Source organism: Leptopilina heterotoma, unplaced genomic scaffold (assembly GCF_015476425.1).
Source record: "Leptopilina heterotoma isolate Lh14 unplaced genomic scaffold, ASM1547642v1 Lhet_91, whole genome shotgun sequence".
NCBI classification, from domain to species: Eukaryota; Metazoa; Arthropoda; class Insecta; order Hymenoptera; family Figitidae; genus Leptopilina; species Leptopilina heterotoma.
This window is the reverse complement of record NW_025111197.1, coordinates 1056633-1200811: the sequence shown is the minus strand read 5'-3', so window position 1 is coordinate 1200811 and position 144179 is coordinate 1056633. Positions and strand designations below refer to the sequence as shown.

The 144179-nt window shown below is 29.9% G+C and overlaps 3 protein-coding genes across 6 annotated transcripts; 2 read left to right on the top strand and 1 right to left on the bottom strand.

The window, feature by feature from the left end:
- Positions 1 to 39389: 39389 nt before the first annotated feature.
- LOC122511950 lies at positions 39390 to 52351 on the top strand. Its single transcript, XM_043627525.1, has 3 exons — positions 39390 to 39528; positions 44575 to 45739; positions 52175 to 52351. The coding sequence occupies exons 2-3, from the start codon at positions 44657 to 44659 to the stop codon at positions 52349 to 52351; spliced, it is 1260 nt and encodes a 419-aa protein (XP_043483460.1). The 5' UTR covers positions 39390 to 39528; positions 44575 to 44656.
- On the top strand, positions 51565 to 75781 carry LOC122511920 (LIM/homeobox protein Awh-like). Its single transcript, XM_043627486.1, has 4 exons — positions 51565 to 52712; positions 57543 to 57838; positions 74636 to 75090; positions 75182 to 75781. The coding sequence occupies exons 1-4, from the start codon at positions 52707 to 52709 to the stop codon at positions 75346 to 75348; spliced, it is 924 nt and encodes a 307-aa protein (XP_043483421.1). The 5' UTR covers positions 51565 to 52706; the 3' UTR covers positions 75349 to 75781.
- Positions 75782 to 80120: 4339 nt separating this feature from the next.
- Positions 80121 to 131789, bottom strand: LOC122511935 (LIM/homeobox protein Awh). Of its 4 annotated transcripts, XM_043627505.1 has the most exons (7): positions 124443 to 124666; positions 124287 to 124371; positions 98085 to 98362; positions 89980 to 90197; positions 86755 to 87000; positions 81400 to 81570; positions 80121 to 80546 (listed from the first exon to the last, which is right to left on the bottom strand). In XM_043627505.1, exons 2-7 carry the CDS (start codon positions 124290 to 124292, stop codon positions 80479 to 80481), a joined length of 987 nt encoding a protein of 328 aa, XP_043483440.1. In that variant the 5' UTR covers positions 124293 to 124371; positions 124443 to 124666; the 3' UTR covers positions 80121 to 80478. The 4 variants fall into 4 exon arrangements, with proteins under 4 accessions (XP_043483440.1, XP_043483438.1, XP_043483442.1 ...); XM_043627503.1 differs by having other exon boundaries at positions 124287 to 124666; XM_043627507.1 differs by lacking the exons at positions 124287 to 124371; positions 124443 to 124666 and adding an exon at positions 131715 to 131789 and having other exon boundaries at positions 80122 to 80546.
- Between the last annotated feature and the right edge of the window lie 12390 nt (positions 131790 to 144179).

Genomic DNA, 144179 nt, shown 5'->3' with positions numbered 1-144179 from the left:
GTGCCTATTGTTATTTGTAACCCTTCAGACAACTAGTTGTTAGACAGTTGAAAATTTATAAATACTTTACAGAATAACTAGACTATTTCTAGAATTCTAGAAAATATTGATCAACATAGAAATGAAGGATTTTCAAATCTATGCTTCTAAATATGACAAATAGTTTTCAAATTCATTTATTCGACTATATGAAAATGGCCTCCATTTTCCCCATGTGCAAAAATAACAGTTGATCCCATGCTTAATTTTGGCCAAGGGAGAAAACGGATGCCATTTTCATATAAGTCGAACAAGTAAATGACTTTTACTCCCTGTCGTCTGCTATCTAAAATTGACACTTTTGTGCATTAGGAATAAAAAATATCGTAAGCCTTTATACCCTTGTTGCCTAATATACTATTTATTTTCATACATTAATTACTTGTCAGTTGTTAAAAAGTAAATTAAAATAAAATAACCTTCTTAAACACAAAAATTAAGATAAGTAAATAATAATGAACAAAAAATAAGTTTACTGATTATATTTGAGATAACTCTAATTATAAAAAAAGTTTGAAATAACCTTAATAGTTTGTGGGCATCAAAACATTTACCCTATTCAATGAATGAAATTTTTTCACCCTTGCTCTCACTAGGCTGCGATTTCTACTTACACGATCCATAATAAAGTTTAAAAAAGGATTGTCCTTAAGATTATTAAGATTAAATAGGTTAATTCAAATTATGTTTGTTTTCTTAGAAAGGATTTATTGTCAAGAACCACTAGATATAATAAGGATAGTAACTACACAGAACTGCGTTTTTAAGTTAGCTGAAAGTAGCCAATTTAGTTCGCTTTTGTTTTTTTGTCGAAAATTATTTTGTCTACAATTACTAGACAGAATAATGAAAATTTCTAGATAGATTCGCGTGAACACTTGAACTTAGTTGCCCATTTTTATCAAATCGATACCTACGTGCAAAACTAACCATTCTCACGTTGGTCCTCTAAAAGAACCTCTTCCACGTTGGTTCTCAAAAGTAACCACTCTGCATTTTTTCCCATAACCTGGTAATATTTTGTGGTAATATTTGTTCAGTTACTTTAGAGAACCAACGTAAAAGATGTCCCTTTTAAAGGACCAACGTGAGAGGACATCTATAAATGATGTCACAGGTTTTTTGGACAATTTTGACCCACCCATTGTTAAAATTTGTCACATTTCGCTGACCCCCTCCTTCCCCTTGTCACGTTATATTTCTAAATTTAGTATTAGTTTATGGAAAATTAAATTAGAGAGTGATGCGCAGGAATTCTTCCCAAACGGCATTTGATCACCTGGCCACCGGGTAGAATGTCATTTGAAAGAATGGTCATTTGATCAAAAAGTCATTTGATAGAAAACTTCCTAGATAGAATTGTCATTTGAAAGAATAGTAATTTGATCGAAAAGTCAATATATAGAAAAGTCATTTGATTGAAAAGTCTCTTGATCGATTATAATTGAATATGTTATAAACCTTGCAGCAACATTTCTAACATTGCAGCAAGGTTTTAAAAATTTCTGTAAGGTTTAAAACCTAATTAGGTTTTAAACCTTACAGAAGGTTTATAACATATTCGATCAAAAGACTTTTTGATCAAATAACTTTTCTATCTATTGACTTTTTGATCAAATGACCATTCTATTAAATGACATTCTTCCCGGTGGCCAGGTGATCAAATGTCTGTTGGGAAGATTTTCTGCGCTTCTAGAGAGTTACTTCCGATAATCATTAAATTACTTTAGATATCCATTAATCAATGAATATAATTATTTATAAAGTAATTTTAATTTAAAAAAGTGCAAAGTAAAATCAGGATAAAGTTAAGAATTATTATACATACAATTACTTTGTAATAAATAATGTTTATAATACTGCATAACTTTTTTTATCTACATGAGCGTGAAGACGATATGCGCGCAACTATTTTGCATAGTCTTAACAGTGCATCTTGTTCGCGTCGATGAAAAAAAAGTTGTTGTAGAAGCAGTATAATGGTTTAGACGATACGAGACGATACTCGCTCGAAATCAGGGTTGCGAAGTTACGCGTAACTTGAGTGCACTTCACAGTATTTTGTAAAATACATTTGCAGACGTAACAGAAAGCTATGGCTTTTCCATTTTGTTTTTATAGAACAAAATTTAATTTTGTTGTTATAATTGAACCGTCATAATTTAATTGTTTCATATTTAAGAGGCCTTGTACGGTTTGAAAAAAAGTTAATATTAATATTAGTGTTATTCGATATGTGATTAGGTATTATGTATGAATTGTAACATCTATATAAAAACCTTCTTTGGTTTAGCTTCGTTTGCAAAATGAAAATAAAGCGTTTCCAAGATCTCGTTGTTTCCAATAAATCATTGGATGTAGATGTAGATATAAACGAGGATATAGATGTTGACGATGATAACGATGACATACTCGATAAGACGTTTTCAAGATCTCGTTGTTTCTAATAAAGCGTTTGTTTTTTTAGCCCATATACCGCGGCACCCCCGCGGTATCCTTCTATGGGAGCCCACTCCAGGGGCCCTCTGAGGGACCCCCGGAGGAGGCTCTTTCTCGTCCTGAAGGAGGGACTGGGCCCGCCGTGTTAGGGCGGGCGTGGCGGCACCTACGTGCTGCTTGGACTTGGGTAGGGAGGTTCGTCAGGCCCCAACCGCGAGATCGCGGTCCCTGCCTTTGAAGATGCCACTCATGCATTAGCATCCTTTCTTCCTTATCACGTTTTAGTACATTATTGTGCTAGTATATGGTTCACTCCGTAATACCTCAATCTCTCTCTCACCTCATACTCTATCCAGAGCAGGTGGCTCTCAAGTTTCTTCATGCCTATATCTCGCACATGTAGCGCGTTGCGTATCATCGTATTAGCCCATTTTTTGATCTAACAGCCGTATCTAGTTCCAACCCTGTCCATTAGGGGACAAGGTGCACTCCATTCATCCATTAAATAGCCCTTGGCCACCCGCGGTGACATTCGATCGTATGCCCATCGGGCCACGTCCTTTCCCTCATCGGTCAGCCACTCATCCGTTAGACCACGTCGTATGGCCTCTCACTTCAGAAGGTCCCTGATCTGTACAGGAACCAGCGGTTCGTAGCTAAGCCGCAGGAACTCAGCCCTACTCCGCGATATGTATGTTTTGTATGGATGAACCTCATAACCGATCTTACCGTACGTGTCGATTATCAACTGGACGCCTGCTAACTCGATGTACGTAAAAATGACATCATCTCCCTGAGCATAGAAATTTCCCACCCAGAATTTCCGATCGAAGCGGACCTCCGCAATCCGCTTTATGACTCTAAAACTGCACACGTTCAGTATGGTATCAAGTACAGCTGTCTACCTCCATCCTGACGGCAACCCGTTTACCCAACTCCTCTCGTTGTCGGCTTATTTCATAGTAGCTCCCAGGTGGAAGAGGCTATCCCACAGGGCCCGCCATACGTCGCGGCCATCTTCGTTCATTCCTGCCTCCTCCAACTTGGTGCCGATTGCCATCTTCACCACGGCTATGGACATCTTGCTCTATCGTTCATCAAAGCTACCTTGGTCGAGGGGTGATATCTTGGTCCCTCCAGAAGTACTGTCCTCTTCTTCCATATCTTGTTAGCACCGTGCCGACACGCATCAGGCCATCGCTTCTTAGCCGAGAGGAATTCCTTGACCATCTCGATGCCGGCTCTCTCATCCATCAGTCTTATTACACAGTGTACGTGATCTTCTAGTGTCCCTTGTCCGAGCATACAACCCAGACATTGTTTGTGTTTCGGTAATCGGTATTTTACAAGTTTAGCACAGAAGGTAGGCATAGGCATATTCCAGCCCGGTGACCCACAACCGTAATTCAATCCCGGACCTACTTCGTCAACCAGCTCTGCCTCGACTGCGCTTGCGCGCAGGCAGTAGAGTCTGTAATTCCACATGTCTTCAAGATATATAGGTGCAGCTGCCCCCCATTCAGCTTTTTCAGATATGTGCTTGTCGTCTATATCAGTTTCTATTGTTCGTCTCCACCCGTCCGAGTCCAACACGCCTCTACCACAGGAGTCACAACCTTCTCGATCACTCCTAAGGGTGCTTCAGGTGTGCCAGCCACGTTCTCTAACCTCACCTGTCCCTGCACCGAGGGATGCGCGCCAGCCCCTGCAATAGTGACAGCGGCCGGTGGCGTCGCGACATCTGTTGGATTTGACGCTGCCTTCTGAGCGTCGCTCCTCACTCCCCTCAGGTCTCTCGCCTGTTGTTCCAGTTTCTTTTCCATTTTCGCCCGGTCCTCCAGGGGTGCGCTGAGGCCATGCACCACTTTTCTCTCCTCCGATATCGTAGCAGCATCCAATCCCATGGGTCTGCCGAGGAATAGGCGCGTCACACTAGTGATAGCGCTGTCGTACGATCCTCTGAACAGCTGGGTCCCCGGGGCGAAGTCTGTACCTATTAACGCTCTGCCGGCACCTCGGGGAATGATCAGAGTCCGCAACATCGGATTGATGGTGAATACTTTCTCGATTACCCGTTAACCCCAGCCCCACGTGGCTACATCTTCAGTGGCTAATGTCCCCACATCCCACCCCATCTCCATCGCTGTTGTTGTCGATCGTAGGCCATCAACCAACCATCGGAGTACATAGGCATTACCGACACTGTGGTCGGGGTGCTGCTGGTACTGCAATCTCCAATCACGGTACTCCAGGTTCAACCTCATCAGCGTGTGGAACAACTCCGGGTCATCGACTCCCTCCCCGAATTGCACCCAGTGATCCATGTACCATGTCGCCATGTCTTTGAGCTGGTAATCGTTCCGCTCTTTGGCCGGGTCCGTGATGTTAAACACACTCCACTCCGTGTTGCCGACGGATCTTCAGCAGCTACTGGGTGTACGTATCCCCGTCCCGGTCCAACCATGCCCCGTGACACGCTCATTCACTCCCCAGTGCCACTTCACTTGTGCCGTTACGACCGTATTTGCAAACCAATGGACGGATGTACCCGAAGTCACCTCTCCCCAACCGGATATCATTCGTCCCCAGTATCCCATGACTAAGTCCGACTGCCGCGGAAAAGCTATCTCCTCAGTGAGACCAGCCGCCAGCTTCCACTCCTCAAACGCGACCCTGAGAGCTCGGGCTCTGGTTACTTTGTCGTGGTTGCTGGACACTAGACGGCGAGTGATAGCATCGGCGTTCTCGACATTATGTGTATCGTACCGCACCCAATTAGCCAACAACCCGATCTCTGCCACATTGCTCCAACTCCCGATTGTTATACACGGGTAATCACGGGCAGTAGTTAGTTTTGTGAATCTTTGGTCCATGGAGTTCACTGCCCTGTTGCCAGCATAGTCATCCATTCGATTGCCTCACCGTAACGATTGGTCGTAGCCACGCCAAATCTGGTCTGTCCTATAGTCACCCCGTCCTTTGTTTTTGTCGGTAGGACCACAACTATTTTTCTTGCCTTGTTGTAGATATCTACGAGCCCCGCTGTCCTGTTGAACCATTCGAACTGACGCTCGTCACGGCCAGTTACACCTATTTCGCACCTGTTCAGCACCCAAGCCAGGGGATGATGCAAGTGACTCAACCGGCTGAGATCTGACCCGGGGTCGTTATCCGCCCATCCCACCACTATTACTCCGTCATCATAGAGACTCCATTCAGTCTGAACATCTGCACCGTGTTCGTGCACGACCACATCCAGCGTCCACCTCCCCTGACTATTAATTATTATTATTACTTTGTAATAAATAATGTTTATAATACTGCATAACTATTAATTAACTATTAATTAAAAAACTATTTTACTACTTTTATTATTAAAAAATTGAACAGTTTTTTCAAAAAAAGAAATGTTTACTTTGAGAGACGTTGAAAAAAGAAGAAAAAAAAGTTTTTTTTCTCTGAAAAGACTTTGAAAATTCGAGGAGATTTGTCGAAAAATCGTCCAGATGGGGAAAAGAACCGAAATAAATATTTAAAATAAAGCGACAACAATGTAAAGGTAAACTTTTATTCTACCAACATTCAAAATTAATTAAACAGTACGAAGTTCGAAATAATATAGGTTATGTTGACAAAAACGTGGTTATGTAGTTCGAATGCAGTGTCACAAAGAACAATCAGATGCTACCATGTATTAATGAACGTTTTTCTAACGTTTTTCTAACGCTTTAAGGCCGCGTAGTAACTGTTGAAACTGTTTTCATCCTTTGAAGAATCCATCATCTCTTTTTCAATGCTGTTGTCAAAATCATTACTGTCGAAATGGAAAATTTCTTTGCTTCCGCTTTGAAAATTTCTAAATGTTACATTGCAATTACTTTTTTTGACAAAGCTAACAATTTTTTTTCTACAACTTTGGCATTTATATTTATCTTTTGTATTTTTTTTCTATTTTGTCTCTATTTGACGCAGAAGAACAGCTTTGAGCACATGCGATTTTATAAAAGCTTGAGATTGTTTTAGATAGTTTTCGGAAATTTCCTTTGCAAACTCTTTTGCGCTTACTTTTTTTCTATCAATTTAAGAAGCATTCGAGATTATGGTGGCGTTAGAAATTGATGACTGAATTATATCCATTAAAATTGACCACGTCCAAGTCTTACTTCTTAGCGAAGGTAAAAGTTTGCCCCGATATTGATCATGGATCATGGATCCTGCTGCTGTTGAAAGCATTGATACAATTTTGGAATCCATTAGCGAGATGTAATTAATTCCAATATTTGTATCATGCTGATACTGGTACCCCTTAGAGATTTTGCATTGATGGTATTGCCTTCTTTAACCCTATTTTGTCTTACTGTGCCGCTTGCAACTATACCAATCTTTTTCAGGTGAACTAACAAGTCTGGGTTACAAAAGAAATTATTCAAGTAAATGTGATAATTGAGCAACTTTTTAGGAGTAGTCAACGAAAGTAAACTTCGTATCATTTTTAGTACTGATTGGTTTGTTTCGAATAAATTGTTTAAATTTCAAACGCCTGTAAAATTTGACCATCATTTCATCAATTGATAATGCAGTTTGGAAAAATTCAAAGTATTTAATATTTTTACAAAACATTTCTAGAACTTCTCGAACATTTAATGCTCATTTTTATTTGTAAAAAACGGTCACGGGACATTGTCGATCTAACGATAGGGCATTCAAGTAAAGGACTCATTGACCAATAATCTTTCTCACATGTCCTCGTATTAAAAGTAGTCAGAATAATTATGCCAAATAATAAATTTAGATTTGACATTGTAAGATGCAGACCATTTTCAGATGATGCTTCGATTATATAATTATTAATCTCATCAGAAGAAAAATTCGAAAAGCTCTGTTGGCGAATTATTACAGATATTTTCCTTTTGATTATCTGTAAGAAAATACTGATTTTCTAGGATTTGATGACCACTGCTTTCGCCAGAAGTCTAATTATATTGGTGTTCGGGTTCTAATAACTTCTGAGCATCTGTATAGTTTTCAAAAACTTTTTGGTAGCATACGGTAACACGATCATCAGGAGATACTTCGACATCTTCATTATCGTCACTGTCCACGTCAAATACTATATCTGATTTCATGTAATTAGGTAAAATTACCATATGTATGTGATCATCACTTTCAAAGAGTTCACAAGATTCATCATCTAAAACTTTAGATGCCTCTGATCCTTTTGAACGCTTTCGTTTAGGAGGCATTGCATTTGTAACTCTTGAGAAGAAATTGAATAACAATAAAGAAGAAAAAATAAATAAATAATCTTAAATTACTAAAGCAAATGACAACTAGTATCTCGTTGTTATAGCAAAACAAATGACAATCATCTTTGTAAAAAATTCGATCGTCTTTTGTGTCAGCCTTGAAAATAAATCATAATTTTTTTGCCATAGCAACGAGATATATATGAATAGGAAACAAATTGTCATTTATTTCAGAGAAAAAATTTATAATCTCATTTTTTGCTATTTATTGTAATTCAATTTTTTCTTGAGAGTTTAAAATATTTATTAATGCCACCTAAAATAAGGCATTGAAAAGAAACAGATTTATTTATAATTTTAGATGATATATTTTCTAAACTCTTTAATAGTGATGATCACATAGATATATAAACTTTACGTAATTCTATAAATTTAGAATAATCTAGAATCTGACGTGGACGGTGACGATTAAAAAGGTGTAGAATTATCTCCTTGATTATCGCGCCATCTTATCCTACCAAAATTTTATAGTTACTGATGCTCACATATTATTAGAACGTAATAAGCAATATAATTACCTCGTGACAGATTTTTTACAAATGAACACGAACATTAAATGATCCAAAAGTAATGATTTAATGCCATGAAATCTAGCATAATGAGTTAAAGAAATTTTTCGTAAAAAATTAAATACTTAGGCTTTTTTTTAAAGTGCTGTATCAATTCAGAAGATGATTAAATTTTACAAGCGATATTTATTGCGGGACAAATGTTAAAAATTATAATCAATTAAATAAATGTCCTTTCAAAAGAAGGGTAGTATTGAGAGAGACACGAAACTTTACTTCTGTTCACTACTTTTAAAAAGTAGCTTAGTTATCAGATCTATTTAAATAATTTCTTTACTCCTGATTTCTTAGTTTATCTATTATCTGAGAAAGATTGGTTTAATTGCAAGTAGCAATTAAATTAATTTTTATTTATTTTGTAATATATATTCCCGCAGTCCAATATTGGACCATAAATGGGTATCTAAATAAACATAATACAATTAAGTAACAAAATTATTAATACTAAAACAAAAAAGTTTAAAAAATTTGTAACAAAAATAATATTTCTTTTGTAAACTTAATTAGTCTTAAGATAAAATTATTCCATAGTTGCTGAAGCAAGCCGATTACATAGTTTTTTACACATTGTTTTCTTAAATATAATTATATATAAATTTATGTAAAAAAATTTCTTCCACCGCCATTTTATAACCGTCATCTTGAAATTTTTAAAAAAAGTTTCATGTTAGTAAAGCTTATGTATTGCAGACGCGATATTGACTGACATGAAAATGATGCTTGCGTTACTGTTACTGAAGAAAATTTTTCGAAATTTAATTTTGAAAAAGAATGGTTAAAGATTAAAATTTTTTGAATGATTAACTTCGAAAAAGTAAGCTTAATAGTTAAAAATAAAATATTTTTCTAATACAATTGAAATGAAAAATGTTTTTGAAACAATTTTTAAGAGCCTGCGTTACAATAATTATTAACTTGGTTTTGAATTAAGAAGAGTTGTTTAAAATTTAACTGCCTAAATGTAAAATAATTTTTTGCATTTTGCGACCGGTTAATTTAATTAAAATAATATTTAATAAATAGCATCTGAACCGTCCGTTGTTTTACTTTTTTTTAATAATCGAACAACTCGAGCAACAAACAACCGACAGAACAACAACTTTTGATGAATGAGGATTTCCGCCATGACCCACGCTGATGCTTCGACGTTGAGGCTGAGATAGAGATATAAAAGACGTCTTACCCTCGACGCCAATAGTCACTTTCCCTGGAAAGATGATTCAGGAATAAGCATCATTTTCCTTTACTTCTTAAGAATATTATTCCAAAAGTCGGTTTCGTATCCTTCGTCTCCTCCATGATTCTGGAATAATTTTTTAAATTCTTTGTGTATTTTCGGAAGATCAGGATGCTTCATGTCTGAAGTATTTTTGGAGGCTGGTGTTCTCTTTTTAAAGAATAGCAAAAGAATTTGATAATCGATTTTATTTTCAGATCAATCCTTTAGAAGCCAATAATTCGTCTTGTGGCGTAAACATAATTCAGCAAAAATTAAAGTTATAATTATAACTTTTGAGCAAATCAAAACCATCTTTCTAATTCTTTTGTAAATACGTTCTTCTGCAAAAACTGAGCGTAATCCTGATTTAAATGCAAACTTCTTACTAGTTTCTTCATCCACATCTTCTTCGACAAAATCATCTTCATCATTTTCATCGTCGCCTTTGTCCAAAATGTTTTCTTTTTTTTCTTCGTCATCCATCGTCACAGTATTTATTTCTTCATCTTGTTTCGTTGTAAAGTTCAATTTGGAAATTCTTGGAAATGATATTGATAAAGTAGGAGATTCTTTAAGACTATTCGACTTTTAAGATGTGCAAGACAATGTTAGCATGGATGAAATTTGCTGTTCCATAGGCGATAAGTCGGAAATTTTAGTTTATTGACGTTGATAAGCAAATAATCAGTCAACTTCACTCGATAATTTACTTAATGAAAGCGGAGATTTAAATTTTCAACACATTTCCTTTGTTTTAAAAAATGCTTCTTTATTTAAATCCATATTTTTCTCTTTCTTTCTTTCTTTCTCTTCTCATCATTATTTGTTAGAATAAATAAATTAACATATTAGCTCTTTTAAATGGTCGATAGTAGCAGACATTGCACAATATTTAACTAAAATTATTTCTGATAGAAAATTTCAACAACAAAGATTATATTTAAGACTAAACATTTATGTATAAAAAGTTGTAAAAACCCTATCATGAATATCAATAATATTCTCTTGTATTAGTGTATCTAACCTGTGCTGTGGTAGCTTTTCTGTTCACAGTTGTCAAGGACTAAGGAGTGTAAATGGATTAGAAGGGTCCTGCCAGATGACTAAGTTTTAGTGAGGCCAGCATCAGCCCAAATCCAATTTCATCTTAATATTAACTCGATCTCGTGTACGGTTACACGCTGAATTAAGTAAAGCACCAGAGGATGTAATTAGGTAAGGATTTATACATGCATTCTGTTTTTCTCCTTAATCCATGTGTAAAAACGGTATATAGATATGTAAAAGAAAAACTCAAAAATACATATTCAAAAATATATTAACGTTTCGTTTATTAAAAATGTCACATTACAATATTTTAATCATGGTTTGAAATACTTGATTTTTCAGCAATATTAAATCTGGAATTTATATTTTTTACATGAATTTTTATAGCTGCACAAATTCGCATTGTTTGAATAATTACTCACAAAAGGCACTGTATGCCTATCTTTTTAATATCATTATAATTAAAATCATCTGGGAAAATATCATTAGCTCCTGCCCAAGTGCGTTATACGTTATAGTTAAAATATAAGAGAATTTTCATACTTTATTGTATATAAATTTTTTTAACCATCTTTTATATTATCAGTAACAGAATACATATACTGTAATGAAGTAATTTATTTTTGAAATGGTAAGAACAAAAATGTTTAAAAATCAATGTTGTGATTAATTTGTTACATTGTAAAAAATTTAAGTAGTGTTTGCATCTAAAGTTGCAATATGGTTTAATAAAAAAAACAAATATCTGTTTTATCGACATCCATAACTAAAGCAATTGTTGCACATAATATTAAATTATATTTCAAACAATGCACTTTTCATACCCAACTGAAAAAGTCCGTCTGGATTTTCCACATGGAAATTTACGCAGAAATCCATGCGGAGATTTGAAAAATTTACATGGAAATCCATGCGGATTTCATGTGGATAGTTTCAAATCTTCATATGGATTTCTACCTGAAAAGTTCACGGGAAAATCCAAACGATTTTTTTCAGCTGGGATATTTAAATAAACAAATAACTAGATGACAATGTCATACAAATTATAAAGGATTTAAAAAAGGATATCCCTAGGATATCCTCAAGATATCACAGGACGTCTAGGACACTCATCCATGATAACACTTTTTAACCCTCCGTCACACACCTAGGGAGGGATTCCCTCTACAGTTTAGTACTTTTTAAATAACTTTTGTTCTCCTCATTGCAAAATAACCTCAGTTTTTATACCTTTCGACAATTTCCTCCTTAACACATTTCTAAAAAAATATTTAGTTTAAACATAATTAATCTTTAATTATGAGGATTCAAAGCCAAAAAAAACTCGAAAAAGTGAGGTTATGTGAAGTAAAAAAATCAAGTTTTCAAAACATTTTTTGTTTCACTGTTAGGTAATGACAAAATTATATTATAAATATAATTAAAATGAATTATTTAATGATTTTTTTGCTTATTTGTTAATGTTTCATTATTTTTACATGTCAAGTGGAATTCCTCCGAAGATGTGCATTTCGCTTATTTAACAATGTGGTGAGGAATTCCCTCTAAACGTGTGTAATTGTGTAATTATTTTTAAGGTGTGTGACGCAGGGTTAAATTGTTTTTTTTAAATAAATTATTTTTAATAAATTTTTAAAAAGGTCTTTGAGAATTTTCAAATCCATTTTTTTCTATTTAATTTTACAAAATTTCAAATTCATTTGACGAATTTCAATAAAAAATTTTAAAATAATTACATTTTTCGAGGAATTTGATTAAAACTGTATTAAAAATAATTGAAATTCTTTAATGAGTGTTATTATTTATGAAAATAATTGAATTATTGTAAATAATTCTATAAAAATTTTCAAAAATAATTGAATTCATGTGAAAAATGCGCATAAATTTAATTATTTAACAAAATTTTAAAAAATTCTTGGCATAAATGAAAAATAACAAAATTCTTTGCAGATCTTCAATTATTTTCACAAATTTTAATAAAATGTTTCGCAAGAATTTGAATAGTTTCGTTAAATAATAAAAATTTTTGAACAAATTGAATTATTTTGAAAAAGCTTAATAAAGTTTATATTTTTTGAAAATAATTAAAATTTTTAAATGAATTTAATTATTTGTGAAAATAGGGTAAAAGTACAATTTTTTTGGAATTTTTATACACGTTTTTGGGAAAAAATAACCAAGAATTTTTATGTGAAATTGCACAATTTTTGTATTTTTACCTAAAGTTATGTGTAAAAATTCTAATAAAGTTTTAGGAAAAAATACACAAGCTTTTGTCTAATTTTACCTATACATTTTGGAAAAAATACATAACATTTTTTGGTAAAAGTACAAAATTTTTATTATTTTTTAAAAAAAATTTTGGAAAAAAGCTCAAGAATCTTCAATTAAAATTATCTACGCTCGTGCAACACCCTAAGGAGTTTGGAAAATTGGCATGAAAGGTGATGTATAAATATTTCAATTTTTGTAATTTTTGCTCTATTTAAAAATTTTTTTTTTTTTAAACTTGTTACATATTTTTACCAGAAACGTCATAAAATTTATACAGGAAAAATGGTGAAACACAAGTATAAAAAAGTATTATAAGTATATTTTACATTTTTTTATTAACATCTTTAGGAGTATAAGTTATAGTATCTAATTAATATTTCACAATTATCAATAATATTGTTAATTAAGGTTCCCGACTTTTTTGAAGTTTTTATACTTTTATGTCCCTGCACAGGATTAACATCCAGCAACATCCTAAAAAAGACATTGAAACTGTTATCAAATATAACTTTAATCAAATAATAAAATAAGCTTAGAAAAATAAAATAAATAATTTACTGTTGAATAAAATCAAAAGTAGCATCCTTGTTTGTTGGATAGTTATATCTATATACGTAGTAACTAAAAAGAAGCAGTAAGACCCCCTTTAATACGTCATTAGATGTTAAGACAATGTTTTCCTCAACGACTATATAGCACTCACATGCTTCATCATATAAGGAGGACCCTGAAAAATAAGAAATAGTACATTATATTAAACTTAACAAAAAATTAAAGTTTATATTATATAATAATAAATTAATTTTACTGAATTAAATGTACCTGTAATGATTAATGCTGGTCGTGTAGAATCTTTAGCAGCTTTTCTTATTTCGTCTTCCGTTGCAACAGAATCCTGAAAAAAAAATTATTAATATTTTAAGTATGCGTAATACACGTATATTAAACCCGTAATGCATACAACTTATTAAATTTATTTGTATACAGTTTCGGTCCATACACACCTTAAAAGTGAAAAGCTCTTCTCCTTGAAATTGACAGGCTATTAAAGGAAGAACGACTAATGTAGAAGGTTTTCTGCTTTGCACCTCTTTTTCTATTCCATTATAAGTTTCTGAAATCTCTTTCGTTTTCTTTACATATCCTGGAATATTTTTTGTTTTAAGATGTTGAGAGATAATACCTTGAAAGTAGGAGACAATACTATTCAAGTAGGAGACAATACAATACTTTTTTATTTTTTCTCTAAATTTGAATTCCAAACATCTTGAACTTTTTTCCCCAAAAGAACATCAGCATGATCGATAAAATATTTTTCTTTGGTTAAGTATGGCCGATGGCCATACAGTGTATGCCATAGAGTGTATATTAAAACTTTTTATAAATTATAAAAATTGAAAATTAATTAAATGATAATTACTTACCTCCATTAAAAAATATGAAGATGGTAAAGTGTTCGAATGAATCAAATGTGTCAACACACAATTATTATTATGGTTAACATCATCATCGTCAACAACAATAATGTCACGATCATCATCAGCATCATCATCAATTACAATAATCTCATCATCATCGTCGTCAACAAGAACATCATGATAATTGACATCAAGTGGAACAATATCATCATCTAAGATCCCTTTATTTAAATAAACTATTCTATAAGCTTTTCAATTGAAAATTCATATAAAACATTAAATCTATAGAACCTAATATCAAAAACACATCTAAGATTCCAAACAAACAAATTATGCCATACACAACGCAATGAAAAATAGGTAAGCTCATGAAAGTTACAACTTAGATGTTTCTATGATTGCTGATTACAATGCCGGTGTTAGTTTATCAAAATTCATATAGGATTCGTTATCAAAAGTCCCGAAAAACCGCGAGCAATAAATTTAATAAAAAATCATTAAAATAATAAAGACCGCCATATTGGATCCGACATTTTGAATTTTTAGAAACCGACATGGGATTCGTCATCAGCGACCCCGAAAACCCCTGAGTAACGATTTTTAAGCCAATCCAAACAAATTTTAATTATATTGTCCGCCATATTGGATCCGTTATTTTGAATTTTGATAAACGAACACCGGCTTTGTAATCAGCAATCATAGAAACATCTAAGCTGTAACTTTCATGAGCTTACCTATTTTTTATTGCGTTGTGTACGGTATAATTTGTTTGATTGGAATCTTAGATGTGTTTTTGATATTAGGTTCGATATATTTAATGTTTTATATGAATTTTCAATTGAAAAGCTTATAGAATAGTTTATTTAAATCAAGGGATCTTAGAAAATTATAAATATGCGGTTAGATTCAATTTTGATAATTCAAAAGTGATCATTTTAAAGATTTTAGGGTATTTTTGAGGTTAGGGCGAAACCAGGACCCATTGCCCAAATTCTGATGGCGGATTCGGATTTAGCGCATCGAAATACATCGGAATACATATGTCTCGACCCCAGATCAAGACACTTAGGCCAGTCGGTGAGTGCAAAAACTGCCCAAAAATCCGAACAGCAAAGTCTAAACGGTTTCTGGTAGTTTGGGGGCTCCTTATAAGAGCCCCACAGTTTGCTCTCGATTTCCGGGTGCGAAAAACAGTGTAAACAATCGCCAAAGTTTGGAAAACATGGTTTTTCGATGCTCGTTGCTTCCGGTTAAGTTTTAGGGAAAAAAGTTGTTATTGAAAGTTATAGAGCTTGGAAATACCTTTAAAATGATGGGTCATACGTTAAAAAAGGTTAATTAGTTTAGTTGCAAATGAATTTAAACCACTAAAAATAGCACTTCTTTAATTGAATAATAACTTTGTTAATAATTATCGAATTTGTTCATAACTTACCAGGAATGTTCTCCTTGCGTAGCTGAATAAATCCCAAAAAAAATTAAGTAGATCGGAGAAATAGTTTATGCATAATTCCATTTGTTAACTAAAAACATGTAATTTTTCAACGGAATTTCCCCACTTTTGGTCCATCGAATTTCGATTTTTTTTTTGGAAAGTACACTTAAGAAGTCAAACTTTCATCCTATTTAAATGGCCAATTGATTTTTTTTATCTAAGTGCATAATAAAAAGGGTTAAAAAAGGGTATGTTTTTTTGTCATAAACAAATGGAATTACTCAGCCAATTTTCACTTTATCAATTAGCTATAAACGGCATGTAATTCCATTTGTTTCCACAAAAGTTTAAAAAAAATCCGACCTAACTTGAAGGGGGGGGGGAGTTAACTTTTTTTAAAAAAAAAATTCCTGACAAGTTAATTATTAATATTTTTTATTGAAACTCGCACGACTTTTAGTTCAAAACATGTAGTTTATGAAAAAAAATTGAACTTGACGTTTTGTGCTTTTATTTTTCATTTATATCAAGTGAAAGTACATGCATCCTTTTTCAACTTTCGGACGGCGGAGTGGGGGAACTCGGTGGCGCTTGATTCTCGCCCGCCACAAAACTGAATTCAACCGTTCAAATTCGCAAAAATGGTCATAACTTCGTTAATTATTGACCGATTTTAATCTTTTTTTTTTAATTCTATGTATTTTTTTATGCTGAATCCAAATATGAATTTATATATTTTTTAAATAAAATATTTTTTGTAGAAATAAAAATTTTTTTTTTTAACAACAAATTTTTATTATTATTTATTATATTCAACAAAAATTTTTCTTCGTACATCTTATTTCATTTAATTTAAAATAATGTTATTTAAAAAAAAATCTTAAATTATTTACCAATAAGCGTGTATCATCGAGTTTAAGCGTTGTAGTGGCAAAATAATTATTTTTTATGGGTTAAAGTAATTTTATTAACTTTTTTTTAAATAAGAACAAAGGTGTGTCATAAAAAAAACAATATTATATTTTTTATTAAATACTATTTACAATAAACACATTTTTTATTAAAATGATAATGTTAAAATGAATGATGAGTGTATGGATGATTAAAAATATGTTTATTGTAAATAGTATTTAATATAAAATATAATATTGTTTCTTTTATGACACACCTTTGTTCTTATTTAAAAAAAAAGTTAATAAAATCACTTTAACCCATAAAAAATAATTATTTTGCCACTACAACGCTTAAACTCGATGCTACACGCTTATTGGTAAATAATTTGAGATTTTTTTTTAAATAACATTATTTTAAATTAAATGAAATACGATGTACGAAGAAAAATTTTTGTTGAATATAATAAATAATAATAAAAATTTGTTGTTAAAAAAAAAAAAATTTTATTTCTACAAAAAATATTTTATTTAAAAAATATATAAATTTATATTTGGATTCAGCATAAAAAAATACATGGAATTAAAAAAAAAAGATTAAAATCGGTCAATAATTAACGAAGTTATGACCATTTTTGCGAATTTGAACGGTTGAATTCAGTTTTGTGGCGGGCGAGAATCAAGCGCCACCGAGTTCCCCCACTCCGCCGTCCGAAAGTTGAAAAAGGATGCATGTACTTTCACTTGATATAAATGAAAAATAAAAGCACAAAACGTCAAGTTCAATTTTTTTTCATAAACTACATGTTTTGAACTAAAAGTCGTGCGAGTTTCAATAAAAAATATTAATAATTAACTTGTCAGGAATTTTTTTTTTTTAAAAAGTTAACTCCCCCCCCCTTCAAGTTAGGTCGGATTTTTTTTTTTAACTTTTGTGGAAACAAATGGAATTACATGCCGTTTATAGCTAATTGATAAAGTGAAAATTGGCTGAGTAATTCCATTTGTTTATGACAAAAAAACATACCCTTTTTTAACCCTTTTTATTATGCACTTAGATAAAAAAATCAATTGGCCATTTAAATAGGATGAAAGTTTGACTTCTTAAGTGTACTTTCCAAAAAAAAAATCGAAATTCGATGGACCAAAAGTGGGGAAATTCCGTTGAAAAATTACATGTTTTTAGTTAACAAATGGAATTATGCATAAACTATTTCTCCGATCTACTTAATTTTTTTTGGGATTTATTCAGCTACGCAAGGAGAACATTCCTGGTAAGTTATGAACAAATTCGATAATTATTAACAAAGTTATTAAACAATTAAAGAAGTGCTATTTTTAATGGTTTAAATTCATTTGCAACTAAACTAATTAACCTTTTTTAACGTATGACCCATCATTTGAAAGGTATTTCCAAGCTCTATAACTTTCAATAACAACTTTTTCCCCTAAAACTTAACCGGAAGCAACGAGCATCGAAAAACCATGTTTTCCAAACTTTGGCGATTGTTTACACTGTTTTTCGCACCCGGAAATCGAGAGCAAACTGTGGGGCTCTTATAAGGAGCCCCCAAACTACCAGAAACCGTTTAGACTTTGCTGTTCAGATTTTTGGGCAGTTTTTGCACTCACCGACTGGCCTAACTTTATTCTTTTTGTGTGGCTGTGATTATTCATTAAAAATTATTTTTTTATAATGCTAATAAAGTAAAAAGGGCTTAATAAAAAAAGTTTCAATGTCAATTGGAAATTTTACAATGTCTGACGCTGGAAAGTTTGACCACTAGTCCGACGTGGTGATTATACATAACCTAACATAGTAATTTTACATAATGCCACACATTTCTAAAAAACAGTGGTTTTTAAACTACACTCTTTATGTTTTAAAACTGTGTGGCATGATGTAAAATTACAATTTTAGGTTATGTATAATCACCACGACAGACTAATGTCCAAATTTTCCTGTGTCGGACATTGTAAATTAACAAAAAATTTTGTTACAGTGTATATTAAAACTTTTTATAAATTATAAAAATTGAAAATTCATTAAATGATAAAATTACTTACCTCCATTGAAAAATATGAAGATGGTAAAGTGTACAAATGAAACAAATGTAGCAACAAACAATTTTTAAAAGAAATGCAAAATTTTTTTGTAATGACGAAGTAGTATGAAGCAGCCAGATGACTCTCTAATGGTTGACACCATGCAAAAGTGGGATGAAAGTTGATCGCAAACGCTTAGCGGCAATGGTGGCGCTGGTTGTACTTTCGGGCCGACTTTTAAACAGGGTTTGAAAGTTAGGCGTAATTCAGGGGATTCGGAAGTTACGCGTAACTTTGAGTTGTCTACGTAAATTACATATTCTACGTAATTTCGAAAAATATTAAATTTTCTCAAAAAATATTATCAAAAATTAAATCAAATGCTTTATATAAATTTAAGCTTTAAAGCAGAATTATAATACCGTATAATTGATTAGAATATATAAAAAAATTTAATATTATTTACCTTTTTTAAATCCTTGACAATAATCCTGGAATGTTATCTTTTTTGAATTTATCACTTCACAACACAGGACCACAACATTTTTTTTTAAGGAAGTATTGACCGGACCATGTTTTTTATAAGTTTTTTGGGTCGCTTATTTTGAATCCGAACTCAGTTTTGCGCCATCACGTCAAGTTTCTTCAAAATGTCGGATCCAATATGGCTGTCGAATTTTTTAAAAATGTATCAGATTTACTTGAAACTTGTTACTCGGAGGTTCTTGGGGTCGCTAAATACGAATTTCACTTTAGTTTTTAAAAATTCAAAATGGTGAATCCAATATGGCTAACGAATTATTTAAAAATTTTTCAGATTTTGAATTTTTGAAAACTAAGGTGTTTTCTTTAAACAAATTTTGTGGTCCTGTGCAATGAAACCACTAAAAAATTTTGTCGTCACACGTAGATTTGCTTATTCTCCGACAAATGCTAAAAAGCAACTGACGCTTCAAAGGCTTTTCGAAGACAATGTCTGAGAAAATATATGAAATTTCCTAGTATTATATTTTTTTCAAGTTGAAAATTTCAAAAACTTTCGGTTAAAATAAAACCATACAAAAAAACGAAGCCTGAAAGTCATAAACTATAGTACTGTCTCTTTGCAATAGAAAACGGTCATCCTAAGACAAACCAGATGTGACAAACCTTTAGAACCGAAAAATTCTTCTAACTTTATCATCTAATATTACTTTAAATCTTTACTAGAAAGCAAATATATATTTTCGGTAAAATTGGTAAATATTTTTTAAAATTGGTTTATTTATACTCTGAATATAAGTAAGTGAATTTTAAATAATGTATTATGACTAATTCTTTCGATAAATAAATTAATAAATTGGTAGAAAGAAATTATTATTTCAATTGTTAAGACTATTAGAAAAATTAGGCAGTTATGACTAACTAAAATAGTATTTTAGTGAGTCAAAACTGGCTAATTCTTATTTAGAGAGTAGCAGTGCCTATTAACAATTGCAATAAAACTACGTTTATTCCGAGGTAAAAATGATTCGTACGAAATTAGTACGATTTTCGTATGAATTTCGTAAAGAATTCCTATCGAATTCGTATGAAATTACTAGTGAAATTCGTGTGGCGTTTCGAAACGTTTTTTCGCACGAATATTCGTGCGAATAGTAGCCGGATTTTTTAAAATGGATTTTTAAAAAAATGTTTCGTTCGGAAATCCGTATGGAAATTCACACGGAAAATCTTTTGACAATTTCTTAAAAAAATTTCGGACAAATTTCCTTACGAATTTCGTACGAAATTTAATCGAATTACGAACGGATTTATTTTGGAAATTTTTTTAAAATTCTTCTCGGAAATTTGTATGGAATTCCGCACGAAATGTCAGCTAAAAATTTCTTCAAAAGTTTTCGGCGAAATTTGCATACGAATTTAGAACGAAATTCGATCGAATTACGAACGGATTTATTTTGGAAATTTTTTTAAAATTCTTCTCTGAAATTTGTATGGAATTCCGCACGAAATAAAAGCTAAAAATTTCCTCAAAAGTTTTCGGCGAAATTTCCATACGAATTTCGTACGAAATTCGATCGAATTACGAACGGATTTATTTTGAAATTTTTTTTATAAAATTCTGCTCAGAAATTCATATGGAATTCTGCACGAAAATTTTTGAAGGTATTTTTAGTTGACATTTCGTGCGGAATTCCATACGAATTTCTAAGCAGAAATTTTATAAAAATTTTCCAAAAGAAATCCATTCGTAATTCGTTCGAATTTCATACCAATTTCGTATGAAGTTTGGCGCTAAACATTTATTAAATCGGGCCATTTAAATCTTTACACAACTTTCAATAAACATTGCAATTAAATATTCCGAATAGTGCAAGTAAATATTTAATAAATTTTTAGGAAAGTTTCGGTGCTGTGGGGGCAGATAAATTCAAACTATAATTATAATTCCGTGTAACAAAAACCCGACCACAACTAGATTAATTCCCGACTTAATCGGACTAATTTCATTTGCAAGTTGCGTATTATCAGACTAATTTCGGACTAGATCGGACTTATTCCGGATTCACTCGTTATACACAAACCGTATTGAGTTTGGATTGGAACCGTATTGGTTTAAAACTTAATTCAGGGTGAAAAAACTTCACAATAAACCATATACTGTTGCGGACAAATCCCGGATTAGTCCAAAATCGATCCGACTTTTTATTCAAGACATTTTCTTAAGGTAAATAAAATATTTACTTCTGCAGTCAATTTGGTTTTACAAATTCACTAGCATTATTAGTTATCTTGTTTCAATATTATAATTAACACTGATGTGTTAGTTTTGTGTCATTTCTTTTCGTGGCACTTCATAAATTCTATTATGAATTTGAACTCCCATTCGAGCGTGGTATAGTGGTTAGTGTATTCGATTTGGGTGCGTTATAACGTTAGATAGATGTAGGTTCGAATTCCCAAGCGTTAGAAATTTTAAGTTAATATAAATAAAATTGTGATAGGTATATCGAAAAATATGTTGAATGTACCATAAAGTAATAATAATTAATATGTTTCGGACTAATTCCGGATTCACTAGTTAAAATTAACTGATTAATTTCGGACTTCATCGGACCAACTCCGGATTCACTAGTTGTTCACAAACTGCATAGAGTTCGGATTTATCCGGATTAATTTCGGGTGACAAAAACCTTACCATAAACCGCACTGTTTCGGACAAATTTCGGATTAGTCCGAAATCGGTTCGGTTTTTTAACCAGGGTTATAGTAATAAAATTATCCTCACGTTATACTCCTTCGGCGTTTCATTCTCTTGAAATATTTTCAATAATTTAAGTTAAAGGTCTCTTTTTAATTTGTATTAATCATCTTGTTTTATTCTGTGAACAAATACTCGATTTATTCTTTTATAGCACAAGAAATAGCAATTTATTTAAAGTCTGCGTAATTCTAATTTGTAGAATTAGAGGGGATTGAATTTTAAATCTGCATGGTGATAATATTTGTTTGATATACATGGAAAAAAAATAAAATAAAGAAGTAGAATCTACTTCTTTATTAAATATAAATATATATATATAAATAAATAAAAAAATTTTAATAATGAGTAAATAAATAAGTGCAAGCAAATAAGTTTGATCACAACCGAGCGAGCGTTAGTGAGTTTTACAGTATTGAAATTATGTAAATGTCTCTTCATATTTCTATTATTACATATGTAATTGTTAATCTCTCGTGTAGGCAATCGTCATGTACACCCTCTAGTTGATGGATAATCCCGTAAAAATGTAGATTCAGTACCCTTCCAAAAGAAACTCAGAATATGCGTGCTGAATAAAACTACTCTCATAGCAGTATCGTTAAGCAAATATTCACAGATGCCAATTGGATAAATCGATTCCTCTTACACACATGCATACAAAAACCCTCAATACTTATTTCCAGTGAAAGTCTCTTTAAACAATTGATTTTTAAAAGTATACATATATGTTAGATAAGGTAAAAAGATTTCTGACATGTTGTAGTACTTGTGAGTTCATTTAGGAGTGTAACTTTTTGCCATTGTTTCACTAGTACTTACACGTATGTAAAAAAAGTTTCAGTTTTAATTCTTATTTGTCGTATTCAGATATAAATGAAATACATTATTATAGGAAACAAAATAAAAAAAACTTTGGTTCCAAAAAAAAAATTCCAATGTCAATTAAATAAAAGTTCCAAGAAGAGTAAAAGTGTTTAAAATTGTAAATTGTTACCAATTGCTTTAAGTAGTCAAGAAAAATTTTCGATTTTGGTTTTGGTGACTCTGTTGATTTTTGATGTTCCTCTAATTTTGCTTTAAGTTTGGAGTCATCTTTAGGATCTTTAGGATACTCCTCCACTTGCATAATTTTCAGGGCTCGAAACCCGTCCTTGAGCTCTGAATTGTTTTTTGTAGTTTCGTCGACTTTCATTATATTGTTTAATGAATCAACTTGCAGTATTATAGTGTTGTAGGCGTTTACTCTTAGAAAACCATTAATTTTAAGGTAAGTTCCCTTGGCTAGCGACGATATTCCATCGTAAGATGTAATGTGGACAGGCAAGTAGAACTTTAAATCTGTTACTCTGCCGCTACCGTAGGAACTATTGCCATTTATGAAAGGTTGAAAGGTATCTTTTAAAAAGCCCAATACGCCTATAAAAAATTATAATAAATAATATTGAATTATTTTTTCAGTAAATAAAATATAAATAATAATTTATTAATAATAATTTAATTATTATATTAATATTTTTTCGTTGCAAACGTATCTCAATTATGGACGGAAGTGTATCTCATATCACATGCAAGCAGTTAATAATATTTTTATAATGAATAAAATAATTTTTTTTACAATATTGACTCTATTCTTTATATCAATTGCCTTTGAAGACAGAAAAACAATGTGGTTACGGCAATGAACTTTTAGTAACAAGCGTAGTTGTACAGAACTTCGAAACATGTAACCAGATTACCAAAAAGGTGGCGAGAGAAGTGGAGAAACGTGGCATAGGGGTTGATTCGCTGAGGGTGCGAACAAGTGGACCGAATAATACCGTTGCGCTGGGAGGTGTGGTGCCTCGAATTCAGAGGGCGCTTCTGAACCTAAAGCTCGTTTAATTTGTAACTCAATCATTAACGGATCACTTATTTCCAAAAAATAAATTCTAGTCGAAAAATATACATTAAATGTTATTTAAAAATAATTCCTTATGTTACACATAAAGTTAAAATATATTGAAAAAGAGATTTAACAATTAAATCACAGTAAAATTCATTGTTTATAGTAAAGAACCTATTATTTGTTTTCTACCAACTTCATTTTAGCAAAATACAGAACAGGATGCTCTTTTGTTAAAATATTAATTCACTAGAAAAATTTTGTTTCTTTGTTATAAAATTATATGTTAGGAAAAATAATGTAACAATAAATATAATTATATTTATCTAGAAAAGAAATTGCTATAAACCATCGTGCTGACCACGTCGATCATCAAAAGAAGACTTGAATATAAAATTTGATGTAAATTAAAAGGAATAAGGGAGTTTATTTTCCCTTACTCGACGTAACCCTCATTGATAATACCGTTCTTCCTTCTTGATAAAGCAGACTAGATCTGCAAATTAACGGTTGGGAGGATCTAAAAGAAAGTAAGAAGAGGGTTCGAACCACAATCAATTTGCAACCACTTTTATGCAGACTATTGTTTTATTTTGAAAATTTACAATCGATTGCTTACAGTTCAGAATTTAACCGCAAATTTATGTATAATCATCACATTTTTATTCAAGTTTCAGGAATTTGAATAATGTATTCTAAAGAATGTAATGTTCTTCAATTTATTTTTTATTTAAAAATATGTTAAATTTTATTAAAAAAAAGATTTGATCCACAGTAAAAAACAAAATTTTTGAAATAGTTATTCAAATTTTAGTTGTATAAATGCTGAACATCTTTTATGCTATAAGGATCCCCCACAGCACCGAAACTTTCCTAAACATTTATTAAATATTTACTTGCAATATTCGGAATATTTAATTGCAATGTTTATTGAAAGTTGTGTACAGATTTAAATGTCCCGATTAAATAAATGTTCAGGAAAGCTTCGCGCTAAACATTTATTTAATCGGGACATTTAAATCTTTACACAATTTTCACTAAACTTTTCAGTTAAATATGACGAATATTGCAAATAAATATTTAATAAATTTTTAGGAAAGTTACGGTGCTGTGGGGGATGCTATAAGGATTTTGAAATTGTTAAAGTCTAGCTGTCAAAAGAAATGATATGAAAACGAATATGTTTCTTCTAAACAAATGTCTAATTTGTTTTGAACAGAAAATGGAAACAATAACTTGCAAAATATTCTGTTGGGTTGATAAGTATTATAAAAATCATAAAATCGTAAACAATATTTTTTATTAGCTTCATTAATTAAAAAAATTAATCAAAAAACCTATTAAAATAATGTTTAAGTGTTTCTTATTTATGAAAAAGTAAAACAATTTATTAAATTGTTTAAACAATTAATTGTTGTTATTTTTTATAAACTGTGCTTAGGGCAAGAAACTTCTAGTTTTTTTTCAATTGTGTAATTTGTCACGAGTAAAACATCTACTAATGATACAGAATTAAAATTTAATTGATTAAACATTGTTTAAACAATTAATTATTGTTATTTTTTGAGAACTGTATTTAGGGCCATGAATTTCTAGTTTTTTCTCAATTATGCAATTTGTCATGAGTAAAACATCTACTAATGATAAAAAATAAATTAATTAAACATTGTTTAAACAATTAATTGTTGTTATATGATTAATAATTATCAATTATGTATTAAATAGTGACCAAGTGATAACTTCGAAAAAATAATAATTAATTATTGTTATTTTTTTATAAACTGTACTTAGAGCTAGAAATTACTTGTTTCTTTTCAATTGTGCAATTTTTCATTAGTAAACTATCTACTGCTGATGATAGAAAATTAAAAATTATTTATTTGGAAATTGTTTAAACATTTAATTGTTATTATTTTTATTATAAACCGTACTTAGGACTAGAAATTTCCATTTTTTTCTGTATTGTGCATTTTCTGATAACTACAACATTTAAGTATCAAAGAAAAATTTGCAAATTAATTATTTAAACATTGTTTAAACAATTTATGGTTTTTAATTTTTCAATTGTTTTTCAATTTTTTGTATTATCACAAGTAGATATTTTACTCAGGAAAAATTGCACAATTCAGAAAAAACTAGAAATTTCTGACCCTAAGTAGAATTTATGAAAAAAATAACAATTAATTGTTTAAACTAGTTAATAAATAAATTATTTTTTATTTTTTATCATTAGTAGATATTCTTTTCCGAAAACTGTACAATTGAGAAAAATCTACAAATTTCTAGTTCGCAGTACAGTTTGTGAAAAAATAACAATAATTAATTGTTTAAACAATGTTTAATTAATTAATTTTTTATTTTTATTATTAGTAGATGTTTTATTTATGATAAATTGCACAATTGAGAAAAAACTGGAAATTTATAGCCCTATGTATAATTGATGAAAAAAATACCAACAATTAATTGTTTAAACAATGTTTAATTAATTGATTTTTAATTTTGTATCATTAGTAGAAATTTTACTCATAACAAATTGCACTATTGAAAAAAACTAAAAATTTCTAGCCCTAGTTTATGAAAAATAACAACAATTAATGATTTAAACATTTGAATAAATTGTTATACTTTTTTAATAAATCAGAAACACTTGAACATTACTTTAATATGTTTTTTGATTAATTTTCTTAGTTAATGAAGCTAATAAAAAATATATTTTTTTCTATTTTATTAATACTTATTGTTACTAAAAAAATGTTTAAAAACAAAAGTTCAAAAATCGGACTCAAGAGATCGATAGAGAATTTAATTACGAAGATTTACAAAAAAAGAAAAATCGTTTTGGTAAAAAATTGTGACCTGTAGAGTGATTTGAAACAAAAAAGTACATTTTTCGCCACTGTGTGACCGAAGGTTAATTAAATAAATGAAGTATTAATCAATAAATAAACAAATTTTTTAGACAAACTAATTGGTGATACACGAAGGCTACCAATCTAAGTAACATCAATTTTTGTATTTATCTCAAAAAGAATAAACAAAATTCAATCAAAATCTTCCGACTAACTATAAACCCTCGATGGAAAACGGTAGATGGGGAAGTTCGTTATTTTCCTAAAAATAAATAAATGTCCGTAAAATTCGAAAAATTAAATCAATTGAACTCAAAAGAATCAACAACTTATTCAATAAATTAGCATTTTGAAATACAATCTAAGTATTATTATGATTATATAATTCAAAATAATAATTGAAAATTTTGAGGTTAATCAACAGTATAAAAAATAATTATGTAATTTTATTATATAAAAGTTTAAGATTTATCAAAAATTTATAGGTTAATTATTAATAACGTTTTCGTTGACAAATAAATTAATTTTTGACAGTTTGAGAAGTAATAAACCACTATTAAACTTATAAAAAAATAGAATGAAGATTCTTCATCAATTCGAGACATATAGGATGTTTAGGTTAAATGGAAAAAATTACAAAAAAAGGAATGAATGATATCTCAATTAAAATCAAGAATTTAAATTATTCAGTTAAATCAAAACAAACAAAAGGAATTCAGTATGGGAAGTCAAGAAATTAGAATTAATTTTAAGATATCATACATAAAATAATAATCAAATTTGTACCAGATAAAAATTTAAACTGATGCTGTCAATGACTTTCCAATGGAACAGGTATTCTCGAGATTTCCAAATGGTTTTAGACTTTTCTCCCAAATTATTCACAAAATAAAGAAAAATATAATTAATGAGAACTTTCCTCCAATGATTTCACGAAAAGAATCAATGAAATGTCGTTGTTTTTGTTTATCTTCTAGGAAATTCGTTGCCAACGTAAAAATAAGAAAGTCACGTTACTAAAATAGTTTCGCGCTATACAATTTTTGATTGGTTATACATTAATCCGGAAATCTTCTAGTTCCATCACGCTGATTGGCTGGTTCAAATCGAAAGGAAATTCAAATAACCAAATGGTGGTTCTTTATTAAAATTATTAACTATAATAATCGTCGTATTCATTCTGTCCAGTCTGTCCACACCTGAAGTTAGTCATGGTTATTCTTTTGTTTTTTATTCGTTTTGATAGAAAATAGAAATAAAATATAAAATAACGATTTTTTAACAAAATTTATGCTTTTGTTTTTTATATGTTTTGATAGATAATATTACATTTCTTTATTTTGTTTGTATTTTTTTTTATTTAATGATATTATTTTTATTTCTCAAATAATTCAAAAATATTTTTATTAATCTAAAAAAATTATTAATATTATTATATTATTCATTATTTCCTTTGATTCTAAAAAATTAGCATTTTGTAACAAACATTTTAGAAAATTAACAAATGTAAATCCTGTAAAATATTTTCTTTTTTTTAATATGAAAAACTTTATTACTTAACAAAATTTTGACTTCTTCCTTGACTCTAAAGAATATTTTGATTCTCTCTAAAAATGATTAGATACTCCAAAAAATGTTCCATTACATTTATTTACGAATTTCTTTAATTCTAAAATTATTTAAAAACATCAATTACTTCTTTTCTAAATAAATTTTAATCATTATTATTTTCCCACAGGAATAAATTATTTTTAATAATTTTTGAAAAAAGTTCTTTGAGAATTTTAAAATCCATTTGTTTACGAAATTTAAATTATTCAGAAATTCTTCAACTAAATACGAATTAAAAAATAAATGCTTCAAATAATTTCAGAAAAAAATTCAATTAAACTTTTTTAAAATAATTAATTCTACAGAATTGTTAGTTATAAGTATGAAAAATACAAATTTTTAAAGAATCTGATTTGGAACCATTTTAAAATTTAATTATTTCTTAAAATTCATGCTATAATGCTTTTAATATTCAATTATTATGTAGAACTTTAACTGAAATTCATTTTGAAATAAATTTTTATTAGAGAATTCAATAATTTGAATGCAAAAATAAATAATTTATTGAATAATTAAAATTTCTTAAAATTTAAGTCTGATAAAGAATTTTATAAAGACATTTTTAAATTAATTTTTTAAAGGCACAAATATGAAATTTTATGCAAAGTTAGCAAAGCAGTGATATATTTTGTAAATTTCAATTTTTAACGAAATTTTTTAAAATTTTTTAATTATTTTTTGTGATTAAGTATAGTTAAGTGATTAAGTACCAGTTTTTATTGTTAATAGGCATTATTATTAATTATCTATTAATACTAGGAGAAACTACACGCGCGTTTTTTTAGCTGTCACCTGTAATAATTTCAAAAGATAACATTTTTGTAATTTTTCATAAATTTTTCGAAGAATTTTTTATTGAAATTTTGTAAAGATAATCGAATTTCTTTTGAGTAATGATAATAATAATAACAATAATAATAATAATTAAATACTTTGTTTGGCAGGCGTGACATTTACTACTTATTTATATTATTTATAAAAAAAAATTTAAATACAAATTTCATAAAATTCAATTATTTTTTTAATTTTTAAATAAAAAATTATTCCAAAATAATTAATAAAAAATAATTTTTTCTCGATAGTTTTTCAAAAATTAAATTATTTAAGAAAATTAATTTTAAATCTGTAAAGTCTAATTATTGTTAAAGACAGGAAGAGTTTGAAATATATAAAATCTTTTCAATGCTCAAGAATAACATTCAGAATTTTCTTATATGAATTCTTGAAATTGAATATTATTCCAGCACTTTTGACAAAATTTTCTGACTTTTTCCTGATTTCCCTGAATAAATTTAGAAAAATAGTGATTTTGTGTAGAATTCTTCTGAATAATTGAATTTTTGAATGTTAATGATATGAAAATAATATTAATTAATTTTGACTAGAAAACTATTAGAAACAAAATAACAAATAAATAATTAATTCTAATTAAATGTAATTTATTTTTGATAATTAATAAGTCAAAAATAATGTAATGAACATATTTTTCATTATCGTTTCATTGGCATTCACGCTTTCATTAATTTTCATGTGACATGTAATGTAAAAATTACATTATTGTTATATATATGTTAAAAGTGAAACAAGAAACTTCACGCGCGCTTTAGCGCGCGTTATTTGTGCTAGTAATAGTAAATCTTGAAATAAAAGTTTTTTCTGCAAATCTGCCTAATAGTTTATATTTATTTAAAGATATTATTTGTCATTTTACAATTTTCAGAAATAGTTAAATAAGCTATTTAAATCATTCAATGCATTAAATTTGACCTTACTGGATAGTTTTTTGAACTTTGATATAAAATTTTCGTCTGGTGATTACGGATGATGAAGTCGCGTGGGATCTTCATGATTTGAAAAACCAACTATGTCACATGATTTGTGCTAGACTGTATGTTAAACATATAGGGGTAGATTTTCATGGTTGGAAGAAGGGTGTAGATCTAATATTATATAATAGAGGCCACGTGGCATGCCCCAGTTCAATTCCATCGCTGCCTAAATCTTGCATTGTTACACCGTACCGACTGAACGAAACTGAAATACACATGAACAAGGTTAGATTGCGCCCTTGCATTGAGAACAGGTTACATCTAATACGCCCAGCATTACAGCCTCCGCAAGTCACTGGTTCACAATGAAGTGACCCCTATGGTGACAGAGGGTATTAAACACTAATCCGATTATTTCATTCGAATCAGCGAATTCTACGTGCAGTGTAGCGTTCTCGCATTGACACTGCTCTATTTCGTGCGATTCAAGTCGCCCAATATTGATATAGTCCTGTCTTGAAATTTTAAACTTCTGCATCAATGACAAGTAAAACATCTATTATTATAGGGACTCAAAAAGTTCGACTTCAAAATACATTCTCATAATTTCATATTTCTCATAATTTTTTTATAATTTAATTGAATACTTTCTAAAATCAAGGTCAATTTTGTATTTATCATTAACAATAGCTTATAAATAAAAAATATATTATGTAATTTTACATATTTCTTTCACTTGATGTAAGTTCTATGTTTACAACTGTCTTGTAAAAGTTTTATACACAAATTTATGGAACCCCGATGGGACGTCCAATTTCGTTTCAGATATCGTCATGGATGATCTGGAAACTGATTGTTTAAACATTAAACATATTTAAAAAATTCATAATTGTTTCCCTCTATTTTATTTCAGGCAAGTGGATAACACAATCTTAGCTGTAAAAAGAACATGTCACTTTTATCACTGATACCTTTACTATAGAAAAAAAAGTAATTCCATTTATTTTCTTGACTTAAAACTCAATAGAGAAAACAATCGTATATAATCACTGACTGGTATCAAAAACCCTCTTTTGTAGACAGACTTATTAATTACACTGGCACACAAAAAAAACTTGATGCTCTGAGCTTTAGGTCAGACAGTGACTACTTTATGTTTTTGGGGTCGCTGAAACAGAATCTAAAGTCTACATAACCCCACCACGCCAGGGTTTTAAAATAATCTGAAAAAGAATCCAAAAATTTGACCCCAAACTTTGTAAATCAAGAAAAATTCTTATTTTCAAGTATTAGTATTACTACCGTATGTTTTTGGGGACGCTGAATCTGATACCCCTATCTTGCCAGGATTTTGAGATAACCTCATAAAATCCAAAAACTTGACCCTAAAATTTTTATTTTATTAACGTCTTAGTATCACTAGCTTATGTTTTTGGGTGGCTAAAGATGAATCTGAAGTTTATTTAACCCCATCACGCCAGGATTTTGAAACAACCTCAAAAAAATGACCCTAAAATTCTTGGATATTTATTTTTTAGTTTATCTTAAAACTTTATAATAATGGGGTTAAATAGACATTTAGATTCTAAAGTGAGTTAATTTACGTTATTTTCCTCTAACAATAAGCCATCACAATCTATTAAATCTTTGTATAAAAATTAAGCATCAAACAAAAATAGTTTTTTAATTTTCAAGAAACGTCAGGAAAAAATTTGAGATTGACAAAATTGGTTTGTATGAAAAATTAATGGATTGGGGTACAAAAGTTCAAAAAGAATTTCAGCCCAAAAGTTCCAAGAGATTAGTTTCAAGGATGGTTTATTCCAAAAGCACAAAAGATCCAAAAAAATAAGTCCCAAAAGAAAAGTTCCAATGTAAATTAAATAAAAATGTTTAAAAATGTAAATTATGACCAATTGCTTTTAAGTACTCAAGAATTTCACCGTTTTGAATGTATTCTTAATAGTTTCTGACTATAACTCCTAAATAACTATATACGTGTAAACTACTGCATTGTCGAACATAACGAAATAAAAAATAATTATTTTTAAAATTTTTTAAAATTTATAAGTTTAAAAATTAAGATTAATATAATTATAATTAAAGTAAATTATCACTAATGTTTATTATTAATAAAAAATAAAATATTAAAAGCATTATTTATTTCTATCCACAAATTTAAAACATTTAAAAATTTTTCTGTTTAATTATTTTGCAAGCTTCATTTTTTTATTTAAATTTTTTAATAATTAAAAAATTAATTTAATTAATTTTATAAATAAAATACAATTTTCGGAGTTTTTAATTATTAATTATTAAATTGAATTATTCACAATATTAATAATTTTCTTTTGTAAAATATCATAATGTAAATTACAAATGTTTGAGATTATTTTCTCTCTTAACTTTTTTTCTTCTAAGTGCGAACAAAAATGATTAAAACCAGTGAATTAATACAAATTTTCCTCTTTTATGTATTTTCTATTTAATTAATAATTAATAAATTATTTATCAAAAAATATTCGGAAACCAATGATGAAGTTTATAAAATAAAAGTAGTTCTGTTTGGTAGTTAATTTGAAGATCATCTTCGTCATGATTATTATGATTGATACTAATTTTCATTCCTAAATAAAAAAATACAATTTATGCTGGATATAGTAGAATAGAGAGTTTTAGAATATTTTGATGTTCAGGCGTTAAAATCTAAAAATACAATTTATTAATATTTATGAAAAAATATATTTAATTTAAATGTAATGCTTTGATTTAATATATTTAATATTATTATGTAACATATGAGAAGATAAGTAAGTATATTTACAACTTTTTGAAATTATTTTCAAAACATGAAAGTATCTTTTGATGTCAAAGTATTCTTTACACGAACTTAACCACTACGAATTATAACAAATCACTATCAAATTTTTTTCCAATATTGAAGTTACGTGTTTTTTGCATGGACTGGATTTATCAATTGCATGATATGTCATTCCATAAAACTAATATAATTTGTATAATTTTTTAACTACATTTAATTTTACTAAAAACAAATAATTAATAATAAGATAAATTTATCCTCTATTATCGAATACGATAAAAATGTCCAAACTCAAAAAAATCGAGTTACGTTGTTTCTAAACACGTACGTTGTAAGTGTTACGCGGTTTCTATAAAACGCTTTAGAATGTTACGTGTTTTTTTACATTGTCTCTGAAATTTACGTGTTTTCTAAATTTGCTCTGAAAGTTATTTGTTTTTTGAATGGGACAAGCGAAATTGTTTGTACGTGCAAACTTTTGGCGAACAGAATTGTATTGGTTCCACAGTTGAGGTTGTTTTTTTATAATAACTGAATTATAAAAGTAAAATTAGATGAGTATTGGTTCCCATTTTTTGTAACAAATTTTGGAACGAATAATTCTTTGGAAAAAATGTCCTTTGCCAAAAATAACCTTTTGGAACTTTGTTTTGGAACTTTTGATTCCATACCAATTAATGGTTTGTAAAAAATTAATGATTTTTTTATTTTTTATTGTTAAAAAAATGTCGAGCTTATGACTTATTGTTTTCTTATATTTCATAATTTTGTAGATCTGATAAAGATGCGGTATACTGTATCAAAACGGGTCATATTATTTTATTAACATCAAAATATATTGAAGCCATTAAGCCAAATAAATAAGTCTAAGATCTTTATTATTTAATTTTTTAATTTTACATACTACGAATTAAGTAAATAAATGTCAAAATTTTCTGTCTAGAATTACAAAAAACACTGTGTATACCTTGAAATCTATAAGGGATAATAAAGGTCATCACCTTTCAATATATTTATAGCGGCAACTAATTACTGTGCATTTTTGTTCATCATATAAAAACACGTCATGCTGAATCGTTAAAGCATATTGTTGGATTTTTTTCTCTGCACTTGAATATGAAGCGTCAACCTGTTTCTATGGGAACGCGTAAAGCGATCTCCCGCAAAGATTAAATTAACTTGGTCCAATAGTTTTCTTCAGTCTTTATCCCCTAATCAGAGAACCGTCTATATTTCGACCAAAAGAGACATTTGCATGTGGGGTATAATTTTGGTTTGTATCAGATGTTATCATTTTTCTGATATTATCAATAATGATTATCAATTATATTATATTAGATATTACGAAATTAGGTATTATACAGGGGAGGCTAGATAGAATACAGATTTATTTCACTTCTTGATTAAAGATTATTGTATGAAGATAACAATTATACTTTTTTCCGGCGGTTTGGAATTGTTAAAATGTATGTAAAGGCAAATTTGTTAAATAGAATATCTTCGATACATTATTATATGTAATTAAAATAAATTAAATAAATTTTAATTTCTCAAATTAGGATATTCTTTGGCTATCATAATTTTCCTTAATTTTATAATATATTTAGTTACGAATGATTAAATTAAACAGACTTATTACTTAGCTGTGGAATTAATAACTTCTGGACAGTAAAAAGCATAAATAAAAATTGAAAATCAACTCAACGTACAAATGAATTTATTTTTTAAGAATGATTTCAAAAAATTGAGAAACTTTTTTCGCATTTACATCATTCAGTTTACTAAATGATGTAAATACTTTTGAACCGAAGTTTTTGAAAAGGTATGATTGGGAGGAGATGAGGGTTAGTGATAACGAGCGGATTTGTAATCACGGTTATATTGTAGGATTCTGCTGCTAGCCAATTTCAAGAGGGATGAAACTCAGATGCTTGAAGATCACAGAGCAGGAAGTTCACAGTATGGTGGTTACTGTTGTAGACAAGAGAGAAAGTGATAAAGAGAAAGAGGCAATGTGTTCTCAAGTGGAAATCTCAACATTGCTGGTTCTTGAGCAAGAAAGATTCGTATGTGTACTGTATTGAAAAAATATGTCATATTTTTCAATTTTGATACATTATTTATGACTTTTACTACAAAAATTTAAAAATAAAGTAGATAGCGTCTTCTAACATTGAACACTAAAACTTATAATTTGAATATATTTAAAAAATAACTTTCAAGTGTATAAACAATATAATGCTGTATTGTTGACAGCTATATATAGTATCTTTTAATATATCATTTAATTATTTCCTTTTAACTTAATATAACAATTTATAATAAATACTTTTTACTACATATAAGCAATAGGTTTCCACTCTGTGAATAATAAATAATTCATTATATGTCAAACAAACTTTTCATTTGTTGCCATACGTTTCAGAATACTTCCAATTCCATCCACATGAACTTTTTCCATATATTAGAAATGCCATTCAGCTGGATTTTAAAATCAATGTAATGATGTGCTAAATCAATAAAAAAAATATTGTTATATTGTCCAGCACATCCATCAGTGATGTATGTAATTTTTTTTAATTTATGGTTTTTCTGCAGTTCATAAATTAAATTTTTTAACAAACAAATTCACTGCATTTGAATCGTGATTAATATCTTCCAAAATTACTGCGAATGAATCATGTTTTATGATAATATTTTATGATGCAAATAGCATCGAAAAATTATGAAATCTTTGAGGAATATGTTCTAATTTAGAAGTAAAATAGTGGATAACATTCTATTTACGTAGTTCTTTTGTTTTACCCCCCACAAAATTAAAAACCACCTTTAAAAATCATCCCCCAATCATAATTTAAAAAATTTTCCATTTTTTATTAAACAAACTCACTAAAAAAATTTGAATAAAATCTATATGATGCCCAAAATTTAATAAGAACAAATTTCAATCAAATTCACCCCCTAAAAATAAAAATATATCCATAAAACTAAAACACGAAACTAAATTAACAAAGCGACTTTAGTTTCGGGTCGACACGAAACTAAACAAACAAAATGATTTTAGTTTTATGTCGGCTCGAAACTAAATTAACGTCTATTTATAGTTTAGTGTCAACTTGAAACTAAATGAACTGATTAAATTAAGTTTCCTGTCAATCAAAGAAAATTTGTTTCCCTTGACTTACGTAACTCGAGCAACTTAAGTAATTAATGTAAGTTACGTAACCAGAGTAAATTACGGAAATAGAGTAATTACGTAATTAATGAAATTTACGTATGTTACATAACTAGAATGTCTTACGTAATTATTGGAACTTGCGTAAGTTGCGTAACTAGAGTAACTTAGGTAATTAACAGAACTTACGTAAGTTACGTAATTAGATTGACTTAAGTAAGTTGTTCTAGTTACGTAACTTACGTAAGTTCAATTAGATACGTAAATTCAATTAGATACGTAAGTTACTCTAGTTACGTACGTTCCATTAATTACCTAAGACACTCTAGTTACGTACCTTACGTAAGTTACTTTAGTTATGTTATTTACTCTATTTGCGTAACATAGGTAGGTTGTTCCAGTTACGTAACTTACATAATTTGTCTAGTTACGTAACTTACGTAAGTTTTTCTAGTTGCGTAAGTTCCATTAATTACATGAGACATCCTATTTACGTAACTTACGTAAGTTCTATTTCTTACGTAAGTTACTTTAGTTATATTATTTACTCTGTTTACGTAACATAAGTAAGTTGTTATAGTTACGTAACTTAAGTAAGTTGTTCTAATTACATAAGTTTCATTAATTGCGTAAGACATTCTAGTTACGTAACTCATATAAGTTCTATTTCTCACGTAAGATACATTAATTGCTTAAGTTGCTCGAGTTACGTAAGTCAAGGGAAACAATTTTTTTGTGATTGACACTAAATAATTATGTTTTCAAAATCTTTTGTTTTGAGTCGTCTCGAAACTTAAATTAATCGGTTAATTTAGTTTCAAGTTGACACTAAACTAATATTTAGACGTTAATTTAGTTTCGAGTCGACACGAAACTAAATAGTTTCAAATACTTTTGTTTTTGGATTATTCAAGAACTAAAACGAAAGTAATTTTCTATTTAGTTTTGTTTCAGCATCCGTCCCTAAACATAAAATATGTTTATTTAGTCTTCAGGCCATGCAATTCTCTCACAATATAATATCTTCGTTTTAAAACCAATACTTAAAAATCATCCCTTAATCAGAATTTTGATAAAATTTTTTATTTTTCTTTAAAAAATTGACTAAAAAATTCGAATAAAATCCAGGAGGCCCAGAATGCGTTTTCAGAACAAATTTCAATCAAATTCACTCCCATAAAAATAATAATCAATCAACAAAAATCATTCCTTGTACATCACTAGTCGAGTTAAGCCATATAATTCTAATGTATATAAACGTACAAAAATTTTAGTGGTTAGTTTTTCATAAAGTGGGATTTAAATCAAAGATATTATATTGTTAGAGAATTGCATATAGCTTTTAGATCAAATAAAAATATTTTATATTTATGTGTATTAGAGTAATTAGTTAACTCGCCAAGTGATGTTTTGGGGATGATTTTTATTGAATTATTATTATTTTTATGCTGGTGAATTTAATTGAAATATGTTTAGAATAAATTCTGGGCCTCATAGATTGCATAAAAATTTTTTTAGTCAAATTTTGGATCTTTTATATTTTATTTAAATTGTTTTTAGTCAATTTATTTAATTAAAAATGGAAAATTTTTAAAATTACGATTGGTCGGTGATTGATATTTGTGTGGGGCTAAAACAAAAGAACTATGTAAATAGAATGTTATTAACTATTTTACTTCTAAATTGTAACATATTCCAACTCATTATAGTGTCTTATTGATAAAATATAAAATGCTTTTATTTAAAGAAATTTTCAAGGGTTCAATGTTTAATGTCAAATTTTAAAATCTAACCTCACTTTCTGGTGAGATTTTGAGTGTCAAGAAAATGAATATTAATTTTATACTTTTATACACAAGAGTAAAATTTTAATGCAAAATGAAGAAAATAAGCGTAAATCTTCATATCCATCAGAGAGTGTTATAAAAATAAAGTTTTTAATAACTAAAGGTAAATACTCCTATAACAACCAATTTGTATTTTAGATTAATTGTCAAATCAATTCAGTGTGGAATAGGTGGAATATTTTAATATTTTTTAAGAAAGTTACCTATACAAATTATATTATCTGTTACAATAATGTTGGAGCATAAGTCTCTTTTTCTTACGATGTAATATTCAACTCGGTAAAATAAACATTTGTTGGAAAATAAAAGTTATATTAATGCAGAGTACATAGTCCTTCCCTTGAACAAGCGAAATATACTTGTAAGTTGTAATAGGATTTATTTGTATCCATGCGCTGGTGAATACTATGCACACAGACCGTTCGTATAATCCTTACTAACAGTTGCACATTGTTAGAAAGTAACTAGATGCATGAAACACACACATTTTCCTCTACTGACAGCTCTAACTAACGTGCTACTAGTTCATTAGAGATCCCCAAACTTTAGGGTGTTGCAACAGGGAGTGAGGATTTCATTATCGCCAGGTACCTCTACGTTTATTTGTATGATGCGTCGTTACTCTGACTCACAATTGACCAATGTGCCTTCAAATAGACATATGCGTTGATTACACTACACCAATACCTAGGCGTATATGTCTCAAATTTAGAAACGGAAATTTCATTTCTTTAATTGAATTTTAAAAATCTAGAATTGGCAAGAGTAATTTTTCCGAGCTTGAGGGAACTTTACTGTGTTTTGCGAAATGTCTTCTTTTATGAGAATTTTTATTTTACGAATTGTAAATGCTACGAAATATATATTTTCACAAACTCTGCACACAAAAAAACCTGGTAAATTTGACTATACTTTTTTACTATATTTCCAATAGTTCTAGGAGACGCCCGTAACATTATTATTTAGTAAAAAGAACTATGACCAAATAGTTAGTTATAATTATCTTAACACGTTAAAATAATTATTCTATCATAAAAAATTAAGCAATTGTCAGAAAAATTGACAGACCCATTGCCAACAATGATTTTTTTGAGAAAATTTGACCCAATTAAAAAATTATATCAATCAGTCTTTTTCAAGGCTAATCCCAATATTGCGATGATTATTGTGCCAATGGTGAAGTAATGTCAGTTTTCTATTAGGAAACTATGTAGAAATCACTTATCAATATTTTTATTAGAAAGAATTGCAAATAAAAAATGAAAATTTATTTTAAAATAATAATATTTATTTACGATCTAATTGAAATTTTGTATCGACAAGGAAGTTCAAACATTAAAGTTATATTTATAAAACAATGTAACTTTTGTAAAGAACACTTTATTCTTCTAACGATAGTATAACAATAAAAAATATGTATTTCACTATCACAAAATTTCTCTTCTTATCTTTACACGATGCACCTGTAGCTTCAGTAATGGTTGACTAAATATAAAATTAGTGATATTTTAAATGTTTTATTGTTGAACATGCCACACAGTTTTTCTGCCACGTTGACTAAGGTTAAAAGAAATATTAAAGATTTATGTTTTTGCAACTGTTCTTTTCTATTAAATAATAAACGAAGAAATTGAACACCAACACCGTATGTATTTACTTTTTCAAAGTTTAATATACCCGTACATTCTAATTATAATTTTTCAATTAGACACTATTCTATACTTAAATTCAATAATCATCCCAGATAAAAATGATTCGTACGAATTTCGTTCAGAAATCCGACCAGATTCGTACAGAATTCCTAACGAATTCATATGAAATTACTAGTAAAATTCGTGTGGAAAATTTTTATAAAATTCTGCTCGAAAAATTCATATGGAATTCCGAACGAAATGTCAACTAAAAATTTCCTCAAAAATTTCCGGCGAAACTTCCTTCCGAAATTCGAACGAATTACGAACAGAGTTATTTTGGAAAATTTTTATAAAATTCTGCTCGAAAAATCCATATGGAATTCCGCACGAAATGTCAACTAAAAATTTCTTCAAAAATTTTCGATAAAATTTCCATACTAATTTCCGAGCACAATTTTCTGAAATTTTTGCAAAAGATATCCGTTAGTAATTCGCTCGAATTTTGTACGAATTACGTATGGAAATTTCGCTGAAAATTTTGTAAGGAATTTTTAGTAGACATTTCGTGCGAAATTTTCTGAAATTTTTCCAAAAGAAATCCGTTCGTATGGAAATTTCGCAGCAAATTTTTGAAGAAATTTTTAGCTGACATTTCGTACGGAATTCTATACGAATTTCCGAGCAGAATTTTATAAAAATTTCCCAAAATAAATCTATTCGTAATTCGATCGAATTTCAAACGAAATTCGTAAGAAAATTTGTCCGAAAATTTTTGAAGAAATTGTCAAAAGAATTTCCGTGCGAATTTCCATACGGATTTCTGAACGAAATTTTTTTTGGAAATCCATTTTAAAAAATCCGGGTACTATTCGCAAGAATAGTCGACCATTGTCGACAATGCCCTATAATCGACAATGACCATAACTTATAAATATATATATACATTAGCCTAACCATTTTCGTAAAATTATTTAATATCAATGAATGCCGGACTGAAAAAGTTTTCTTTTCATCTAAAAAAATAAATACAAAAATAATAAAGTGAATGTGTAAATAAGTAATGGGCACAAAAACTGATTGAATATGAAAAAGAGATTTTATTGAATTTTTGCAGTATTTTTCAATGCTTCTTTAAAGAAAATGGTTCTTTTCTGAATATCTATACCAAAAATATAAAATATATGTTGGGCTCAAAGACCGAAAACCGAATTTTCGCTCATTGAGCGAAAATATAGTTCACACCGCGTTATGGCTCCTTCAAATTGTCCACAACGCGAAATTCGGGTTGTGGCATGACAAAAAGTGTTCAAAACGCGTTGTGGTAATTTGGAAAAAGCCACAACGCGAAATTCGCTTTGTGGCTGCTACAGTATTCGGCCACAACGCATTGTGGCATAATTAACGCCTTCACAGTGTTTGACGTCTATAGAGGCAAAAATAATTCGTGCCACCAGTGTGTATGACCGCTATAGCGGCATCGAAAAAAAAGATATATAAAAGTTAACGAATCTTGCTAAAAATGCCTACTCGGGGGTTTTCGGGGTCGCTGAATCCAAATCCGTTATTGAAAATTTTAAATTCAAAATGGCGGCTTTAAAATGGCGACAAAATTTTTTTTTAAGTTTACGAATTTGGCTGAAAATGTTCATTCGGGGGTTTTTGAGGTCTCTAAATCCAAATATTTAATCAAAAATTCAAAATTCAAAATGGCGGCTCCAAAATGGCGACCAAAAAAATTTAAAAGTTTACGGATTTGACTAAAAATGTTTACTTGTGGGTTTTTGGGGTTGCTGAATTCGAATATTTGGTTAAAATTTTTAAATTCAAAATGGCGGCTTCAAAATGGCAAACAAAAATTTTTTTAAGTTTACGAATTTGGCTGAAAATGTTCATTCGGCTATGTGTACGATTTCATAATATATACAGGAAAAGATAATTACAGTAAAAATATAAAAACTGGAATAGGCATATCTGGCACTGTGGTAAAAAACTACTTGGAAATCTCGGTGGCCAAGGAAGATCGCTTTATATCGTAATTGGTACACATCTCCGTTGCTATGTAGAGATCTTGTAAAAGAAAAAACAAACGTATGTGGAACAGTTCGACAAAACAGAAAATTTATGCCAAAAATAAATCTAAAACAACTGAAACCTGGGGAGATGAAGGTACTATGCACACCAAAAATGGCTTTTATGTCATGGAGAGACAAAAAAGTTGTTACAATGCTAACTGCTATGCATAAACCCTTCTTCATTGGAACCGGCAAAAACAATCGTCACACTTCTCAGGAAATTGTCAAACCAAATGTTGTAATTTCATACAATAACAACATGGGAGGAGTCGATAAAACAGATCAGTCGATTTCTTCCCATGAAACAATTCATAAAACAGTAAAATGGTATCAGAAACTGCAATTTCATTTATTTGATATTGCAGTTTTTAATGCCTCTGTTGTGTATAATCATTTTCATCAAAGTGATAAGAAAATGACACAATTACAGTTTCGACAATCATTAATAAAAGAGATTCTTAAAGAGCATTGTAAATTGAAAGGGAAGTCGACAAACCGATTTTCTTTGCAAAAGAGCCCTGCTTCTTTTACACAAACTCATTATTCATCAAAGATATCAGACAAAAAGAAAGTTTGGAAACAATGCAATGTGTGTTTTCGCCAAGGCAAGAGAGTACAAACATGTTTTATGTGTAAAGAGTGTGAACAAGTTCCTCTCTGTGCTGCACCGTGTTTTTATACGTACCACAAGAAAAAAGCATAAAAAAATTTAAAAATAAATATTACATTGTTATCGAAACATAATATTCCTTTACATTCAACTAAATAAAAAAAACAAAAAAAATTTAAGACACAAAAGCAAAAAAAAAAATATAAAACCGTAAAAAAATTAAAAAAATATAAAATCGTAAAAAATAAAAAAAAATAAATGGAGTTGTTACCGCCACGTCCTCGTTCGTGACTCCGGATTCGACTAAGAGCGGTGTTTTAAATAGTTTGTGTAAATATATATAAATATAAAAATATAATATATGTAAAATATAATATATATACATATATAAAAATACAAACCCAAAAAGACTCAAATAACTATTTATAACCACATTCGTAAACTTTTAAATTTTTATTTGACATCTTAAAGTCGCCATTTCGAATTATAAAATTTTAACCAAATATTCTAATTCCAAAAAACCCCAAATGCGCATTTTTAGCAAAATCCGGAAACTTAAAAATTTTTTCGGTCGCCATTTTGAGGCCGCCATTTTGAATTTTTAAATTTTTACCAGATATTCGAAATCAGCGACCCCAAAAACCCCCCAAGTGAGCATTTTTCATCAAATCAGGAAACTTTAAAATTTTTAAAGCCGCCATTTTGAATTTTAAAATTTTAACCAAATATTCGAAATCAGCGACCCCAAAAACCCCCAAGTGAGTATTTTTAGTCAAGTACGGAAACTTTTAAATTTTTAAGCCGCTATTTTGGAGCCGCCATTTTGAATTTTTAAATGCTAAGGGGTTAAGAAATGCCATAATGCGTTCTGGATTCTTTTATATTTGCCATTACGCGTTTCGGTAATTAAGAAATGATTTGAAATAAATAACTGTAGTATTTTTTTAGTAAATAACATATAATTATATTTACAAATAATTTAAACTATAAATACCCGAAATTAACTTTAAACATAAACATTTGTATTTTATTATTTTGTACGTTGATCCATCTTTTTTTTTCTTTTCTTACTCTTTGATACTCAATCAAGTAGATTTAATTTAAAATTTTTGTAGTCTGAGTGTAATATTTATACTGTGACATTTATATGTGACGCGATCTGAAGAAAGGGACCTTAGAAATTTCGCGTTGTGGCCCTTTTAAAATTACCACAACGCGTTTTAAACACTTTTTATCATGCCACAACCCGAATTTCGCGTTGTGGACAATTTGAAGAAGCCACAATGCGTTGTGGACTATATTTTCGCTCAATGAGCGTTTTGGGTCTTTGAGCCTAACATATATATGAAACTTCTTTCCCTAAAATTTTTTTTAAAAAAATTCAAAAATTCGTCGGCTTAGGTGGAAAACTGTACCATTTCAGGTATTCGTTACAAAACTGTACCATTTCGATAAATTGTTTTAAAACATATTTTGAGAAAAAAAGTTTTTTGCTTTTTTTCCAAGTTTGTCAACACTGCTGCTAGACATAAAATAAGGTTATGCTTTTTTAAAAAACGGTATCTTAAATATACTCTTGTTCATCTTTTCAATGTATTAATTTAAAATTTCTAATAATTTAAATTAATTGCTTGTTAATCATTAATGAAAAAAAATGAAAAAAAAATTAATTTTTAAATAAAAATTTTTAGGTATATCTCTGGCTGCTACTCTTGAAAAAATTGATTTTCAATAGATTTTCTTCAAATTTTGAGAAAATGTTTCTTTATAAATATTTAAATGTGGTAAATATTTCAAAACTCTTTGCCATGTTAAAAAACGAGATATTGTGGTTGACATTTTTTATTTTTAACATAATCGCATGTAAAAGTTAAAGTTTGAACTTGAATATCTCAAAATAAAAAATCGAAAAACTGAGTTTTTTATTAACATTATTTTTATTTAAAAGTACACATTTTTACCTGAAAAATGTGTAAACTTCATAAAAATCCATAAACAATAGTCCGAGATATAAAATCTCTTCTTCTATAATATTATTAAGTTTTTGGGTCTATTAATTATTTATAGATCAACTTAAGTATTTTCGTATTTGTTTCTTTAGGTAAAAAGGAAACGTGTTCTGCCCGGTGCTCAATGATATCAGCAGATTAAAAAATATCTTAACAAATCGCGGCCAGGCTTATATACATATATATACTGGAGTGGTCAATAATTTGCGAAACTTTGGAATTTCCAAACTCTAATAAAAGAAATTATGAAATAAAAAAAATGATAAATGAAAGAAATTACAAATTTTGCAAATTAAAATATTCTCATTTACTTATAAATACAGGCCAAAATATTTAACCTATAACGTTTATATTGGTTATCTTTAGGTGTATCAATAACAATAACAGGAATTAATATCAACTATATTAGTTAATCGTTCTCATCAGAAACTAATATCATTCTTTAGTTATGACAAGAATTGGAATCTTCTTTTTACTAATTTCATGGACCTATTGTGAATATTGTTACCTATCTGATAGGGAATTAACAGAATTAGAAACTGCTTTCTTTGAAAGCGAAAATTATTCAACGAGGATAGGTTCAAACGAAGATGCAATAATTTGCTTAGGTGCCACAAGATCAGGGAAAAGTACATTAATTAATTACTTGATGGGCAATGAACTAAAGGGCATACAAAATTCGAAATATGCTGAACATAAAATAGTTCAAGCTAATAATGAATCAATAGGACCGGAAATTGGCCAAGGACCAACGTCAAAAACTACAATTCCCACAAAATGGACATCGAATAAATTGCTTGGTTACAGTATTTTTGATGCTCCTGGATTTGATGACAATAGAGGACCAGTACAAGATATCACTAATTCTTTTTATCTCTATCTATTAATGAGAAATGTTAAATCTTTAAAATTTGTTTTAGTTATTGATTTTGGTGATATTGAACGGGACACTACTATACCATTCTTAAAACTTTTACATAATTTTGAAAATTTTTTTGGAGATAAGTTCGCTATGTTCTTTTCAAGCATATCAGTAATTTTCACAAAAGTGCCTAGTGAAATCGATGAAACTGAAGTTGACATTGAAATGATAAAACACCTATTAAATAAAACAGCTGTTGCAATTAAAAATGTATCTTCCACTAAAGTAAACAATTTTCTTGAATATATAATAAAGAATAGTAGGGATATTGCATTATTTAGAAAAGCAGAAAGTAAAAGAATTGATTCTTTTGACAACGACTTTAATATTTTTCCTGCCATTATTAACACTATAAGCGTAAATAGAAGTGTTCTTCAGAATATTGCTCCATCTGTTTCAACAAAGTCCCTTGTTTGCCTATTCCATGCTAAAAACAAATGGATATCAAAGACAGATTTTAATAAAATACAACAATCTTTATTAAATTTATTCATTAGTATACTGTCTGATTGGGAAATTCCAAAAAATAATACAAACGGTCTTTTAATAATATATAGGAGAGAAAGACTAATTGATATTAAAAAATTACTAAATAATTCTATTGAAAATGTAGCTGATGTTTACAAAATAATTGAAACTATTGGAAAAATTGATAGTAAAATGAAGAAAAAGATTAAGGATACTTTGTTAACAAAAATTAAAATATTTGACTTTGTTTCTTGTTTATTGAAATTGGATAACATTGAACAGTTATTACGCAGTTATGAGGATCTAAGGTTGTCTTTACTTACAGAAGTTAGTAAAATTCACATTCCAAATCCATATTGGAATAAAAAATCACAGAAGGGGAATCAGGGTAGAAGTGTTGGAAATAAAGTAAAATCTAATTTCTTCTTGTTATTAGGAATGATATGTTTCTTCTTTTATGTAAATAGTACTTTTATTTCTAACTAACGAAGAAAAAAAATGTTACTTTAAAATGCCTTAGTTGCAAGATAATAAATATTTTTTATGTATCTGCGTTATCATTTATTAAATCTTAATTACAGTATTCTATATAATCATTAAAGAAAACGAATAGTATCCTACCTAAGATCCCATATGGTTCCGTGTATATATGCTTCAACACAGGAATTCACATAGTTCTCTATATGGTGTGACTGTATTTTACGTTTGACGGCACAATAACACTAATTCAAAAACACAATTTTGTGCTATTTGGATTTTGGCAGTATTATCGAATTTTTCTATAAAGTAAAAAAAGTTTTTCCAATACCTGCGCAGAAAATGTGACATCGGAAGTTATAGTTGAGAGACGACGAATGGGTGAAGTTACTTCTATCACTGATGGTAAAACTATATATTACAAGTGGTCGAAGTAAACATCCACTATGTACATGAGCATTTGACTTCCTAAAAATTTCACCTTCTCTGCACATGCGATATTTGATTGAGCGCATCAGTGAAGCTTATATAGTCTTAAAAAATCAGTGAGAGAAGCAGGCGCATTGCGCTTACATCTTAGGCTTTCTTGTCCTAAAATGACAAGGAAAAAATAATAAAATCAATCATAAACTCCACATAATGATTCCAATATAAGAGGCGTTGCTATATGACAACCATTACCATAGCAAATGTAAACATAGCAACTATTACCATAAAAACCGTAGCTATGGCAACAATTACTATAGCAACGGTTTCCATGACAACGGTTGTTATGACAATCATTACCATAGCAACGGTTACCATCGCAACAGTTGTTATGGCAACCATCACCATAGCAACGGTTGCTAGGAAAAACTACGGACCCTAACAACCGCTGCCAAGTTGTACATTTAGTAGTGTATTAATTGTTTCAATTAATAAAAATTTTAGTTTTAAATCAATTTTCAATCGGATTTTTCTGCGTGCACTCAAAGCGAAAATGGCATATTTTCGATTCATGTTTTCAACAACACGTTCGTGTCAATGTAATACCAAGCACTTTGGAGAAATTTGAGAAGCTTCAAAAGCAATGGTTTTGACCTTCTCCATATAGTGTTCTCTCGCTGGGACATTTTAGAAAATGTCTTTTTTGGGGGTACAGATTGGAAGGGGGTTGGGTCTGTGTTTGGGTTTGGTGTACCTTCTAGTACCAACTAGAAAGTCAATTTGATTCCCTTTTTATATTAATAAAGTGAGAGTACACAAGCGGAGGTGGCCTTTGCCGGCAACCGTATAGAGTTCTCTGTCCGCGACACTTTATAGAATGCTTTTTTGGGGGGTCGCCCCGGACTCACGTTCTTATACCTCCGATCAGGGTCCACAATTTGAGTTGAACATTTTCAAAGCCCTTCTTTAATAAAAAAAATTCAATGGATTTTCATGACGAAATGAATTGGGAAAATTTGAAGGAATGGTATTTAAATATTTTACTGAAATAATAATAATAGTGTTACTGTAGTAGATAACACCCCATATCATTCAGTAAAAGTTGAAAAGTGACTATTTCTTATTGGGAGAAAATTCATATCCAAAAATGGTTACAAAAAAAGGACATAGTTATTTATGAATCAATGATAAAAGTTCAACTGTTGAATATAGTGAAAAGGGTGAAAAAACAATATAATTTATATATTATTGATGAAATCGCAGAGAGAGATAATAATACTGTTTTAAGATTGACTCCACACCATTGTAAATTAAATTCAATAAAGATGCTGTGGTCTGTGAATAAAGAATACGTTAAATAACCACCAATAGCGTGACGTAGTTTATGAACGGTTCCTTATACATCAACTGCGTTGTTATTAAATATGTGAAATTTCGCTTTCAATTTGTGTTACCAAATATATATTAGAATATAATATTAATTTAGAGAAAATAATAAAATATTATTAATTTTGGTTAAACGATCAATTTAATTAAAAATCTTTACAAAAACAATTACAAGTTGAGCAGAGTCTTTCTAAACAATAGATAAATTTTTCTTAACATTATGAAAAAAATAATAAATATTTTTGAGTAGGATTAATAAGCTTATTTCAAAATTATGAAAAAATTTTAATTTACAAATCTGTGGTTTAAAGTTGCTAATGTAAATTTAAAAATTTTTATAATTTTGGGAAGCTTATTAATATACTACTCAAAAATATTTATTATTTTTTTCACAATGTTAGGCAAAATTTATCTATTGCTTAGAAACACTTTGACAATGCGGTATACTCAACGCACGGTGTGTCTGAACGAAGTTCAACCCAAACTAGCTTGCATATTCCGGTTTTCTTCTAATTTCACTTCCGGGATGTCTCTCGATGATTTTGAGCCTAAAAAGAAAAAAATCGCTTGGGCTCTTTTTAAAAAAACTCATTTTTTTGAAATTTTAAAAACATTAAAAACCATATTTTTAAGAAAATAGAAAAAAGGAATATTACTGCTCACTTAAATTAGTTTGACATAAATAAAAGGTTTCTAGATGTTTCATTCCTTGGGATAACTGACGCCCAAAAAATACTTTAAAAAAACTGTGAAAAACTGCGAAAAAGTTGCATTTTTACAAAACTACTCACTTTTAATGCATACAAATAATTAATTTTCTATAAAATAATTAAAGCCAATAGAATTGTTCGTAAATTGAAAAAAAATCAAACTCTTTATCTCTAAAAGTTTCGGAATTATGCGTGCTTTTGAAAATGAAAATTTTCCTTAATATTAATTAAAATTTCAGTTTTCTGTAAAATAACCCATGTTTTTCAATCTAGAGTAAATGTTCTGACGAGAAGTAAAAATGGGCATAATTTTAATTAAATCTTTAAAAAATTAGAACATTCTATTTCAATTTAGACCAAAATTGTGACCCTTTGAACACGACCCTTTTTTATTTTTTGGACATATATATTGTTGATATTATGATTTTTCACTTACTAATCGTTAACGGTCGCAATTATCGAAAAAAATTAAAGTCGATGTTATAATTTCTAAATAAAAATCTTTTTTATAAACGTCACTTAACAAAATGTCGAAAAATCACGCAAAGACTCATATTGAGATTCCTTATATGCGAATACAATAGCCTTCATTCGTTTTGGAAATAGAATGTTCTAATTTTTTTAGATTTAATCAAAATTATGTCCATTTTTATTTCTCGTCAGAAAATTTACTCTATAGATTGAAAAACATGGGTTATTTTACAAAAAACTGAAATTTTAATTAATTTTAAGGAAAATTTTCATTTTCAAAAGCACATAATTCAGAAACTTTTAGAGATAAAGAGTTTCATTTTTTTTCAATTTACGTACAATTTTATTGGCTTTAATTATTATTTTATGGAAAATTAATTATTTGTTTGCATTAAAAGTGAGTAGTTTTGTATAAAAATGCAACTTTTTCGCAGTTTTTCACAGTTTTTTTAAAGTATTTTTTGGGCGTCAGTTATCCCAAGGAATGAAACATCTAGAAACCTTTTATTTATGTCAAACTAATTGATTTAAGTCAGCAGTAATATTCCTTTTTTCTATTTTCTTAAAAATATGATTTTTAATATTTTTAAAATTTCAAAAAAATGAGTTTTTTTAAAAAGAGCCCAAGCGATTTTTTTTTAGGCTCAAAATCATCGAGAGACATCCCGGAAGTGAAATTAGAAGAAAACCGGAATATGCAAGCTAGTTTGGGTTGAACTTCGTTCAGACACACCGTTCAACTTATGTATCGAAACGTCGCAGTTTTTGTAAAGATTTTTAATTAAATTGATCGTTTGACCAAAACAATTAATAATATTTTATTATTTTCTCTAAAATAATACTGCTGTCCAAAAAAATCATTTATGGATTTTATATATATTCCACTCATTTTCTATAATAATAAGAATTCAATTTTTCATTATTATTATGATACACAATAGCCATTATTTTATTTTTAACATTCATGACGTTGTACTTGAAATCTTTATTTTCCTATATAATTTGAACTGTACCTATATATATGGTTTGACTTAAAAATGATATTGATTGAAAAAGGCAAAATGAAAATGAATTTCAAATATACATTTCTGAAGTATTCATATTTAACTGTCCCTTAATTATATTAATTTCTATATAACAGATAAACGATGATGAATTGTTTAAATCGTATTAACTTCAGAATTTCAAATTTATAGCATTTAAAATTTTGTAAAATTAATTTTCTTAATTATTTAAGTTTTCATAAATTTATTTGTATTGGAATGTTCCGTTTAAGGTTTAGGGTTATAAATTATGCTTTTCTATCAGTCCCATGTGGAAAAAATTTTGTTCTTGTGTTTAATTTATTTATTTTATTTATTTATTAAGAATATACAGGCTGATGCCTTTACATTAAAATTATAATATCAGAACAAATGTCTAATACATTTAATCAATTAGGTTTATATATCATTGTAACAACCTGGCTAACATTAATTTTAGAAGAGAACTTTTCGCAACTTTAACTTAAAGCTAATTTCGGAAGTATTAAAAAAGTTAATATTATAATCTTTTATAAAATAATTTCCCTCTTTACGCACAGCCTATAAAAAACAGCATTTAGACCATAGATAGTTGGTTCGATGAAATTTTAAGTTAAAAAAAGAGCAATTTCTTGTAGACCTAATTAGAACTGCGAATTTAATGCTTTATAAAATCAAAGGACAATTAATTTTACCATTAAGAATATTATATAAAAACAGTAAGTCAATGTATAAGAATCTGGATGTAATTGTTGGTATGTTCAAAATTTCACGCAAATTGGTATAGTCATGACCAAAGTATAATCATAGGGGAGTCTCAGTCTTTGTGCCGCAAAATCTCAAAAATCTATTCTGTACTCTTTCAATTCTGACCCATTCCACATTATAATATGGAGACCATGTCAGAGAAGCAAATTCTACCAATAATCGAACTAGTAAAAAATATAAAAGTTTAATTGTCGAAGCATTTCTAAAATCGGATGCGTTTCTTATGATGAAACCAAGTGTTTTGACAGCTCTGTTTACTGTACAATCAATATGATAAGCAAAAAAAAAGACTCAGACATGATTACACCCAGATCACGCACCCGACCCACTCTATTAAGTTCAGTTGAATCAATATTATATCGATGTCTTAAAATTATAGATTTCTTCTAGAAAGATAACAGAACATTTTTTTTGATTAAGCAAAAGATGATTTTTCGTACACCATTCTTGTAGACGATTTAAATCAGATTGCATGTCGACAAAGTCAAGATGATTATTAATAATTTTATAAAATTTTAAATCATCAGCAAATAGTAAAAACAAACAGTGTTGAAATACATCTGAAATAAATCCGGATACCCTAACAGTATCCGGAAGTTCAGGATATCCTTGAATTCGCCATTTTGAATTCTTAAATTTTTATTTATAATCATCAGGGAACTAAAAAATTCCCGAGCAACATCGAGTAATTTTTTAAGAACGGAACATCCGCAAAAACTTTCTTCATTTATTATTGTGTTGTAACTTTGATCTACTGTAGCTCAAAAACTGTACATTATTTTGTATTTTCGCATTAAAATTTTTTGTTCAGGAGGTCTTTGACTATAAAACTACTGAGTTTCAGAAGATTTGACCGAAATCCGCATTTTCTGTACAAAAAGTGTGGGGTCCTTTCCCGATGTGACTATGCTAAAATAATTGAACTTACCGAACATTATATTCCTAAATTAAAGGCTTAATGTCTCTAAATACCAAAAATGATTTCAACTGTACAAAAAAGTCGGTTTTAGCCAAACCTCAGCGATCCTGTTCCTCTGAGCATAGATACACTGTACCATTTATTACAGGCTGCTAAAACCTGTTTATACAGAATAAATACACAAAATGGTTCAATTGGTGAAGTATATGTGCAGAACTTGTACGGTATTTTAAAAACAAATGTAAACAATAACCACGGGAAGCTCCGTCACACCTGATTCTATAGAAATGATATAGGTATTTTTTTTACAATTGATTAACAAATGTTTGCTTTCTACAGAGTGTGTGTATTTATAACATACTAATGCAGTGACATATGTCAGTGTGTCGTGATTCAGGGGCGTGACACAAGGCGGAGTTTGTCAGTTCCCTCTTCTGAATGTGCTACTTCATCCCCACCATTCTGTCTTACAACGCCCCAAACCTACGATAAAATTTCTGCCCTTCTAATACAAAATCCTACAACACATCCCAATGATTCAATAGACGATGTGCATGTTTCTGTTCCGAGATAGATGTGTCCTGACTTGGTGGGGCAAATTCGAAGCATATAACAGTCTCCACCGGGCCATCGGACAAGCTAGATACATTCTGCATCAATTTAGCTCGAGAATTTTTATAGATGAATTCCGCTTATGAATTATTCAATTGATAGATATAAGAATAGTTCTGTAATTAATTTTATCGAGTGAAACAAGTTGTAACAAACGATACGTATTTACCGTACTTCAAAATTATGTTCCCACGTGATTAAGCGACAGAAAACCTTTATATAGTGAAGTAATAATGTAATTTTAAATTACAATTATTTGTGAAAAGTTCCTCCATATAAAGAAAATTTTTAGTTTTGGAGACCATAAGTGATTAGTTATGAAGGTAAGAACTTTATAAATGTAGAGAAAGAATAAGCTTCTATTCATGCCAAGTGAAGAAACTTTGCGCTTTGTTATTTAAACCTTTCCAAAAATTATTATGTATTAGAAAAAAGTTTTTATATTTTTAAATCTTACTTTCATTAATGTTTAGTACTTTTTAATGTAATTAACTTAAAAACAAATATTTAAACATGTAAAATACATATGTAAATATTTTAGTTATATAGATCCTCAGTTTGACTATTGAAAAACAAATACATCTTCAATACTGATATATATGATGCAGTCAATCTTACATACAATAATATATTAGTTAGTATATATTACAAAATTTTTTTAAATCAAATGCAAAAATAAAAAAATTTCTTGAAAATATAAATTTTTAAATATTGATTACTCTAAATTGAACCGACCAATGTATACAAAAGAAAGTTTTGCGTTTAAGGTGCAAAAAATTACCTGATATTGAAACAACCTAAAATTGCGAAAAACTATAAATTCATTACACTCTCAATGTCATATTATATATATTTTTGATTTTCAATAAAACGATTGTTACAAACTATGAATATTGTTTCACAAAAAATATTTAAAAAATATCGTTTTCACAAAAAATGGATTTTGTACACAAAGGAAAATTCATTTGGACATTTGATCAGAAACTTATTATAATATAACATATTCCTACAATATAGGATAAGTCCGGGGAAGATGGTCATATAGTTATTTTAAAGGATTGTAAATATTGTAAAAAGCGATATTTTGTCAACACTTAATCTATTAATAATTTAATATTGATCAATATTAAAAAATTAGTTCGAACAACTAATTTTAAAATGACGAAAAATAAAATATATTTTCATAGAAACAATACTAAAATTTACCTTTTTTAAAAAGTGCATCCATTTAACCATATCTTTTCCAGAATGTCCTACATATGTGCTTGAGAGATGGTCAATACTTATAATTTTTGGTTTTCAGATTCAACTTAATTTTTAATCGTTCATATTATTTTTCTCTTCTTTTGGTAGCATTTTGAACATTATCATTATAAATTCAAAGCATCCAAAATTAATACAAAATTTTTTTAAAAAGTCTATAATACTGGCCATCTCACCTATATAATATTGCATGACAAAAGTAAGCACCAAAATATTAAATAAATAACCCGGGAAACAGTAAAATGGCAAATTCCAGCAAACCTTTGCCAACGACTTTATAGCCAATGGTTCGCTAGGTTTTGACCATAGTCATAAAATAGAAATTTTGTGGATTTAAAATATTATTGTCATTCGACATTGTTCGACAGATTTTGATCACAGATAAAATATATATATAAATTTTCAAGTTTTTATATATCTTTTTGTCGTGGTTCGATAGATTTTACCTATTTTAAAATTTTAAAATATATAAATTTTTAGATTTTTAAATATTTTTGTCGTTCACCATATGCTTTTCTAAATTATGACCATTTTTAGAATATAGAAAGTTTTAGATTCAAATTACGTTTTCCCGTTGGCTATTGTTTGCTAGATTTTGTCCATGATAAAAAATATAGAAATTTTGAGGGGTTTAAAAATTTTTTATAGACCTTGGTTTGTTAGTTTTCAACCATAGTCAAAATATAAAAATTTTCTGGTTTTAAAATATTTTTTTTATTTGACATATGGTTCGCCAAATATTGACTAGAGTTAAAATACAAAATTTACAAGTTCTTAAATTTTTTGTCGCTATAGCCATCGTTTGCTATAGATTATAACCAACATGTTCAAAACATATACCCATAGGTAAAAATGATTCGTACGAATTTAATTCAGGAATCCGGCCAGATTTGTACAGAATTCCTATCGAATTCGTATGAAATTACTAGTAAAATTCGTGTGGCCTTTTTAAAACGTTTTTTCGCACGAATATTCGTGCGAATAGTACCCGGATTTTTTAAAATGGATTTTCAAAAAAAAAATTTCGTTCGGAAATCCGTATGGAAATTCACACGGAAATTCTTTTGACAATTTATTCAAAAGTTTTCAAACAAAATTTCCTTAAGAATTTCGTACGAAATTCGACCGAATTACGAACGGATTTATTTTAGAAAATTTCTATAAAATTCTGCTCGGAAATTCGTATGGAATTCCGCACGAAATGTCAGATAAAAATTTCCTCAAAAGTGTTTTCGGTGAAATTTCCATACGAAATTCGTATGAAATTCGAGAGAATTACCACCGGATTTCTTTTGGAAATTTTTTAGAAAATTCTGCTCGGAAATTCGTATGGAAATTCTGCCGAAAATTTTTGAAGGAATTTTTAGTTGACATTTCGTGCGCAATTCCATACGAATTTTCAAGCAGAAATTTTATAAAAATTTTCCAAAATAAATCCATTTGTAATTCGCTCGAATTTTATACGAATTTCGTATGAAAATTTGGTCGAAAATTTTTAAAGAAATTTTTAGTTGACATTCCGTGTGGAATTTCATACGAATTTCCTAGCAGATTTTATAAAAATTTTCTAAAATAAATCCGTTCGTAATTCGCTCGAATTTCATACGAATTTCGTATGAAAATTTGGTCGAAAATTTTTAAAGAAATTTTTAGTTGACATTCCGTGTGGAATTTCATACGAATTTCCTAGCAGATTTTATAAAAATTTTCTAAAATAAATCCGTTCGTAATTCGCTCGAATTTCATACGAATTTCGTATAGAAATTTCGCCGAAAACTTTTGAGGATATTTTTATCTGACATTTCGTGCGGAATTCCATACGAATTTCTGAGCAGAATTTTATAAAAATTTTCTAAAATAAATCCGTTCGTAATGCGGTCGAATTTCGTACGAAATTCGTAAGGAAATTTGACCAAAAATTTTTGAATAAATTGTCAAAAGAATTTCCGTGTGAATTTCCATACGGATTTCCGAACGAAATTTTTTTTTGAAAATCCATTTTAAAAAATCCGGGTACTATTCGCATGAATATTCGTGCGAAAAAACGTTTCAAAACGCCACACGAATTTCACTAGTAATTTCATACGAATTCGATAGGAATTCTGTACGAATCTGGCCGGATTCCTGAACGAAATTCGTACATAAATCGTAAGAATTTCGTACGAATCATTTTTTTTCTGTGATATAAATTTTCTGGTTTTTGAATATTTTTGTCATTTAACATGGTTTCCTAAATTGTAACCATAGTCAAAGTATAGAAATTTTCAGATTTAAACTAATAGTTTTCCCGTTGTCCACGATTTGCTAGATTTTCTGACATGGCAAAATATGGATATTTTGAGGGTTTAAATTATTATTTTTGTCGTTGGACATAGTTCACTAGATTTTCAAATATTTTGATATTTTTGCCTTTGCCCATATGGTTCGCTATAGATTTTGGCAGTGGTACATATTAATTTGTAGTATGAAAAATTTCCGAAACAATAGTGTATTATAGTTATTAGCAATATTACAATAAGAAATCTGAATTTCTCAAAGTTTTTTAGAAACATACAAAAAAATGAAGAAGAATTACACTTACATTTTCATTATTTTTCAACAATTTATTGTTTACATTTATTTTTAGTCACAAAAGTTTGAAGAATAACCTGTAATAAGTGATATTTTTTTTACTAATTCTGTAAAATTTTTGAATTGGGCCATCTCCTCCGGAGTTATTTTATTCCGGATTCCACATTTCGGATACTACAATCCGAATTTACATTCCGAATACTACAATTCGGATTGTGGAATCCAGATTCCACATTTCATATTCCACATTCCACAATTCATATTTCACATTTAGGACCCCATAATTCATATTCCGGATTCCAGAATATTCCATTTCGGATTTCACATTCCATATTCCACATTCTAGATTCAAAATTTCAAATTCCGTATTCATACAATTTGGACATTGTAGATTCTTAGTTCGCAATTCCATATTCCAGATTGCACATTTAATATGCAATCCCGAATTTAGAATATGGAATCCGCAAAATGATTTTTGGAACGTGGAATCCAAAATGTGGAATTTGAAATGTGGAATCCGGAATATGGAATCCGGCATGTGTAATCCGGAATATGAAAAATGGAATCCGGAATGTGGAATACGGAATAAGTTACGTAATCGATCCCCGCAGGTAATGTTGGGGTAAGCTTGCCTTGCAATCTTACCGCAAATTTACGGTGAAATCTTACAGTAACCCTACGGCAAGATTACAGTCCAACCTTGGGTTAGTTAGGGTATTTTAACCTTACAATAAGCTTACCGCAAGCTAACTTAGTTTGCTTACTGCAAACTGGAAAACCTTGCAAAGTAAGTCTGCTATACCAGATTGATGCAAGATGATGTATCCATTGGGTAGGTTTAATATAAACGATAAGGAATAAAGTTTGTAAACTTAAATCAATAAATGTCGGAAGTGTAACGTTGAGAAACGGACATCGTATTTCTGATAAGCGATTTCAAGAACCCCCTAGTAATTTGCATCAAAACGTGGTAATTTAAAAATTTCTTGAGACTGTCAAATTGATGCTTTCGATTTTAATATTCTATAACCGTTACCAAATATAAGTTCAATTTATAAAACTCTTCTTTAGTGTATATAAGTCAGGTCAGAAGTAAGACTAAGGATTGAGCTATAATATTTATTAAAAGTATACTTAAATAAAAAAGTTCTTAACTTATCAATATATGTAAAAAATGCTATTTCATGTAAAATTGTCCAAAAAACAGAAAATTTAATTATAGTAATTAGTATATACTTATAAAAATTTTATTAGCTATTTCTTAACTATATACTATAACTGAAAAATAACAAAAATTAATAAAAGTATTCTTGTTTCAGACTGAGATCGTGAGAAGTGCTGATCATGAGGACAATTTGGAGTGCGTAAACAATAATAATGTTGATAAAATGAGTAAAACTCTTAGTGTAGTAAATTGTAATAATAAAGGCAGTGTGTTTGTAATGGACTGTGGAGGTTGTGGAGAAAATGTTGACGAACAAACTGTTCTGTGTGTGGGTGGACGTTCTTGGCATTCTAAATGTTTAAGGTGTTTCATATGCGCAAGATCTCTACACGATCATCACTCCTGTTTTCTAAGAAACATGCGACTATATTGCAGGCATGATTATGTCCTGTAAGTATATCACTTTAAACACTTTGCAGCATATGTTTTTTTTGTAACACGAATTCCGTATGACAAATGTCAAAAATAAAAATACAGTTCCCTAGCAACATTCGGAAATTCATGATATCCTGCGGATGTCCTATACAGATGTGCAGAAATTATTACATCTGTAAGAGGTTCCTTAATGTACTAAGATATCTTGAGGGGATTCTAAAGATATCTTAATTTCCGAATGTAACTAGGACGTCCGCATGATATCCTAGAGTATCCATTATTGTTAGGGTTTGTAGTCTGTCCTTATAACGGAAAAACATACGTAAGTGTTATAAGTTTAAACTGAAATCATTCAGGGGGAGTTTTTAAAATCTAGGAAGTGTGTACCAAGTTTGAAATAAATCAGTAATGTAGATTTTAAATGATAGTGAACACGGATTTTTAAAAAGTCGTTTTAAGAAAAACGCGTTTAATACTTTAAAAGCTATAAAAAAAGGAAAAATTTTTTTAAACTTACATTGAATCATAGCTTCTAGCTCTATAGAGCAGACAATGGTGACCTGGTAAGTTTAAAAGAAACCTTACGCCCAAAATCCAGTTTTCGAGAAAAAGTCATTAAAATTAACAAGTCGATATTCATGCATCTGCACAATAAAACGGCTTGAAACTCATTACTTGGGGACTTTTGGGGTCGCTGATTACGAATCTGGCAGCAGATTTCCAAAATTCAAAATGGCGGATCCAATATGGCGCAATAAAAATGTAAGAAGCAAATAGATTCGCTTGAAACAACCTTATCTGTTACCAAATTCGTAATTAGCGACCCTAAAAACCTTTCAGTAACAATAAGTTTCAAGCCAATTGCGTCCATCTTTGAAGCACATTTGTAAAAAAAACTAATGAAACTATATAGGTGCGGGGTTTCTAGCTATGAAAGGAGAACATCTTTTTCTTTAAGAATCATCGAGAAAGTGGAAATTGATATTTTTGACCTAGGTCCCTTTTATCTTACACATCAACTATCAGTCTTTAATGCTAAAATTTTTAGAAATCTCTTTTGAATTCTCTGCAGATCGTTATTGTATTTTTGAAGAAGAGGGTTAGGGATAGCAAAAGAAAAGATTATATAAGAAAAAGTACTAGTGAGGCTAATAGTGTTTTTAAGGTTGATAAATTTTTTAAACCTTTTGACGATCTAATGAGAATACCAATAGCTTTTTATGTAGATGCTACTACTTTAGATATCTGATCGCTGATGACAGTCGCGGTAATGAAAAGTCACGCGAAGGTCACAAGTAGAAAACACTCGTCATTTGGTAAATCTAGGTTTTCCATTTTCTTAGCTAACAACTGGTGGTCGATTGTATCAAAATCCTGTAACGATTCAAAGTCGATTTAATGTAGTTAAACCGGTTCTGAATTCTCAACATAAATTCTGCATAGATTCAACGTCATTCTGCATAGATTTAATGTCGTCAAACCAGTACTAAATTCCTGACATAAAAACAGTATTTATTGGACGCCTCAGTAGAAACGGTGAACCTTTACTACATTAACATTATTAGAGTACATATTTGATGTCGAGTTTATGTCGGAAAATCAATACTGAATTCACAACATAAATTTTGCATAAATTCAACATTTGATTTTATGTTGACAAAGCAGTACTGGATTCCTAATAGAAATGTGTCGATTTAATACCGTCAATCCAATGTCGATTTTGCAACATAAATCTAATAAAGAATCGATGTCCATTTAACATCGGTGTATCAGTATCGACAAACCAGTGTCGGATTTTCGATACAGGTTAATATATATCCCACCCGTGTAGAAATTTGGCCATGGGTCTAATCGGGGCCAGATCTGGGGTCCCTATTAAATACCTTCCCAGATCTGGAAAGGATTTCAAATTAGTCCGGCACTAACCGCCTAAGGGTAAACCGCTGCCGCGTCGCACAAAAATGTTCATTAATCTTTTATTGCATTATATCGAGTAATTATCAAGTAAACATACTGCGCAGCTTGTAAAGTTCCGTTTTCATTGAATAAACGTGTATTTTACGTGTATTCCCTGTGTTTAATTGTTTAATTTAATTGTTTTGGACAAATTTCGGATTAGTGCGAAATCTGTCCGGTTTTTTAACCAGGGTTGACCTTGAAGCACTGTGCCTTAAGCACCTCAGCCGTTGAAGACAGATATTAATCTCTACAAAGTTTAAAACAAAAAGACGTCTTTCTGACATCCAATGGCCAAGACAGAACATTTTTAGGACGTCTTCAAGATGTCTTTGAACTTTGCCAAAAGACGTCAGCAAAAAGACATTCTTAGGACGTTTTTTGAACAAGTGTACCCACTGGATAGTGAACCGGTAGCTAGCACGAAACAGTCCAATTTATAGTTAGGTTTTGTCATCCCGAATTAGTCCGGATAAATCCAAACTCTGGTTTTAGAATAAAATTTTAAATTGAAATTGTTATTTGACTTAATGTAGGTTAGAAAAAATTCTGTAACCATAAACATTTTAGATTGTTTCGAACTTGTTTTAGAATAGGATTCTGCTGCACTAATTCCACATTGTTGCTGACTAATTTCGGATTCTTAGCATACGCAGATTTCGGATTGTTTTGGATTAAGTCTTTCAACTAAATTTAATCCGGATTGTTGCGGACTGTTTATAGATTGTCTATACAAATTTCAGATTGTATCGAACCTATAGCGTAATAGGATATTTGATCTATCATGATTCGGATTCAACATCCGAATTCTTAGCTTTAATATTTTGGATTGTTTCGTACTTGTTCCATAATACTAGGATTTTACCAGACTAATTCCAAATTGAAGTTGACTAACATCGGATTCTTTGAATACAGATTTTTGATTGTTTCGGATTATGTTTTTTAATTGGGATTAAATCCAGATTGTTGTAGATAATTTCCAAATTCTTTACATACAGATTTCGGATTGTTTCGTACTTGTTTCGGAATAGGATTTTATCAAACTAATTCCAAATTGTTGCGAACTAATATCGATTTCTTTGCATTCAGATTTCTATTTGTTTCATACTTGTTTCAGTTTACGTCTTTTAACTGGACTAAATCCAGATTGTTTCGGACTAATATCGCGGTTTCCTTGCGTATACAGAATTTGGATTGTTCAGGACCTGTTTTGCATGTTTTTTTAACTAGATTATATCCAGATGGTTGCGGACTGATTCCGTATTCTTTACATGCCTTCTTCAATTTTTAGCGGTTCGGTATTCCTGGTTTGAAAAATGTTTTCTTCTGCAGGTGTGTTTTCTTTATCTATTCGCCGACTTTATGTGTAATCATTGACACATAGTTGCATTTTATTTAAACAATAATTTAATATTACCTTTCTTTCTTGTATTCATTTAGATCATTAATTGAAATATAAAAAATATACGGGTGTAACATAAGTATTGTTGCCATTTCGGTCTTCCATTGTAGAGCAGTAATTACATGAAGAATTATTTTAATATCACAAGGAAAAAATATTTGACTTGTCTTCGCAGTTAACGATACTACTGGAAAGTGAAATTGCAATCCCTTCTCCGTGTATCGTATGCGATAAAATCCGGACATATGTTTGTCCCCTAATACTAGGGGTAGCATATGCACAAACATATTTTCCGTGTAGATTACAATAAGATGTCATAGAATTCCTTTCCGTCTGGTTATTTCAATGTCTCTAGGTTTTTCATTACCCTAAGTTACAAAAAATATTGATTATTTGTTACTTTCAAAATTCTTGTATACTTATTGAATATTTATAGGTATCACTGGATCTAGATTTGCGGAAAGAGAATCTGCTGTTCTCTATCGAAAATCTTGATTCAATAAACACAAGTACAGTTGTTAATGAAACATAACATCAATGTTTCTTGTAAATCAGTTTTAGAAATCTGAATCCACTGTAAAGGAGCCGCAACCGTCGCAACCGTTGCATCGGTCTATGCGGCTAAAATTTTTTATTCTGAACCTTAACGCAGAGATTTATTGATTCCGCTAAAATCCTGAGGCTAAAAACATAAAGGTTCATCAAAAAGTCAATTAATTCTTATACAGCTTTTTGTATCAGTGTTTTTAAAAAATATTTTTGTTTGTTTTTTATGTTATAAAAGATTCTCGTAACTTATGTTCTGTAACACTGTCACTTGTGTTGTAGTGAACACTTAAAAAACAGGTTTTCTGGAAATAAAAAAAATTGTTATTTGTGTATATAAAAAATTTCTAAACGACAATGTTTAGGTCTTAAGTTTTCTTAAGTCACGTGGGTGCGGATGTAGATGGAGAAGATAGATGAACTCATACGTAAAATATGAAAGAAGACAATCTGACGTTTACGTTGGATGATTAATGTTTTTTGATACAGGCTTCTTTGGATCTCACATACGACTAGCCATTCATGTCAACGTGTATTAATACATGAGTGAACTCAAGGTGCGAGTCACGTAGATATATACGGTGAAATTTTAAATATGTACGGTGTCATTGTCATATCGACTGATTTCCTATACGAAGCATATTATAAAGATGCATTTAAAAACAATTTTACATTATCTTCTGCGATTAAACTTAATTGCAAAAATGATTTTTAATTTTGTTTCTTTTTTTCATTATATATTTAAATATATTGTTTCTTTATATTTAAAAAAGGGGAATTCAATTGATAAAAATTTTTAGGATGATAAGATTTTTCTATTTAGATATATATTTATTAAAGAAGAATATGGTTTGGGCTTTGCTTGAATGTGTTGTTTATTTTGATGACTTTCTGCTCTTTGAATATTAGATCTTTCGGTTATTTTTTTTTCAATATAGACTCAAATATTTGTTTGATGTTTTGATATCATTAAAAAAGTGTTTGACCTGCACCTGAATCGTAAACATTTAAAGAATAAACGATTTCGAAATGAATTGGTATGTTGGTTATAAAGTTGAGGTGTCGGAAATTTCGACCAGCAATAAAGGAATTTTGAAGATAAATGAATTGATCTGTCTGGGGCTAGGGACATGACGAAAAATTACCATTGAGCATATTCTCACCACTGGGTGACAAAAATATTGATGTTGTACTTATCTTAAATTTTCTATATTTATAAAATATTTAGGTACCAAAAAATAGCAAAAAAAAATTATCATCCGATTTGTCCCATAAAAAATGGAGATTTAAGTTTCAAAATTTGCCTTTTTAGCACTTTTTGAAGCACTGGGAAACTAAAAAGAAAACTGATAAAAATTTCTACAACGGGTTAAATGAAAGTTCAAACCTTCATCCTCGAGGACTTTTGAAGTCGCAGAATCTGAATTTAATTTTTAAAAATATAAAATGGTGGATCCAATATGGCTGCCGAATACTATTAATATTGGTCTTGCTTGAAACTTAAATGTTTAATTATCAATAAAAGTTTAGACAAAAATAGCTTTTTCGTAATTTCTACAATACTTAAAAAACTATGGCCATCCCCCCAGACTTATCCTAATATATAAATAAATTTTCAATATATTGAGAATATTCTCAATATCTCGATACTGTTAGGGTTAATTATTTACAAAAGATTAGGATTAGGATATACTGAAATATTCATCGCTGTTATAGGGTGAATAACACCAGGACGTTCGCAGACTATTTTAATTAACCGCCCACATAGCTTAACATATGGCAACAATAATCCCTCTTCTAATATACTTTCAATACTCTCTTTCAAAATAAGAATCAAATTTTCGTTTTAATGTCCAATTGGTAAAAGTTATTTCAATGAAATTTGACAACATTTTTAATTGTTTAAATTTTTTATATTATTTTCGGAAATACAATAATTATTTTAAAAAAATTTTAATTACATTTATTAAAGAAACAAATTTTTTCGGAATTTTTAAAATAAATTATTAAAAACTTGAATACTTTTTGTTAAACAAAATTTTAAAAACTTATTCTTATTTTATTTTCCACAGGAATTAAAATTTCAAATAATTTCTATACCTTTTCCAAATTGTAATTATTTCAAAAAATTGTAACTGTAATTCTTCCAAAATTCAATTCTTTTTTAAAATAATTTTTAAATAAAATTGTTCAAAACTTTAAGAATTTTTAAAGAAAAATAATGTTATTAATAATTTTTAAAAATAAAAGTTGAAATATTTATATATTTTTGCTTTCATTCCATTTTCAAAGAATTTAACTTAAAATTCTTTTAAAATTTAATTAATTTCTAAAACTCCAGTTATAGAGCTGTAAATATTCAATTATTTTCTAAAAGTTTAACTGAATTTTTTTTTTTTTTTACTTAAAGTTTCGAAATACTTTTAAAATGTAAAACCATTTGAAAAATTTTTTATGAAAATTTGATCTGCAAGTCTTCCAAAATTTTTGAATAATATTATTCAAAACTTTTAATTTTTAAAGAAGCTAACAAATTAATAATTTTTTATATTCAAGTATTATTATACTTTTACAGCAATTATAGAATTTCAAAGATTTCAATTTAAAAACATTTTGAACTTTAATTATTTGTAAAGAAATCCTATTTTCTAAAGTTTTAAATAAAAATATTTTTTAAATCAATTCTTATCAGAATTCAAGTATTTAAATACAAAAATAAATGATTAACTATTTTTAAAAATTGCAATTGTACCTCTTTCTGAATTTTTTTAAATTTGGGATAAATTTTCTTACTTTACTTATTTTATTATTTACAAATTAACTGTTAAATTTTTGACATAACAATTCGAACTATAAAACAATTTAAAATTAAAAAAACTTTACAAAATTTCTAAAATTCAAGTTGGTGCACATTTTTTTTCAAAATTGCTCATATTTGCTTGAAACTTGTTACTCAGAGTTTTCAGGGTTGTCATTTTGAATATCTGACTTTAGATTCGTAATCAGCGACCCTAAAAACCCCCGAGTAACAAATTTTATGGAAATTTGATTAATTTTGAAAAAAAAGTCCGCCATATTGGATCCGCCATTTTGAATTTTGAAAATCTGACTTTAGATTCGTAGTCAGCGACCCCAAAAACCCTTAAGTAACAAGTTTAAATAAAATCCACTGGTTGGCTTTCCCGGGGGCACAAAAGGGTTAATATATGTTAATTAATAATTATTTTCAAGTATAAATGACCTACATAAAGGAAATATTTTTAAAAAATAATTTTTTTTCAAAAAAAAAGTAATTATTTTGTGGAGAATTATCTATATATAAAAGGCTCGATAAAAGGATAAATATACTTTATAATGAGATAAATTTTGTAGAATTGAAAAAATTACTGTTTTAGGGTGTATAGTATTATAAAAACGTATTACTATTTCCACTGCTCGAAAATTGTTCAAGAATGTAGAATCTAAAAGTTTCTGGTTCCTATTCTGATCAATTTAACAAGAATTTTTTGTTAAAATGACAGCTATAAATATTTTCAAAGCTCATTTGTCACTTTTATGATCCGACGCAATATATGAATGGAATGATGGGCATGGTCATACGCAGTGTGATGAATATCGATCAAGGCGATTTAGGCATTGACGAGCATGAGAAAAATAATCGTCTTTTTAAAAATATTTTTACTCGGTTCCTCTTGTAATATAAACGAGTGTCAGTTAAAATAATAATTTTATTAATCGATTTTAATAATAATATTTACACTGTTTCAATTCATTATTTGCTTTCCCTTAGTAAATTTTTCATTCTAATTACATTTTTAGAAACTTTTATTAAATTCGATAAATGAATTATAAATAATACGTACATAAAAGTAATAATAAGAAATAATAAATTGCAATGATTTTTTGCACCAACTTTATGAAATTTGTAATTAAGTATTAATATTCTGTCACTTTCAACACAAGAATATTTAGGATATCTTTTTTTAATTTAATTATATTTATTTTCTTTTAATATTTTATTTTTTATTCACTAATACTTTAATGATATCTAGAAAATACCTAAATAATAAATATTCTGGAGGTTTAGACTAAAATACAATTAATTGTATAAATACAGGTTTTTTGAATGCATAAAAAATATTTTATTTAAAATATAATTTAGTAAAAAATTAAACTTCAAAAATGATATAATGAATTTTTATATGCTGCTTCACCGACGATTAATATATATCTTTTCCGCTTCGTCACGTCCGCAGTTACTTTTACTATTCCTGCAGCAGGCATCAATTTCAGATATATATATATATATATATATATATATATATATATATATATACATATTGCGCTTGTGGCTCAATGAAAAGAGTTTTAGTACCTGTTGTTAATGTCAGTGAATACTTAAAAAAAATATTTTTCATCATTTTTCAGGACAAACTGAATAGAGAATTAACCAAATTAATGAAAAATCCTTTTTTTAATTTCAATTATTTTCAGTCATTTTTCTTAAATATTTCGAAAATAACTATACAATATTTCCAAAATAAGAGGAATTTCCAAAAAACTGCCTTCAGAAACATTTTCTTTCAATTTGTCTTGGTCTTAACCCCTAAGATTTTTTAAGACTTTAAAATTGATGCTTTTTTAAAAAAATTGTTAAAAAAGTCTTGCTTTTAACCCTTTTGTGCCTTCGGGAGACCCAGACAGTAGATTTTATGTAAACTTGTTGCTCGGGGGTTTTTGGGGTCGTTGATTACGAATCTAAAGTCAGATTTTCAAAATTTTCAAATTTCAAAATGGTGGATCGAATATAGCGGCCATTTTTTAAAAATTGATCAAATTTGCATTAAATTTGTTACTCGGGGTTTTTAGGGTCGCTGATTACGAATCTGAAGTCAGATTTTCGAAATTCAAAATGGCAATTCTGAAAAATCCCGATTAACAAGTGTCAAGCAAATATGAGCAATTTTGAAAAAAATGTCCACCAACTTAAATTTTTTAATTTTAAATCCAAATTCGTAATCAGCGACCCCAAAAACATAGGAAACCGAAGTGTTGTTAAAAATTATTCACCAAATGTTAATTAAATAAATAGTTTGTTACATAACTGCGGTTTTTTTTAAAAACACTGAATGTTCATTCTATTGTTTAAAATAAATATTACTACGTTTTGTAATTTATTATTTTTCTAATTGTAACAGCATCCATTCAAAATAGAAAGAAATTTACCGCAAATTAATTGGTTCACTTTTAAAAGAATTACATTACATTTTCTAAGTGGGACATTTATGTCCCGGAGGCACAAAAGGGTTAAATTTAAAATTTGTATTTTTGAACTTACTGAACTTTCAAGTTGCATATTTAATTTTTTTTATTTATTTCAATATAAACAAACAAGTAAATATTACTTCCAGTCCTTTAAATTTTTTAAATAAATAATTTAATTTAGGGGTTAAATATTTCAAAACAATCAATAAATATATTATAAACGGAACGCTTACCAAATATGAAAAAGGCTTAGCTGGAAGACTTGCTGGAAGCTTACCGTGCAATATTGACAAGCTTACAGCCTAAGAAAATTGTAATTTTTCAAAAATATTTTTAAAAACAATATTAAAATTTTTTTTTAGGGGAGAAGGCCCCAAGGTGGTCAGGGCCCTAAGGTGGTCACCCTAAGAAAATTTTTGTATATTAGTTAGTATCTTCAAATGTTTTTTGTTATTGTTATTATTTGAGAAGACAAAGATTTTTTAATTATCAAGAAATTTTTTTTCAGGGTGTTAAAATCATCGAAATTAACCATTTTAAATTAGTAAAAATCGTTATAATTATCTTTATATATCGCACAATAATATTCCAAATGAATATAATTAATATTGTGCTTTAAAAAATTTTTTCATTAACGTTTAAAAAATTGTGTCTTGGCCCTAAGGTGGACACTTTTTTGGTCCCAAGGTGGTCCCTTTTATTTTTTTATGAAAATGTGTTTATACGCTATATTTATCAACATTTATCACTGTGAATGTGAATTTTATCAATTTTTAAGTTTTATGATGAATAATAATGAAATAGAATTATTTTCAAAATTTTACCTATCTAATACATACACAAAAAGTATCATTTTTGACGAAAGGACAAAGTGCAAAAAAAATATGTAATATGTTTCTGCGATTATGAAAAACATTTAATATTAAATAAACAACTTAATAATACGTTTTTTACATTTTTTTAAAACTTTTTTAGTGAATTTTTGTATGGTGACCACCTTGGGGCCACTTTTTTAAAATTCGAATTTTCAACTTTTTTTAAAAAGTGTCATAACTTTTTTTTATTAATGAAATGAAAAAAACTTTATGATAGGAAGTTAGGTAATAAGATAAAGTTCCAAACGCCGAATTATTGACCTTTATATATAATTCCATTTGAAATCTATAGTCGTTCAAAAGATGGGTGAACACCTTAGGGCCCTCTCCCCTATTTTTTGAATTTGAGGATTTTTTTGCAGTCTATTTTTATTATTTATACCTTTCTTGATGCATTTTGGAATTTATCATTGATGACAAATTTTAAGAAACAAATTCGAGGGGACTGAGAATGGAACGATTAAAAATTGTCTGAATTTGCTTGAAACTTGTTACTTAGAGGGTGTTGTGTTCGCTGAGTACGAGACTGCTGTAAGTTTTCAAAAATTAAACATGGCGTATCCAATATGGTGAACTTGAAAATTAAAAGTTTTTTTTTGGGTTAGCTGAATACGAATCTGAGGTCAGTTTTTAAAACTTTGATATGGCAGATGCTAATGAAGAGGCTTTCATTTTATACAAATTACCCGACTATGGATTTTCTGGTACATGACTTATATATAAGCATCTTTTATTTTTATTCGATCATTTGAAATCATCAAAATCTATTTTTATTATTGTATTTTATTTAGCGACTCCAATAACTCCCAAATAACCACTTTTAAGCAAATTCAGTCGATGTTTAATTTTCATGTCTGCCATATTGGATCCGCCATTTTGAATTTTCGAAAACTAATCTTAGATTTGTATTCAACGACCTCGAAAACCCCCATGATGTATGGTTTTATATAAATAGGATATTTAATATTTTTATTTGTTAAAAAATTACATAATAAAGTAATTTATTGTTCAAAATTAAAGTGGAAATTTACAAAAATATTTCAGGATATAATAAGTAAGGAATTTGTTTTAAAACATGTCTCATCAATAAATAAGTTCAAAAATATAACAAGTAAGGTATAATTATTAGAAATTAATGTTAGAAACGTCTCAAAATTAGAAAAATAAAAATCTAAAAATAATTTTTTTTAATTTAAGAAATATTTTATAAAAATTGCAGAAAGCTTGCAACAACCATGCAACAAATTTGTATGAGTCGTTATCAAACTTTTGTAATAAGCTTGCAGAAAACTTTTCACTTTCACAAATTAAAGATCCTCAAAAGACAAAATTTTTATTATTTAAAAAATTTTTTTTGTTGAATAAAAATGTTTTTTATAAAATTTTTAAATATATACATTCTTTTGGTTGAATACTAAATTTTATCATTTGTTATTTAGAAAAACTTTGAAATTGATTTTATTAATTGAACTGAAGCATAATTTGAAAATCGCATTTTAGAATCGATAACTTATGTCAAACACTAATTTCTAAATATTTTTTATTAAAATGCCAAATTTAGAATTATTTTGTTATAACATATTTCTTAAATGATGACATTGAAAAAAATACTATGATTTGAATCGCGAATATATAAACTTCGTTGAGCTATTCGCAGTTCTCACCTTTTAAATCTGTAAATTGTAGGGTTCATAAGACTTTCTGCTTGATGCACCAATTTTTACAACGTGCAACAACTTATTTCAACTTAATACCCTTAAGAGATTGAAAAATTGTCTTCTTTAAATTAAAGTTTGACCAGAAATTTATACAAGGGAATTTTTAGCTAGTCGAAGGCTTACAAAGCGAATTCCTTACTTCTTTGAGGTGATTGCACTGACGCTAGACAGTTCTGACTTGTGACTTAGCACCCACATACATATGTTAACTCACGCTCACATAAAACACATCAACACTCCCGTTACACCTGAGTAAGAATCATCGATTACGTGTGAGGTCCTCAGACTTCTCTTGTCATATATCAGAAAGAAATCTTTTCAATCTTAAATGAAAAGAAAATATTTTAACAGTCATTCGTAAGCAAAACATTTCGATTTATCAAAATTCGCAGGCGTAAATATCTTTCTTTTGAGCAAGAAAAATGATCGAATTCAATAACTTACATCAAAAAGGATAATAGTGGTATATTTTTTTTAAAAACTATCCATTTTAATAAACTGTAATACTCTAATAAGATATAAATGGTAAATCATAAATTAAGACTTATTTGAGAGGAGTTTCGAAAAATCAAATTATTTTTTATATTTAGTGAAGAACTTTTAAGATGGATTGTAATTTACGTGATCCTGGGGGTTGAATTTGTGACTTATTGCGAATCCCACTTTCCGGATTTTGAATCTGACATTTCATTTTTTAAATCCCACATTAATGATTTCGGATTCTGATCCAAATACGACGTCAGTTTATATTTCGTATTTTGAATTCTACATGTCACATTCTGGAATTGAAAATGCTAATCCTGAATATGAAATTCGAAAATAAGAATCTCGAATGTGGGATTCGAATTCGAATGTGAAATTCGAAACATGGAATTTGTAATTTAGATAGTGAGATTCAGTATCTTGAATATTAAATTAATAATAAGTTACATGGAATTCGGTGTGAGTAATTCGAAATATGTGATTCGAAATCCTGAATGTGAAATTCAAAATTCAAAATAAGGAATATGGAATTCGGAATCTATAATTTGGAATCCATAGTAATTGACCTCCTGGGTAATATCCGAATATGAAAATAAAATTATTAATTTGTCACTCAGAGGACAGAACTATCCGTCCTTCCCATTTAAGATATAGTGAAAAGTTTATAAGAGTCGAGTTAAACCAAAATTATATTTAGTTATTAATTCTGCATTTAATGGGATTTTCTTTCATTACATTGAAAATTAGATGACTCTTGCTATTATCACGGTACAGAAGTATTCTCATTTCTAGATCATATAATTTATTTCCACGATTTATTTACCCACGTGGAAAAGTTCTCGGAGTCTCACGGAGTCGTTTCGGATTCCATATTTCATATTCCACATTCCGGATTCGATATTCTTTATTTCAAATTTCACATTCCGGATTCCATATTTCATATTGCACATTACACATACCGGATTCTACATTTTATACCCTACATTTTAAATTCCAGATTCTACATTTCATATTTCACATTTCATATTCTACATTTCATATCCCATATTCTTGATTCCACATTTCATATTCTACATTTAAAATTCCAAATTTTACATTTCATATCCCATATTCCGGATTTCATATTCTACATTTCGTATTTCACATTCCGGATTCCACCTTTTAGATTACACATTTCATATTCCACAGTCTAGATTCTACATTTCATATTCCATATTTCATAACCCATATTCCGGATTCCACATTTTTATGTTCCACATTCTGGATTCCATATTCTACATTTCAAATTTCACATTTCATATTCCACATTACACATTCCGGATTCCACATTTCATACTCCACTTTTTAAATTCCACATTCCCGTTTCTACAGTTCACATACCACATTTCATAACCCTTATTCCGGATTTCACATTTTTATGTTCCACATTCTGGATTCCATATTCTACATTTCAAATTTCACATTCCGGATTCCACATTTCATATTTCCCATTTCATATCCCATATTCCAGATTCCATATTCTACATTTCAAATTTTATATTCCGGACTCCACATTTCATATTCCACATTGCACCTTCTAGATCCTACATTATAAATTTCACATAAACGAATTGAAATTAAGAAGTTTACGGAGCCAACTTATAATTAAAGATATTGGAATTTTCTTTTTTAAATTATTTAATAAATAAACGATCGATAAATTCATCAATTATTTAAACCCATTTTTCTGATGCTAAATCACTTATCCTAATTTGGGTCCCATTGCGTTATCATTAGGAACAACTGTAATTATCAATTCCTTAATTAATACGAAATGTGTCAATCGAAACGCTCAAAATAAACAAATATGCAATTTGTAATACAGGATGTGGAATGTGAAAAGTGCAAAATAGAATGTGGAATAAGGAATATGAAATACGAAATGTGGAATTGGGAATTTTGAATGTGTAATCGAAAATGTAGAATTGGGAATGTGAAACATAGAACGTTGAATAAGGAATGTGGAATCCATAATGGGGAATTTGAAATGTGGAATCCAGAATGTTTAATATGAAAGGTTGAATATAAAATGTGGAATATGAAATGTGCAATTGTAAATGTGGAATCCAGAATGTTTAATATGAAAGGTTGAATATAAAATGAGCAATATGAAATGTGGAATCCAGAATGTCATTTTCTACGAAAATATTTAAAATTTTCCAGAATTACTCCCAGCAGACTCCGGTAAATTTTCCACTTGGATAGATATTAAAATTCCACGATTGCAGATATTACACTAATCTCGCTGATACTCTCATCTGGTCCTCAATAATCAAAAACTCATTAAAACCCAAAATTAATAAAAACAACAATTTATTAATAAATCTTAAACTCGAAAGAATTAACAAAAACTAAAAATTAATTAATAAAACTCTTTCAAAATATCTCGAATATGACACTAGTCAAATCGCGTCACGACTTCTTGGAGCTCCGCATGTAAGAGTCGAACAATCCGATTGTCCCCAGTAGGCTTCCTCATTATCACTTCGTTTCCTTGTTTTTCTTTCGTAAATTTCGGAAGAACCCTTCTTTCTTATCCCCACGGAACGGTAATTGAAAGAGACTAGAATAGGGTCGCTGACTAAGTGACGTACGCTGACAATTAATCATGCGGAAAATCGTTAAAATTCAGATCTCACGAAAGTCATAGCTAGTTACAAAAGACTTGACAAGATACGAGGCAAGCCTATGATAAGAAAGAGACTGATGAACGACTCGCTATACTGTGAATATGCTTTTCCCATATATGACAGATTAGGCAGAGTAAGTAACGAAACACTTCATTACAAACAACTTCTGAAACATCCAGTTTCACATTAACCATAATTTCTAGCCTCCGATAGATTGTAAATCACTGTAAATGAGCTCGGTGGAATATTAAAACTCGGTACAACAGCGAGACCTTCAAAGGTAAGCTGGTTTTCTCCAGTATACATATACCACCAAGGCCAGTAAACAATCTCATCGGGAAATTCTGCCAAGCCGATGCTGTGATGCAAAACGGTCCTCTGGACAACGAACAACCAAACAAACTTTTCGAACTTGACCGCTGAGACGCTACCAATATATTTCTCTACTATCTGGTACTCTCCTCCGACCCTCAATGAACGCAAAATACAGTAAAACAGGCAATTAACAAAAACAACTGTTTATTAATAAAACTCAATTAATTAACAAACTATAAATTATTAATTAAACGCTCAAATAACTCTCGATTATGACACTCGTCAAAACCGCGTTACGACTCCTCGGAAACTCAGTAGTAAGTGTCGAACTATCTGATTGTCCCCAGTTGGCTATCCATTATCAAATCATTTCCGTGTTTTTCCTTCACAATTTTCCGAAGAATCCTGTTTTCTTATCCCCACGGAACGGCACCTGAAAGAGACTAGGAAAGGGTCGCTGACTATGTGACGTACGCTGACAATTAATCATGCGCAAAATCATTTAAATTCTGATTTCACGAAAACCACAGCTCCTCACACGCTGATACGAAAGAAAGATACAAGAGACTTGACAACAAACAAGACAGACCTATGATAAGAAAGAGACAAACAAACGACTCTCTATATGCTGAAAATGCTTTTCCTACACATGGCAAATTAGGAAAAGTAAGTAACGAAACACTTCGTTACAGTATTCGTATCCATTCTGATAAACAAGTCCGTTTTTAACCATTTAACGCCCGACTTTTTTAAAGTAACGTAAATTTCATCATCCTTTGTATTTATAAAGTTTTCCAGGCGGCTGATTACGAATCTAATGTCACTCTCTTAAAATACAAAAAGCGGATCTCTACCTAATTAATTTAATTTAATAAATTAAACTTAGCATCAAGTCCGATTATTAATCCTAAGGTTACTCAAATCAAAAGAGATACCAACTACAAGACTAACTTGTCTGTCAAAAGCAAACCTAACAGCACCCAGACATTCAAGATATCCTAAGGATATCCGGAAGCTATTATATCCTTAGGATGACCTGACGAGATATCTTAAATACATCTTAGAAATATCTAAATTTCCGGATGTGATTAGGATGTCAGTAGGATATCCGTTGCTGTTAGGGAAACCGCTATCAACCTTTAATTGAAACCACTTAGAGGGTTTAGAACCGTTTTTCAAATGGATTCAGATAATCGATCATATATAACGAATCCGGGGAGGATTATGAAATCTAACATACTTTCTTTCTTCTGCTATCTAAAGTTTCCTACCCATTTGTTTCTTTATCAAATTTAAAAAGTGCTTTCTAATTTAGCCAGTCAGTTCTTTATATTCACTTTGAGCACACTTTCACACATCTTTTCTTAAGAACTAAATGAATTTATATTAATTGTTGTAATGAATAATTTATTAATAATTTTTGTTCTAAAAACAAAACTATTCTAAAACTGTTTTAATTTTAACCCTGTTAGTAAATTGGATACTCGCAATTGATACTCATGCATAATTCTTTTACTATTATTTAAATACAACTTAAGAAATAAACAAATTGTTAAATAAATTTTGCTTCTTATTTTTAACAGAAATTTCGGAACCAAATGTGCAAAATGCGGTAGAAATATGGGAGCTGGCGATTGGGTGAGAAGAGCAAGAGACAGAGTTTACCATTTAGCTTGCTTTGCCTGTGATGCTTGTTCACGACAATTATCAACTGGAGAGCATTTCGCCTTACTAGACGCACGATTACTTTGCAAAACACATTATTTGGATGTAATTGAGGGCAACAACAGTAGTTCTTCAGAAGATTGTGACTCTGAGCATGGCGGGAAATACAGTAAATCAAAAAGAGTTAGAACTACTTTTACAGAGGAACAATTAGCCATTCTTCAAGCCAACTTTCAATTAGATAGCAACCCCGACGGACAGGACCTCGAAAGGATAGCGAACGTCACTGGTTTAACAAAGAGAGTGACACAAGTATGGTTTCAAAATTCAAGAGCAAGGCAAAAAAAGCACAATGGAAAAATAAAATCTCCAAGTGAGTTTGCATTTCTTAAATCATTGAAAGTTTAATTAGTGGTTAATTAATTTTGATGTACTTCTTATTTAAATAAACTATATTTTTACAGTCTATCATTCTTCACCATTACAGCACCATACAAGTGATATTTATCAAAATGCAATTAATGTTGATCAGAATCATGGAAGTCCAAAGTCTTTTATGAACCTCTCGACACCAGTAACACCATCAACACCCGGATATCTTCAAATTGAATATGACTATCAGAGCGGCTAATCTTGTAGACTTCCTTTCATGATTGCATAAAATCTGTATTTTACAGTTGGATATTAATTACTATCCATCCTCTTGAATTATTGTAAATAAAATTTGTAAATATTAGAAAGCTTACTTCATCATATAAGTTTGAAAAATATTCCTACGTTCTACGATTTTAAAATCTAGTGTTGCATGTCAAACGATTTTCGATCGGTAAATTCTCGACAAAGTCGAGCATATAGTCAAAATAAAAATTAAAGTAATTGAATTTTATCGCTTTCTCTCACCTCTTTTATAAAAGGAGACGAAAAGACAAATTATATTTATTTGTTAGACATGCATCACTATAAAAACTGTGTCCGTATACATATATTAATATTTATCCATTGTTCATCATGCAATATAATTTGTAGTAATAATTTTTCCAAACTGCACCTCTTCATTAGCATTGTCATCCATTATTTATTTTCTAAATTTTGAAAAATTGTACATAGCAAATATAAAAGTTATATAATTAAAATAATTTCCTTTAATTTTCCTTCTAAAACCCCAATAATTTTGTTGATATTTATGAATATAATTTTATAAAAAGCAAAAGATGTTATTGTAATTAAATATTTAAAGCTAAGCATACATTTATTTAATCATATTAAATTGTTATTGCTTCAGTTAACATTTTGAATTTCTTGGTTATAGAATATTTTTTAGCGGCTGGTCAATTAATTTACTATAATTTTTCTCCTGATTAAATAAACTAGAAAAGAATTTTGATTTAAAAATTTCCAGAATTGGTCTGGGTAAATAGGTCTGGTAAGTAGAGAATGGTTACGAGTACTCTAAAGTGTATAGGTTTCATCGAACTTCTGTGAGACTACTTTACGCACCGAATAAAAAGAAGATCGGTTTACCGTATTCTGATCGTTTATCGTTTATGAGATATACTGAGTTTATGGAAAATACTGTTAAAATAGAAGCAGACGTACAAGCAGTAATGCAAATTTTCACAATAATTAAACATCCTAGTTAATTTGAGTAGAAAATGCAGGGTTATTTTTACAAAGCTTGCATTTATTGAATTAACCCAGAGATCATAGTTCAAATTATTAGGAATCCTTATTAATTTTACAAGGTTAAGATTAACCATAGGTTTATAGTTAATAGTGCCATAGAGATTTTTTTCGAGGTAGGAAATTCCATTTGGGATTCCGCTATTATTCCAACTTAAACGTAATTTCGATTAGAGTGGAATTTCAATCGGAATTCTATTGGACTCCCAATCGGAATCCCCAAAGGAAAGACGAATTTGGTAGCGTATGCTGAGAAATTTTTGGTGAGACTAAGTATGGTGGTTATGCGACTGAAGTTCTCTGTGTCAGGGCTCGATGCTTAAAAAGTAAAATCGAGCATTTACTCCTCAGAAGCTTCTGCTAACTCTTCGGGAGGTCCATTTCGTAACTTTTTCCGATTCCACTTTCAATATTCCAATTCCACATTCAATATCAGAAATCGTATTCATAATAGTTAACCTTTGAGTTAGCATAAATCCTTTCGACCAGTTTATGGAAGAGCTAAACACTAATTATATTCTGTACGTGGAATTTAATTTCCCGATTATCAATAAATCTAAACAATAAAACAATATTGTGAAGCTAGTGAATTAAATAGTTTGCCGTTTCTCTAGTATTCGTTAATAATCGTTTCGCCTCATTCTATAATATCAAGTTGTTACGATATGTTACCGCGGGCGGGATGAGCGTTACTAGATTTAATTATTCCCGAAGCTAGTCATAAATTTACTTCCCGATTATCATTATTGGACTAGGATTATATACGTGCACTTAACTAGGGGACTCGATCTCGCTTGCTCTATGAGGTCTGTCTCGGTGAAGAGTCAGGGCGCTACCTGGATCCTCTTGCCAAATAAGAAATATACCGAAATAATTAAATCTCTGCGAAGATGATTCTTAACCCAGGATTTACCCTTAGACGAAGAAACAACTTTACAGCATCGCCTCAGGTGAAAGAGTATATGTACCTCCAATTCACATTGGGCGGTCAGCAGGAAAGCTGTTCAAGATTGCTTGCGATTAATGTACTTCGTAAACTTGTTCAGCAATCATCATGATAAAAATAAAATAGTAGAATACATCTATTACCACGAGTCAAGTAATAAACTGATTAATATAGAATTTTGTACCCTTCTCAATTTAGCGGTACAGCCGTTTAGCACTGAAACGAATGTTTCCGAACACTTACGAACCACGGTCAGTGAAAAAGAAACTGGTGTTCAATTACTAATTAGTTATAAATTTGGTAACCTATTCGCCATCCAGTTAGTATATAGATCAATGTTCAGTATTAAGTTGACAATGCAAACTTGCAGAACATTTTCTTTGAAAAGTAAAATTTAATTTCCGGCGCAGTAGTTTTATAAGGTAACTTGGGCTGCGAAATAAATTTTAGTCATCTTTCCATGAGGAAAGGCTTGCTCCAACTAATGTACACATATTTTATACTAAAACATTTTCTGAAACATTCTTGGAAAATTTACTGCAAATAATATGCAAATTTGCTGTCAAACTTCTCCGCAAATTTATTTTGCAAATTTTCTGTAAGTTTGCACTGAAAACTCGAACCCAAGTGACATTTTGCTGTTTGCCACAAAGCTGCAAACTTGCAATAAACTTGTTGAAAAATTTTTGTGCTTTTTTGGTAAGTGTCATCGTAAGTGTGCAGAGAGAAAAGCGAATCCTTAATGCGTTTTATTTGTAACTGCCCTGAACTAGGAAGGGAGCATAGACCGTAATAGTTTCTGATTGTAAGAACCTAGAACATCTGTTACGGAAAGGTTTGCGAGTATAGGAATTGAAATTTGGGGGCGCAAAAGGATTATCCAATCGTTAGTGTCTACAGTAGATGTGGCCACAACCTAATAACTAACGTCTATCAATCATTTTTTGACGATGTCCAATTATATTGAACGCCATCATTAATAAAGTAAAATCTTATTTCATTGCTTTATTTAATAACCAGATTTTGGGCAAGTCTGAAAAATTTTTAGATGTGGGTTCGAAAATGCTGGCAATTATATGAAGAAAATATTATAAATTACAAATTTACTTTATCATTTTATCAGATCAGGTAAGGAGCTGAAAATATTGAGGGATAATTGAAAATTTGGAGAATTTTGTTCTAGATAAATTATCCAATAATACTACATCTTTGAAACGTTAAAAAACATTGTTTTAAAGCTTATCTAATGCGGAATTATATAATCTTTCCAAATCCGAAATATTTAAGTCTCTATCTTTAATTTTATCCAAGATATTTGTACCTTTCTTTCGTTTACCGTCTTGAAAGCCTAAGTACAACTGCTTCGCGAACGTCGTTCGCGAATGCAAATCATGAGTAAGAAAAGGACATAGATATATTTGTGTCCTTTCCTACCTTATGCGTCTCGTTCATGAACAGCTTTCGCAAAGCTAATGTGCGTTGGTCTTTAAAGTTGTGATTTTTGTGAAATCTGAATTTGAATGATTTTGCGCATGATTAATTGTCAGCGTGTGTCATTTGGTCAGCGACCCTTTCCTAGTTTCCTTTATGTACAGTTCTGTGGGGATAAGGAAGAAGGGTTCTCCCGAAGTTTACGAAAGAAAAACAAGAAAACGAATTGATGAGGAAGCCTACTGGGGATAATCAAATGGTTCGATACTTAATTGCAGAGCTCCAAGAAGTCGAAACGCAATTTAAGGAGTGTCATTTTGAGATATTTTTGAGAGAGATTATTATTAATTAATTCTAGAGTTTTTGTTGATTAATTTCAGTTTCCACGATTCGGGACCAGGGATTTCTGTCTCATTCAAACCATTCAAACTACCAGTGTAAATAATTAAATAAATTGCAGTACTTTTGAGTGGGTCTGTTTTTCAGATAACTATATGAGCAGTCTTTCTGTACACTTTGATTTTTGTACCAACTTCGTTTTCTTCAATAAAAAAGTTATTATGTAACTATACTTAACTTTAGTGGTTTAAAATTAAAGTTCTCAGATAAAAATTGTTGTTAGCTTTTTAATTAATTTTATTCTTCACTTACTTTTTTTAATCAAGTTACTAATCATCAGTAATGCTGCAAATAATAGGGCTTGATTCTAAAATAGTTTTTTATCTATGAAAGCAAAGATTTAGTAATTCTTTGTAAATATTAATAGGGTTAAAAATTACTTTTTATTTATAACGTACTACGTGGATAAAAATTTATTTAAGATTGTATATAGTGTAGGAAAAACAGTGAAATTTTATTTATTCTTAGACACTTTTAGAAAATTTGTTTTTTTGATTCCAAGTAGTAAATTTTGTTTTTGTTACAAAATGTTCAGAACTAATTTTTTTACATATACGTTCTTTAATTACTGTACATTAAATAACAAACAATATAAATGTATGTATGGCGACACGCATGTTATAAAATACTTTCAAAATTTTATGACTTATATTGTATACGTATTCACTTTATTGGTCGTTTAATACATACCATTAAGTTATAATCGAAGAAATAAAAACAGCGATAACAATTAACATTTTAAAATGTACTTTAAGTATATTTTCATTTACAATATTTACATTTCGAAAGATCTTATATAAACTACCTATACATGTCAAGAAAGCTTTTAAAGTTTTCGTTTCTCCAAATAATTTCGATTTTTCGAAATTCACATTTATTATATTAACATTAATAAAATGTTTTGTGATTATAGAATTCCAAAAATTTTAGCAATTCTAGTAATTTAATAACAATATATATTACAAACCATTAAATTAACAAAAAATTAATTAATTGTGTTGTCCAAATTGTAAACAACAATGTTTCATAAAAACAATTTTACTTCCAGACTAGAAGATAATAATTTATACTGCACTGAGAAAAAGTTTTTTTCAATGATTAAAATGCTTAATTCCTTTAATTATTAAAAATCAATATTAAAGGTAAATTTAAAATAATTAAACTAACAGATCTATTATGTATATTATCACATTTCAGTAAGTTAATGAAAATTTTCTCCATATGCTAGTATGCGAATTTTTAAAATTATTTTGTCACATTTAAAAAAAGTTTTCACTTTTTAGGTAATTAGAATTATTTTTATTTTCACACTTCATTCGGCATGGATAAGATCATTGAGTCTTGAGATATATCATCCATTGAGTGGTCTGTTCCTAGAAGAAAGAAATAGATTTTGTTATTAAGGCTCTACGCCAAAAAATTATTTGTTTGAGTATTAATTATTAATACCAAAGATTTGTTTGAATATATTTTTAAAACTTTACGTAATTATCAGCAGGTATATGATTGGATTGATAGTCTGTATGATTTTGAATTCCACATTCATACATAATTTTTAAGCATGTTCCAAGATTATAGGAAAAAGATAGTGAATAAATGAATGATACTCTTAAGGAATCACAAAGAAAAAAGTTAAGAGTGAATTCCACTCAGGAATCTGTTCTACTTCCCGCACTTTGAAATGCATCCTACGAAATTATTCTATAGCTTGAAGTTTCACCGAACTTAATACTGATTAGATATGCTGACGACGTTACAGCGTAGATTCTGAATAAGGGCGATGAGAAATCTAAACTAAAATTAAATTAAGTTATAAAGCTTGCAGGTATTTGGATGAAGAAATAATTTCCGTCTTGTTCCGCAAAAATCGGAAGTGACAATTTTAAAGAATAAAGGAATCTATAATTATTTTATCAGTTGAGGGGAGATATAAACTGGTGCGTTTTCAGTTTTTTCATCAAAAACTTTCTTTCGTTTTTCTGAAACCTTGAACAGAAAAGTTAGTCAGTTTGACCCATAAAATATGTCAAATTTTTTTGAGCAATTAGAGATTTCTATTTTGATTATCCTCTTCATTTTTAATCTTATCAAAACTTTAAATATATTACTATTGAAGCTTATCAAGTTAGTAGAACAATTATGGATAATTATAGGTACAATCCTTGAAATAAAAAATATTTCTACTTGTTATGCAACAGTAGGCCATGTAACCAAAAAAGTACTTACCATGATTTTGGTATAAAGAAGGCGTTGGACTTTTGCAAGTTGTTGGACTTAATTGAGCTTGTTGTTGATTTGGTTGTTGCTGCTGGTGTTGAAAGGAGTATGTCAAATGTAGATTGATATGTCGACTAAAATCTGCAGGGGATGATATTGAATTTGGCGGCGACTGGTGGGCTGTAAAAAAACAAACAAGATAAATAATAGAGTAGGATGAAGCGAAACCAGTAATTCGCTCTTGTTATCACGTAGAGCCGCGTTTTATAATTTCGCTGTTCGACATGAATATTAATTCTGACTGTCTAAACAAATATCTGAAGTCTTAAGATGTCCGTCTTAATGGATGACGCATTATTACTGAAATTTAAAGATACTCCACAAGCTTTTTTTAACTTCTATAACAGATCTTTTATTAGTAATCAACTATCTTGTATCGACCGTTTAATGACACACAAAAACCTTAAAATATCTGAGAGGAGATTTCGCTTCAGACTTAAAAACCAACGGATACAAACGACGGCGAAACTAGACACGATGAAACTTGGACACAATGATTTACCAACAGCGACTCTTACAAACAACGACACAAACAATTAAAATAAAACACGTAAACTCGGAATTCACTAATAAATAATTAGCCCATTTATTAATAATCAAACTTGATACAAAACGACTCTAAAAACCCTGAGGTTTCCAAATGTGGAAAGCCCGAGTAAAACTCTGCCCTACTAATTAAATGGCCCACGAGCTACTGAAGAATGAATGTCACTTTGACCGGCTTCTTCCTTCATTTTCCGTCCTTTTCTAATTTTGATAAGGGCCCACATATGACGCTCACACTCACTCGAATGGACAGCGACAACCTGTAAAGAAAACTCGAGAGGGACCGCGGAGATTCGGGACTTTTCGCAACCTCGCATGCGCAATTCATTTTCATAGAAATTTCCACAGAGAATAAATCCCTTGACCAAATGAAATTTAGATATTCCCAACAATAGGAACCACACAAGATTTATGTAACGAAATGCTTCGTTACACTTCTTAATTTAATTCCAGATAGTACACAGTGGTTCCAAATTCCCAAAACGTGGCCAAAAGTCGTTAAAAAGTTTCTACTTCTAGATTTTTAATATCCTACATTGGTTGGTATACGTGTTGTAACGTTGATTTTAAGTAATTTAGTTAGAAAATCCAAATTAAGATTTCGCCGAAACTTATTAAATTATTTCTTTATGTAGTGGCCAGACTTAACATCTAATTAATTTATTATAATCACAGCTGGTCTGTGATTGTCATGAGGCACTTAACAAGCTACCTGGTATTAACCGCGTTACCATTCTCTGGGTCCCTGGTCACAGTGGTTTCATTGGTAAAAAAAGCAGATGAACTAGCGAAAGCGGGTGCTAGGGAACGCAATTTATTGGGCCTGAGTTTCCTATTGGGGTTTCTGACAAATGCTTGGCCCTCGGATTCAAACAGTGGCTGACGGCAGAGCACCAAGAGGAATAGTGGGTGACTAAGGGCTGTAGACAAGCCAAAACACTCATGGAAACTAACTTGAATCCCAAAAGAAAAGCGGAATTCCGTTGACTCAATAGAAAGGAGACGAGAATCATGAGGGGCGCATGATTATTCCCCAAATGTCATTTTACCGAACTGCACTTTTGCGAATTGTCATTTTTGCGAATTGTCATTTTTGCGAATTGTCATTTTTGCGAAAAGCCATTTTTGCAAAATGTCATTTTTACGAATAGTCATTTTTGCGAAAAGCCATTTTTGCGAATAGTAATTTTTGCGAAAAGTCATTTTTACGAATTTTCATTTTTGCGAATTGTCATTTTTGCGAATCGCCATTTTTACGAATTGTCACTTTTGCGAATCGACATTTTTACGAATCGCCATTTTTACGAATTGTCACTTTTGCGAATCGACATTTTTACGAAATGTCATTTTTGCGAATAGCCATTTTTGCGAAAAGTAATTTTTACGAATTGTCGTTTTTGCGAATTGTCATTTTTGCGAAAAGCTATTTTTGCGAATTGTCATTTTTGCGAAATTTCATTTTTGAGAAATGTCATTTATGCGAATTGTCACAAAAATGACTTTTCGGAAAAGTGACAATTCGTAAAAATGGCGATTCGCAAAAGTGACAATTCGCATAAATGACATTTCTCAAAAATGAAATTTCGCAAAAATGACAATTCGCAAAAACGACAATTCGTAAAAATTACTTTTCGCAAAAATGGCTATTCTCAAAAATGACATTTCGTAAAAATGTCGATTCGCAAAAGTGACAATTCGTAAAAATGTCGATTCGTAAAAATGTCGATTCGCAAAAGTGACAATTCGTAAAAATGGCGATTCGCAAAAATGACAATTCGCAAAAATGAAAATTCGTAAAAATGACTTTTCGCAAAAAATACTATTCGCAAAAATGGCTTTTCGCAAAAATGACTATTCGTGAAAATGACATTTCGCAAAAATGACTATTCGCAAAAGTGCAGTTCGGTAAAATGACATTTCGGAAAAATGACATTTGGGGAATAATCATGCGTCCCGAATCATGACAGGGCTGCTACCGGCCATGGTGATTTGCGCTATCATAGGCATAAGATGGGGATTGTGGAGGATCCTAAATGCCGTAAGTGTGGAGAGGAAGATTAAACCTCGACATACATTTTGTGTGACTGTCCAGCTCTAGAAAAGAAGCGTGAATACATAACGGCTACTTCTCTTTTGAAGAGGCCGTTATTGCTACCAGGAGCCTGACCGAAATCCTTCTGTTGTGGAAAGGACTTCGGATGTAAGGGTAAAAAGATTACCCAAGCCTTAGTGGCTGCGAGAGGCTGCGGTCACAACCCTTATCACCAATAATTTACTATATCTTTGAATTGTATAGAGTCGATATAATATAAAATGTTGAGTTGTAAAAAATGTATTTTATATAACAAGAGAATTCCACACGTCTTGGTTGATAATAATTCACATAATGTAAATAATGAATTTAATTAATTAATTCTATTTAATTATGAACCGACCGAAAATGTTCAACAACAATTGAGATTGCTTACGAATTATTGTCACAACTGTCAACTGGCAACCACCTGTCAAAGACGTTGGGCCTGTGATCATGCTACAAGGGCGAACCCAAGGTGTGCATGACCTACATATACGGGACCGAAGCAGGATGTCAATTAGTTAGTGCTAATCTCTAGCGTGTGGAAGTTCTCACTGTCTCCATTTATGCAGTGTTTTGAATAAAATCTGTGAGCTCCTCTGTGTTCGGTGCTCGCGACCCTATTGTTCTAAATCATGGTAAATTCCGTAAAAGTAAAATAGTGAGCTCGATTAAGAGCTAGCCAGGGAAAGTTATTATTATATTATTGTCATCGTGATCCGGGTAGTTTACTTACCTGGCGCCGTGGAAGTACCCTAAAACGGATTATCGCTAGTTTTTTACGAGAACGAAGTATGGAACTTGTAAATCGGTATTTGTTACCATTTTTGTAGCGTTAGGGTGACAAGAACCGTTAAAAAAAGGAAACATCGTTTTGTGTCCTATCCAAAAGTCAAGCACTGTCAAGGAAGGATTCACGTACTTTTTTTTCCGTGTACACGCATCTATTTGGATTGCAAAGTAGATGTACGCTTCTAAGGAAGGATTGTAATTATGGTAGGGATTTCACGGCGGTACAACATTGACGCATTTGATTCTCCGTCTAATCAACGTGTCTCTAGTTCCTCCCTAACTCTGTGAATTTCCGCCCTCTGTGATCTCGTCACCGTTCTGTGATTTGACATCCAAAGATTCTCCAGTTCCTTAAAGCGAGCTGGGTCTCTCTTTGCATTTACAAATTTTTTTAGGATTGCTTGTGCCTTCTCCTCCGTCACACATACAATCCCAACAGGACAAGGCTTACTAGAATTTTGCGCATTAGAGCCAATTCTAAACGTACGTATATTATCCATATCATCTGACTAAATGAATTTTATTTCACTGAGGTGACAGTCGAATAAATGAAGAGCGCATAAGAAGTTACAAATGATTGAGAGTGTCAGCGATTATTTCCGATCCCTAGGTCGTTCCGGTTTTAAAAATTGACGAGGAACGAAGGCGAAAAATATTGCTGGATTTGAGACAAACAGTGGGATGACGAAGCTAGCCGGCGTTTTCCAAAAATTGTACAGATTAGCTAATGGAGATGAGCAGTACACTGAATTCTCCCAAAAGCGGTCTTGCGAAGAGTGGACAAGTTGTGTGCTCGGGGTAGAAAAGGGTAAGGGGGAAGAGATGGGCAGGGCCAGAAAATAGTAAGACACAGCAGAGTGTCTATAGTGTTCTTATTGCGACGTGTGTTATGCGTATTCATATTGAATCAAAAGCCGCATTTACACATTTCGGCATCAAAGACTATCTCCATAGAGCGGTCCAAGAATTGAGCCGTCTTATCTTCAAAGGTTCCAGTGTAGTTACAAGAATGGAAAGAGATCGTGAGAGAATATATTATTACGAGTGTTATAATTGGTGTGTAACGCATATTTCTTGGTATATCGAGTAAATATTAATTGGTAAAAAATTGTTATTTAGTAGTCCAGTGTTTTATTTTCTACTGTGTTGGTATTATTCTAAATGAAATGCAATATTCTCTATAGCTTAGCGAAGGTTTTTGCAATTTATTTCTAAATGAAATCAGAGACACCGAAATTACATTAGTGGAAAGCGAAATAATCATAGGGTAAGATTTTAGAAAAAGATTTCATTACTTTTTTGACTTTGGGTCACATTTTCAGCGTAAGGTACCAATGTGGGTTGTAGCGAAACCACCAATTACAAGACACACTTACAACGATTGTAACTCTAAATCTAAAAGAAAAACTGTTGTTATAGTTCGTTACAGTTTGGCAGCCCTATCAAAAAGGAGAGTTAGTTTCCCAAAAATAAAGTGAGCTGTGAGTTTCTTTTTAATGCAGCACTTCAGCGTATTAAGCGAACAGTTCTACCAACAGTTTTTCAGTGTAGGTCCGAATTTGGATCCACGGTTCAAACCCTAACAGCATCTGAATATTGAGGATATCCTACGGATGTCCTTCTTTCCGGAAACCAATTATATCCGTAGAATATCCCAGGATTGTCCTGAGATATCTTAAAGACATCTTAGGATATCCTTGAATATTCGTTGCTATTAGGGAGATGTGAAAATTGATGGTTTTGACCCACTTCACTCTATTAGTTAAAAATTCTGTAAGTACTCACGTAGTTACGCTACTTATATAATTATTCACAAAGAAATATAAGAAGCCTTATTCTTAAAATAATTAAAAATATTTTCTTAATGTAATTTATTAAAATCTTCAATTTACCATGTCCTTTCATTTTTCCAGTATGCAAATGTTTCTTCTGTCTTGCTCTCGAATTTTGAAACCAAACTTGAGTTACTCGTTTGCTTAGTCCTGTGACATGTGCAATTCTTTCTAGATCTTGTCCATCAGGATTACTATCAAGCTGAAAATTTGCTTGCAGCACTGATAGTTGCTCCTCAGTGAAGGTAGTCCTCACTCTTTTTGCCTTGTTTCCACCTTTACTACCATTTTCGAAATCTCCACCTTCTACAGACATTCAAAGATTAAAAATTTTTAAATATATCTATTATTTTAGAAAGATATAGTTACAATGCGAAACATCACTTGTAAACCTATTTGCAATCGAAATAAGTGAAGTGCATGAAAACTATATTTTTAGGATATAATATTTTCCCTACAACGGAAAATCTGCGGCAAGTGACATTTTTATAAAAATTCAATTTTCAATATCAACTCCCCTACTGAAAATTTTAATTTAGTAATCTACACAGGTTCACTTATAACATCTTCATAAAGAAGTCCACGTAAAATTTCTTAAAAAATCATGTATTATATTTATACGAAAAATAATATTGTTATGATTTGCTAAGACAGTAATCGTAAGTAGTAAAAAGCAGTTTTTGTAGAGCGAGCGTTTAAAGTAAATTTTTAAATGAAAGTTGATGAGGGTTCTACTTAGAGATTCCTGTACCGACATTTATCGACACTTCTCAGCTCAGTCGCAAACCACTTAGCCAAGACACAAACCATAGAGTACAAGGGCAAAGTGTAACTTAGAGGAAGATGTCTGGGAAGATTTCACGAATTTTGATAACCGAATCAGAAAAACAATTCGGCTCCCTCCGTTTACTAAGCGTCATTGGTAATTTTAAGTGGTTTGGGTCTAGGCTAAAAAGTGTCGGTAAACGTCGGTGTAGAAATCTTTAACTAGAAATATACGAAATTGTGAATAGATGACACACAAATTAGTCATCATTAAAACACATCAATTTCGTTATTCACCTAAATTTTCTAATGTAATATAAAGTTTCTAAGCCTATTAACTATTTTAATGTAATAATTTAATATTTTTCTTTTTGATGAAAAACTGTAGCAAATCTGACAAAAGTTTAGTTTTTGACAGTAATTAACGATAAAAACCGTCTTCAAACATTAAACTTAAACAAACTGAGTGAATAAGTCAGGACTGAATATGATGAAAAACTGGAAAAACCATTTTCCACTTTCGTGTATTTGCCAAAAATAAGCTTTGATAACCCTAGAAAGGCTGCCTATTTTTTACACAAAAAATCAAATGATTCTGTGAATGTTTTTAAATATTTTGCAGGATAGATTTTTCTACTATGAAACACTTCATTCTTGGAATACATCAGAATAATAAACACTATAAAAATCTGTATCTTAGAATAACTGAAATCCGAATTTTTTTAAAAAAAAAAGAATACCTAATGCATTTTTACAAGGAAACTTATGAAGGGGTCGAGAAGAATCTTATGTAGGTTGTTGCTTGAAAATTTTCAGTAGGGTTCTTTGCTAAACTGATTTACCTTTACCACTCCTCACAGTCTGCCTTTTACTCCTTTTCCTTTGTATTATATGTATTATATACTGTTCCTCAAGAAATTTACAACACATGATCCTCTGAGTAGAATTTATAAATAAAAACAGTTTTTCTTTGCTTCTATTCATCGCAGTTTTTCCATTCTAGGGCAGAAATTATTGTATCTTAGTTACATAAATAAAATATCAAACACAAATTGAAATAAGTTTTCAGTAACTGATTATCACATTACACGTCTTATTTCTTGAATAATATTAATTTACTATAATGTGAAACGGACCGTCTGAACTCGGTTTAAAGTTCTAACACTTTATTTTTACTGTGCAAAGATTTTTTCTAAGGCTTAAATGTCCTAAATTTTGTTAATTCTTTTTAGGTAAAAATACTAATTCTGAACAAAAACAGTTGTTAATTTATCGGGTTCCAAAAATTAAAAACAGTGGAACCAAAATGAGGAACAAATTATTCCAGGAATCTAATTAGATTTGCTTCAAACACTTTTCTCAGGGTTTTTTCTCTTTGCTAATACAAACATTAAAATTGCGGTATAGCGACAGAAGAAATGGAAGTTTAGGCAGAGAACCCGATGCATATGAATGCAGGATGACCACAGCGAAACAAATTTTTGCCATAAACTGAAAATACAAAAATGTTGTTACTTAATTCACAACCAGAATTAAATAACCTTCTCGAGATTAGAAATTATCTAAAAATAGTTCAGAGTATTTAGCCTTATTTAGAAAATCATCTTCCAAAACTAGCACTAATGTTTCGTCTTATCGATAGATTGGCATAGAATTTTAAAAAAATTTCGAAAAATATAACGATTCTTCATTGGCATTTTATGAAGCAATTCGTCAAAGATCTGGATAAGACAGGTAAGTATTTCGAAGTGCACATAAATTGTTGCCAAAATTATTAAGAACTGCAAAAAACTATATAAGCATAATGAATTAAAAATCATTGTTATGCGTTCGGAGTAACAAAAATAAAAAATAGTTGTAAGCTGTTCATGACAACCGTTAGGATGAGGATAGAACATTCACCCAAGTTTGTTTTGAACAAATAATATTCTAATAATTTATCGTCCTTCAAACAATGTCCTATGTGAGATTTTTTAAAGGAATTATCAACAAGGCCTTTTCGACTTTCAAACCTAAGGTACATAAATTTAAGTGTTATGCAGGGTACAGGATATTAAGATTTTGGACTGAAACAGTATTTTTACAAAACTTATTGTATTTTTTTCATACTGGATATTTTTTCATAATTTTACCTATGGAATTATCTACTAGAAGTTCGCATCACTATTAAGCATTAATTAACTTTCTTCAGATCGGAAAAGTTTCAGGACAATTAATTAGACCATTGTAGAAGAAATGATTTAACAACTTAGCTAATTATTTAACTCTCGAAACTAGTCACGAAGTGAAGCTTGCTCAATCTGCTTTTTCACTTCTTGAATAATTTATTCGTTACTGAGAAATAGTATTTGAAATTTTTCCAGTAGCTCACAGTTATTAATTATGTTTCTCCAAAAAATTTAATTTTACAGTTATTCATTTCACAGATTGGAAATGAATGAACATTTGAAAATAAATGTACTAATGTTTCGCTTAGATTATAAAATAATTTACAAATCACAATATAAAAAAGATTCTCACCATCAGATGAAGTATTATTCCCTTCGACAACATCAAGATAGTGAACTTTGCAGAGTAGCCGTGCGTCGAGGAGGGCAAATTGCTCACCAGTAGATAATTGGCGTGAGCAAGCATCACATGCGAAGCAGGCCAAATGATAGACCCTTTCTCTAGCTCTTCTCACCCAATCGCCTGCACCAACACTCCTTCCGCATTTAGCGCATTTGGCTCCAAAAGTTCTGTGGGTGCATAAAAAAATTGAATTTATTTAATGCGGTGAATAAAAGTTACATCCGTTAAAATTTCTTTAATATTAAAATTCTTTATAAATCTTTTAAAATTAAAAATTTTAATGCTATCAACTTTGAAAAAGGAGCAACATATTTCTTATATAGAGCAAGTGCAAGAAAACATTTTGGAAGACAAGAAAAAAATGTTAAAGCTTTCTTCGCAAAGGTTAACGCCATTAGCAATCAGATCTACGGTCAGAATTGCAATTCCCGATATTGACAGGGAAAGAGGAGCACCACGAAATGTTTTAGCAGCTGTTATAGAGATTGATAATGACTATTATACTCTTGGTAAGTAACACTCATGATTTACTAATTTTATATAACGCCCTTGCTTTTTCTAATTATGCATTTTTTTAGGAAACGAACATGTCACACCAAATAAAAAATACGTTCGAAGTGAAATACATAAATATGACGAAAATCTTATTGAATTCAAAAATGATTCCGATGTACAAATCACAGTAAGAGAAGCTGCTTTTTACTGTTTAAGTTTTTTAACTTTGTTTAATACTTTAACAAGTATCAATTTTCAATTTTTAATCTTCAATACCTTGAGAATAAACTGATTAAAACTTTAAAATTAAATAATAAGGCAACAACCTAAAAAAGAAGATCCCTTTTTCATATACATTCAAGAGGAAATATTTTTTAAGAGGAAACGATTTATTTTAGAAGGATACTCAAGTTGTTTGAAAAACTTTTGGTTGTATATAGCTTGATGAGTATTTTCAACACGATTGTGCAATTTAGTGTCTCAAGTATACTAATGAATCCCTTTGTGCTCGCCGAAAAAATTGATAATCAATAAAGTGCGAGTGGCATGAAGAGTGTTCCTGTTTTAAGTTAGCATCACATATATATGTAGCGTAATCAGACTAGATTTCTGAAAGAGTATACTAATATGCAGTAAAGCAGATTTGCTGCAGATCAAAGTTATATTCAAAATTCAGTTATCTTCATTTGAAAATAGATTTAAGCTGTGTGGGTTTAATCTGGAAATCTTGAATTCAAGAGAGATGCTTGCATTAGCATTTCTTCGAAAACAATAAGATTATCCATTCTATAAGTAATTTGTAATAAAACTGAAGCCCTTTTCCTGTCAATTTTGTATATTTTAATTTATATTTTAATGTCCAAATTAGTTCATTTCATGAAATTATATAACTACAAAATTAGTACTAATCAGATACCAGATGTACATAAGCCGGCAAAATTTTCACGAATTTCAGAACCAACAACCGGATAATACATATCGGAAGGTTTTTGACATGCTGAATTCGAATCGGGGTTGAAAATAGCCCCTGCTATTTTGAATACGTCAAGCTTTTGAGATATTAAAAACTAAAAGTGTAAAAATTCATTTCCTGATCATTTTTGAGGTCATGTAAAATTAAGGAGAGAATTTTTTGAGATACTAAAATCAGATTCGTAATCAGCGATCCCAAAAACCCCTGAGTAATAAATTTTAACCCGTCAGCCGTCGCGTCGTGAGAAAAAGTCTCACCCAATACTACTCAAACTGTAGGGCGCTTTTGTACTGCGAGTTACGTAGTACTAAAAGCGTGCTGCTGACCCGACTGCTGTTCGGTTGAGCGAATTCGTTGATGTTTTAAAGATTCGGCAGCCATATTGGTTCCGACAGTTTTAACTTTACAATTCTGACTTTAAACACGGAATCGTTGACAAAAAATCTGACAGTAAATTCAAGTCCTTCTGCGCGCCTAGTATTACTTTAATTTTGATTGATGTGGTGTTAAATAACGTCTGGGACGCTAAACCACTCCAGTTTTCCGTTATGATTTTTACAGAAAATGGTCGATTCCATAATTTATTCTGGATTAAACTTTTCACATTCCGGATTGCACATTTCACATTCAGGAGTTCACATTTCACATTCCATATTTCGCATTTCACATTCTACATTCCGGATTCCACTTTTCACATTCCACATTCAGGATAACACTTTTCACATTCCAGATTCCACATGTCACATTACGGATTCCACATTCGGAATTCCACTTTTCACATTCTGAATTACACATTTCAAGCTCCACATTCCGAAATCCACATTTCACATTCCGGATTCCACATTTAGGAATTCACTTTTTACATTACATATTTCGCATTTCACATTCTACATTACGGATTATACATTTTAAACATCACATTCCGAAATCCACATTTCACATTCCGGATTCCACTTTTCACATTCCATATTTTGCATTTAACATTCTACATTTCGGATTCCACTTTTCACATTCCACATTCCAGATTTTACATTCAGGATTCCACATTCCACATTCCCCATTTCACATTCAACATTCTACATTCAGGATTACACTTCACATTCCGTATTCCACATTCCAAACTTCATATTCCGGATTCTACATTCCGAATTCCATTTTCACATTCCGAAATACGCATTCAGGATTTCACTTTTTACATTCCGTATTTCACATTTAGCATTGCGGATTCCACTTTTGACATTCTACATTCCGTATTCCACATTCAAGATTCCACATTCCATACTTCATATTCCGGATTCTACATTCCGAATTCCACTTTTCACATTCCGGATTACGCATTTCAAACTACAAATTCCGAATTCCACATTTTACATTCCGGATAACATATTCCTAATTCCACATTCTGGATTTCTCTTTTCACATTCCATATTTCACATTCTACATTTCGGATTTTACTTTTTACATTTTACATTCCGGATTACACATTCCGGATTTCACATTCAGGATTACACATTCCATATTCCGCATTTCACATTCTACATTCCGGATTCTACGTTTCACATTCCACATTCATGATTACACTCTTCATATTCCGTATTCCACATTCCAAAATCCATATTCCGGATTTCACATTCTACATTCCGGATTCCACTTTTCACATTCCACATTCAGGATTCCACATTCTACACTCCGGATTCCACTTTTCATACTCTACATTCCACATTCAGGATTTGACATTCAGGATTCTACATTCTTAATTTCGCATTTCACATTCCATATTCCGCATTTCACATTCTACATTCCGGATTCCACTTTTCACATTCCACATTCAGGATAACACTTTTCACATTCTAGATTCCACATGTCACATTACGGATTCCACATTCCTTATTCAATATCCCATATTTCGGATTCCACATTCCACATACTCTCGCTACTTACGATCATATATTAGAAAGGTATTGATGTTTTAATATGTGAAACTTTGTAAACCGTAATTCCATTCCCAAGGTGGAATGTGGAGTCCGGAATGTGGAATTTGAAATGTGAAAATTTGAATCTGGAATGTGGAATCTAGAATGTAGAATCCGGAATATGGCATTTTGAATCCGCAAAGTTTAATGTGAAATTGTGGAATTCGAAATGTGAAATCCGGAATGTGGCATGTGGATTCCGGAATATGGAATCCGGAATAAATTACGACACTACCAAACCCGGAGCGTCACTTAAATTCAAAACTTGTTCTTGTGGTACAGAAGACAAAAATTAATTATAACAAGGATTTTTAATAAAGATTACCTCTCTAAACCTATTTTAGGTTTTGTTATTTTTCCTATGCGTCATTTCTTCCAAATTTAGTCACTTTTAATTTATTTACATAATTATATTTTTTTCAATAAAACAAAATTAAAAAATTTTCCCACACGGTGTAGAAGAATTTCGATTATGTAATCTTGTAACGAATGTCGTGAATCGATCCGCTATCCTAGCATTTTAAATTCAATTGTAAGTTATGTTTGTAATTTTTTAAGTGAAAATACATAAAGATGATCAACTTTCAATATTAACGGCTATGTGCTTAAGTCCTCATTAAATAGAAGATATTCTATAAAAACTTATTTTGATTTTGCATGATTAAAAATAAAGATTTAATCAAGCTGAAACTATCACTAGACATAAACTACAATTTTTTTCTCGATATAGGTCCCTTTCACTATTTATTGTTCTTCAGAGAGCTTACTAGTAGAAACATGTAATTTCTAAATAAATATATACTTATATCGTAGTATATATAAATACTGATGAAAATGCTTTAATATGATTTATAAAATAATTTATATTTAGATACAGTTATCTATTTAGAAATTAAACCACTGAATGTTCTTAAATTTTGCATTAATATATTATGGATGAAAGAGATATCGCCTGCTTAAAGGTTTTCAAGATAATTAAAGATTCTTCTTCTTATTTCTCGCATGTGTATCTAGAAGTGCAATAAAAAATATATAATAAAAAGAAAAAAAAATTTCTGCATTGATATTACGCTTTTATAGGTGGACTATACTCTGGCCCACCGTGATAGTCGCGTGGCCAACAACGTCCTATGTGTTTGTAATATATTCTACGGGGTCTGAAGTGAGAGACATTGGGTCCAACGCGACGATGCAAGCTGGACCCTAAGATTCTGAATCGGATGCACTTTCCATGTTCATGAATATGATAATAGGCTAATGGTCGCTGTTCTCTGTTTAATTACTGAGAGCCTCTGTCTGCTCGTTCCACCATTCTCAGTTTCATACTATGCTTTCACTGTATAAAACCGCAAACCATTCATCTCATGAAGCATGCGTGTGTCTTGTACTCCACTGCCAGTACACGGCTACCGTTTATATATAGCCGTAGATCTCACTGTCTTCGTCGCAAAGTTACACGATAATTTAAATATCTTTTAACAATGAAATCCACTTGGAAATTGTCTTTATATCAATGATTATACCTCATGAAGTCTATATAATTAAAAAAAATTTGTTAACGGATTTTTAAATTGAAGGATAACAATTTTTAAGAAAACGAATACGCGATGACTCACCGAGATTTAGCTTTGTTTTTTATTTTGAAAATAAAACATTGGTACTTTAATTTGATTAGTTACAAAAATCTTTAGATTTTTTAATTAACTGTTAATTCTCCATACCAACAAATATGTCAGGATATCTTATGGTCATCCAAGGCATACCCGGAAATTAGGTTACCCCTAAGATATTGGTATAGGGTGTCTGCGGACGTATGTCCACGAATTCTATGAATTGATTCACACATTCCATGGAATATCCCAGGAATAACCTAATTCCCCAGACCAATAGTGATCTCTAGGACATCTGAAAGATATTTTGTGAATAATCCGGATGTTGTCAGGGTATAATTTTCCTATTAGAGAACATAGCTGTTTTTAGTTAGTTTTAAAGAAAGAATTGCTCACTTGCTTTAAAATTGGGATATCATCTTTTTTAGATTTTAGGTTTTTTAGATCAATTTATTTACCAAGTTAAGGGTAAAAACAACCATTAAGTGTACAAAACATGTTTATTTATAACCCCCCAACAATGGAAAATTAATTAACCACCATTTAAGAAAAATGGCATTTTTGATAGGACATTTAAGCTGGTTTTATCTCAACCACATTCGTGAACGAGATTTTCTAATCGTTTCTGCATTGACCTTTGAGGATCGTGTTCTGCCTAGATGGTTTTGCGTCGTTAGAGACAAAGACAAAGTTAACTAAATAATGCAATCAGTGTATAGGGAACCAACATATTTCTTATTTAAATAAGTTTCATTTTTGCTTTAATTTTTATTTAATGAATCAATTTATTATAAAATTACTTGTTTAAATTAGTCCTCATTAGGCGCTCAACTTAGGACCATCGTCTGCACTTAATAGACTGTACAACCTAAAAAGCAGTACACATACAATATATAGGGCTTAGTAATTAGTTAATGATACAGCAAAACAGGATGGACCAGTTTGTGAGAATGTTTCGCTGAGGGATAAAATAATAAAAAACATAAAGTAACTTATAAAATTACAAAGCAATGATTAAAGTTAATTTAAATAATTTTAACACTTTAACGCCCAGATGTACGAAATGTTGTCATAAAATTTGAAGCCTTATTTGGCGACATAGAAACAAGGAGAAAAATTGTGCAATTACCATTTTATATTTTTTATAGGTGCTCTTTCGAAATAACGTTAGGGTAAGTTAGTTTTTAACTTTTCCCACAGTCAGTCATTACAACATTTTGTACATTTGGACGTTAAGGGTTAAGATGCAACTCTTTTAACAGACAATTTTTTTGTTTGATGCAGGATAAAAGAGAGCAACCATATCAATGTCTAACTTGAGTCCTTTAAGATATTCTTCTTGAATATTCTATAGATTTTTCACTCATTGCTTCTGAATTCTACAGTAACAAAAGGACCAATCCTTTTTAGGTTTCAGTTATACAATATCCACTACTAGAATCTATGTAGATATGTCAAAAAATGTGAGAAAAGGATTCCATCTAAAACTGTGTCGAAATAAATTTATTGTTCAGTATCTAAACATACTTTCATGTTTTTTTTATATTTTATATTTTTTTATATTTAATAATATATAAACTTTAAACTTGTTTTTTAAACAATTAGAAAGTCACTAACTTTCCGGAAAACTGGCGTGACATTAGCGGAAAGTTCCAGAATGTTAAAAATCAGTAAGGGTGCAGTCCCATGTGAGCAGAAAGCATAAACCGTAAGCAGGATTTCATAAAAGTGAAAAGGTTGAAAATATCTGACTATCTCTCTTGCACTCATGAAATTCTGCTTTTAGTTTTACGCTTTCTGCTCACCTTAAGAGAGCAGGTGCAAAGTTTCGTGGCATAAAAAAATTAATTAATTAATTAACACTGGATAAAATTTCAATAATTTTCAAGGAATATTTCCATGAAAACTATAATTTTAGATTATTAAGTTATAATAATTTATGGTTACTATTACCATAGCAACCGCTCCCTAACAACATACGGATATTCAGGATATCCTGACCATCTTTCAGATGTTCTAGGGATAACCATTGGTTTAGAGAAATTAGAATATTTCTAGGTTGTTCCAAAGATAACCATGCACATCTTTGGGATATCCTAGGATCCTAATTTCTAATATCCTAATTTTCCCGGAACACTAGTTATGCCCAGTAAGTCCATAGGATATTCTGAATATCCGGATTCTTTTAGGGTTGGAATATAAACAGTTACTATGGTAATCATTTTCATCACAACGGTTGCGATAGTTACTATTTCTATTGCAGCGTTTGCCATGAAAAAAGTTTTGCTATGGGAGTGATTGCTACTGTTGCCTTAGCAACGGTTATGGTGTGTAAGTTGCTATGGTAACCATTACTATATCAACGGTTGCTATGGAAACAGCAGCTATGGTAACTATTCCCATAGTATCGGTTACTATTATGTCATAACAACTGTTGCTATCGTGACCATTTTCATAGTAACGGTTGCTATGAAAACAGTTGCTACGGTAACCATTGTCATAGCAACGGTTGCTATGGAAACAGTTGCTATCGTAACCATTACCATATCAACAGTTGCTATGACGCAACATGGGGGCCGTTAGAAAATTCAGACGGAGTATCGCTATAAGGGTTTCAGCTCCTAAAAATGACCACCTTAAAGATTCTATACAAAACGGCGGTTTGGAAATCCTGGGAACATTTATAGGATATCCTACACTTGTTTAGAATATCTTGAGGATATCTGTAGGTTATCCCTTTGTTGCGAGGGTTAGAAATAAACAATAACAATTTTGCTTTAAATTAGTGTTGCATTAGAGAATCTCTCCTTTCATAAAAGAAAAAAGACAGAACTTAGATATTCATTTGTTTACCATGTTTTTTTTTGACGAAATTCTCGTATTTTTCCAATCTTTTTAGATCGATTTCTCGCTTGAATGGCGCAACACGACTTTAAATATAAGTGTTTATGATTCATTGTGAAAAATTTTTATTTTATCACAGAAATTGTAAACAATACTTACAAAGTGTAATCGTGTCTACAGTAAAGGCGCATGCCACGAAGGTAACAGGAATGTTGGTCGTGTAAAGGTCTGGCACAGGCCGAGCACCTTAAGCACCTTGAGTGCCATGTTCGTCCGCCAACGCATAATACTGTTCGCTCTCGTACTCGTTCTCCACATCCTCCGCACTCCATTATTCCTGAAGATATTTCTGTTCCAACTCCACTGACGGTTCTAGGAGACGGATTTTGCACTGCACTCTCGCACGAAGCCTCATGATTACTATCTTCAACTTCTGTCTATAACAGAAAATTATTCAATTTTTAAAAATTAATTTAAAAATACAACAGTTAGATTTTTCTGACATTGGAAATTGTCGTTAAATAAATTAATTCTCAAACTTTATACATTCAAGCGTTAATACGCTTGAATGTGTAAAGTTTGAGAATAACACTTTTCTGCTTGTTATCCTCTTTTTATTTTTCATTTTTTCTTTATTTTTTTAATTATGTTTCATAAATGTTTTCTTAATCAAGGAAAAAATATTTATTGAATATAATTTTAATAGTTTTATGTAACTGGCTTATTTATTTCCCGCTCATATAACCCAGCGGTCAATAAAGTGCCCATTATTGCCCCTGGCAATAAAGTACCCATTATTACCCTAGGGCAATAATGGGCATTTTATTGTTCTTGCTCACTGGCAAATAAAGTACTCATTATTACCCTAGGGCAATAATGGTCAGCTTATTCACCAGTTGCATTATATGGAAGTTTACTTTAAAGAAAATAAAAAAATGAATAAGAAATTGCTAAACGTACAATTGTAAAAAATATTGATTGCAAAAGAAGACAGGAGTTTGAATCTAATTTAATTAGGCTCACGGGTTTTTGTGAGATCACTAACTAAAATTCTGTCATTCGTTTCACAAAATTCAAAATGGCGATTCCAATATGGCGGAGGTATTTTTAAATAATGGGTTGATTTTTATGATGCTTGATATCTAGGGATTTTTGGGTCACTGATTTCGAATCTGACTACTGTTTTTTAAAATTCAAAATGGCGGGTCCAATATGGAGGAAATTTTTTTTAAAAATTGGACATATTTTTATGTATAAATACGTGAAAAACAACAAATGAGGGAAAAATTTATATAGAAACGAAAGCATATAGACAATTTAATAGCAAAAATTAGTTCGAGGCAAAAATATCTGATATTTTTATTATGTAAGCATAACATAAATTTCCATTTTTAATCTTAAGAAACTTGCGCGTAAATAAAATAAAAAACTCATTTCACGATATCAGAAAATGTAGTTCAAATACCGAGGAAATCATGTGTAAAATAAATATTTAAAGTTAGAAATAATTGCAAAATGGAAATTTTGTAGTAGCGCATTGGGCCGCTCTGTGTTCACTGTAAAAAAATTTGAAATCGAAAGTAAAAATTATTTAATTAATAATAAAATAACAGATTAATAACAGAAATCAAATAATAGCAGAGATGCGACGGTCATCGCGACGGGAGCTCGAACTACGACGAAAGTAGAGAAACCGGACTAAATGCGGATTTATTACAAACAGGTTTCGGATTACTCTGAACATACTTTGGATTCAGATTTGGGGTTTTGCAACACCAGGAATAATTACTGAAAAATCTGCAAATCTTAAAGAAAATAAATAGCCTGAGCAAATGGTTCAATATATTCTTTAAGACATTTTCAGGATTATTTAAATATAATTTTTTTGGATAATTCCTTAAGGAATATTATTTTTATGTTTTTTAAGAATGTGTGGTTAAAATATTTTCAGAAATAGTAATTATTTTGCTACATACATGATTTCAAAAAAGCTTCCAGATAGTTAATTTATCAATAATCCATTGATCCTTGTTGCATCCTTTTGTTGCAGTTTGTTCAGTTTGGAAAAAGATTCATATCTTTTTTTATTTATTACAACAAAACAGATTTATTTAATAAAATGCGTTTCATAAAATTATAGTGTTTCAAATTTAGAAAATCGTTCAGCTATAAATATAATTTGGTGCATATACATAATGTATAAAAATTTGTTTCATCTGTAACTATTCTATAATAATAAAAGAATGACAACAGATTTTGACACCTGTTATTATCTGAATAAAGAAGTGTATCATAACAGTATTAGTCAGTTGTTAATAAATTGTGTGACATTCAATTTCAAATTATATGTGCCACTATCATTAGAAACAGTTCTGTAGAAATTTTCCATTAATCCTTGTCACAAAATATATACATAACGCACTATATAACATTCTTCTGTTCAATTCTATACAAACATTTTTCAGAACAAAATTGCGAAACAATTATATAACAATAACATATGTATGAAAATTTTCAAGGAGGTTGAAACATCATTGGAGATTATATTCATGAAATTGAATATACAGCAGTAACAGCATGGGAAATTTGTATACTGTATTATATCACATTTTACAGAACTTAGACTTTGCACTCGAAAATTAATTTTAAAAAAGTAGAAAAAAGTAGCGTTCAAACTAAAAAAAAGTAGTAAAAAAGTAGCTATCGAAAAATTAAACTTGACGACCATAAAAAAAACTCGTTTTAGACACTTAACAAAACTGACAAAAAATTTCATTTTATCAATTGTTTTCCTAATTTTCATTAAAAATATTTAGTTTTTTCTTATCCTGCGAATAAATTGAATTCCTGCAAAGAATTTTTTATTCATGAAAGAATTTAAATTATTATAAAAATAATTTAATTCTTGAGAATAATTTTATAAAAATTTTTAAATAATATTGATTTCTTTCGACTAATTTTATGCAAATTCTAATTTAAATAATTGTATTACTGAGAAATTTTTATTATTCATGAATAGAATTGATTTCTTACGAAGATTATTACAAAAAATTTTTTAAATAGTATTGAATTCTGTTTGGAAATTTTATGAAAATAGTAGATATTAAAAATCATTAAATTGCGAAAAGTTTTTAAAAATAATTAAATTTTGCAAAGAATTCTATTAAAGTTTTAGACAATAATTGAATGACTGTGTGGCATTTTATTAAATTTTTTTTTGAAAATAATTAAATTCCTAAAAAGCATTTTATTATTTATAAAAATAATTGAATTGTTGGGAACGATTTTATTAGAATTTTTTTAAATAATTGAATTTCCAAGAAAAAATTTATTACTTTTAAAAACAATTAAATTCTTGTGATGAATGTTGTAATTTATAAAAATAATTGAATTTTGCAAAGAATTTTATTAAAATGCCTCAAAATAATTGGATTTTCGGGAATAATTTTGTTATTTATCGACATAATTGGATTTTTGAGAAGAATTATATTAAATTTTAAAAGAATAATTGAATTATTTTAAAAAATGTAATTAAAATTGTATTTAAAATAATTGAAAAATTCTAATCTTTCTGTAAATAATTGATTTCTTCCAAAGAATTATAAAAACACATTTTTTATAATTTTTTTTCGAGGTATTGAAACTAAATTTTAAAAAAATAATTACATTTTTTGAACAATTCGTATAAAATTGTATTAAAATTAATTGAAATCCAGCGATGAATTTTATTATTTATAAAAATAATTGAAAAGTTACTAAGAATTTTATTAAAATTTTCAAAAATAATTGATTTCTTGAGTAGAATTTTATTATTTATGAACATAATTGAATTATTGCGAAAAATTTTATTAAAATTTTTTTAAAAAATTGAATTCTTGATTAGAATTTTTTTAAAAGTTTCTTTAAAAAATTAAAATTACATGAAAATATTTATTACTTTTAAAAATAATTGAATTCTTGTGATAAATATTGTTATTTATGAAAATAATTGAATTTTGCAAGGAATTTTATTTAAATGCCTCAAAATAATTGAATTTTCGGGAACATTTTTGTTATTTATCGTCAGAATTGGATTCTTTTGAAGAAATATGAATTCTTAGGAAGAATTTCATTAAAATGTAAAAGAATAATTTAATTATTTCAAAAGAATTTAATTAAAATTGTATTTAAAGCAATTGATTTCTTTCGAACTATTTTATTAAAATTTTCAAAAATAATTGAATTATTGCGAAAATTTTTTTAAAAATATTTAAAAAGAATTAAATTTATTTGAAAAATTTTGTTATTTTCGAAACAAAATAAATTCTTCATAAGAATTTTATAAACATTGTTTTAAATAATTAATTTTTTCGAAATATAATTAATATTATGAAAAATTTTTTTTTTTAAATAATTGAATTCTTGTGGAAAACTTTATTTGTGAAAGTAATTGAGTTTTGGATTAATTAATTTTAAATAGTATTAAAAATAATTGAAATTCTTCAATGAGTCTTATTATTTATGAAAATAATTGAATTCTTGTTTAGAATTTTACAAAAAATTTTTTTTTTAAATTGAATTTGCATGCAAAATGTTATTATTAGTGAAAGTATTTGAATTAATGTGAAGAATTGTATAAAAATTTCGTTAAATAATTGATTTTTTCGAAATTTTTTTGATAATGCTATTCTAAATTAATTGAATTCTTGTAGAAATTTTATTATTTATGGAAATAATTGAATTCTGGATGAGTTTTATCAATTTTTTTTAAATAATTGAATTCTTTTGCGAAATTTTATGAAAGTACTAGATATTAAAAGTAATTGAATTTCGAATTCTTTTGTAAATAATAATTGAATCGTTTTAAAAAATTTGATTAATTTTTGAGAATAGTTTTTTGATTTTTAGTATTATAGCGAATTTAAAGTAGTGGGAATTCTAAAAAAACAGTTTGAAAATATTAAAAAACAGTTTTTTTGTTCCCAAAAGGTTCGCCATACTTTTCCGATGGTTTAAAAATATAACAGAAATAGGTTTTTCTTCCCATGGTTCACGATACTTTGCTTATATAGTTTAAAAATGTACAAGAGATAGTTATTCTTATTCCCATATGGTTTGCCATACTTTTCGCACAGTTAAAATTTTGACAATGAACTTTAAATAAAATCCTTTTTTCTTCTCCTCATATGTATATATTTTCATACTTTTTTCATACTTTGACCGTGGTTCAAAATGGTTTGGGTAATGTCTGATTTTTCATATTTTTAGTTATTATTTTATATAAATGAGGTTTAGTTACCTACTTAAATTCTTTAATTAACCATGTTCTAACGAAAACGTAAAAATGATTTCTATGGAAATGGGACAGACCGCAGAAAATTTGCCATTTAAGTATACAGGGTTTGTTTACAGTTTACAACTTAGGCATATATACAAATTTTCTCATCCTTGCATCTCTTACATTTTCTATAAGAGGGAAAAATTTAGAAATTTGAAGTACCACAATAGTACTTAGTGACACATTAAAGGAGAGCTTTTTTGTAACTGAAGTACATTTATGTACTTATAGAAATAATCGTCTCGAGTACCCGTATTCTAAGCGATGTTAAATTATACGGTATGTCGTGATACATCGATGTTTGATTCAAAAGGAAGGGCCGTGTCTTTGTGATGATTCGTGCCCCCAAAGGTACTCATAGATTAAGGGGGACCTTTCCTATGGTGTCCACACCGAAATTCACAGCGAAAAGAATGATTGCTTTTGCTATGGTTGAATATAATGTCATTCGCCACGGGTTGTCTTCTCGCTTGACCAGCTGCTAGTAGATCGTTTATGTTGGACGATTAGCTGCAGAAAAGGTGTAAACTCAAGATTGTGGTTTATTAACTTAGGAAACTGTTGAGATTTAATATCTATAAATTCTTTATTAGTGTTCAAATTTAAAATCATTTATGACTTTTAGCCTGCTTTTAGACTGCTTTTAGACTGCTTTTAGACTGCTTTTAGTGCAAATATTAAAACTGTCATTACGAAAGTGGTATTTTTAGTTCTTATGACGTCAGTAATATATGTGAATCAGTGTTTTCTTTTTAAAAACGCACTCTTTTAAAAACAAATCATTTTCACTATTAATTATTATGTAAAAAAACATACACGTTATTAAGTTGAACCCTTTTCGAGATTCACGATTCAATTATAGCAGAAATTTTAAACAAACATATTTATATTCATAAAAAATTCGTCTGCCATATTGAATCCACTATTTTGAATTTTAAAAAACTAATATTGTATTTGGGTTCAATGACCCGATGAACCCTGGAGTAATACGTTTCATTCATATATCCGTCTAACTCACTGATGTCTTAATTAATAATTTGTTTTCATAACTTAATTATAATAATTAATTAACTTAATTAATTAATTAATTAATTATTTGTTAATAACAATATAAACCATGGTTTTAAATTAATTTTTAACGTTGGAAAACTATTTGGAAATGAGAAAGTTTAAAATTTTTTAAAATAAAAATTGATGAAAAAAGCTAAGTTCAGGAATTTTAAGAATTACAAATATTATTTCTTAAAATAGGTTGCTTAAAATCTGAACTCAGATTTACAAAATTCAAAATAACGGATCCAATATGAACGATTTTTTTCCAAAATTACTTAGATTTTCTTGAAATTTACCACTCAGGGGTTTTTTGTGTCAGTTTTGGAACCGTAACTTTGAATTTTAAAAATCTGATATCATATTCGTAATAATTAGTGTTATGAACCAAAAAACCTCCGAGTGACGAGTTTCCGGAAAACGGAATAATTTTGAAGAAAAGTCCGACATATTGGATTCGCCATTTTGAATTCTAATTTGTAATCAGTTACTTCAAAAACCTCTGAGTCGCTTTCAAGAAAATCTGAAAAATTATGAAAAAAATCCGTCATATATTGGATTCACCATTTTGAATAGTGTTAGTTGATGATTTTTTTAAATGCCAAAAAGGTTATTTTAAATTTTGTAAATGGTATAAAAATATATGTACTTCAGGCTCGGAATTGTTAATAGAAAATAAGAATTTAATTCTTTATATACATATAATATTACAAATTTATTTTAACATTTTTTTGAAATATATACTGGAACCTACTTTTATTTTACTATATTTTAATCAATTTTAATTTTTTACACGTGCGTATATAACGCGAATATTCCACATTCTGATTTCATATTCCATATTCCGTTTTCATATTTGACATTCTGATTTCACATTTCCGATTCCACATTTTACATTATATGATTCAACATTCAACATTCTTAATACACTATTAGATTTTACTTTTCAAATTTCACATTTAACATTCCGATTTCACATTAGCAACAAATCCACATTCCCACTTCATATTTCACATTCCGATTTAACACTCAACATTCGTATTCCACTTTCCGATTCTACATTCAAAATTCCTATTTCACATTCCGTTTTCATATTTCATATTCAACATTCCGATTCCACATTCAACATTCAAATTCTTGTTTTATATTCTACATTCCGTAAAATGACATTTTTAAAGTTATTTTTTTATTCTTTTTACATTCAAAATTCCTAATCCATATTCCGTTTTCATATTTAACATTTCGACTTTACAATTAAAAATGCCGATCTTACATTCAACTTTCCGATCCCATATTTCGATTTTACTTTCCGATTTGACATTCCACGTACCGATCCCACATTAATAAGATTCACATTCAACATTACACATTACGGTTTCATATTTCACGCAGTCAACATATTCGTATTCCACTTTCCGATTCTACATTCCAAATTCCTATTCCACATTTCGTTTTCATTTTCTACATTCCGATTTCACATTCAACATTCCGATCCCATATTCAACATTACGATTTTACATTCGACTTTCCGATCCCATATTCAACATTTCGATTTTACTTTCCGATTTGACATTCCACATACCGGTCCCACACTAAGATTTACATTTAACATTCCACATTCCGATTTCATATTTTACGGTCAACATTCCAATTCTATATTTAACATTTCGATTCCACTTTCAACTTTCTGATCCCATATTCAACATTAAGATTTTACTTTCTGATTAAACATTCCACATGCCGATCCCACATTAAGATTCACATTCAACAGTCCACATTCCTATTCCACATTCAACATTCGTATTCCACTTTTATATTACACATTCCGATTCCACATTCAACATTTTTATTTCACATATCCACATCCAGGTTTTATTTCCACTTTTCCATTTTACATTCAACATTCTGATTTCACAATCGACATTCCGATTTAACATTGCACATACCGATTTCACATTCAACATTCCGATTTCACATTCCACAGAGGCGCATGATTATTCCCCAAATGTCATTTGACCGAACTGTCATTTTACGGAATATCCGAACTGTTACTTTAACGAAATGTCACTTTTGCGAATTGCCATTTTTACGAATTGATACTTTTGTGAAAATTCATTTTTGCGACATATCATTTTTACGAATTGTCATTTTTACGAATCGTTATTGTTCCAAAATGTCATTTTTTCGAATTGTCATATTTTTACGATTTGTCACTTTTTCGAATTGTCATTTTTACGAATTGTCATTTATGCGAACTGCCATTTTTGCGAAAATTGCTATAGTAAACTTGTATGCATATATATAGATTTACTACATCAGCAATTTTCGCAAAAATGACAATTCGCAACAGTGACATTTCGTAAAAATGACAATTCGAAAAAATGACATTTCAGAACAATAACGATTCGTAAAAATGATATTTCGCAAAAGTGTCAATTCGTAAAAATGGCGATTCGCAAAAGTGACATTTCGTGAAAATAACAGTTCGAATAAATGCAATTCGGTAAAATGACTGTTCGGTCAAATGACATTTGGGGAATAATCATGCGCCTCCATTCCACATTTAGTTTTTATATTCCACATTCTTGTTTTATATTTGGTTCCTTATAAAAAAGTTAATAAAAACTTATCTACATTTAAATTGAGTAAATTTTTTATCATAAGTTTTTTTTAATCAAACCTTAAGAAACAAGAAAAAAGTATAGTTTTTTTTAAACTCGTAAAATAGTTTTCTTAAATTTTGATATGTTTATGGTTAATTAGAATTTGGTAATAATTAATTTTTGTATTTTAATTAATTTATGATAATGAACATTAAAATACCAAATAATGACTATTTATAAATCACATTTAAAAACTTTCTAATGTAACTTTAATTTTGCGGTTGAATTTCATATTGAGATCTTATAATTCGCCTTTTATATGACAGACTCAGAGCACGAGTCAAGAGGTAAGCCCCCAAAGCCCTTACGGGAGTTCATTGTTTGCTTTTATTTTCAAATGCGGTATCTTTTTCCAATCTGAATGAAAAAATGTATCATGAGTTTACGATACATGGAAAATACAAGAAAATCTATGTATACCTGGGGCTTGACCATAAAGTTCACATAAATACATAAACGAGAATGATTTGTCTGACCTGGTGCATTGCATGGTATTAAGGTTTTACCGCATACTGAGATGGTGATTTAAATGGATTTCGAGTGTCCTGTATTATTGTGGTAAAATCGATGCCTTCACTCAACTGTGAAAAAAAAGAAAAAAAAAGATCTTTAAATAGTAAGTGGGGATAGTCATTTTTTCGCTTTATAGATGAAAAGATGGATCTGGTAAAAACTTCTGAGAATGAGTCAAAAGGCTCGTGCCTTTTTGGGTCCTTGACTGCGCACTCTTTTTACACGCACATTTCCCCCTATTTTCAATTTGTATGTGTCTCTCTTGTCACTCGAAAACTTATTTCACACAAAACCATCTCTTTAATATACAATACAGAGGCGCGACTATTATTTTCGTGTTTCACAACGGTTGCCGTTTGTATACCTCTATCTTTCTCTCTCTCTTTCACATTTTCCTTCTTCTCCTTTTCACCGCAGCGAAGATATAAAAATCTTATTTAAACTTAAAAGGGGACTGAACCAAAAATATAAGAAGGGACCCTCTCGATAACTGTTGGTTTCTTTCATTTTTAAAGTCACACACGCACTTAAGAATGGTTGAAACAATTTCTTCCGGTTTTTGACATACATTCGGATACGAAACATATGTGTAGACTAACTGGACTTTTAAAAAACGATTGTTTTTACTATCTTAATATGATAATGATGAGGCTGAAGCTGCAATGATTTTAAAAATTATAATGGTACGATTTATTTTATTTTAGTTGAGCCATAATTTGAATTCTTGGCCAACAACTAAACAACACTAAATTTTCTTATAGCCGTTCTCCATACGGCAAATTTATATGACAGAAGACAAAAATACTTTTAAGCGCGAAAAAATAGTTTAGGACCATAGAATATAGATATATAGTCAAAATATATCAATTTTTAGGTTTTAAACTATTTTTATTGTTGGACATGGTTTTCCAGATTTTGCCCGCAGTCAAAAATATAAATATTTTGAGGGTTTAAAATATTCTTGTTGTGGTCCCATAGTTCACTAAATTTTGACATTTTTAAATAAAATTAGCAATTTTAAAAATAATAGAACGTAAAAATAAATTTTTTTTATAAAAATAAAATACGAATTGGAATATATAGTTTTAATATTATTAAAATTGTAATAATCATATATTCTGACGTTGGGATATCAGAGAAATGTCAAGTCTCTTTTATTAAAAGTACTGAAAAAATTAAATATTTAGAATTCATAAGAAAATTCTGAATTATTGTGTCTTTTTTGTTTGACTCATAAACTATAAATAAGCTATACCACGAATTCTAATATACAAAACCTTCAATTTTTTCAATTTCTGACAAAAATTATTTAATGAATAAAATTTTACATAAATATTTCAAAATTAATTCAATTTTAAAAGAGTTGCCTAATTACAATTTTCATAAATAAATGAACTTCAAATGGTTTCAATTTAAAATTTTATAAAATTTCAATGTTGAATGAATTTATAATTATAGAAATTTTAATAAACTTAGATTTTTGAAAAAATTTAATAATTCAAAATCTTCTAAAATTAGTTAAAATTTGTCAATACATATATTTAATTAATTAGTAAAAAAAAATTAATTTATAGAAGAATTTTAGTTAAAAACACTACAAAATTTGAATTTTAAAGAAGTTACAAATTCCAGAAATCCATAATTATTTTCAAAAGTAATAAAAATGTAATTATTCTAAAAATTTTTATTTAAATTCGTCAAAAGAATTCAATTATTTAAAAATTTGTTAATAAAATTCTTTATAAGAATTAAATTTTAAGAAACATTCAATTATTTAATAAATAATTTACTTTTGTGTTTAAATAACACAGAACCACAAAATTTTTTTTAAAGAAAGTATTGACTGGACCATGTTTTTTTATATGTGACGCTCCACGAGAAAAGGGACCTTATGACTTACAGACGAATTTTGCAGGAGAGGCATTTAAAGTGGAACCACTCTGATTGGTCAAGACGTTTCATTGAAAGTCAGTCCCACTACTCACTTCACATTGATAGTTATCCATGTTACACGAAGCGCATGAGTTGTACGTACATAACCTGTGTAGTTGTGTTAGAAAGTAGAGGGGCTGATTTTCTAAACAACCGGGTGTAAACACTCAAAAGGTTCATTTTTAAACATTGATAACAAAAAAACCTGTAAGTAGAAATTATTTTTGCCTTTTGTATATGAAAGAGCAACTCAAAAAGTACGGAATGATATAAATAACTCAAAATTAATTTTTTTGCAGCTAAGGTCCCTTTTCTCGTGGAGCGTCACATATATTTTTTAAGTCGCTTAATTCGAATCCGAACTCAGATTTTCTTTTCTTGACAAACGTCAAGTTTCTTCAAAACGGCGGATCCAATATGGCTGACGTATTTTTAAAAAAAATTATCAGATTTATTCGAAACTTGTTACTTGGAGGTTTTTGGGGTCGCTGAATACGAATTTCACCTTAGTTTTAAAAAATTCAAAATGGCGGATCCAATATGGCTAACGAATTATTTAAAAATTTATCAGATTTTGTATTTTTAAAAACTAAGATGAAATTCGTATTCAGCGACCCGAGATACCTCTGAGTATAACGATTCAGGTAAATCCAATAATTTTTTTAAAAATTGGTCAGCCATATTGGATCCGCCATTTGGAATTTTTGAAAACTAAGGTGAAATTCGTATTTAGCAACCCCAAAAGCCCCCGAGTAACAAGTTTCAGGCGATTTGGGTGAATTTTAAAAAAATCGACGCCATATTGGATCGGCCATCTTAAATTTGGAATATTTACGAGTTTCTTTGATTGTTTAACATTATATAATATTTTTTCAGTGTTTTAAAGTTGTTTAATAATACAATCTTCTGCTTATTTTTATTTAAATCTTGTTTACAGTCAGTTTTTTTCGAATTTTATTAATTTGCGAAGAAACTTGACGTGATGGCGGAAAACTGAGTTCGGATTCGAATTCAGCGACCCAAAAAACATAAAAAACATAGTCCGGTCAATACTTATTTTTTAAAAAAAATTTTGTGGTCCTGTGTAATTGAATTCTCGTAGAATTTTTTAATAAAAATTGATTTGAAAATGAATTTTAGTTTAAATTTTAGATAATAATCCAATATAAAAATAATTTTGACGTATATAGTTACAGAAACAATATTCTTATAATATAAAATAATGATTTTAACACTCAATCCTCTTTATGTTTTATAACAATAACAATATTCCTAAAGTTGATTAATTTTCGAAAATCTTAAAATAATAATAATAAAATATTTAAAAAAGAAATTATTGTTTTATTATTATTGTTTTCGAATAATTTTACAATTACAGATTTGCGTAAATAAATTTAACAGAACATTTTTTTCAATAAAATTTTTTCTTTCTTTTCTAAAAATTTAAAACTTTTCAGTTTCATTTTCAATTAAATTTTCTAATTGACAAATATAATTTATAAACATTTTTTTCTTTATTTTTAAAAAACTTCGAATTTTATTAAAACAATTGAAATTAAGAAATAGAATTGATGCGAATTATTTCCTTATGAAAATTGAGAATTTTCTACAAAAATATGAAGAATCGGGAATATCGAATGTTTTTCTTCCCAAAAGAAAAAAATGAGTTTGTAAACAATATTGCTATATTGAGAAATAAAAATTATGCGCTTAAAATATGTATACCTATTTCCTACTTTATAAAATTTTTTTAACAATTAACAATTTTCTAGTATTTTTTATAAATAAAAAGAAGAATATTTTGCATAATAACTTAAATCAGTGAAACAAAATTTCTATCAGGAAAAAACAAATAACAAACAAAATGGGTATATTTTTATTTGTTAATCATAATTTTTTTTAAATTTTCTAATTTTTAATATTATTTTTTTATAAATCATGAAAAAATAACTGTATATTTTCGATTTGTCAAACAATATTTTTTACTAATTATGTATTATATATTAATTTTGTTTTTAAATCTGGTTATTAGTCTAATATTTTTAAGAAATGTCATTCCATGTATACAAATTTTGAAAAATTTCAATTTTTATTTAAAACTATTTTTTTCAATAAAAAGAAAATTGTAAAATGGTAAAAAAATTTGTTCTTTTTCTTCTTGTGATGGTATATACAGATTCCAAATACGCAACTGCGCTTTCAAAATTTTTATTAATTATAGTTATTGGCAGGTCGTTTACATTTTTTTAAACACTTTTTTCATATTTCTAAATAAGCAAAAAAAACAAACGTCTAAATTTAAAAAATTTAATTTTTTTAAAATGAAAATGAAGAAAATATTTATATTTAAAAATTGTTCGCCATCAATGAACATTTCGATGGATTAAACAATTACTGATCTTTATCCTCTCAAGATACTAAAATATGGAATTAATTTTTTATCCGATCAAAAAAATAATTCCTTACTATAAAAACACGCATGATTAACGAAGGAGACAACAAATTATGATTATTTATATAGATGATGCACGATAACAATTGAAATGACTTTCATGAGCATCTACTGTCACTGTACTGTGCAGATTCAAACACAAACGACGTATAAAAAGGCATCAGTTATAAACTCGGAACACTCGATATAATCCCCCTCTCTACACGGAGAAACTTTTTCTTATAATATTAAATATATTTGGTTATGTTTATTCTAAAAGTACGTTAGAATGTGAGGATTTTTCGTGCGTTGTGCTAATAATTTCAACATTAATACGAAAATATGATAAGTTCGTTATATATTAAGCAACCTTCGGTGTACAAAAATTACTATCTGCATTAGAAATAGTCTTATTTTTCTTTAGAAAAGAATAAAATGCTAGTTTTTGTTTGTGAAATAATACGGTAATTCTAACCTTTTTTCCACATATAGATAGAATATATAACAGACATTCTAACGTAACATACCAATTTTGGAAGGACTGCGGGCGGACTTAACCGATTTCGCCCGAGCATCACCGAGTCCATCACCTGACGTCGCGAACTAACCCTAATGTTTTCGAAGTTGAAATTCACACGTGTATGAAAGAAAAAAACCTTTTATTAATAAACGTGAATGTCTCCTCATGCCAAATTAAATTCAAGAACTGTTCCTCAATATAACATAATTTTTTTCACGACTTTTACTTATTTACATAATTTGATTAGTAAGTTATTTTAAAAAATGCTCTCTCTCGAAGGCACATATTTTTCCACTCGTTTAATATATAAGGACGATTCAGCTGTGTACTTCTAACGAATCGTGCGATCTTTCGGTTTCCGTGACCAATCGTCGTGTCTTTACTTGCGTGTGCGTGTGTGCGTTAATAATATAGGTTAGGTTCTTACGTCGTGTTAAATATATTTACCTACAGTTACAGTGACATACACTAATGCCATCTACCATCAGATCCAAGTATCACTATCGTCTCTATGAGTATCTATAGACAATTAATTTGTTGTGTTTCATTTTAATTCATGGCTTTCCCAACTTTGCAAAAATTATTATTTTCTTTCTAAAACAACATACTAATTTTCGTTAGTTTCCTTATGAAGAACTGTAAAATATATACTGAATGAGTGTTTTTGATAGTCTCAATAGCAATTTCTATAACCTATGTCGTTTTTCCCTTGAATCTAACCTAACATACTAAAATGTCTCACCAGTTTTAAGAATTATTGGTATTAAAAGTTTCTCCGTGTACTCTAAATGTTAAAATCAGCTGGAGAATGAATAAAACTTTAAGATATTCTCATACAATATGCATTTATTTATCAGCAGTTTGAAGGGGTTTTTTTGGTTAATTTCAAAAAAATGCTCCTTATATAATTCAAGACAGTATCACATATATAAAATGTTTCAAAATTCTTATTCTGCATTGTAAGATATATCGCTAATTGTTTGAAAGGAAAAAAAAGCTTTCTCTTCATTGAAATTTAGCTTCCTACATTGGATTTTCTAAAGCAGTACATATATGTGACTGTTTCGATCCTTCCGAAAAGGACTGGTATGGCTTTAAAAGTAAAAAAAGGCTAACCACAGGGGGTCTTTGGGAACCACGCCTTAGGTGTTTATATAACAGGGAGTCCTGACATGTAGGACGTGATTCTATCGATGTCCAACTTCAAAGGTCTGTACATTGAAACTGATACTTCTTTCTTGAATAGTTGCATTCAAATCATAGCAACTTTTGTATACTCAATATATGGTAATAACAATATTCGCCAACTCATGAAACTTTACGAATTTTGTTCGTATAGAAAAATCTTGCTAATCCCTAAAAAGTTTACATTTATTTAATTTAAAACATTGCATATAAATAATAAAAAAAGGGTGCTTATTTTTATCATTAATAGTTATAGTGAAAAACGTAAAATAGTGTTTATTTTCGCTGGTCTTTATATATTTAGAGAATTTCAATATCCGAGCTTTCGTCTTTCCATGAAAGACCTCATCAGGTTATATCAAATCAACCTGAAAGATTTTTTACAAATTAAAAAAGAAACAAAATAAAAAACAACATGTAAAAGAAAAATGAAAATAAGTTCAAACATAATCATTTTCTCCTTATAAAGAGCAGAAAGAGTTCTCACCATATGTCAACATAAAACAAAAGTCACAGACACACAAAAAATAAAACATAATGTCAAAACGCATATAGAAAAACATATACAGAATTGAAAAAAATTTGTTGTTACAATCAAAAGCAGAGGCATTGTGCAGAATTTTATCATCTTTAAAAGAAGACCGAGAACATCAAAATTAAATTAAAATTTTAGGCTCTATGTTAATTTGTCCAAGGACGTGTTTTTCGTCCCACTGTGCTTTGTGATAATTTTATGAACACATATTTAAATGTTTTAAAAAATAAATTAAATTATAAATTATAAATAAATTATAAATAAATTAAATTGTAAATTTAGATAAATATTCGCCATAAAGTACAGTAGGTAATAATAATACTTTTTTTTGCTTTTTTAATTGGCTAAAAAGTTGTGAAGATTAATTTTCTAATTATTATCTACTTATTTAGAAATCAATATTTATTCATAAATGAATAAAAAAGTATTTTATAACAAGAAAGAAAAACGAAGACATTCAACATTCAAAATGGCGACCACAACATGGTGGACAAAAAAATGTAAATCATATGGATTAGCTTGAAGCTTGTCACTTGGGGATTTTCAGGTTCTCTAATTACGAATCTGGTACTAGTATTAAAAAATTAAAAATGGCGGATCTAATATGACGGAGGAGCTTTTAAAGTCATTCAGATTTGCTTGAAACTATAGTCACTCGGGGGTCTTGCGTTCGCTGATTAAAAATTTCATGTTATATTTGCAAAATTCGAAACACAGATCCAACAGACTAAAAATAATAAAAACCATTCTTACTGACCGTCACTAAGAATCCCCAAATCGCATATTTCATATTAATTTTGTTAAATTCTTAATTTCTAATCCTTCATTTTTACTTTTGAAAATTTTGCAAATTTGACATTAGATTCGTTATCAGCGACCCCAAAAACTCCCGAGTAACAAAAGTTTCAAGTGAATCTATTAAATTTTTAAAAAAGTGTCCGCCATATTGGATCTTCCATTTTGAATTTTTGAAAACGAATAGCAGTTTCGTAATCAGCAACCAATAAAACTCGTAGGTAGTGAGTTTCAAGCAAATCTGAGGAGGTTTTTTATTATATTTTTTTCAACCGTCTGAAAAAGGTGGTAGATATATTGCCCACTGTAACTGAAAGAGTAAATAAATGTTATTTTAATAAAAAGAAATTGTAAATAAAAAATAAAACAAAAAAGAGCCTGCTCATTATACGTACTGTGTGATTTTGATTAATATTCTAATTAGCACTTTCAGTTTGGTAGAAGAAACTATCAACTCTTTAAAACAACAGTTCATTAATGTGTAAAAAATAACGTTAGTATAAATAGAGGATATATTTTTATATATACAAATATATACGTAAAATTGTACAATTCTATTTCCAAAGTATATATTTTGCCCGCAATCCCATTCGATACAAAATCAATTATACTTATGTAAAACCATAATTATAACATTCTTTAAGTTAAAAATAATTCTAATTTGACATCATAATCACCTTAAGGAGTAAAATCACCATGTACGTGCATATGAAACAGGCCAAATTTGGGAATTTTTTTCAAAGATTATATTCGAAGCTATGAAATTTTCGTATTCAGTATTTTATTAAATATCCCAAAATGTACCAAAAAATATATTAAACAAATTTTTTTATTATAAAATAACCCGCTCCAGGACCCTTTCTTCTCGATTTTGGGAAACATTTCAGCTTCCTCTGCTCCCAAAGTTTCGCATTTTTCGCGCTTCTCGTTGATAGCCATATCCATAGCCATGTTCAACTTTAACTGAAGAGGCTAGATGAACTTTCTCTCCCATTTCTTTCTATACACCTCACACGATAGTCTCTGGATTTAATCTTTCCACGATGACCATACGCAATTTGAGAACAATACTCAAAGAACTGTCGTTGAGATTTCTCGTTTCCGACCTGGTTGATTCTATAACTTTTCCACTTCCCACTTTCCATTGTCACTCCCACTTTACTTCCCACTTCCACTCCCCACTTTTTACTTCCCACTCTCATTTTCCACTTTTTACTTCCCACTTAACATTTTTCACTTCCCACAACCACTTTCCACTCTCATTTTCCCTTCCTACTTTCCACTTCACACTTTCCATTCTCACTCCAACTTTACATCCCACTTCCACTCCACACTTTTTACTTCCCACTCTCACTTTCCACTGTTTACTTCCCACTTCCCATTTTTTACTTCCCACAACCACTTTTCACTCTCATTTTCATTTTCGCCTCCCACTTTCCATTTCTCACTCTCACTTTTCACTCCAACTTTCCACTTCCCACTTTCCATTCTCACTTCCACTTTACTTCCCACACCTACTTTCCACTCTCATTTTCACTTCCTACTTTCCACTCTCACTTTAGCCTCCCACTTTCCATTTCTCACTCTTACTTTTCACTCCAACTTTCCACTTTCCATTCTCACTTTTCATTTTCTTTTTCCTATTAAGTAAAACTAATTTGATATATTATTATAATATTTTTCCTATCTTGTAAAATTCTATGGTCGAAAATCATACTTAAAATTTTATGGGGATGTTTTTTTCAAACCGCTAATACAAATGAAGATCTAAGTGAAAATAGCTCAAAATTTTCTTGATCTTTAGTGGAGAAAAGAGCCATGAATTCATATAATATATATAGCACCTGTCAGTTATCTCAATTTTTAAATTTTTTATTGAATGTCATTTAATAATGACCAATATTGAAACTTTTTTTTTCAATGATTCAAAATTAGGAGTAGAAAGTGGAATGGGAAATGAAAGTGGAAAGTGGGAGTAGGAATGTAAAGTGGAAAGCAGAAGTGGCAAGTTGGACATTAGGAGTGGAAAGAGAAATTAGGAATCGAAAGTGGAAAGTAGAAAGTGAGAGTGGGAAGTGAAAGTGAAATTGTGAGTAATAAGTGGAAAGTAGAAAGTGTGAAGTAAAAAGTGGAAAGTAAAAGTCGGAAGTAGGGAGTGGTAAGTGAAAGTGGGTATGGAAGTGGGAAGTAAAAAGTGGGAAATGGAAAGTGAGAGTGAGAAATGGAAAGTGAAAGTGGAAATGAAAAGTGGGAAGTGAGAGTGCAATGTGGAAATGGAAAGTAAGAAGCGAGAGTGGAAAATGGAAGTAAGAGTGTAAAGTGGAAATGGAAAGTGAGAAGCAAGAGTAGAAAATGGAAAGTGGGTAGTGAGTGTGGGAAGTGGAAAGTAAGGAGTGGCAAGTGAGAGTGGGAAGTGAGAGTGGAAGTGGGAGTAGAAAGTTGGAAGTAAATGTGAGAAGTAACATGTGGAAAGTGGAAGTTTGAAGTAAATGTGGAACATGGGAAGTGGAAAAGTTACAGAATTCAAATTTTCATTCTTACACTCAACTCCCACTTTCCATTTCCCACTCACTTCCCACTCCACTTTCACTTCCTACTTTCCATTTCCTACTTGCATTCTTACTTTTTATTTTCAATTTTCTATTTAATGGAAATAATTTGATATATTACTATAATATATCATTGAAATAGTACTTTTAACATTGGTACAAACATCTCAATTAGAACTATGTGGAAAGAAGGGGTGGACTGTGAGAGTGGAAACTATGACTGGAAAGTGGGAAGTAAAAGTAGGAAGTAAAAAGTGGAAAGTGGGAGTGGAAGAGTTACAGAACCGACCCCCAGATCCATACAATTGAGAGTCCGGATCAAAAAATAAGAAGAGCATTACTGTTATGTCATGTGTATATTAGATTTTGAAAAAATGAAATAATAATTATAGTTATAAAAACATGGCTGATAATAATACATGTCAAAAAATATTGATTAAACTAACTATGAAGTGCGAGCATGTAAATATAGAGTCTTGCACGATGATGGTTAAATATATATACATCACTGCACACCCTAGCATTTGACTTTCATAGAAGTTATATAATAGGATTATAAGAGAATACCTGCATGTTAGTAGAGGCATATACACATGCACGTCATTCATGATTTCTATTACATACATATTTCACAGCAATGCTAGCCGCCCCGTTAGTTAAGAACGTCATACCCTTCGAGTTGTATTGGGTGGTTTCTCTTTTATGTTGCGGTTTGGGGATAAAGGGGCGTGATTTTCTAGCGAAGGGTACATCAAACATTAAATTCTTGTAGGGATTAAATTGTATTAAATTGTTGAGTTCTATCTTCAGCTTATCGAGATATGTATATCATACGTTAGAATTTTTAATTTTTACTAAAATTCAACAATTACCCGCTAACAGCATCCGGATATTTAGATATCCGGAAATTCGGTCTTATTTTATCAGCAGGGGGAAAACTATTCGCCACGAAAATTCGTTCGGATATTTCGTTGTTGTTGATGATTTAAGTTGTCAGTGTTTTAAAGGAAAGCGAATAACAACGATTAGACTTGATGCTAAATTTAAGTAATTATTAATTTTGTATTAAGGGATAAGACATTTTTAGCAAAAATCAGGTTTTTTTGGCTTCCGCGAGATAAGAAAAATTAAATTAAAACAATTGATAATCTTCCAGAAGTTACTTTGAGAAACAATATTATTTGCAAAAACCTTTTTCCCTACAGCACGTCAGAGTGAAAATATATAAATTATTATGTCTCAAAATCTAATACTTTAAAAACTTTTCAAGTTCCATAATATTAAATGCTATCATAAACCTGTTTAGTTGAGTGTTTTAGATTCGAAATGTATTCATATATTGTGCGAGGATAGTTGCGTGTGTGTTATAAGACAATGTTAGTGAATGACATGTATATAACATGCGTACAAACTACCGAATCATTCAGTAAATCCGATTTAGACACAAGATTTGGTATTATTTGACATCTCTATGCTAATATATTTAAAAGCTTATATATATCTCACATTAGAATATTATGTATATATAAAGTTAAGACCAGAAGCAAAATGAATGGTTGTTATTTGAATAAAACAACGTCATATACGTCATATATAATTACTTTAGGTAAATTTTTCTTTATAATATACATCAGAAACAGTTTCTTCGATGCAATATTGCAGAAAGCTTACAAAAATCTTGCTGCAAGATTGCCGTAAGCTTGCTGCAATCATACCAGGCAATATTGAAGCAAGCTTATACTACTATTATCCTAGTTAAATTCTGATAAGAATTGATTTAAAAACGAATTTTAGTTAACCCTCTGCTGATGCTAATAACTTATCCCCATACTCTATGGCCAAAGAACATAACTCCCATAGTCCCCACCAGGCGTCCAGAATGACGATTTTTGACGATAACGGTCGTTAGCATCAGCAGAGAGTTAAAACTTTTAAAAAATAATTAGAAGCATTAAAGTTAGGATTATTTATAGAAATAATTAAATTTTAAAAAATTTTAAATTAAAATCTTTGAAATTCTAATTGCTGTAAAAGTATGATAATATTTAAATATTAAAAATTATTAATTTGTTAGCTTCCTTGAAAATTAAAAGTTTTGCATAATATTATTCAAAAATTCTAAAAAATAATTGAATTCATAAAAATTCTAAAAAATAATTGAATTCATAAAAATTTTCATAAACAATTGAATTCATAAAAATTTTCATAAACAATTTTTAAAATGGTTTAACATTAAAAATATTTAAAAATTTTAAGCAAATAAAAAACAATAAGTATTTAAATATTTATTTTTAAAAAATGATTAAAATTTGAAACGCAGTTAATTTGAAAATTCTGAAAAAATTAGGTTTTTGAAAAATAATAATTCAAATTTTTTGAAATACTTAAGTTCCCGAAAATAATTTTTAAAAAATTGAAACAATTAGAGATTTTGTAAAATTTTATTAATATAAATAGGGTCAGTTGGGGTAAATCCGGACAGGGGGTAAATGCGGACAAGAGGTGTTGGAGCTTATAATTTACAAATTAAAAATTAAGTTCGACGTCAACATTTTCAGCTCAGATCACAGCTACTAATTAAACTTTTATACATCTACAATGAATTTTTTTAAGTTGTTCCATCCCTTATTAATATATAGTAATATACTTAAGGTAACGTTTTTTTAAAACCTTTTCTTAGAAACTAAGCTGTTCGGATTTACCCTAAATTTTAGGAAATTTTCTAAATCTTGGGGTAAATCCAGACAGTTAGTTTTATGCGACTAAAGCTTATCCAAATTTTTTTATGCTCCATAAAATTAATGTAAAGAACACAAGGAAGAAATTAATGCAATAGAGAACCGGAAGTATTGACTTTTATAATAAAAATGTACGTCATTTTACCTATTTGTAAAAAATAGGTATTTTGTCCAGATTTACCCCAACTGGACCCTATTTAAATTTCAAAGAATTTTTTTATCTTTAAAAATTATCTATAAATATAATAATTGTATTTTTGAAAATACATTATTTTATGAATTTTCAAAAATTATTCTATTTAAAGAATTCAATTCTCGTAGTTGAATTCTGATAGGAATTGATTTTAAAAAAATTTTATTTAAAATTTTAGAAAATAATTGAATATTTAAAGCGTTTTATTGTAACAGGTATATTTTAGGAATTAATTAAATTTTAAAAGAATTTTAAATTAAATTCTTTGAAAATTTAAGGGAAGCAAAGAGTATAAACATTTTTAAATTTTTATTTTAAAAATTATAAATTACATTATTTTTCTTTAAAAATTCTTAAAGTTTTGAATAATTTCATTGAAGATTTTAAAAAAATAATTGAATTTTGAAAGAATTACAGTTGCACTTTTTAGAAATAATTAAATTTTAAAAGGTTTTTTATTGAAATTATTTAAAATTTTAATTCCTATGGGAAAATAAATAAAAATAAGCTTTTAAGTTTTTGGTTAACAAAAAGTATTGAGGTTTTGAATAATTTAATTAAGAAATTCAGAAAAAATTTGTTGCTTGAAAAAATGTAATACACCCGCAATATATATTCTACTAATATTTTTAGGGAAATTTTAAATTAATATTTCCAAGTAAAGGAAAAATAATAGTACTGCGTAGAAACTATTTATTTTTAGCATCAAATTTTTCCGTCGTCCATTTTCCTCAGTGAATTTTCCAACACAAGTATTTTAGAGAATTTTTTAAATTATTGAATAAAATTTTTCTGCTAATGAAAATTATACATATAATTGATAAAAGACAAAATTACTAGTCTTTTTCAAAAGACTAAAACTTTAGATCCAATAAAAGAACATATTTATAGCTAAGACAACAACATATTTTTGTTTTTGGCACAAAAGCATTTTAGTTTTCTCAAGTGCACATCCAAATTTGAAGAAACGGATAAAATTATTATCAGTTATATATTAGTAAAATCAGGCTTTTGTCTGTACATTGCTCAAAATTAATTTTTTTTTGAATAATTTATTTTGTTTTGAGCAACAAAGAATTCAGAAATGGCAATAAAAAATTTTTATTTAATATCTCAAACTTTTCCATGTTATTCAAACTCTACAAAAAAAATGCTCAATTTAAGGGTTTATATTATTTTGCCATTTTAAAAAAATAGATTTTTTGCAAAAATTGTTATTCTAAATATATTATTTTCGATGTTTTTTTAACAAAAGCTTTAAATGCATACTTTTCTCGAAACTCATTTTTTATGCTGTGTATAATGTTTTTTTTTGAAAACTACTGGAATAATTTTTACGAAATTTTCAACACATATATTCATCACATGTGTAGGAATCGTCAGAGCTAGAATTATGTAAAAATATTAATCTTAACTGTTTTTTAAAATGAAAAAAAAGTGCAAAGAAACTTATTTTTCGAATATTCGGAAAATAAGTAAACATGCCCTAACAGCCAACAAATACTTCCGGAAGTCTTATATATGAATGTCCTAGACGTATCCGGAAATTTGGATATTTTCATTTTATAAAAAAATTTCTTATCTTCTTTTTAACTGTAAAAACAATATGGGAACAAAGAAAATTCTTCCTCTTGATGAAACTTTTTATTTTATAAAAAAAATGTCTTTTCTTTCTTTAACTGTGGGCAAAAAGTTGTAAACAATGAAAATAAGTGAAATTTTTTACTGTATGACATTTTTGTTTTTGTAAAACAAAATTTTCTTTTTTATTTAAAACGATAAATTTCATAAGAGTGAAGAATATTTTCTTTATCCCATACAGTTTTAAAGTTTTTTCCTAATATACATATATATATAGTTACAAAAATTATTATTTTTATAAATTAAGAATATATAAATTTTATTGAAGAGGAGAATTTTCCTTTTTCTCATTGTATTTAAGTTGTTGCCCATATAGCGTTACTATTTCCTATTATTCCCTAACAGCAACGGATATTCTAGGATATCCTACGGATGTCCTATTAGTCACATCCGGAAATTCAGATATCCCTAAGAAGTAATCAAGATTATATTATCTTATTTGGTCGCTCCTGGACCATCCTGTGGATATTATAATTTCCGGATATTCTTAGGACGTCCGTATAATATCCTAAACAACCGAATGGACATGAGATATCCGGTATGGACATACCAGTTTTAAGAATGTTATAATTTCGGTATAATATCCAGTGTTTCCTAACTATCTTAATATTTTAGTCGGAATTCCATCATAAATTGAAAATGGAAAAAAAATAAATGGAAATTTGACTGAATTTCTATATGATTTTTACAGAGGGCATTTCGCGAAGGGAATATTTTCCAATGGGTAAAATTGAACTAAAATTTTAAACTAAAATCAAAGCTCTTAAATTATTGTAAAATTACTGAAATTCACTGCTTTTACCCGCATATAAATATAGGTGTACCATCTCTCTTATTAATCTGTGATAATTAACTGATTATCAAGTTTGAATTCATTAAACAGTCAATGAGGTGTGGAAAACAACTTGCGGACACTCCCCAACAGCAATAGATATATTTAGGTCCCTGAAGCTAGCGTCGACAACTTTTTTGCGAAATCAAAAGAATTAAATAATTGTTTTTGAGGGTTTTAGTTTAAAAAAAGTGATTTAAATTGATTAAATCCTGAGATGCATGATGGAAGAATTTAAATTTTATGAAGAAGAAATTTAATGACAATTTTTGTTAACAATCCCAAAATGTAGTTGATTCTGAGCGTCGCGTCGACGCTAAATTCAGTGTCATGGATATATTTTAGGATAGCCTAATATGAACGTCCTAGGCGTGTTCGTAAATTATCGAATTATTAGGATGCCATCCCTGTGACATCCTAGGAATATCCTAGCTTTCCACGGACCAATGGCCATACCTATGATGGTCATATTAGTAGGCTATTCTGAATATTCGGGTGCTATCAGGGTTCATGAATTCCATAGAATTAGATTAAGAATAAGGCAATAAAAAAATATGATCGTTCCTTTCTCGGGTCTATAAAATTACACGAAAATTTAACTCTAATAAAAAAATGTGAATAAAATTTTTCCTCACAGCATCCGCATATTCAGAACATTCTATATGGATGACTATCTAGGAATAACCATATATTGTCAATGCGACAATCAGGATATTCCTAGGATGACCTAGAGATGTTCATGGACATCCTTACTGTCATTTTAGGGATATCTTAATTCCTAGAATGTACAAGAGATGTCCATGCGGTCATCCTACTATGATTTTAGGCGTATACTAATTCCCTCAAACCGTTTCTATTCTTTAGGGGGTCAATAGGATGTCCTGAAATATCCCAGAGATGTCCACGAACAGCTCTTGAACATTCTAGGAATTAATGTATCCCTAAAACTATTTTAGGGATATCTTAATTCCAAGGATGAGCATAAACATTCAACTGATCTTTTAGGGATATCTTAATTCCTAGGATGACCTAGAGATGTCCGTGGACATTCTACTGACCTTTTAGGGGTAATTCCTAAGATGATCTAGAGTTGTCCATGGACCCCCTGCTACTGTCATTTTAGGGATATTTTAATTCCTAGGATGATCATGGACATCCTACTGATCTTTTAGGGATATCTTCATTTCTAGGATGACCTAGAGACTTCCATGGATATTCTACTAATCATTTAGGGATATCTTCATCCTAGGATGACCTAGAGATGTTCATTAACACCCTACTGGCATTTTAGGGATATCTTAATTTCTAGAATGTTCAAGGATGTCTATGGTCATCCTACTGATTTTAGACATATATTCTAATTCCCACAAACCGTTTCTAATCTTTAGGGGGTCAATAGAATGTTCTGAAATATCCGCTACTGACAAACAAACATATTTTCATACTCTTTATTATTTTATACTATACCTTCATCTTGATTCTAATATTCCTTTAATGTTCCAATCTTCAACAATCACTGTTTTTCGAAACAGTTAGTCCTTCGTGTCAAACACTAAAATTCACACATTAAACAATAATCACTGACTTCCACTTATCGCTGATTAAATTAAGAATTCAACTCACGAAAGTAACTCTAATACACCTAAAGGTACATAAGAGTCTTTGGTAAGTGAAGCAAATGAAAAAGAATTCATTTCAAACTGAGTCTTGTTCACTAGTGAAGAAAAATGCTCTTTTTTTTCTAGAATTTTATTTTGAACCAAACACTCGCATGAATAAGGGTACCGTACCGCGGCATGTCTCGTCAGAGAATTGTATTTATGGATAAATGCTTGCCGAGAGAGCTTCCAATAACTGTTAGATCTGCCTTTCAATGGGTGGTAACATATTGAATTCAGCGAAGGCGTGGAAGCAAGTGAAGTTCTATTGGTTAAAATGAAAACGCCCAGAAACGCCTAGGTAGGAACGCGACTGGTTCCCCACCCCCTTCAGGTTGCTGTGTTTGAAGAAGCCTGCAAATCATAGATTTCCCTCTGGGAAAGCATATACATGGGTGATTGGACAATTTCGTTTGTATCAGACTGAGCTTTCGGCAAGTAACTTCAAGGTAAAGAGAAATGGCTAAATCCGTTTGGAGTCGACAATCTTTTAAATCGAAAAATCTCCCTCTGTTTACTTCAACCTAACTAAAGAAAATTAAATAAACGTACTTTGGGACTTTCAATGTAGGGTATAGTCTTAAGCTAGAAAAAATTTTTTAAAATCATGAAGAAGGAAAAACGAATATTTGTTGTAAAAACGATTTAGTAACTAAAATTTGGAGAGTATAAAGTAACAATAAATTAAAATTTTTTTAAAATCCTTAAAAAATATGATTATATTTCATAATAATTTTTAAAAGTAAACAAATAAAACTCAATAAAATGTAAAAGCTATTTTAATGAAATTTAGCAAAATATTCAATTGATAAATTTTTTAACATTATTTTCCAAAATACAATTATTTAAAGAAAATTTAATTACGCATTTTTTCAACAAACAAATTTTTTCGGAATTTCTAAATTGAATTATTCGATACCTCATAATAATTTTCATTAAACAAAAATTTAAAAACTTATTCTTATTTATTTTTTCTTAGGAATTAAAATTTCAATTAATGATTCAATGAAAAACCTTTTGAAATTTAATTATTTCTAAAAATTGCAACTGTATTTTTTTTCAAATTAAATTATTCTTTTTAGAATTTTTGAATAAAATTATTTAAAACATTAAGAAATTTTAAAGAAAAAAATGTAGTTAATAATTTTTTAAAATAAAAATTTAAAAAATTTTATACTCTTTGCTTCCCTTAAATTTTTAAAAAAATTTAATTTAAAAAATTTAAATTAATTCCTATAATTTCTGTTATAATGCTTTAAATATATTCGCAATTATTTAAGGAGAAAATTTTTAAAAGCTGATAATTCTATTTTCTACAAAAAATCAAAATAAACATAAATTTAGTATAATTTAAAGACCTGACAAATCGTCTTGTATTTGTTAAATTTAGAAAAAAAATTATTAATAACGAATTTTAAAAACTTTTTGAAATAACCAAGATGACTTGTAATTTTTATGTTTTTTTATTAGAAAAAATTGCCCAAACCTTTAAATCACTTAATTATGGTGAAGTATAATTAAAAACAGAACGTTTTAATTTTTAAATATAAAAAAGTTGTTATAAAAATAAAATATTACTAATTTTGTATATTAAAATTAACTCTATAGTCAGGAATGTCATTTGGGGTTTTCAATTTCTCGAAATAAGAAAATATAGATTTATCAAGTTTTAAAAAATTACTCCTCACAGGAAAAAAAAGTCTGACTCCGTTTACATCTTAAATTGAGCCCATGTATTTCACGTATAAGTCTAGTCGTTGTTTAATGGGGCTGACTCCATTTACACCTTAAATTCAGCCTCAAAAAGAGGCTGAAAGTAAAAAATTTTTTTTAGTGTGCTCATATTCTAAAATTTTATCTAGAATTTTTTTTTAATCAATTCCTATCAGAATTTAACTGAATTATTTAAATAGAATATTTTTTGTAAATTCATAAAATAATGTATTTTCAAAAATATAATTTATTTATAGATCATTTTCAAAGATAAAAAATAAAATTCTTTAAACTATAAAATTTTACAAAATTTACAATTGTTATAATTTTTTAAAAATTATTTTTTTTGAATTTTTGAATAAATTTATTCAAAACTTTAAGAATTTTTAAAGAAAAATAATATAATTAATAATTTTTTTTAAATGAAAAGTTTAATATTTTATACTTTTCAATCCTTTAAATTTTCAAAAAATTTAATTAACTGCTAATTTTTTAAATCAATTCCTATACATCAGATATCAATTATATAGAGAATTGATTTATATATATTATACGTGTATAGCCTGAAAGGTTTTGAAGCTTAAAAAAAAATGTATTATTTGCTAACAATATAATTTTGAATTAAAAACTGATAATACGCAGTATTGCATTTTATAAATATATACATATGTATATATATAGGGGAGTAACTTGAGGTTGGACCACTGTCTAGGTAGGCCATTCGCGATTTTTGGACAAGTTCACTAGCGCCACCTACGCGCATGCTTGTCGAAGCTTGCTTAGTGAAACCTAACTGTTTGTTTATGGGTGAATCTCTCAAAAAGGACAAATGCAGATTTAAGATATAATAAAAAAAAAGTTTCAAATACTCTTTTATGACTATTGAAATGTAAAGAGAAGAACCTGAACAAGGCTCTAAAATACCTTGTTACGATCTTTCTAAACATTATTATTTAAAAAAAACAATTGTTTAATGTAAAATAATTGTTTCATTTTTTGTCGGAAGTAAAATGATTGAATTGGCTTGAAACTTTTTACTTGGGGGTTTTTAAGGTCGCTGATTATGAATCCGTTATTATTTTTAAAAAATTCAAAATGGCGGATCCAATATGGCGGACGAAATGTTTTAAAATTGAGTGGACTAACTTGAAACTTTTTACTTGGGGGTTTTTAAGGTCGCTGATTATGAAACTATTATTATTTTTGAAAAATTTAAAATGGCGGATCCAATATGGTGGACGAAATATTTTAAAATTGAGTTGATTAACTTGAAACTTTTTACTTGGGGGTTTTTAAGGTCGCTGATTATGAATCCGTTATTATTTTTAAAAAATTCAAAGTAGCTGTTGCAATGTAGCGGTCGACTTCATAGAAATCAATAAAATTACCGTATAAATTATTATTTTTGATAGCGAATCGAAAGTTTTTTTTAAAGAATTAAAAAATGCAAATAGAAATACAGAATCATTTTCAATAAAAAATTACATTTTTAAGAATGGTTAATGAAAATCTCCTTTATATTTGTAATGGAATAGAAAAGTTAGATTAAGATGAAATATAACAAAAATAAATACATACAGATTATACATTTTGTAATACTTTATTTTATATGTGAAACTTACAAATAGAATAATTAGAATATAAATTTTTAACTGTACTCTAACGCACGTTATGGTGATTAGAAAAATCTTCAACAAAAGTATATACTGGCCTTTTTCATTCATTGTTGCTAGCGCAAGAACTTAAACTAAATCTTTTTTTCTATGACGGAAATAATTTCGGTTTGTGGAAAAACAAATGCTTTTACTCTCTTCACTTTTGTTAATAATTTTAGAGTATTTAGTTTCCAGAAGGGTTACTATAACTATTATTTTGCCAACAGAATGTTTCCTTATTTTTCTTGCACCTCGAATCGCTATTATAACATAATCTTCATTTTTCGCTGCATTGCTAATTTGCTGAACATTGTCCTGAACAATTTCATTGTCTTCACTATCACTGTCAGAATAGACATCACCATATCTAAGTCTTTTACTATTTGATGCACTTTGAGTTGAAACAGAACATCGTAGATCGTGAGACATCAAATGAGAAACATTGATATTGTGACTGAATGGTAATAAATTAATTTCTCCTAGTGTGTAATGAACACACTTTCTCGCCGATGAGCATTGAATACATGTAAGTGAACGAAGTTGTAAAATAGAAGATTTTTTAGTCCAAATTACTTCGTGTACTTTCTGAGTACCTTTAAAACATTGCAGACTTGCAGGCAGGTACTGACCTGTTTCACTATAATGCCAGTGGATAGCATTTGCACCTATTTTTTCAGCCAAATATGTTCCAATGGGGTCGTTCATAAACTAAGTCACACTCCTAGGGGAGGGGGGGTGTCAAGCTGTGTGTGACGAAGTGTGGAAAATTTTTTTTTGTATGTAAAAAATGTGACAAAGGGGGGAGGGGGTAAAAATCAGTCCGAGAAAGCGTGACGTAGTTTGTGAATGACCCCCAATGAGGTGGAACTTTTTTTTATTTTTATATTGTGTGGAAGGACCGTCACTCAAAAAATAAACAACATTTAAGTTCGTCGTTAGAGATTTAGTTTTTTCTATAACTGGTTGTAAATGGGCACAAATGGCAATTGCATTGTGACGAAGATTATCAGAAACAGTACACATACAGGTGGCCTCAATGTTGGTAGTTTCTAACTTTTTGTGATAAAGAACAACTGTATATGCAAGCTTAATTGCGTCTTAGAACCACCAAAGTGGACAGCTTGTATTTCCTCCGAATATTTGCACAAAAGATTTGCAAAAAAATCAATGTGAATAAGTATCTCATTCGATTTCAAATTTTTTTTATTGCATCTATAGCTTGGTACTGATGCTGCATGTTTCTGACATGTAAAAAAATGGCTTTACTGATTTCTCTAACGATGTAAATAGTTTTCCTTTTGTAGTAAGAATCTTTTCTTTAATTGTTCTTCTACTTAATTTTTCCACACCATTGACAATAATTTTATTAGTAGTAGAAGTCCACTTTTCATAATACAAATTATCTTTTTCAGTAAAGTTTCCCTTTGGTGTCAGTTTTTTATTTTTGCAGTCATTGCATGTTCTTTCAAGACATTCGTCTTTCAAAGCAGACTTCTCGTAGTATAAAGTTTCTTGAGGTAATTTTTCTTCGATTATATTAGCAACTTTTAGTCTAGAAATTACTAAAGCCATGTTAGCATGTGTTATACACATACAAGTGTCCCGTTTAGAAGCAGCAGGAGGAACAACCCAAAAAGGCTTAAGACGACAAAAAGTTTGATAGCTGATTTTCAAATTTGAGTGATTTGCAATAAATTTAATAACATATATATATATATTATGATTATTATATTATTATTATTTTATATTTTATATTTTTTTATTATTTTTTTTCTTTTTTCTTAATTTCTTATTTTTGCTTTTTAACTCTATTTCTAGAGATACAGTCCTTTTTGCCCGGACAAAGGAGACTACTCTGGTCATTCTCAAAAAATGCAGTTATCTTTTGTTTTACCTGCTTCCAAAGTTGATAATATTTTGATTCCTTTTTTTTGAAACGCATGAATCCTCCTAAAGTCAAATCTGTTACAAGGTGTAAGCTTTTATATTTTCGAACAATTTTACCTGATATTAATTCACAAAACCTTCTTTTATCTTTTTGGTTGTCAAGTTGATGAAAATTTTCTTTTAATTGACATTTTATTACTTCTCCTATAAGCAAATTTTCTTTAACTGCTGGGGAAACATTTTGACCATGAAATAAATTTCTTACAATTCGGTCTGGAGAATTTTCAGTATTCTTATCGATCATAATTTTTGTTTTTTCCATAGTCCTTTTCAATTTCATACGATATCGATTAACTTGTTTGTTACGATGTTTTAGTTTTCGCTCTAATTTGCTGATTTTATTTCGTAGATTTAATGTATGGGTTCTCCATATTGCATCCGCCATTTTGAATTTAAAAAAACTAACATCAGATTCGTATTTAGCTACCCTAAAAACCCCCGAGTGACGAAATTAATGCCATTTTAGAAATTTTTAAAATATTTTGTCCTCCACATTGCATCTGCCATTTTGAATTTAAAAAAACTACCATCAAATTCGTATTTAGCGACCCTAAAAACCCCCGAGAAACGAAATTTATGCCATTTTAGAAAATTTTAAAATATTTTGTCCGCCATATTACATCCGCCATTTTGAATTTTTAGAAATTAATGTCAGATTTGCAGTTAGAGTCCCCAAAAAACCCCGAGTAACATGCTTCAGGTTTTAAAAAAAAATTTTTAATTTTTATAAGTTCTAATGGCTACACTCAGAAAAAAATTTGTTCGAAACAACCAAATTTTAGTTGAATCAACCAAATAAATGCATTGCTATACAGTCAACCAAACGTTTGTTTAATTCAACCAAATAATTTCTTCTAATACGTTTATTTGTATTAACCAAATGGTTATTACACTTAACCAAAATTTTTTATTTAATATAACTAAAAAATTTGTTTATTTTAAGAGAAAAGATTTGTTTGATTCAAATAAATAGTTTTAGTAAACGTATTTGGTTCATTTAAATAAATATTTTTGTTTACTTAATTTTGTTATTTATTTTCCTCTAATAATATTTAAATTTCCTAATTTAATATTTTCTAGTACACATTATTGGTTAATTTATAATTTATTATATAATTATTGATATTTTAAAATTATACATATAATAAATCATAAATTAACCAATAAAATATTGCAATTAAAATATTGCATTAAACATATTATATATGATTTTTATACATGCACTCAGAAATAAGTTTATTCGAAACAACCAACTGAAAACTTCACAAAAACTTATTAGAAATATTCTTCTCACTGGTACAAATTAAATATGCGCAGTAAGTCTTACAATGCACAATGCATTTATTTAACCGACACTTATAATTTTGTTTCTTCAATTTACTGATTTAACTAATGAATTTGACGCGAACGCGGACTGTAAATAAGTGAGATCGACATTTTTAAATTCACACATGTACTTTTTGAGACAAACAAATATTTTTGTTTGACTCAAATAAAATGATTTGGTTGAATCAAATAAATTTGTGTGTTGTGTCGAACAAATTGTATTTAACTAATCAATATTCTCTATTCAAAACACAAATTTGGTTAAATGAAACAGACAACTTCAAATAAAAAATTTCTTTCGAATAACCAAACAAATTTTACGTATTTATTAAAATGAACCAAATTTTTATTTAAATCAACAAAATTGTTTTATCGTGACAAATAAAATAGATTAATTAAACAGTTTGGTTAAGTGAAATAAACTTTTTCTCTGAGTGTATGGAACGGAGTGAAGTTTTCCTTCTCTAATGCAGAATAAAAATTGCTTCTAACATCAAAAAAATAATAAATTTGGAAAAAATGAATAGTATTTGCAATATTTTTTATAAATAATCAGTTATTGTAAGTTTTTATAATAACAATTTTCATTTACTTACCAAAAAACTTGAAATGTACTGACGGTTACGGAGTGAAGTTTTCTCTTCCTGGACAGCTCCAAAATATTATTGATTCTAATATTAAAAGAACACATTTTACAAGAAATTAGCTAATGGTAATTGAAATGATTTATTTAAATTAAAGAATATTCAAAGATTATTGATAATATATTTATCATTTACTTACTAAAATTTTGAATTTTCTGTGGTTACGGAGTGGAGTTTTCTTTATGTCGATGAAGACTGCTCAACTGAAAATCGTACTTACACTGGATATTTTCTTTTTTCTTATCTTAATTCACACTGACATTTAACTGTACCAAAATATTAAACGTTGTTTACCTGTATACAGCTCTCTTAACGCGTTTGTTTACATTTTCAACACATATATGTGACCAGTTACAGAGTAGAGTTTATAATGTCGCACAGAAGTAATTTAATTCTAGAAAATACGAATTGAAATATTTTGCCAAATCTATTCGGAAATCAATTAAAATGAAGAATAATTAACAGATATTGATAGGTTAAGAATATTATTATATTGCATAATAAAAGAAATAATTATTATTTTAATAAAATTTGTTTCATGTACGGTTACGGAGTGGAGTTTTCACACAATATAAACTGCAATATTTTAGAAAATTAGAAATTTTTTTCTCATATGATATGATTAAATAGTGTTAAATGCTATTGTATGGCAAACATAATTGTTATTAATTTTTAATATTTTCAAGAAAAATGTCTTGAACCAGTCATTTGTCCTTTTTGAGAGATTCACCCTTAATTACATTTTCGGAGAATCGAAAATTGTGTTTTTTGTGGCGTCGGTACAAAAAAAGGTCAAAAAAAGTTTTGAGCATCATGTGAAAAACTATTAATAAAAGATAAAAAAAAATTGAATCGTCGAGGCAAGCATGCAGATATTTTGTGGGACTCATGGTTGAAAGAAAATCAAAGTAAAAAATCGAATCCCGAAACGTATTTCTTTTTGGTTACAATTCGGTAATGTTACTTTCTGTCAAGGTCGTCCACTTTTTCATTTTAAAACCAATCAATTTACTTTGTACACACTGAAAGAATTTTAGGCAGGCTGCTGGCTTTTCATGTTCGAAATTAGTGCCCCTTGCACAGGGCTCGCAGCTTACCTCAAAAAAGCGAGCATCTACTCCCGAAAGGTGAGCAGCTGCCCCTGAGGAGTTGCTGCTTACCTTTCGGGAGTAGATTCTCGCCTTTTTGAGGTTAACTGCGAGCTTGAGGCAGCGAGCTCTAGCGGCACTCATGTAAAGCCTGCAGCCTGCCCAAAATTCTTTCAGTACAGAAAAAATGTTCCCATTAAATAGGACTTTATAACAAAATACTTCAATTATCCAAATTCATTTTAAAAAAAAAGTTATAAACAAAAGTCAAAAAGTGGGCCGACCTCGACTATGTTCCCCTATCTATAATATATAATTTGAAAAAATAAATATATTTATTTATTTTTATATAGAGTAATGGACAGAAAAATTTAATTTACATTTTTATTTTTTTAAAACTAATCTTTTTCCTTCATTGTGTTTCACGTTTTTGGATAGTAACAATGCTTAAACTTTTATGATACTTTTTGGGCTGGTTAACATGGGACCGCACAGTGGTGCAAACCTGCAAATTGAGTTTCAAAAAGGTCTATAGGCCTTATTTTTTAACCGATTTTATTAATTTTTTTTAAATGAAAGCTTACAAAATTGCAAAGAGCAATGTAACGATGGGCTATAATATAGCAAATAGCATGCATTGTACAGTACAGCCATCGTCGTTGTATTCTGCGTGATTGCAAGGAGAGAGTAGCGAACGCGCACGTAATTCGCGCCGCCGGCAGTCGCTCCCCCCACCACTCGCTCTCTTCGTACCGCGACAGAGCGAAACTCTTATATCTCGCGACACGATTCAAACTCCTCAGTTCGTAGCCTAACATGCTTCAAGGAGCTCCTTGGGAAGGATGGTTACGAACTCACTCCCTAGCCCTTTTACCAATTGGACCTCCCTGCGGGAGCTCTCACGAGAGGACCTCGTGGTAAAGATTTTCTATTCCCATACTCTGCCCCCAGGTGTATATAGGAGCTCTTATTACACCTGAGGCTAAGCTACGGAGATGATTCCTTCCCTCAGGGAGCACCCTGGATAAGGAATCGACCGTTGAGTTCCTAATTCACAAATCTTTCGCGTCGGACAATAATATCGGCAGCGTTTCCGGTATTAGAATCTTGTTTCTGCCTTAACGAAGAGCAGATTCAGTTTCCTCAGAGTGCACGTCTTGGTCGCGTCGGTCACGATAGATTATGGAACGAATTCTAGACTAGTTTCTTGAATTATTAACTCGATGGAATGCGATAGTTTCAGACAAAAGGAAAACACATGTAAACTAATATCGAATATTTTATTACTCGCTTTCTCAGTTATTTTTACTATTAATAATTATTTAATTAGTAAATGTTAATTTACTCGCGTCTCGAAATTTTATTGTTATTAGTATTTTTCGATTAGATTCTCGATCATTATTTTATTTTCGTCGTACTGGAATTATTATTAGTATATTCTACTTTATTATTGTTAATTCTAATTTCTAATTATTTCTTTTTGGTAAAATATCATTTTATTATAATATACTTTTCTTTCGAAGGTTTAATTCTCGCCTCGTTATTGACTCACACCTTTACTTAGAATCACAGAAATCAAATTAAGCTCAATAGATGGCGCTTTACGCCAATAACTACACTGGTTTACAGTGAAATTGTCAATCGAACAAAACATTTTTTTTTCGAATAGTAGGTGTTTTTTGAGTAAGAAAATCATAGTTTTAATTTTTTTCCCTCGTGCAGTTTTTCTGTAGCTTCAAATTTTGCATTTTCGAGGTGCGACGCCACTTAAACTTACCTGTAGGAAAATTAGCTTGTCAAAATATAATAAATGAGGTATCATTGGAAAGGTTATTAAATTACCTTTCGATCCATAGGTCACAGAATAAAATTCAACAAAAATTGAGAAAGTTACAGTCGATTAAAGATGAAATTTCATGACAATTTTGATGATTTTTAGACATTTGAGTAACTTCTACTATTTTTTTCTACATCAAACAGGAAAGAATGTTCAAGTTTTAATTTTTTTATTGATAGACTATATCATTACACAAATTTTGAGCCCTTATGGACCTCGATTGGATTAAAAATGACAATTCTACACTAAATTTAGCGAACGAAACTACATTCTTCATTTTTAGTATCCCTTAAACATTTGCAGCAAAAATTGAAGTAATAAAATTTAGTTAAGCTCTAAAATTACTGAAATCACTAATCAAGGATTTCTGAAATCGTAGATTTTGAATCCAATGTTAGTTTTCTAAATTTCAAAATGGCGGATCCAATATGGTGGACAAGTTTTTAAAAATCGATTAAATTCGTCTTAAATTCGTTACTCGGGGGTTTTCGGGGTCGCTGATTACGAATCCGATGTCGGATTTCGAAAATTGAAAATGATGGATTCATAATGGTGAACGAGTTTTTTAAAATCCATCGAATTCGCACCTATTGGATTCGCCATTTTTAATTTTTGAAATCTGACATCAGATTCGTAATCAGCGACCTCGAAAACCCCCGAGTAACGAATTTAAGACGAATTTAATCGATTTTTAAAAACTTGTCCGCCATATTGGATCCGCCATTTTGAAATTTAGAAAACTAACATTGGATTCGAAATCTACGATTTCAGAAATCCTTGATTAGTGATTTTAGTCATTTTAGAGCCTAACTAAATTTTATTACTTCAATTTTTGCTGCAAATGTTTAAGGGATACTAAAAATGAAGAATGTAGCTTTGTTCACTAAATTTAGTGTAGAGTTGTCATTTTTAATCCAATCGAGGTCCACAAGGGCTCAAAATTTGTGTAATGATATAGTCTATCAATAAAAAAATTAAAACCTGAACATTCTTTTTGTTTGATGTAGAAAAAAATAGTAGAAGTTACTCAAATGTCTAAAAATCATCAAAATTGTCATGAAATTTCATCTTTAATCGACTGTAACTTTCTCAATTTTTGTTGAATTTCATTCTGTGACCTATGGATCGAAAGGTAATTTAATAACCTTTCCAATGATACCTCATTTATTATATTTTGACAAGCTAATTTTCCTACAGGTAAGTTTAAGTGGCGTCGCACCTTGAAAATGCAAAATTTGAAGCTACAGAAAAACTGCACGAGGGAAAAAAATTAAAACTATGATTTTCTTACTCAAAAAACGCCCACTATTCGAAAAAAAATGTTTTGTTCGATTAGCAAAAAAAAGTTTTTAATTTGTAAACCTGTGCTATGGATAATTATTTATTTAATTAATGTTTAAGGGAACCCGGACTCCATCCGGCGAGCGAATTCCCAGCAAATAAAAACCCTATCATTACAAGGAAGAATTTTTCAAATAATTTGTTCTACCATTTATAAAATCAAATATTTAATATTCAAAACTAGTGAAAATTAATGTTAGTGTACTCCTTAAATAAAACAAAAATTAAACAGGTTAAATTTTTCAAATTATAAACAAATTAAGTTAACAAACATTGACAGCTATAACAAATTGTAAAAAAAGACAATATATTTAATGGATTTTGATAAAATTCGATACTCGGGGGTTTTTGGGGTCGCTGATTACAAATCGGATGTTAGTTTTTTAAAATTCAAAATGGCAGATCCAATATGGCGGATGTCAAAGACAAAAATTCATCAGATTTACTTGAAATTCGTTACTCGAGGGTTTTTGGGGTCGCTGATTACGAATCAGATGTTCGTTTTTAAAAATTCAAAATGGCGGATCCAATATGTCGGACGTCAAAGTTAAAAATTCATCAGATTTACTTGAAATTCGTTACTCGGGGGTTTTTGGGGTCGCTGATTACGAATCAGATGTTCGTTTTTAAAAATTCAAAATGGCGGATCCAATATCGCAAACGTCAAAGTTAAAAATTCATCAGATTTAATTAAAAATCGTTACTCAGGGGTTTTTTGGGTCGCTGATTACGAATCAGATGTTCGTTTTTAAAAATTCAAAATGGCGGATCCAATATGGCGGACGTCAAAGTTAAAAATTCATCAGATTTACTTAAAAATCGTTACTTGGGGGTTTTTTGGGTCGCTGATTACGAATCCAATATCATAAGAACATGCATCCTATTCAAGAAGCATATTTTCTATTAACAGTTAATTTAGCTTTAATGTCGAATTAGAGAAATGTTTATTTATGCCATAAGAGAATGCCAACGTTGGCAACGAAACTTCGCGTGGACGATTGTTATTTTAAATGTTATTGTAATAATTGCATAATCATTTCATCTACAATTTCTGATAAATTATTTTTTCATGAATTGATTGTGTAAATGTACAAACTCCCTTAATGTTGAAAATATGTAATTCGAAGCTTGTATGAACTGCGTTTATTACATAAAGAAAAACAAAAAATCAGCATTCAATCTGCCCTTTTCAGAGCTAATACATTGTTTCAAACACCAAAAAATTAATTATCATTAGCCTTGGTAAGTTGGAACTCCGGAGTAATGATTTTGAAGTAAATCAGATAAATTTGTATTTTTGACGTCCGCCATTTAAAATGTTTAAAAACTAACATCTAATTTGTAATCAGCGACCCAAAAAACCCCCAAATAACGATTTTTAAGTAAATCAGATGAATTTTTAACTTTGACGTCCGCCATATTGGATCCGCCATTTTGAATTTTAAAAAACTAACATCCGATTTGTAATCAGCGACCCAAAAAACCCCCGAGTAACGAATTTTAAGTAAATCTGATGAATTTTTATCTTTGACGTCCGCCATATTGGATCCGCCATTTTGAATTTTAAAAAACTAACATCCGATTTGTAATCAGCGACCCCAAAAACCTCCGAGTAACGAATTTTATCAAAATCCATTAAAGATATTGTCTTTTTTTACAATGTGTTATAGCTGTCAATGTTTGTTAACTTAATTTGTTTATAATTTTTAAAATTTCACCTGTTTAATTTTTGTTTCATTCAAGGAGTACACTAACATTAATTTTCACTAGTTTTGAATATTAAATATTTGATTTTATAAATGGGAGAACAAATTATTTGAAAAATTCTTCCTTTTGGTTAACTTTGCAATAAACAAATTAATATAAACAAATAAAAATTTCAAAATCAGGCTCGACAAAGCTCTTTGCAATTTTGTAAGCTTTCATTTTAAAAAAAGATAATAAAATCGGTTAAAAAATAAGACCTGTGGACAATTGGAAACATCAAAATTACATAAAATAATCAATTGAGATACGCAAAGTTTTCCAATAAAGATTTATAAGTTTAAAGTTTTGCGGAGTATTGCCAAGTCTGATATACAAAAATGTTCGTAATACGCTCATTTAAAATGTGTGTGAATAGTAGTTGCCAAGACCTGCCAAGATAAGATAGACAAACACTTGAATGTGAACAAACACGAATTACAAAAAACGAAGAAAATTTCCTAAAAGTGAAAAGATCGTAAAGTCCGATCCCGTCATTTCTGCTGTCAGCAATATGTCAACGCGAAAAGAAGAGAAAACATTTGTCAACAGAAGCACTTTCTTTATTAACCCGTTGACTGTTAAACTATAAAAATTAAATTTACCAGCGAATGTCAGGATATTTAACTAAATTTGACTTTACCAAAAATTATCATACTGATGTCAGATTCGTAATCAGCCACCCTAGAAACCCCCAAGTAACCAATTTCAAACAAATTGAATAAATTTTAAAAACACTTTCCGTCATATTGGATCCGCCATTTTTTTGAAAAATAATATCAAATTCGAAATCAGAGACCTCAAAAACACACTAGCACCAATCCAACTAAAAAAGCATGAAGTCATGGAGAGTATCTAATATCGAAACAATCGAAGACACTCGAATTGAGAAGCATTTAACATAAATATGAGAAAAGCATGCTAGCAAGAAAAAAGTCATGTTGTAGATGGCACTGCAGTTGGACAATTATATGGCGCTAACTTACAAATTTAAACTGTCTCTTTCTTTTTTTAAGTGAAAAGTTTAGAAGTATAATAAGTGAAAAAAATGAATTTAAAAAAACTAATTTTAAGAAAATTAAATAAACAAAAAAAGTTTCTTAATACTATTAACAATAATAACAATAAACATAAATTCTAATCCAGCCTCAGATAATTAAAACCAGAAAAATGGTATATATTTAATGATTTATATTTATTAAAAAAGTAATTAGGAAAAATAAATATAGAGGGAAAACTTTATGTAATTGAAAATAGTAACAAAGAATAAAAATTATAATTTATCATCAAGTACCTATTTAAAATTAAAGAAATTGAATATTCTAGTTAGAGATCTTCTATATATTACGTAACGCTTTTTGGAGGAAAGGGGGTGAAGCTATTTGTTACAATAAGCAAAAAAATGGCGCTAATGTGTGCAACAGTGTGTTACATGGGGGAGGGGGGGTCAAAATTAACGATACGTAATCTATGGACGGCCCATTATTCAAACTATACTAAAATTAAAATTATTTTTATTTAATTTTGTGACGTATGAATTTAAACTATTTTAAATTTTTGTTCAAAATTTCTGCTTTACGTCAGGCAAAATCCGACGCTTTTAACAACAATAAGATTGAGAATTAAATAAATAAATCTCGCTGTCAGGCGCCAATTAATTTTAAAGATAATTAATAAACTAAAACTCTGGCTCAGCTCAATTCTTAACAAACAATTTCACACCTCTTTCACTCAGAGGGAATTCTGCTCGAACAATTGGCAAGCAATAATTCCAACGGCGAGACACGACTGGCACAAAACTGGCAAACAACTTACCCACGACGAATCGGCTCAACAACTCCTTTCGTTAATTTCCCTGGCTTCGGCTAGATTTCTCCAACGACGTTCAAATGAGATCAGCTAGGGAGAAGTTGGAAAGTCACAAGGAATTAATACACTGGTCTTCAACACCAAATCCAATCTTTATTGATAACACCACTCTGAGCTTTACGCTCCACTTTCGAACACTCGAAATTTACAAAATAAAAACGAAAAGAACTCAAAAATTCAAAAAAATTATTTGTAGCAAGGTATTGGCGTACCGGCGCGACAAGTTAAATTTTCCGTTATGGCGTCAAAAGCATTCGACACCTGTAGCGTCTACATTTCTCCTCACGGCTCGTCTTCTTCCTCTCGTTCTCCGTGTTACAAACCAGAAATAAATTTATTAATTAGGCTTTTGAGATGGCCCTTTATCTCGATTTGGGGAGGCACCAAGCTGCCAGAATGTTTTATTATTCTGTTTAATTTTGTGGGAACGTTATCCTACTTTTAAAAGTTACCTTCTGATTCGTTAAATGCACTATTTTTAGAACGATTTAAATTTTAGGTTTAGTTAGGTAAGTAAAGAAATTGATTTTATGAATTCATGATTTATTTTAAAATAGCAAAATACCTTTTGAATACAGAATGGTTATAGTGTATTACAAGTGGAAAGTGTGTGTGTGTTAGAATATGTGATTGAAACGATACTTATTTACTTACAAACTACCGGCGGAGCTATTCCTCTTTCGAATCACGAAACATCCGTCGGGCGAAAATTCTTTTGTTTTTGTTTTTGCTGAAAATCGCGACGTCTGATTCGCGCAATTTTCTTTTGGTTGCGAGATTGCACCTGTGGTGAGTGGACGCGGGCAATATCTATGCAACCGGCCGTCTCACACAACTGTGTAAAACTCACTGCGAATCTACCTTTTACCGAATTAGTCCGGGCAATATCTATGCAACCGATAATTCGATAATTGGTTTTGATCGCACTCGTGGGCCACCGATATTTGAGACGGACGCGGGCAATATCTATGCAACCGGCCGGTTATAAATAACAAGATTTTAAAACTGCTAATTAGATTAACAATTCCAAAATCTCACCAAAATCAGCCCGCACTGGACTCCACCGGCTCAGAGAATTTGAAAATTTTAACGTCTGCCCTAATTCATGCAAATCGGGTTCCGGGTCGCGGACGGGCTTTTTGTCGCGAAATTTCTCTGTCCCAAAACACTTTCTAGGTTAGACCCAGGAGAGGTGTCTTCGAGAAGAAGCGAGAATTCGTACTGCAATGATTGAAATTTTGCGACAAGCCTCTAACCCTTGCCTTCTTTGTCAAGGTGGGGAAAACAAAAATTTAGGAGTAGGGAAAACTCATGGGCCCATTGGACGTTGCATTTTTGCTGACGTTTTAGATCTCACGGTAGCTCCGTGAGAACGGAAATAGTCTATTAATATGATATTTTTCGACACCTTATTTTAAAATAACTAAGAAATAAATAATAATTATATTATTTTAATTAATAAAATTATTATTCGTCTTAGTTATACTGGTAAATATAATTTATTTTGTTGTAATTATATTAGTCCTACATGATACAAGTTCCTTGTATATGTGTTTTGCATTTCGCATAGTTATACATATACACATATACATGTAATTTAATGTCCTCCGGCATTTCGTTGTTAACAAAAGTTACAACAAAATGTTTATCTATTGTCGAATTACTATTTCATTGATTTGGAATTGTGCATAAATCAAAATAAAATATGTACGCATCATAAAGCGTTTTGTCAGCTGATAATGCATGTGAATTAGTTATACTATTCTAGTCCGTAAGATTGTGGGCCCAAAGGGGAAAAGGGAGGGTTTCCATAGGATAGATAAGGCAACGAGAAGAGGCATGTATAGCGAGCTTGTATATGTGACCGTAACACAAGGAATCTATGGTTGTATTAGTTCTCGTAGTCAGCGGAGTCAGTGGATGCCATACATTTAATTATTTCTCAAATGGAATTATATTTTGCTTTTTAAATTATAAAATATGTGTACTGTATAAATTTTAAAACAGAAATAGAGCATTAATTTTGGTTATAAATTTGTGAGCAATTTATATACAATATAATGTAATATGAAAAGAATACGCATTCGACAAATTTCTGTCTAAACTTCTGTAGCCATAATAAGATATTAATAAAGAAATAGCTGTTAGGTACTTTGTAAGTAACACTCCGAAAGTAGTACTGGCCCTGCCATCTATCGCTTTCTCTGGTGGGCCAGCCGCGCGACCCACTTTCGCTACTACTAGTAGGTCAGCCGGCGGTAATGGCTTTCTCTAATTACCATCGATAATTGACACGCTAGTTCGGGGATTTTTCCGACGGATGACGTGACGATTTAGAATTTTCGACAAATAGGGAGAACGAAAATTCACTTCGTCACAATCCCCTCCCCATGATCGGTACTATTTTATATAGGACCGTCATTACAATGATAATCTCAACTCCTATTTCTGGCTCTCCTCTCTTTCTCTGGCTCTTCTACTCTCTCTCTCTGGCTCTCCTGTTCTCTCCGGCTCTCCTACTATTTCTGGCTCTCCTACTCTCTTCGACTCTTCCCTTATCTCTCTGGCTCTCCTACTTTTTCTCACTGGCTATCCCACTTTCTCTCACTGGCTCTCTCACTGTCTCTACAATCCTCCTACTCTTTCCGGGTTCTCCTACTCACTCCTTTTCTTTCTACTTCTTTCTTCCAACAACTGTCTAACCGCTAAATCGACTGTTGAAGCTGGAAGTCCTGCCAGGGCTCTGTTCTTCCCTCACTGTCGTCTGGCTATCTCCTTCTCTTATCTGACTCTCTTCTTTCTTTTCCTGGTTTTCCTTTTTTTTCCTGTCATCCCAGGTGATTCCCGTAAAACGGCGATACGCTTCCTTGCACCTTGGGCAGTCCTCGACTTTAGTTCCCCGACGTCCACAGTTTGCACAGAAAAGATGGAGAACTGGGTATGGGCAGTCCACCACCCTATGTCCACGCCTCCAGCAATTAAAGCAACAATAGGGTGGTGGGTCTAAGGCCTCCGAAGTTGGAATCTCTTTCAGTCCCCCAAAGATTATTCCAGTTTTCCTCGGTCTTCTGTTGCTCCTCTCTCTCTCTTCTTGCTCTCTTGCTTTCTCCTTTCCCAATTCTTCTCGTTGTCGGCTGCTCCTTTCCCTGGCTCGACGGCTTCCCGGCGGTGAATATGGCATGGCTCTTCTCCTTCTTTCTCTTTTGGCACACCTCCTCAACTTCCGGCACTCCTTTCGATCTAAAAACCAATTTAACTTTGCACAAAGGGACATGCTAAATTACACTTTTGAGGCAGGTAAGTATGGTTTCAGGTCAGTGATATGGACTTTGGGGACTCGCCAACTTTATTCATCTCGTAGGATAAATACAATTGGTGACCGGACCTCGATGATCTCATATGGATTCTCGTATTTCGGCGCTAATTTTGTCGCGAACTTTTCTGCTCCACTAGACAACTTATGGCTTTTTCGCAACACTAAATCACCTACTTTAAAAGTCACATCTCTCCTACCTTTGTCATAGTACTTTGTCTGTCTCGCTCGTTCTTTGTAAATGTGTCTGGCTACCATGTCTCTCAACGCGTCTAATCTTTTTATTCTATCGACCCACTCCTCCGGCTCTATTCTGACTACTTTTATTTTATTCTCAACTTCTCTTCTCAGGCTCTTTACTGGCTTAGGGTGTCTTCCGTAGTTCAGGAACGCAGGCGACGTCTTCGTTGTTGCTTCTGTTGCTTGCTGTGTTCACGGCATGGCGGAACTCATGAACATGAAGATCCCATTTTCTATGATCGGCACCAATGAAGGTTGAGATCATAGTTTTCAGTGTCCTGTTGCTCCTTTCGACTGGGTTGGCTTGCGGGTGGTAAGGTGGTGTTGTAATGTGTTTGACCCCATATTCCTCAAGTGCCGCTTTAAGGAATTTGTTGTCAAACTCCTTACCATTGTCGGTCAACAAGTACTCCGGCGTTTCCCATCTGAATAGGACCAACTCCTCGAATGCTCGGGCTACCGATTTGCCATCAGCTGACTTCACCTCGATCCACCTCGAGAACAAGTCCTGGAACATTACCAGGTACTTGCAATGGCTCTTACTCGACGGAAACTCCATTGCATCTGCGGCTACTACGGCCCACAGCCTCTCGACAATTCTTTGGCCCATTAGTCCGACTGGTCCGGCTTGAGACACCTTATGCAATTGGCACTGGAGACAATGTGTTACGTAGTTGTGTACATCATTCCATAAGCCTGGCCAATAGTACTCTCGTGCTATTCTGTCGTAGGTCTTCTCAATACCCAGATGTCCGGCTGAAGTTTGGGCGTGTCCGTCTTCCATCACTCTTGCTCTGTATTCTTCTGGCACTACTAACTTCCAGCCGTCCTCATTTCCGTTTATCGGCAATAAAAGTGGGTCACTTCTGTGACGATATAGGTTCTCGTTTTCAACGATCCACCCTCGGAACCTCTGAGGTTTCTCATCCTTCCATTCCCACGTTCAGCCTTTATGTAGCAACTTCAGCAATGGTATTTTGATTTCG

What these genes read in the sequence shown, in the direction of transcription:
- LOC122511935 (XM_043627503.1), bottom strand. An exon ending in TGTAGACACGATTACACTTT is followed by an intron (nt 90,198 to 98,084) that starts GTAAGTATTGTT and finishes ATGCACCCACAG; the next exon opens with AACTTTTGGAGCCAAATGCG. An exon ending in TGGAAAAATGAAAGGACATG is followed by an intron (nt 81,571 to 86,754) that starts GTAAATTGAAGA and finishes GTTTTTTTACAG; the next exon opens with CCCACCAGTCGCCGCCAAAT.
- LOC122511950 (XM_043627525.1), top strand. Translation starts at nt 44,657, where the DNA reads ATGACAAGAATTGGAATCTTCTTTTTACTAATTTCATGGACCTATTGT. An exon ending in TAAATAATTCTATTGAAAAT is followed by an intron (nt 45,740 to 52,174) that starts GTAGCTGATGTT and finishes GTCGTGATTCAG; the next exon opens with GGGCGTGACACAAGGCGGAG.
- LOC122511920 (XM_043627486.1), top strand. An exon ending in TGCAGGCATGATTATGTCCT is followed by an intron (nt 57,839 to 74,635) that starts GTAAGTATATCA and finishes TATTTTTAACAG; the next exon opens with AAATTTCGGAACCAAATGTG. An exon ending in TGGAAAAATAAAATCTCCAA is followed by an intron (nt 75,091 to 75,181) that starts GTGAGTTTGCAT and finishes ATATTTTTACAG; the next exon opens with TCTATCATTCTTCACCATTA.